This window comes from Paroedura picta, chromosome 1 (genome assembly GCF_049243985.1).
Source record: "Paroedura picta isolate Pp20150507F chromosome 1, Ppicta_v3.0, whole genome shotgun sequence".
NCBI classification, from domain to species: domain Eukaryota; kingdom Metazoa; phylum Chordata; class Lepidosauria; order Squamata; family Gekkonidae; genus Paroedura; species Paroedura picta.
The window spans coordinates 89897262-90009942 of record NC_135369.1 but is presented as its reverse complement, the minus strand read 5'-3'; the positions used below and the strand labels follow the sequence as shown (position 1 = coordinate 90009942).

General features: G+C 43.8%; 3 protein-coding genes across 9 annotated transcripts; 1 reads left to right on the top strand and 2 right to left on the bottom strand.

Moving 5' to 3' along the window:
* The first annotated feature begins 4119 nt into the window (after positions 1-4119).
* On the top strand, positions 4120-46254 carry LOC143842436 (uncharacterized). Of its 4 annotated transcripts, none has more exons than XM_077347627.1 (20): positions 4120-4263; positions 5635-5761; positions 6385-6941; positions 8508-8604; positions 9400-9645; positions 11351-11462; positions 12235-12334; positions 13773-15156; positions 20462-20588; positions 20786-20933; positions 22616-22831; positions 28822-28962; positions 30750-30855; positions 31054-31151; positions 31542-31697; positions 32107-32208; positions 37855-37995; positions 38869-38953; positions 40820-40940; positions 42037-46254. In XM_077347627.1, the coding sequence occupies exons 3-20, from the start codon at positions 6510-6512 to the stop codon at positions 42176-42178; spliced, it is 3954 nt and encodes a 1317-aa protein (XP_077203742.1). In that variant the 5' UTR covers positions 4120-4263; positions 5635-5761; positions 6385-6509; the 3' UTR covers positions 42179-46254. The 4 variants fall into 4 exon arrangements, with proteins under 4 accessions (XP_077203742.1, XP_077203751.1, XP_077203732.1 ...); XM_077347636.1 differs by lacking the exon at positions 4120-4263 and adding an exon at positions 4436-4566; XM_077347617.1 differs by lacking the exons at positions 4120-4263; positions 5635-5761 and having other exon boundaries at positions 6208-6941; positions 9445-9645.
* Positions 46255-48414: 2160 nt separating this feature from the next.
* Positions 48415-59315, bottom strand: TTLL2 (tubulin tyrosine ligase like 2). Of its 3 annotated transcripts, none has more exons than XM_077347590.1 (5): positions 59077-59315; positions 58246-58408; positions 53499-53622; positions 51276-51313; positions 48415-50067 (listed from the first exon to the last, which is right to left on the bottom strand). In XM_077347590.1, exons 3-5 carry the CDS (start codon positions 53567-53569, stop codon positions 48419-48421), a joined length of 1758 nt encoding a protein of 585 aa, XP_077203705.1. In that variant the 5' UTR covers positions 53570-53622; positions 58246-58408; positions 59077-59315; the 3' UTR covers positions 48415-48418. The 3 variants fall into 3 exon arrangements, with proteins under 3 accessions (XP_077203705.1, XP_077203713.1, XP_077203695.1); XM_077347598.1 differs by having other exon boundaries at positions 58246-58405; XM_077347580.1 differs by lacking the exon at positions 58246-58408.
* Positions 59316-60150: 835 nt separating this feature from the next.
* UNC93A (unc-93 homolog A) lies at positions 60151-83835 on the bottom strand. 2 transcript variants are annotated; one of them, XM_077347564.1, is made up of 9 exons: positions 83701-83835; positions 83242-83443; positions 82426-82607; positions 79688-79917; positions 77649-77783; positions 72208-72419; positions 69134-69269; positions 66889-67020; positions 60151-62625 (listed from the first exon to the last, which is right to left on the bottom strand). In XM_077347564.1, the coding sequence occupies exons 2-9, from the start codon at positions 83344-83346 to the stop codon at positions 62366-62368; spliced, it is 1392 nt and encodes a 463-aa protein (XP_077203679.1). In that variant the 5' UTR covers positions 83347-83443; positions 83701-83835; the 3' UTR covers positions 60151-62365. The 2 variants fall into 2 exon arrangements, with proteins under 2 accessions (XP_077203679.1, XP_077203689.1); XM_077347574.1 differs by having other exon boundaries at positions 83543-83715.
* Positions 83836-112681: the final 28846 nt, after the last annotated feature.

Below are 112681 nucleotides of genomic sequence, written 5' to 3'. Positions count from 1 at the left end.
ATCAACAAAAAGGGAGACTCCACCCGATAAAACAGAAAGAGATTGAAACTGGGGAGTGCAGCTATGATGATCTTACCCTCTTTCCGCTCATTCATGCAGAGATTTTTAAAACTGATACTGGCCCACAAACTAGGGATCACTCTTCTGATTGCTATTTCCTTTAACTTGACAGGAATAACTTGTCTTGACTAGAACTTATTTGCTTTTTTTGGCTTGAATGAGAATCCTCCTTGATCCACTCATTCTCTTAATCTCATTCCCAGTCCACAGTCAGCGCTTAACTGTCTCTTCTTCAACTGTTAGGGCCATTCCGCACCGGGATCCATGTAGCAAATTGTTTGCTGAATGAAAAATCGCCATTTTAAATAGTGGAATTCGTCGTTATGCATACCTGCCTTTGTAGTGGAATCCAGTTGTGTTTCTATCGTTTCCCACAGGGTTCCGGTCTCGGCAAAAATCGCTAGAAAGGAAGCGCTATTGCTGAGCTGTGTCCCGCCCCTGGCCGTCAAGCAGCCAATGGGCGGCTGTTATCATGCTCCCAAACAGCCCCTTTCCCTTTAAGGAAGGTTTTTAAAAAAACACACACACACACACGTTGCAACGAATATGCATTGATTCATTGCAACGGAGAGACCCATCCAGCTAGCAGGTGATGTTTGAGCTGCCGTTTCATCGTTGCCACGCTCCCCCCCCCCGAGTGAAAAAAAAATCCCCCCCCCTCACGGGTGCGATTTTCGGCCGAAAACAGTGTGAAAAATAAAGTGAAAATAAACCAGCAAACGGGCCTCTGCGATGCTTGTGCTTGATGACTTTAAACAGAGGGACTGCAGCCGGGGAAGCCTCACTGGGTAAACGAAGGCTTGCCGGTGCGTTGATCTCCGCTTGCTTGGAGAAAAGAAAATGACGATCGCTTCGCCGGAAGATCAGAGGAGAGAGCCAGGGGGAGGGACTTTGCAGAAACCGCAACAATGGTAATGCACAGAACTTTCCCGCTAGTGTTGCAGATTGGTTACAGGAGTGTAGCGCTTTCCGGAGGGTGAATCCACTTTTTGGGATTTCCCTGAAAGCGCTACAACGAAGCGCTTTTTGCAGATCGGTTTCAGGAGTGTTGCAGATTGTCAACGACATTGTGCATAACGGCAAAACTGTAGCGATTTCAATTAGTAACCATTGTGCTATTTTGGACGAATGCGGAACGGCTCTTAGTTTCCAACTGTCATTCCTTAACCGACTCAACAGAATTCTGTTTGAACAGCCTGTCACTCAAAGGCATTAACCTGATTCTGTTAGGCAGTCTGTCACAGCCACCATGAAGGAGCTAGAAAAAATTGTAAGGCTGTGTCACTATTGACCAAGATCAAGATAATCATGCCACAGTATTCCCTATTACTATATATGGATGTGAGAACTGGACAATGTATTTTATTTATATTTCCACTTGTTACCCTCCACTCTCAGCCAAGGCCAGTTCGCAACGGCTTACAATTTTACAGAAGAATACATAAATATAATATTATGAATACTAAAGCCAATTAAAAACAATCATAAAGGTAAAGGTAAAGGTATCCCCTGTGCAAGCACCGAGTCATGTCTGACCCTTGGGGTGACGCCCTCTAGTGTTTTCATGGCAGACTCAATACAGGGTGGTTTGCCAGTGCCTTCCCCAGTCATTACCGTTTACCCCCCCAGCAAGCTGGGTACTCATTTTACCGACCTCGGAAGGATGGAAGGCTGAGTCAACCTTGAGCCGGCTGCTGGGATTGAACTCCCAGCCTTATGGGCAAAACTTTCAGACGGCTGCCTTACCACTCTGCGCCACAAGAGGCTCTAAAAACAATCATACAGTACAATAAAACGTCAGAGAAATTCACTCCTTGACCCTTTCCTTCCTTGGCAACAGGCTCCAGTTTGGCAGAACCTCCTCATTGTCAGACCCCGTGTATCAAGTGGGTAGAGAAGATGTAAAATGTCTAGGATGTTAGATATCAAATATCTTGTCCAATATCTTCCAGCTCTAAAAGGTAAAGGTATCCCCTGTGCAAGCACTGAGTCATGTCTGACCCTTGGGGTGACGCCCTCTAGCATTTTCTTGGCAGACACAATACAGGGTGGTTTGCCATTCCCTTCCCCAGTCATTACCATTTTACCCCCAGCAAGCAAGCTGGGTACTCATTTTACCAACCTTGGAAGGATGGAAAGCTGAGTCAACCTTGACCCGGCTGCTGGGATAGAACTCCCAGCCTCATGGTCAGAGCTTCAGACAGCATGTCGGCTACTTTACCACCCTGTGCCACAAGAGGCTCATATCTTCCAGCTCTAGCCTCAACCAAATGCCTGGTGGAAGAGCTCCATCTTGCAGGCCCTGTGGAACTGTGATAGCTCTGACTAGGCCTTCAGCTTGTCTGGGAGCTCTTTCCACCAGGTGGGGACAGGACCTTGGTGGAGGCCAGGCGTACTTCACATGGGGCAGGAATCACCAGTTCATTAGTTCTTGCAGAGTGAAGAGCTCTGGGGGGGGGGGACAGAGAAATAAGCAGTCCCTCAGTTATGAAGGGCTTTAAATGAAGGAAGCTGAAGAAGAAAACAGACATTTGAATGTAGTATTGGTAGATAGTTTTACAGATTGTGGATCACCAAAATGACAAGTGGATTCTAGATCAAATCAAGCCTGGACACTCCCCAGAAGTTAAAATAACAAAACTGAAGCTATCATTTGGTAACATTATGAAAAGACAAGAGTCACCAGAAAAGTCAATAATACTAGGGAAGGTTGAAAGCAGCAGGAAAAGAGGAAGACCCAACATGAAATAGATTGATTCAGTCAAGGAATTCATGATCCTCAGTTCGCAAGACTTGAGCACAGGTGTTAATAGGACATTTTGAGGTCATTCACTCATAAGGTCCCCATTAAGTGGAGGTTACATGATGGCACTTAAGACATACCAAGGTTCAAACTAGTAAGGAGTGATAAATTATAGCCCCTTGGTTTTATAATCACTACATTATTAAGTAACTCAGTTATTTACCTTGCTGAAAATAGCAGATATGCCATCCTTGAGGAAGGAGGGATCCAGAGAAAGGCTGTGCTTGATAATGGAGGGATATTTTATTACAGTTCAGTCTTATGAGTTGTACTTGGCACTTGACATTGAATTCAGTTGCAACTATAACGTTTGGGAATCACACATTTCTGAAATAGGACATAAGTTTGAACAAGATGTCCCCTAGGCATCTTCCAGTGATGAAAAATTGAGTACGGCCAGTATGGTAGTGCGTGGCTATTTTTTTATTATGTTCGCTGTCACTAGATATGGAGTGCCAAAAATCCTCTCTATCAGGAAGCCCAGTTCACCTTGTCATTTTAAAAACCTGAGTAGGACTCTTTAATATTGGAATTAAAGCTTGTTGTATTAGCATACTACTAGTTATTTCCATTGATTTCAATAAACATTTCCTAAAGCATTTTCATCGTAGGTTAATAGAAGCTTGGAGATGCAGTTCAACAAGGAGAAGGCATGTAAAGCTAGAAAGATTTATATTCTCTGCCTCCCCTCCCTGCATGTTTGACATTTTGTTTGAAGAGAGCCAGTTTGGAGAGAGTGAGTTTGGTGTAGTGGTTAGGAGTCTGGCATGCCGGGTTTGATTCTGCACTCCCCCACATGCAGCCAGCTGGCTGACCTTGGGCTCGCCACGGCACTGATAATGCTGTTCTGATTGAGCAGTGATATCAGGGCTCTCTCAGCCTCTCCCACCTCACAGGGTGTCTGTTGTAGGGAGAGGAAAGGGAAGGCGACTGTAAGCCGCTTTGAGTCTCCTTCGGGTAGGGAAAAGCCGCATATAAGAACCAACTCTTCTAGTCACCAAGGCTAACAACCATTGAGGGACCTATTGTCCATGAATCTTCTGTTTTAACAGCGTTTATAGTCAACTAAGCTCATGGCACACTCTTACTCTGCCACAACCTGCGGGTGAGAAATGGTCTGTCTTTCCAATAGTCGCCTGGAGTCGCTAGTGCCCGCAAAGCAAGTTTCATTCTCGGGGCAGCGTCGCCCGGGTGAGGCCGGAGCCTCGTGCGAGCCGAGAGCGCTGCCCGGGCGGCAACAGCCTGTAGCTTGGCAGCGAGCCTCGGGCGGGGAGCCTCCCAGCAGCTACCAAGTCTCGCACCTGTACTCCGGCCCCACCGCGGCTGGAGGGGCCAGAGCACCTTCTCCTCTAGGCCCTTCTCCCCAAACCGAGGAGCTCTCTCGTTTTTCAGAGGATGAGGTCAGTGGGGTCCCTCGGCCGCCTCCCCTCCCCCCCCCTCCCTCCCTCCCCTCCCCCCGGCGGAACCCGAGGCGTCCGCCGGCACTGTTTACAGTTGCTACGGGAGGAGCTCAGCGTCTAGGCTGCTAGAAGGAAGGCTCTCGCCTTTTCCTTCAGCCCAAGGCAGGTGTAGCCGCCCTCCCGAGTCAAGCCAGTACATTTGGAAAGCGCGTAAACGGGGATCTCTCCTGTGCTTCCGAGCCCGCGTCGCGACTGCTTCTCAATCGAGCGCTCGCACGTTGCAGTTGGGCGCGAAGGCTATCGGTATGCTTCGACCCCTGGGCTGCCAAGCGTGCTTGTCGGTGAATGGCAGCCTTTTACGAACGGATGAGCCCCCCGATATCTAGCGACTCCCAGCCTCAGCCGGGAGTTGGGGCGGGGAGGGGGGAAGGGAAGAGGGAATTCCCAAGACTCGTCGCTGGGGACGGAGAGGTGTCTCCCCATATCCACGGAATTCAATGGCTGGCGGTCAGCAACACTGCTGGGGGTGGGGAAGGTACCTGCCTCCCAGAGACACGCCCACACCGCCTGGATCCCACCTTGCTCCTTGCCGGAGAGGCCTCTGGATGTGCCCACGTTTCCCTCTCCTCTGCTGCCAGAGCCAAGGCAGCCCGATGGGCAATTGGGATGGAAGAATCTTCTTTCCAAGACACGTTCTTCCCATTTGGCTTCAAGGTGGCAAGCACCAGAGCCTCTCAAGTTTGTTTCCTTCTAGTTGTGGCATTATGGTGGTACGGAAATACCTGCACACCTCTTGGATGAGTGCCACCTGGTTTCAAGGCCCCAGAACTTTATATGGAAAGGGTATGTGCATTGCAAATCTGTGTTTGTAATTGCCTGGTGCTTTCTGTAGAGCTTATTGACTTGCTCCCTGTTTTTACCAGGGGCATTGTAAAGAGGGTGACACAAAATCCCCAGCTCTAAGCTCTCCAGATCCACAATGGCTGCATGGCCCTTAAATCAAGGTTGTCAAACTTGGGACATTGCTTCCTTGATCCATGTGGACAGTGATTGAGGGTGGGGGAAAGGAGGCGGGAAGTGGTGCCAACATATTTTGGCCAGCAAAATGCCTTGAGCAAGACTTGGATATTAGCAACCCTTGCAGAAGAACAGACTTATCTGAAGAAGCGTGCTTGCACAGGAAAGCTTATATCTCAAATAAAACTTTGTTGGTCTTAAAGGTGTCACTAGTATAGGATCTTGTTTTTTAACAAGGTATAAAAATATACCTAACTTTCATGCCAGAATTTCAGCTGAATTCAATGTAATTAAAACATTGGCTATATTTCTCTTTTAAAATAGTTAAATAATAATTGTTGATTCTATCCACAGTAGATGTAAGAATAAAATCTCTTCAGATATATATTAAAATGTAAGAAAAATGAATAATAATTCAGCAATGGAATAAACTGCTCAAAGCAATGGTGAAATCTTCTTTCTTGGAAACTTCCATCAAAAGGTAAGATCAAGACTTTCCCAAGGCCTGCTCCGGATGGAGGATATTCTGAAATTGAGTAGAGTTATAGTTATGGTGTAGTAGCTTCTTTCCTGATTAAAATTCTGTCAGCAGCAGCCAGCATTGTACTATGAGCTACAATTTCTGATCTCTATTAATGTTACGTCCAAAGAGAGGAAGAGTCTGTGAATTGCCTGTTGGAGAATGGAAGGCCCAGCCTATGTCATGCAAGTGCAGAATTGTATTAGTAAGGGCTGAGGGTAATGTTCGGCTTCTTGTGGGTTTCCTCCTCCCTCCCTTGCCATCTTCTAGTACTTTACACAGAAAGACCAGATAAACTCAGATCTTCCACATGGGATGTGCCCTCTAGCCACTGCTCTGCAATGATTGGAAATACAGGGTGGCTTTTACTTCCTCTTGTTAGCACATGTATTTATTCTCTTGTTGACAGTTGTCTCACAGCTCAGTTTTCTATCTGTGAAGACAGGAAATTTCTCAGAGCTGTTGTGAGGATGATAAAGATTTTAAAACACTCAAGACAACAAAAATCATGTGTGTGTATGTGTGTGGATTATATAACATCTGCTGCTTTCTGACTTATAATATTTTTCTGATTCTTTTGACAGACAGAACCTTGCTTTTTGCCATAACAAAAGCTTGTTCCATTAACTCCAAATGGGTGCCTTTAAGATCACAGAGTTCCTTCCTCGTAGCACTGTATAGCCTTAATAAGGATTTTGAGAGGGAAGAAATGGAAGCAGAGAATTTAAAAAATAAAGACAGTAGGTCTCAGTGGGTTGCTGAGACTCCACCAGGACGGGCCTTGTCCTATGCTAGCAAAACTGGCAACAAAGTAGACTCTTCATTAGGTCTTGACTGGGAAAACAGCACAAATGAATCCTTCTGTGAACATTCTACATCCTTGCACACCTCTACAAACAACAATATGCCGGGAGGAGACACTGTTTTACCAGGAAACATGTTTCACACACAAGCCTTTCAGGAAAGAAAGCCACTCAATTACTTGGCTACCTCTAGTCTTCTTCCTCATGTATTGCCACCAAATCACACTGGAGTATTTCCTGCCTCTCCAAATAATGATACTTTGGGAATTCCATGTCCTTCCACTGCTACTTCTCCTTTGGTATCTCAGGAAGTCATATTCAGTCAAAACAGGGGATGGGTGAGTTTGTACTCGTCTTTAGATAAGTTATTATGATTTAGCACTTTTAATGAGTGTGACATTGAGCACTGTTACAGTTGACAAGATACCATCTGTGTATAACAGAGTAAATACTACAGGGCAAAATATAATTCCTTTCTGTTTGATACTGGAGCAGTGCCCAATGTATCAGCTTTGTCTAATATAGCCATGCCTTGAAAAGTACAATCTGGCTGTGGTGATCCATGGTCTGATCATGTCCATGTGACTGATGTCATGAAAACCTATCTGGAAACTTCAGCTGGTCCAAAGAGCAGTAGCCAGATTACTGTCAACCGTGAAGAAGGAGCTAGGTGGTGGATAGTGAACGGTCATGATATTTGATCATTTATAGTGGTTTATTACTGTTTATAGTGGCTAGTATTACTGCAGGTACAAGGAAGGGGGGGCAGTTTGCTTAGTTTCTATAATAGCCCAAAATATTTCCAGAAATGTTGCTGGGGGGGGGGAGGGGAGGAAAGTCCTTTGGAAGTATATGGGGGAAATGTGTAGCTGATCGATTAGAGCTTAATTTTTCCAGCTTTAGTTAGAAAGGGATTATTCAGTCTATCTGTGCCAGTTTCCTTACAGCTCCTGGCTAGCGGCATGCTTTTATGGCAGGTAGACTGAATGCCCTGCAATTGTAGAGCTCCAGGGTGGCTTCCTTAAAACTTCATGTTCTGACTGCTGCTGTGCACCTGAGTTACTGATTTGTATTTTATTGTGTGCCCATATTGATTTTTCTCAAGATCTTAGCTTACAGGAGCATAATAATAATAAAGGAAAGAGAAATGCTGTTTCTGAGAGAATGGATATCTCCAGGAATAGCTTGAGGGAGAATCAGAAATCTTCTATTGGAGGGGAAAATCCTACTCTAACATTAATTTTTCTGGTGTAGGATATGCAAACAAGCAACAATGTCACATTTTTTATTGCAAATATCCATCATATCTATGTTCATCACAATCTAGCTACAATTGGATTGGATTAGCTCACATCATTAGAGCAGTGGCCTCTAATCTGGAGAACCGTGTTTGATTCCCCACTCTTCCTCCACATTCAGCAAATTGGATGACCTTAGGCCAATCACAGTTCTAGCCTCAGAGGTTTCTTAGCCTCACCTACCTCACAGGGAGGGGAGGAAGAGTAGATGATTGCAAGCCACTTTGAGACTCCTTCATAAAGAAAGGAACAAAAAAAGCTCTTTTTTTGATCAATGCGATCTGCATTTCATTGGTCCTGGATTTATTAATTTATACCCTAGCTTTCTCCCCAGTGGGAACCCAAAGCAGCTTACATAATTCTCTTTTCCTCCATTTTATCCTCCCAGCAACATTTTGAGTTTAGTTGGGCTGTGTGTGTGTCTGTGTCAATGTCCGCCTCTGTGTGTGATTAGGCCAAGGTTATCCAGCATGACATAGTGGAGATTTGTCCTTTGCTTCTAAGACACTAATTACTACACTACACTGGTCCCTATGAATTTCAGCAGGAATTAGTCTTTGTTTTGCTGTTTGAGACATATTAATATTTGTTTGTTTCTGTTTTCAGCATCCGGTGCAGCAGGAACAGCTAATGATACGCCAGATGGAGCACCTGCAGAGGATGGTAACTGAGCAGCAGAAAATAATTTCATTCTATAACCCAGGTACTATGGGAATTTCCTCTGTACAAGTGAATGCATATATTTGTGCCAACTATTTGCACTGCTTCAGTTACATTTGTCAGAGATTGCTCTGAAAGCTATAAAATGTCACAGGTGTTTAGACCATCTTGACTTAGAGTGACAAATTCTGAAAGTAACAGAAAGTACCATGAACATGCCACAACCAAGGACTCATTTCATGAGACAAAGAGTGGTTAGATGGGTGTTTTTTCTAATAGCATTTGATTTTCCATAAGCAGCAAGTGTCATGAGCAAAACAGCATTACAATAGCATTTAGGGCAGAAATGGACAACTGGTTCAGTACTGAAAGCTCAAAGGAAATTATTCCTGGTGATCAGGTAATTCCCAATTCTAGCTGTTTCTAAATTTAAAAGGTAATTTGAACATTTTGTAGGGCTGCTATGAAGTGAAAACATCATAGAAATATTTAGGTGTAAGGTTGACTCAGCCTTCCATCCTTCCGAGATCGGTAAAATGAGTACCCAGCTTGCTGGGGGGTAAACGGTAATGACTGGGGAAGGCACTGGCAAACCACCCTGTATTGAGTCTGCCATGAAAACACTAGAGTGCGTCACCCCAAGGGTCAGACATGACTCGGTGCTTGCACAGGGGATACCTTTACCTTTACCTTTACATGTGATTGCTGCTCTGGATTGCAGCCACCATGGGTGAGAGTACTTGTGTTTAGTTCACTATGCGTATATTAGCTATTTTTGGGCTGTGTGGAATTTCGGCACATTGCCACACTCACGTTACTGGTTTGATTATTCTTGCAGGCTTTTCAGTATCCCCTGCTATTTCTCCCCATCTACTTGCTACAGTGCCACCTCTTCCAAGAATCCCTACCGTCTTATTTCCTGCCCAGCTCCCTTTGGAGAATTCTGTACCAGTTCAGAATGATGGGTGCTCATTACTCACCCCCTTAGCCATGAAACATACTTCACAGCAGTGTGCCAGAGGAACCTCAGGGAATGGCAGCAATTCAAAAGCATCAAGGCCACATCCTGAATCTCAGGCAAAAGGTAAGAACCTTGGTATTGGTCACTTTGTAAAGTGGCCATAGTACATCTGATGATGACTATAATATTTGTTTCAATCTTTTCAAAGTTTTAAACAAGGTACTTTGCTTTACTGTTTGAGGCTATGGCATTCCCTGTTTTGACTGATGTTATAGCAGAAGAAGAAGAGTTGGTTCTTATATGCTGTTTTTCTCTGCCCAAAGGAGTCTCAAAGCAGCTTACAATTGCCTTCCCTTTCCTCTCCCCACAACAGGCACCCTGTGAGGTAGGTGAGGCTGAGAGAGCCCTGATGTTACTGCTCGGTCAGAACAGCTTTATCAGTGCTGTGGTGAGCCCAAGGTCACCCAGCTGGCTGGTTGCATGTGGGGGAGCGTAGAATCAAACCCGGCTCGCCAGATTAGACGTCCTCCTAACCACTACACGAGGCTGGCTCAGAAAAGGCTGGGGCACAGTGTGAAACAGGAAGTACAAGTGTATTGAACCACTTTCCCCCTTGCTTCTTTATATCATCTTTGATAGTTTGTTCACATGGAATAAAAAGAAAATCTGAATAGTCATTTTGCAAACAAACACTGACATGGGTGGGAGAAGAAAACATGTCTGGCTTGAAAATGCAATGCAAACGTGAGGTCTTAAGCACACTTAGTTGGTGGCAAAGGTCCACATAAAAAAAGAAACAGGGCTTATGGTGCTTGAGTAGTGTCTGTAATGATGAACCTATGGTGTGGGAAGGTGGAACTAGATTTTAGGAGAAATGGAACTGTCACTATTCTGTGTTTTCTTCTAGCATCTCCTATGAATCAAGTAGTATATTTATTTATTGTATCAATATATATTTTCTTTCCCCACTGTGTTTTGTTTTCTTCTAGATTCCAAAGAGTGTTGTAAATGAATGCCAGTGGTTATTTACAACATAGAAATTCATTTGCTGGTTCAGCAGATGGAGCCTCCATAATATGAAACTGAATTTAACTGGCCAAAACACATTTGAGATACAATCATAAATTTGGTGTTGCAGTTAAGAGCAATGGGCTCTAATCTGAAGAACTGGGTTTGATTCCTCCATTCCTCCACATGCAGCCAGCCGGGTGACTCTGGGCCAGTCCCAGTTCTCTCAGAGCTCTCCCAGTTCCACCCACCTCACAGGGTGTCTGTTGTGGGGAGAAGAAGTGTAGGTGATAGTAATACACTTTGAGATTCCTTAGGGTAATAAAAAGCAGGGTACCAAAATCAATCTCTTCTTTATTTGGGGGTGTGGTAGTGTTTAAAAATAACTCCCTGAAACCTGTCATAATGCAAAGTGGAACAAACATAGCACTATTATCTCAAAGTCTTGAGTCCTTCCACAAAAAAATCAAAGCAGACAAGAAACTTGGGAAGAAAAAATTGCTGCAAGGAAAAGAAATGAGGTGCTTCATTCTGGGGAGTGTTTCTGTTGCTATTAAATGGTCATGTTTTTAAATCCAGGAAAGGAAGATGAAGTTGTATGGAAAAGAGATGGTATTTTTAAAAACATTAACAGGATTGTTTACAGAAACATTTGTGTGGATCTTTTTTAATACATGGAAATGTTCCCTGGGATTGTATTATTGTCTCCCCACTCCAGCAGCTAAGGTTGAAAACTAATTTGTTGCTTGCTTCTCTGTTGATGTTTAGAAACTTCTGCATGTTTATTGCTACAGTTATTGATTTTATGCATCCCCTTAAGAGTCTTGCCACAGAAACTTGCTGGCTATTAAAGAAGAACAGGAACAACAACACGCATCCATTTCTCCCTTTGGAATAACAATAAACACAAGGACTGGGAATGTGGATGGCAGGTGAGAGAGGAAAATAAACCCTGAGGTTTCTTGACAGCCTTGGAAGGGTTTCCTGAATGAATGGGAGTTAATTTCTAATAGATTTTAAAAATAAATCACATATTTATCATGATATGACCATGTATGGTCATGTCAACCTGCCTCCCCCAATGGCCAATGATAAGCCTGGAGGGGTGGGAAGGGGATGGGCCCCAGGTGAGCATATACACAGCTTCTCAACCATGATTGCAACACTTCTGGGTTTTCTCCAGGCTTTGGCCTGGATAATGTTTCAGGGGTTTCTCAACAGTCAAAAAGTTGAGAAATGCTGCCTTAAGCTGAGCTCAGTAACAGATGGGCAACCAATCGATGGAAAATGTGGTGGGACATTTGTATGCCGAAAAAAGCATATGATACATGTATCTCTGTTTTTGTATTTCTGTTTATCATCCTTCCCAGATGAAGGCCAAAGCAAACCTAAAAGTGTTCTATTTCATACTCATTAACTGGTAGATTTTGCTAACGGTCACCTCAGTAAGTGCTTTTAAAGCACTTACTAACAACTATTGTATGTAAAAGCCCATGTACGTATCATAAGGCAGAAGAGCAAATTAGATATGGGAAAGTGAGGAAAGCAGGACTAGTTGATAAAAGAGATGTAAAATGTTCATTATCAATATATTACCAATCTCTTCCTAAAACTTGATGGTAACTTCACAAGATTTAACTGTAATGAACTGTAAAAGTAAATGATCATCACATATTTTATTCAAAGCAGTCTTCTTTTGCTTAGAGATATCAGTCCTGAAATAGGTGTGAGACAGCAAATGTCTGATGAGTTTGTTGAGGAACGGCTTAAAGTAGATTCTCAAAGAACAGAGAAGAAACAGAAGGTACCATATTGTATGCTGTGCTAATAAAACAATCCACTCTGTTGTTTGAGGGGATTGAATATAAGATTTTAGATATACACAAATCACTATTCTGTGCAAAAGTGAATGATTTTGCTTGATTTATACTGTTAATATGTGTTGGTGTCCACCCGTATCTTTGGAACCAGTAGTAATTTCTCTGCTCCTTTTCTTTCAGTGCTAAAATGCTCTGTTCCTAACAAATTTTGTTCTATGCAAAAATGCTCTGATCCTAGCAAATTTTGTTCATGTATTTCCCTTCAAATGGGAATGAGGTAATGGTTATCTCCAAATATTTGGTTTGGAAGACACAAAGGTAAAGATAAATTGCCTATTTGTCTTCTGTGGTTGTCTCCATTCATAGAATCATAGAATCATAGAATCATAGAATCATAGAATCATAGAATCATAGAATCATAGAATCATAGAATCATAGAGTTGGAAGGGCCCATACAGGCCATCCAGTCCAACCCCCTGCTCAACGCAGGATCAGCCCTAAGCATCCTAAAGCATCCAAGAAAAGTGTGCATCCAATCTTTGTTTGAAGACTGCCAGTGAGGGGGAGCTCACCACCTCCTTAGGCAGCCTATTCCATTGCAAGGTGAGTTAGAGTTAAAGTACGTATTTTAATTGCCCAGCATTAACTTACCTTCTAGGGGATTCTAACTGGGAAGAAGATACTAAATCAATAGCAGTAGTTCAAGTGGGAATTGCACTGTATATATGTGTTAAAGTGACAGCATAGTCTCTCCCCCCAAATGACATTATTTTATTTTCATGAGTTAATATTATCACTTTCAATCAACAAACAAAGGGGGAAAAATGAAAACTCTGTAGATATTTTTGTCTGACACAGCCATTTGCTCCCCATCTAAAATTATTTCCCCCCCCCCCCCAGCTTTAATAGTTTGTGAATAATACAGACTTGCCATGATTTCGTTAAAAGTTGCCATCCTGGGGATGAGGTCAGAGACCTCCCAGAATTACAACTGATCCATAGATAAGATTGCATCCCCTGAAGAAAATGGGTGGAGTCTATAGCATTATCTGCTCCTGAGGTCCCTCCCATCCTCAAACCCGATGTTTCCTAGACTCCAACCCCAAATCTCCAGGAATTTCCCAACCCAGAGTTACATTACAGTCCATGACTGGATACAGGGGTCTCTTTTATTAGAGGAGAAATGCTTGATGTATGCAATGAGGAATTCCTAGGCAGATGTGAGGTATTTTCTTTTATCAAAAAGAATGGCAAGCTACTTGGCACATTAGGCTTTGCATTATATTCTGAATGTAGAAGTGATACTTAAATGGTTTAGGGGAAAATGCAAGTTAAAGTCAAAGGCAGTTTGGAGTCAGAATTCCTCTCTTTAGAAGGTTCTGGAATTCCCACCTTACTTATGTATCATTTCATTACTTTTAGGACTCCTGTGAGACTAAAGTGGATGCTCAGAAGTTATTCCTGAAACATAAGGGAGGTACAGATAGGTTTGAAAAAAATAAGGAGAATACTGGCAAACAGCAGAACAACCTTTCCAGAAGAGTCAGCTTTGATTGCCAGAATCACTTTGCATGGCCTGCCCACTTTGACAATGAAAAACTGAGAAAACACCCACAACTAAAAAGGCAGGTCAGTAGTCCTACAGCATTATTCACGGATGACAAAAATATAAATTGCAACACTTCCAAAGATACAAAATGTCAATTTAATGAGCTGGAGCAAAGACAAGAAGAAAGAGAAGGAAAGAGTAACATTTTTGGTCATGGAGATGAAGAAATGGTAAACAAAAAAGAGCCAGATGGACGATCTCAGATGAACTGCACCGAATGGCCCCAGGAATGTCAGGAACAAATAAATGAAATCCAGGCAAAAGAGAATGATAAAACTGGTATGTTAAGTCCTGGTACCCAATGCTGTTTAGATGAGAAGAACGGTAGATCCATAGACAATAAAGTTACAGCGTGGCATAAGGAGTACTTGAAGGACAGTGAATCTCAGGAAACAGGATGGCCTATAGAAGCTTCACTCAATACCTCTGAGGCTCAGACCCTGGAAGAAAATCAAACTAATCTACTTGATCAGAACTCAACTTTGCTCCAAGTTGCTCAAGCTGTGAATGACAGAAGTTTGGAGACCAAAATAAAAAGTGGTCCTGGGTTTAAGAAACTCAATGACCAAATAGTGAAAGTTACATCGAAGCCAAATAGAAAACAGGCAGCCACAACGATTAATTCCCAGAGGACACAACATCACAGTGCAGGTGCTGCTGACAGATGGAGAAGAAATCCCCCTTCCAGTGATTCAGTCTTCACATCTATGGATAGTGACGATGAACCCAAGCCTCATTGCTCTCAGTACCCTGTAAGGCCCAGCACCCACAGAGCAACCAACACAGATGAAAACTTGGATCTTTCTGATGGTGACTATGCTACTGATGCACCCAGTGAACCTGAAAACAGAAAATACCCTGCCAAGAATTTGGAAGTTCAGGAGCTAGCTGGTCAGGTGAAAGTCTCCCTCATCACAAGTAGCAGCAGTGAGTCTGGTACTGGAGTTGACAGCCTGAAAGGTAGAAAGACTCGCTATCCTCTAAGGAAGTATCCCTTCCATCCCTCAAAAGCTGCAAAGGATGGAAGAGAACCTGAGACATGGAGGAAAGATAGTGCCAGCCACAGTACAGAATGCAGTTTGCAGCCCCTTTCTTTGACAAGGGATCTTGTGGCCAGCCTCTTCCCTGCTTTCAGGACTAAAGCAAGTGTAGAAGATGAGAAAGCTGCACTAGATGAAACCTTTTACAGCATTAATGGTGAATTTTTCATTATATATTTATACATTCCAGAAGAAGTAATTAATGTTCTTGTCACAGTCTGATCATCAAACTTTGATGTGTGAAGGAGGAATGGATCCCTCAGACCATCATTCCATCTCACACTGACCTCCATTAGAAGCTAATCCCTTGTCCATCTACCTCTTGATATTTCTAATTATTATTCCTAATCTTCCTTATTCAGTCCGTTCCAGATATCTGCTATTTTGATTTTGTTCGTAGCTTAACTGTATTCCGATTTGCAGACATATCCCAAACAATGCAAACTACATTTTTAATCCTTGGGACTATATGCTTCCTCCCTCTGAGAGCCAGTATGGTGTGGTGGTTAAGAGTGGCAGCCTCTAATCTGGAGAACTGGGTTTGATTCCCCACTCCTCCTCCACATGTAGTCACCTGGGTGACCTTGGGCCAGTCATAGTTCTCTCACTCATTTTCACCCACCTTATAGGGTGTGTTATGGAGAAAGGGTGATTGTAAGCTACTTTTGGTAGTAAAAAGCAGGGTACTACTTCATAGCGTAAGCTAGCAAGAAATGCTAAAAACAAGAAAGGGTTCTTTAGTTATATTCAAAGCAAGAAAAAGAATAGGAACATGGTAGGATCATTGTGGGGGCCAGAAAGTGATATTGTAACAGGTGATGAAGAGAGGGCTGAATTGCTCAATTCCTACTTCCCCTCAGTCTTCTCTTGTGAGGGGTATCATGCTCAATATGGCAAAATCATTTCATGGGATGAGGGATGAGAGTTGTGGCCTAGGATCACTGTAGGGTTAATCCATAAATACCTACTAGTTTCTTTAAATGACACCAAATCGTCTGGGCCAGATTAATTGAATGCAAAGGTACTAAAAGAACTTGCAGATGTAATTTCTGAACCTCTGTTCATTATTTTTGACAATTCTTGGAGAACAGGTGATGTGCCAGAAGATTGGGGGTGGGTAAATGTTGTTCCCATCTTCAAGAAGGGGAAAAAGAGGATCCGGATAACTACAGACCTGTCAGATTGACATCTATAGCTGGCAAAATTTTAGAACAAATCATCAAATAGTTGGTCCTTGAGCAGCTAGAGCGGATGGCTGTAATTACTAAGATTCAGCATGGCTTTCTCAAGAACAAGTCATGTCAGACTAACCTTATCTCTTTTTTTGAGAAAGTTACTAGCTACATCAGCGGAATGCTGTGGACATTATTTACCTGGATTTCAGTAAGGCTTTTGATAAGGTTCCACATGATATTCTTATTGGCAAGTTGGTAAAATGCAATATGGATCCTATTACTGTTAGGTGGATTGAGAGCTGTTGACAGATTGCACCCCAAGGGTGTTTGTAAATGGTTCATCATCTTCTTGGAGAGGAGTGACAAGTGGAGTGCCTCAGAAATCTGTCCTGCGCCCTGTATTGTTCAACATATTCATAAGTGATTTGGATAAAGGAATAGAGTGGGTACTTATTACAATATTTGCTGGCGTATAAGACTATTTTTTCCCACTGAAAAACATGCCTCCAAGTGGGGGGGGTCGTCCAATACGCCGGGTGCACTTCAGTTGGGATAGACATAGCTGCCCATAGTACAGTATTGTAATATAACAAACTCTATATTTTGAGTGGAAATGTTGGGGGGTCGTCTTATACGCCCAGTCGTCTTATACGCCAGCAAATACGGTAAATCTGCAGATGATAGTAAAATGGAAGGGGTAGCAAACACACCAGAAGACAGAATCAGGGTACAGGATGATCTTGATAGGCTGGAGAACTGGGCTAAAATGAATAAAATGAATTTTCATAGTGAAAAATGTTAAGTTCTGCATTTAGGTAGGAAGAATCAAATGCATCACTATAGGATCGGTGAGACTTGTCCTGTCAGTAGTAGTATGTGTGAAAAGGATCTGGGGGTCTTAGTGGACCATACACTGAACATGAGTCAGCAGTGTGACTCGGCAAATGGGATTTTGGGCTCTATTAAAAGAAGTATAGTGTCCAGATCACACGAGGTGATGTTACTACTACTCCATTCTGGTTAGATCTCACTTCTCCAACTGTTTTCATTTTTGGGCACCACAAATGAAGAAAGATGTAGAGAAACTAGAGTGTGTCCTGAGGAGGGTTATGAAGATGGTGAGGGATTTGTAGACCAAGTCGTATGAGGAATGGTTGAGGGAGCTTGTTCTGTTTAGCCTGGAGAGAAGGCAACTAAGAGGCAATATGATAACCATCTTCAAATCCTTGAGGGCTGTCACATAGAAGATGGAGCAGAGTTGTTTACTGTTGCCCTAGAGCAGGGGTAGTCAAACTGCAGCCCTCCTGATGTCCATGGACTACAATTCCCAGGAGCCCCTGCCAGCGAATGCAGGCAGGGGCTTCTGGGAATTGTAGTCCATGGACATCAGGAGGGCTGCAGTTTGACTACCCCTGCCCTAGAGGATCAGACCAGAAACAGTAGGTTGAAATTAATTCAAAAGAATTTTCAGCTAAACATCTGGAAGAAGTTCCTGACTGTTAAAGTGATTCCTCAGTGAAACAGGCTTCTTCGGGAAATGGTGAGTTGTCCTTTTTTGGAAGTTTTTAAGCAGAGGCTAGATAGTCATATGACAGAAATGCTGATTTTATGAACATAGGCAGATTGTGAGTGGGTGGGCAGGAAGGAATGTGCCAGTGTTTGTCTCTTGTGGCCCTTCCTTGCCTACCCAGGGACCCATTATGCACGGGCCGGAACGCCCGCGTTGGTGGTGGGAGGGTTTCGGGGAAAATCCCCGATAATGCACGCCACCAGTGCCAGCGCAGGCATATCCCAGCCAAGGCCTTCGGAAGACCCACGTTAATGAAATGTGGGTTCTTCTGGAGTCCCAGGACTCCTGAGGGCACAGGCAAGGGGCAAGCTGCCTGAGCCCCGTGCATAATTGGAGGAGCCAGGCTTTTGGCCCAGCTCCTCCCCCGACCTACAGCATCCCTGCAGGGATGACTCTTGCCTCTGCCGGAACCGCGGCACCATGGAGCCGACAGGGGTGACCCCCCACCCTTGCCATGGTGGGAGAGCAGCATGCTGCTCCCCACCATCCTGCAGTGGGGTCCCCAGCCCCCAATTCTCCCCCAGCCGCTGTTGCTGCTTATCTACGCTTCCGGCCCCGCGTTGCCTGCGCGGGGCTGTTGCGCCGGGACAGCTGGCGGAGCTCCACCCCTGTGCATACATGGGGGACAGCAGGGCTTCTGCCCCACCACAACGGCATAGCAGCAGCACAGAGTAACTGCCGCCATGCATAATGTGTCAGGGAATTGCTAATTGCCACTATGGGATGGTAGGTGAATTTCCTCCAGGACAGGCTGGATTCTGTAGTTTTTTGGTGGGAGGGATCACTTGCACATGAAATTGGGGTCACCATGGGTAGGCTGGTAGTTGTGAATTCCTGCATTGTTCAGAGGGTTGTATTACATGACCCTGGAGATCCCTTCCAACTCTATAATTCTATGATTCTTCTCTGATTGGATTTCCAGAATAGAGTTCAAGATTTCTCTGATTTAGAAAGCCTTTGATTTTAGGTAGGTAGTTGTGAGTTCCTGCATTGTTCAGGGGGTTGTACTACATGACTCTGGGGATACCTACCCACTCTATGATTCTTCTCTGATTGGATCTCCAGAATAGAGGTTCAATATTTCTCTGATTTAGAAAGCCTTTGATTTTAATACAGTTTGTTGTGATGGTCCAATTCAGTAATGTACAATACGAGTCGGAGTCTAAACTTTGATTTAGTTATGGGGCTTTATTGCAAGCTCAAGCACTAATCCTGCTGCAATTTGTTAATGTTAAAAACAAAGTCTCTTCAGCTGTCACATAGGACTTGATGTATATTGCATTCATTTAATATGCTGGTACAAAACACAGTCCTCAAAATGTTATGTATAAACAGCTGCAGCAAACAGCAAACAGCAAACAGCTGTACCTATACTCTGCCTCTTAGGGTACTTACCAATGTGGTTTACTTTATAGATTACATGCATTGAGGGACGCAAGAAGAAGAAGTTGGTTCTTATATGCCGCTTTTCTCTACCCGAAGGAGGCTCAAAGCAGCTTACAGTCGCCTTCCCTTTCCTCTCCCCATGTGAGGTGGGTGAGGCTGAGAGAGCCCTGATATCACTGATCGGTCAGAACAGCTTTATCAGCACTGTGGTGAACCAAGTTTACCCAGCTGGCTGCATGTGGGGGAGTGCAGAATTGGATCCAGCTCACCAGATTAGAAGTCTGCACTCCTAACCACTGCACAGGGATGACTCCTCTGCTTCGCCAGCCTGATAAACTGTCAAACAACGTCCCCCCCCCACCCGCCATGGTTACTGATCAAAGTTAGACTGCCACTACACATAATTACTTGTGAACTACAGTTCTACAGAGAAGTCCCAGGGAAGGCTGTAGCAGGAAATGCCAGAAGTAATCCTCATTTACATGGCAATACGTTGGCTTGGTTGCCAGGGTGACCCAGATCCAAATTTCATGATCACTGACACTGAGGAGGCAGAGAATCAACAGCAGGTGCCTTGAGTTCCCATTGGTCAATGAGGAACTGTGAGCAGAAAAGGGGGTGTCACGGGCTCAGGGATGGAGACCAAAAACATGCTAACATTTATGCATGAAAAAGGGCTGTTCTCAGCACTGTTATAAAAGAAAAGTTGTTGATAGCTAGTTTTAGATACGGTGCTGAAAAAACACAGTTAATGCTATGAGGGGGTGGTGCTATGCAGAATGAAAAGATACTATGGTGAATTGTGCACAGTGAAAACCCTGCCATGTGCAGAAATAAAAATGTATTTTTGGGCAAACTTTTTGCAAGGTTTCCTGACATGCATAATGCACCTTGGTGTATGTTGAGGTGGGGTTTACATGAGATGTTTCCTGTAGTTTTTATTCTGAGCTATATCCCTTAAACGAGAGCTTGGGCTGTGGCCTGCAATTATGCCATTGTGCTCGGTAGGATGGATTGCCATTAATGCTACTTTTACAAAGAAAACAATATTATGGAACCACAACAAATTTATTGTGAAATTTTTTTGAGTAAGAGGAGAACACACAAGGGGTCCCTTAATATTTTTCTTACTCTGTTGCTCTACTTCCGACCTCTTTGTAATCACGTGTACAATTAGTACTGTACATTTGCACACTTAGTACTCTACAGTTGTGGTTTGTGCTAATTTCTAGTCTAGCCATAGATATTATTGTGAGTGGTTTTACCACCAATATTTCATACAGTGGCTGCAAAAGACTCATCACAAGGTATTAACATGAACATATTTTTAGAGCAAGTTAAAGAAAGGCCTACTGACAAATTGGAGGAATGGCAAAGTGATGTTCACGTACAGTGCCAAGAAACCTCTCTCCTAGCTCAGATGAAAGAGGAACAAGCAAAAGCAATGTCTTTTCTCAGGTAAAGAGATTCTCTACATTTATGAGATAAGTAACATTAATGTATTAAAGTCTTGTAAAAGTGTTGCTATTGATATTACTATACATACCATGTGAGTCTGGTTGTCACATATTTCCCAGCTTCTCCAAACACCTGATTGCCTTTGTATGTTGTGCTCTCACTCTTTAATCACTACTTATTTTCTGTTCCAACAAAAGGCAAATAAACCAGTTTGAGGTCATTCAGCCCCAAATGTTGCATCAACTGGAAGAAGGCAAGAATGAGGGAGTAGTGGAACCACAAAAAGAAATGGAAAGGTTTAAGAAACACCTTGTTAAAGAGGAGAAAGAATCAGCAGAAATAAAAGTAAGTTGTATTCTGTGCAATGACACTTTCAAAGGGCTTGAGCCAGTTTGCTGGATAGGATGGTATATAAATAAATATTTCAAATGAGTGTGGAGCTGGCAGCCAAATAAAAAATGATTATTTTTTACTGTTCCTGTATCCTTGAAAGTGTGCTGTTCAAACCAGTAATACTTAATATCAGGAATTTGGGATTGGGGTGTAGAACACAATTGGTGGATGAAGAGAGACTCATAGAATTGGAAGGGCCATTTAGGTCAACCCTCTGCTCAGTGCAGAGTCAGTCTAAATAGATACATGGAACTGTCCTATATGGAGTCAGACCATTAGTCTACCAAAGTCAGTAATATCCAATTTGACTGACAGTGACTCTTGAAGGTATCAGTCAAAGGTATTTCACACAACCCCATCCTTGTTGTGAATGTCTATACAGATTGTTTCATTATATTACCCATTTTGTTGTGGCACCTCAGTGCACATATTTATACCTGTAGTGGTAAGGGGAAGTGACCATTACGAGCAAAATGCAATTATGAGAAAAGTGTCGTTTAACTCTGGGAAGAGAGAGGTAGTTCTAGGGCGATCTGTGCTATATTTCAGGAGGCATAAGGAGGGTGGCTGATGATTAGTCCAGAAGCACAAGCTTCTCCTTCTCTCTTTCCATCCTTGTCACAGTCCTCTTCGCTTCTGCCAGCGATAGAGAGGCAGGAGTCCATCAACACCCTTTAGCGCCCAGCCTTGTCCGTTCCTATACCCAGTTATCTTCTACTTGTGCCTTGATCTTGATTCTTTCAAGAATTTCCAAAATCAAAATGCTCCTCATAGCCCAGGGAGTGCTTGGCACCGGTATTTATTAACACTGTTAGTTAAAGGTTGATACATATTTGCAGTTTTTGAGAGTTATGTTAGCCATAACCAGCATTCCTTGGATGTGTGTATTTAAAATAAGCATAGCCCAATTCTTATCACCAGACAGGATCCTGGAATGCCTTATAATCAACATGTCTTGCCACTAACACATGTTTTTTTTTAAAATGTAATTTGACTAACAATAGCTTTATTTTTGTAGCCTGCTTTTCAAGGATAGCTCAGGGCAGGTAACAACATTGTTTAAACAATTCAGTCACATAGTAAAAAATCACAATGAGAAAGAATGTCTTGGAGGTTCAAGTTATCAACCTAGATATTTTGAATTATTGGTCTTGTTTTATTGGTGCAAGGTTTTTAACTTAGAAATATCAAAATGTATCAGGCTATATGAATTCAGGACTTTTTAGTTCAAATATTCACTACTTCTGGGGCAGATGGTGCCAATGTTTTTAGAGTATAGTTTTGGTTTAATTTGTTTCTCAAAACTTTTCTTTCTTTCACCCAGCCTTTAGGGACCCACCCCCTTTGCCATTCTTTCAACTATTGTGTTCCTTTCTTCCAAGCAGGCGCACTTCTCTTATCTTGGAAATGCCTTCTTGAGCCAAGTCCTTGCCACATTTCTTCTAAGGCTCAGCATTGGCTGATGGCTCATAGAAGTGCAGTTGGATATAGATTAGATAGATATAGACTAGGGAGTTTCTGATAGGGAATTTACAGGGGGCTAACTGGGGAAAAGGGGAGGGTATTGTGATTTAACTCTGGTCCTTTGCAAAATTCTTGTGTTTTTTCTTGCACACCTGTCTTTTTAATAACAGATGCTAAGCCAGCAAATATCAGGGCTACAGGAGGTAATTAGGAGAAATGAGTCTCACTGGCATGCTGCCCATGGTGAGCTGAGAAGTCAGATGGAAGTTCTGACCAAGCAGAACCTGCAACTTCAAGATGAGCTCAGAGTTTCCAAGCAGCAAAAGACGGAGGCCAAAGGACGGCATGGACTGGAGGATTGTATTGAAAGAGGAGCGGAAGTGCTGGTACTTTAACCTGACCTATTGCTTGTTTTGGTTTTCCTCTGTGCCCCTCCTTCCCAATTTCAGGTGGACTGTAGCTCACCTTTGATACAGCCAGTCAAAAGATCTGCTGATCAGAAGGATTACTGTTCCAAACTGTTGCTTCCTAGGACAGGGACTGGGTTTTGCTGTGGTAGAAGAATGGAGGGTAGCTTCAGCCATTTGTGAAGAAGTGCTGAAATCACCTGTTAGCAGATCCACTTGCAAGGTGTCACTGAAACCTGCTTCGAGGAAAAACAAGTTGGATCCCTTCTTCATTTATGGTGTGCTAACCTTTATTTGATCTTCTCACAAAGGCTCACCCATCCTTTTCCCAGCAAGAATCTGGCTGGTGCAAATGTACTCTTAATTTAACTTGTTTGCCAGTTCTGTTGCATGTGAAACATTTTCTGGTAGTTTGTATGTACTCCACAAGTGAAAATTCATGTTAATGATATTGAGGAGATCTCCTATTTAAAATACTTAGGGGTCTGGTTTGACCAAAGATTAACTTGGTCAGTGCAAGCTGCTCATATTAAAAGATTAGCTACAGTGGCATCAAATATTATCTGATGTTATTCATCGGGGACTCAGTACATCCCACCACTGCGGGAGGTAGAATCATAGAATCATAGAATCATAGAGTTGGAAGGGGCCATACAGGCCATCTAGTCCAACCCCCTGCTCAACGCAGGATTAGCCCTAAGCATCCTAAAGCATCCAAGAAAAGTGTGTATCCAACCTTTGCTTGAAGACTGCCAGTGAGGGGGAGCTCACCACCTCCTTAGGCAGCCTATTCCACTGCTGAACTACTCTGACTGTGAAAAACTTTTTCCTGATATCTAGCCTATATCGTTGTACTTGAAGTTTAAACCCATTACTGCGTGTCCTCTCCTCTGCAGCCAACAGAAACAGCATCCTGCCCTCCTCCAAGTGACAACCTTTCAAATACTTAAAGAGGGCTATCATGTCCCCTCTGAACCTCCTTTTCTCCAGGCTTAACATTCCCAACAGTCCCTCAACCTATCTTCATAGGGCTTGGTCCCTTGGCCCCAGATCATCTTCGTCGCTCTCCTCTGTACCCTTTCAATTTTATCTACGTCCTTCTTGAAGTGAGGCCTCCAGAACTGCACACAGTACTCTAAGTGTGGTCTGACCAGTGCCGTATACAATGGGACTATGACATCTTGTGATTTTGATGTGATGCCTCTGTTGATACAGCCCAAAATGGCATTTGCCTTTTTTACCGCTGCATCACACTGCCTGCTCATGTTTAGTTTACAATCCACAAGTACCCCAAGGTCTCGTTCACACACAGTGTTACCTAGAAGCATATCCCCCATCCAGTAGGCATGCTTTTCATTTTTCTGACCCAGATGCAGAACTTTACACTTATCTTTATTAAATTGCATCTTGTTCTCATTTGCCCATTTTTCCATTGTGTCCAGATCTCGCTGAACTCTGTCTCTATCTTCCGGAGTATTTGCCAGTCCTCCCAATTTGGTGTCATCTGCAAACTTGATGAATAGTCCCTCCACCCCCTCATCTAGATCATTAATAAATATGTTAAAAAGTACTGGGCCAAGCACCGAGCCCTGAGGTACCCCGCTACTCACCTCTCTCCAGTCTGATGAAACACCATTGACAACAACTCTTTGAGTGCGGTTCTCTAACCAATTCCCTATCTACCTAACTATCTGAAAATCCAGATTGCAGTCCTTCAACTTATCCATCAGAACATCATGGGGAACCTTGTCAAAAGCTTTACTAAAATCCAAGTAAATGACATCAACCGAATTTCCCCGATCCAGCAAACCTGTTACTTGGTCAAAAAAGGAAACCAGGTTGGTCTGGCAGGACCTGTTGGAGACAAATCCATGCTGACTTCCTTGGATCACCAAATTGTCCTCCAGATGTTTGCAGATCGCTCCCTTTAATATCTGCTCCATTATCTTCCCACAACAGAGGTCAGACTCACTGGTCTGTAGTTTCCCGGGTCATCCTTCCTCCCTTTTTTGAAGATCGGAATAACATTTGCTCTCTTCCAGTCCTCCGGGACATCTCCAGTCCTTAAAGAGGTTCTGAAGATGATGGACAAGGGCTGTGCAAGTTCTCTGGAAAGTTCTTTGAGTACTCTCGGGTGCATTTCATCCGGACCAGGGGATTTGAACTCATCCAGTGCAGCTAAATGCCTCTCGACAACCTCTCTATCCATGTTAACCTGCCACCCAGACACTGTCCTTTGGCTATGGCCATCTCTAGATGTGCCTAAACACTTTGACCTGTGGGAAAAAACAGATGTAAAATAGGCACTAAGCCTTTCTGCTTTCTCTGCATCTTCCGTTAGAGTTTGTCCATCTGCACCCAACAGTGGGCCTATTGCCTCCTTTACTTTACGTTTGCTCCTCACATAACTGAAAAATCTTTTCTTGTTACAATGGGCTTCCCTGGCCAATCTTAGCTCACTCTCAGCTTTGGCCTTTCTGATGATTGATCTACAGTGCCTAGTAACCTGTAGGTACTCTTCTTTAGAGCTCTGTCCTTCCCTCCATTTCCTGAACATTTTCCTTTTCTTTCTTAGTTCCTCTTGAAGTTCTCTGTTCATCCAAATAGGCTTCTTAGAGGTCCTGCAGTGTTTTCGTCTTTCTGGGATAGTCATTGATTGAGCATGCAATAGCTCCTGTTTGAGTAGCGCCCACCCTTCACATGCTCCCTTCCCTTCGAGCATTCTCGTCCATGGTATGACACTCATCATGTCTCTGAGTTTATTAAAGTTTGCCCTACGAAAATCCAACATCCGTGTCTGGCTACAAGCTTCCTTGGCTCCCCATCTCAAAAGGAATTCTATGAGGACATGGTCACTTCCCCCTAGGGTCCCCACCTCCTTCACCTCATCCACCAACTCTTGCCTGTTGGTCAGTATTAAGTCCAGTATGGCTGAACCTCTTGTGGGTTCATCTACCATTTGATAAATGAAATTGTCAGCCAGGCAGGTCAGAAAGTTGCATGACTGAGGACGCTTCACAGAGTTTGTTTCCCAGCACACATCTGGGAAATTGAAGTCACCCATGATGACAAGGTCCTGCCGCTTGGATATTTTCTCAGGTATAGGGTGACAGATGGTCCCTCAGATATGTGAGTCCCAGACTGCGAAGGGCCTTGAAGGTCAAAACCAAAACCTTGAACCAGATCCCTGTGAGGACCCTAGTAGCTGTGTTTTGCACCAGCTGCAATTCCTGGATCAAGGACGAGGGCAGGCCCGCGTAGAGTAAGGTGACCAGGTTTTAACATTGGTAAAGCGGGACACCATTGACTGGGGGGGTTCTTGATTAAAAATTTGGTCTATATGGAGCAACAAAAAATTGCATAGAACGCATAGAACACAAAAATAGTATTGTAATAGATATATTTTAAATTTCAACGTAAGTACAATTTGCCAGGTACCCCCAGATGTCCCTTCAAAAGTGGGACAATCTGGTCACCTTAGCGTAGAGCGAATTACAGGTGTTCAGAGGACAGGTAGGCCTGGCTAAGGTGGAAAAATGCCTGGCTGGCTACCCTCTTGACCTGTGCTTCCATGGTTAGTGAGGCATCCATGGTCACTCACAGATTCCTGGCTTGGGTGCGGTTGTAAGTTGGTCCTGGCCAGGGTGGGTAAATGTGCTTCCTGTCCAGCCCTCCTATTTCCCAGCCATAGGACCTTGATCTTGGAGCGGTTGAGTTTCAGAAGTCTCTGTTCAAGCCATTCAAATTTCCCCCTTAAAGTTAAAATTATACACCCAACATTCAGGAGGGCTACTTCAGCTTCATCAGAGAGGACTCTTATGTTTCCCCTTGGTATAAACTTGTCGTGTAATGACTAAATTTCCTCAGTCTTTCTTTGGACTTCCTTAACTCAGGTCCTTGAAAGACCATAAGAATGATTAAGAAATGCCTATTTAAGTATGATAATAGTACAATCTGTAGTAAATGATATATATCTTGTACTCAGTTTGTTGGTATTCTTCCAACACTTGGAGAGCTCCTCAATTACTGTACATATTTGTTCCTCACTATAGGCATGCATTTATTTTGGTGCACATTAATCCCTTCCATCTAGAGTTTTGCAAGGGAAGTATTTTAACATACCATATTCTGATACAGCCAGCTTGGTATAGTGGTTAGGAGTGGTGGCCTGTGATCTGGAGAGCCAGGATTGATTCCCTGCTCTTGCAGCCAGCTGGGTGACTTTGGACTAGTCACAGTCCTGTTAGAGTTGTTCTCGGAGAGCAGTTTTTCTCAGAGCTCTCTCAGACCCACCTACCTCACACGGAGTCTGTTATAGGGAGATGAAGGGAATCATAAGCTGCTTTGAGACTCCTTTGGGTAATGAAAAGTGGGATATAAAAACCAACTCTTCTAGAAACATAGAATCATAGAGTTGGAAGGGGCCATACAGGCCATCTAGTCCAACCCCCTGCTCAACGCAGGTTCAGCCCAAAGCATCCTAAAGCATCCAAGAAAAGTGTGTATCCAACCTTTGCTTGAAGACTGCCAGTGAGGGGGAGCTCACCACCTCCTTAGGCAGCCTATTCCACTGCTGAACTACTCTGTGAAATTTTTTCTCCTGATATCTAGCCTATATCATTGTACTTGTAGTTTAAACCCATTATTGCACGTCCTTTCCTCTGCAGCCAATGGAAACAGCATCCTGCCCTCCTCCAAGTGACAAAATTTCAAATACTTAAAGAGGGCTATCATGTCCCCTCTCAACCTCCTTTCCTCCAGGTTGAACATTCCCAAGTCCCTCAACCTATCTTCATATGGCTTGGTCCCTATATCAGTGGTCCCCAACCTTTTATCATCGGGGACCGGTCAATGCTTGACAATTTTACTGAGGCCCAGGGGGGGTGTAGTCCTTTGCCGAGGGACGTTGCTGCCGTCTGAGCCCCTGTTCCACTTGCTTTCCCACCGGCACCATTGACTTCCCGCCGCCCACTGGGGGGTGCTGCCAGCAGCAGCTGCGCAATGCCATGCCGAGGGGGAGCCCAAGCCATGGTGGCTGCCGGAGAGCACCAAAGGTGAGTCAGCAGCAGAGTGGCAGGGCAGCCCCTGAGGCAGCAGCCAGGGAGGAGGACGAGGAGGAGCCGTGGCCCGGTACCGACTGATCTACAGACCGGTACCGGTCTCCGGACTGGGAATTGGGGACCACTGTTCTATATGACTGTGGTGCAGGAAGCGTAGACACCCTATATGACATGATCTTTGAATACAGTAATTTTTCTGAGCCTAAAAACCTTTGAATTCTTCCTTTGCTCCAAAATATAGAACATATGGTTGCATTACCTCTTTAATCAGAAGATAATAGAAGACATCACTCTTTAGTTGTGGAATTTTATGCATCTGTGATAGCTGTTACAATGGAGTCTTCCCCCCTATATTTCTGTAACTTGCTTAAAACTAACAAGTTAAGAAAGGACACCCTAGAGAAGAGCCTAATGCTGGGAGCGATCAAGGGCAAAAGAAGAAGGGGACGACAGAGAATGAGGTGGCTGGATGGAGTCACTGAAGCAGTAGGTGCAAACTTAAATGGACTCCGGGGAATGGTAGAGGACAGGAAGGCCTGGAGGATCATTGTCCATGGGGTCACGATGGATCAGAAATGACTTCGCACCTAACAATAACAACAACATGAGATAGAGAAAAAATTGCAATTTTCTCATCAGGTTTAGGAAGGGACATCGCCCCACAATTTGCTGGAAGAGAGACTATCATGAGGTAACCATAGGAGTTGGATCAATATGCACATAGGTAGGAAAGTACCACTGGATTAAGTGGTCCCTAAGAATGAGAATATTCAAGCATGATGACCTAAGAATGCTTCTGGTGTTGGACAAGGGAGACCTAGGTTCAAATCTAAAATATGGAAATACAATAATATTTTATTTTCTGGTTGTAATATCCCAATGACAGCATAATATTTCATTGTTTTCTAGGCAAGAAGACGTTTACTGCAAAAGCCTGAGTCATTGAAATCTATATCAGGAGCACACAGAGAGAAGAGCCCACCTAAAACTCTTCATAACCGAACTGTGACACCTACAGGCCAGAGGATACTTCATCAGCCACCCTTCGAAGTAATGCAGTCTCTGAATAGTCTTGCTTTTTAATGTTTATTAATCTTCCCAAGGTACCCATGCCATTTGTGTCTTGCAGCATGGATTCTAGAAATTTATGGGATAGGAAGGTTAAAAAGGAAGAGGTCTGCTAGCACACCAGAACAACACTCATGGAGTGTCTGAGAGCTGACTAAGATATTAAAACAAGAGCTAACAAAGCCCAAGTAATTATTTTTTTACACTTTCATGCCTAAAGAGCTAAATATATTATATATTGTTCCTGAATCTTTCCTTGGGCCATTTAAAATACACATCTGATTGGAGTTCCTAGTTGAAATTTAGATTTTCTGACACAAGGGGGCAGACTAGGATTATGTCTGCAGTGCACTGGAAGAAGACACTAAACCTTTGCCACTGTTTGCCCTGTTAGGGGAATCTTGCATGTAGTCATCAGTATGTGCAAATTTTCCCCGTGTGGCCTGTTTTTATTAGCTGAGTGAGTGAGTCTTTTGTTCATGAAGATTCATGCACTGAGGTATAGCCAGTTAAAGAAACATACTATTTATTTTAGGGATGCTACTTTATTAGAAAGAGAGTTAAGCATTCTAGCTAAATGGTTGTCAGGAAATAAACCTGAGAGTTGCATTCTGGGGACAAACACCATTTAGTAGATTAAAGTGGCTCTTAAGTCCTTAATTGCTTTCCCATTTGTTGTTCCCTTCAGATGATTCTTGTATATATTTGTCATTGCATATTTCAACAATTTCACACCAGGAAAGTGGTATGGTCATAGTCCTGATCTGAATATACCACTATGTGTCTGAGAATACATTTCATCTGAGAACTCCCAGGGCACATATGCTTGTGAACTTAGAACCTTAAGAGGATGTTCGCCTTGGGGATTCGTTTAAGAAGTACGCAGAGCTTACGTATCTTCCCCACATAAGTTGTTCTGTAGATGTATAAGTACACACATACACACAAGAGTGAGAGTTCTGAATCAGGACTGATTAATGTGTTACAAAGTCCACCCCTTTCTCTTCATCATAGATTAGTGGAGATTGGATAGCTGGTAGTATATGTTGATAAACACCTGTCATCTGGACCTTCATTCCTTTGTCAATTATTTTGTGCCTTAAATTCGGCATGAACTTTTTGAGAGTTTAGGCAATCTTAGTGAGGCTGCCAAGCATCTTAGAACTTTTGAGGTAGAGGTCTGGCTTTTATTTTCTAAACCATTCATGCTGTCTTTACATTGGAACCCACTTGAGACAGGGTAATCAAGAGCAATATATTTATTTGTGTGAAGGATATAAATCTGTCTCTTTAGTCCAGGGATTCCCAACCGGGGGGGGGGGGTCTGCGGGAGCTCTAGAGGTGGTCTGTGGCCTTATCTTCCTACCTTGAGGGACTTGGTCACAACCTAGGGAACTGTCCACTTCCATTGCTCCCTCTCCCCCCCTCCCAAGTGTGAGTTCTCTTATGATTTTTCAGCCTGGGAGGGGGCAGAGTCTGCATGCCTACTCTTGCCTTAAGCCACTTCCTGTGTCTCCCCCCTCCCAGTCCACCTCAATTGTGTCTGTTAACATGGTGGTGATGTCACTTCCAGTGACATGTCACTTCTGTGGGGTGTGACAGGGAGGTGTGACCAGCTGACATCACTTCCGGAGCTCCTTGAAGCCTGAAATATTATTTTAGGGGCTCCTCCATGGTCAAAAAGTTGAAAAAGTCTGGTTTAGACAAACTCTTCAAGTGATGAAGTAAGAGAACTGCATCTTCTTTTAAATATTTTTCCTTTGTTGTAGGTAATACCTCATGCTCAAAGTCAGCAAAAGAATTATGGAAGAAAATCAATAACTGACTCTTCCCAGAGTGTGATTAAAGACATTAGTTCATCTTTATTTATACAAGGTAAAATATGTGGGGATAGAAGTATCTGCTAACAGAAATTTCATCTTTTCTTGTTGTTCGAGCACATCATTTTGCCTGACCAGTGACAGAAACAATACGTTGGATGTAAAAAAAAAACCTGACATTGAATTATCTGTGCTATAGTCTTCAGTGTTGCAGACACTAATTGTTTATAATGTATATGTTAACTCTCCATAGGCACTTACTCTTCAGGTAGTTCAGAAGAAACAGCTATTTTAAATAGCCAGAATGATGACTTTTTAAGCTCTGCATCGTGGAGTACTGAAGAAATACAGGTATGTTTATGCATAAATCTGAAGCAGAAATTAAAATGCAGGAAAAATGCATGGTAGAAAGCTGAGTTCAAAAATTGCCTCCTGGACAACAAGGGGAAACATGATTTAATTTATTTAAACTTCCCAATAAATACAGTAGTATGATGGTTTTAGAGATAGTTGATTCTTCTGTTTGTTTTGTTGGTATAGTTAAAATTTTTGTATCCTGCTTCCCCCCACCCTCAAAATTTTAGAGTGGCTTGTAAAAGTGATAAATAAACGTGAACTAAATATACTGGTAACATTAACAATACCACCTAACTCACTCTAAAATAACCCATACTATATTACACTCTTTTAAAAAAGCATATGGCTTAAGAAATTTCACATTGCAATCTAATATTTTCACAGGTGAAAGAGAATGTTAACCTTAACAAAGCTCCTAGGTCTATGAAGTCAGCTGAGCAAGTGATCTCTGCAGTGAACTCTGGGAGAAATAGCACAACCCCCAGTGGTAGGAAAACACCCGCAGAAAGTCTTCCTATGTTTGGGAATGATAAAGCAAAGGTTTGGTTTCCTAATGTTCTGCCTATCCTTCCACCTCTGTGTCTCGATAGTGTTTTCAGTCATTCAACCATGTGCTGGAATAATTTGCATTTCTATTAGTTGGCAATATTCTTACCCCTAGATCTGCCACCGAGACAGGAAAGGGGTGAGGTGGGGTTAGCCCTTCCTGCTCATGCCGTTTTCCAGACAGATACCATTTTCAATTATTTTGTATCTTTCATTTGTTATGGCAAAACAATTGGAAAGACAGTACAGGCATTTTTAAAGATGTGAAAGGAATAACAGATACACTATACGTTGTAAACCTTTTCATTCTTTGTCTCTCATTTAGGTTTTGTAAGAGATGCCACTTATTACCAGAAAGTATATGCAAATAAATTAACCATTGGTATATGTAATATGTTTGTAGAATTTGTCTCCAAAATCAATATTGTCTAGAAGAGTACCTCTATACTTGGAAAGTGAGAAGGACGAGGATGTGAAAGAAATAATAGAATATCCAGATGGAAAGGTAAAATAATTTTAGATAAATATAAAAATGGAAAAACAGCAATACATTGTGTAACATTGTGTAACACGTGTTACATGTAGACATAAATAACATAGTGCACTAATCAGAGTCTGACTCCTTTGTCATGTTAATGCAACAGGGGTGGAGTGGATGTAGTTGTACTTATTTAGCCCTTTCCCCCATAACTTTCTCCTAATCTTAACCCTTTTTAAGTTTTTGCCACAAACTAGCTAGTTTTCTTGCTGTTATCACACAGACTGGATAATTGTTTTAAAATGCTAAAAGTTGAGCTTCAGAATACCAAATTCTGTGTGTGTTGTTACACAATTACATAATTAAACAGCAGCAGAACATCTGCAGTGACATAAGATTCAGCAGGCCTTTTGGCGTTAGAAATAGAAGTATATATTATTCTGTGAGTCACAAATATGTTTTCATGAAAAGGCTTTAAGTTTAAATTTTAAATGGATTCATATCAGTGGGTTTATATCATTTAGAAACAATGGGGCTTTTCTGCGTTTTTATCCCCATTCATTCTTGCTCCACGCTAAAATGATTTATCCCCTGATTTCTGCATGTACATTTGTGCATTCTGTTTTCACTTCCTGTTTTTGTCTCTCTTCCCCCTCCCCCCTGATTCTTTTAAGAGCTCTTTCGTCCTGGAAGTTGATTTAGAGTTGCCTTTTCCCTCCTGTGTAATGTTTCTGCCTGTTTCCTTTGTTCTGTCTGCTTCCTCCCACCTCTAGCCCATTTTATGATGATCAGACTGTCATAATTGCCAAATCACTCTGCCTCCTCCCCGCAAAGACAAATGGTTTTGTTTTTTGTTTTTTTTAGGAAAGGCAATAAAATATATCCACCATAACTGACTTCTTAGCATTCTTTTTTTTTAAATGTGCATCTCTGCTTGAAGAGCTACCTTTTTACTTATATCTTTGCAAGGGTAGGAACTAGAGAGTTCATTCTTTTTAAAAATGACAACTGGGAATTCAAAGAACCTCCTTACCCTATTATTATTACAACTAGATTTCAAGCCCATTTTAAATTGAAATAAAATGGGCGCTAGATGGGCTGGGGGGGGAGAGCCCGTCCCCGGCAGAAGCTGGAGGGAAAAGGGGGGTGGGGTAAGGAGGCTTCTGTCGGGGCGGAGATCTCCCTCGCAGGTGCGAGGGAGAGCTCAGCCCCGGCAGAAGCCGGAGGGAAAAGGGGGGCTGGGAAAGGAGGCTTCTGTCGGGGCGGAGATCTCCCTCGCGGGTGCGAGGGAGAGCTCAGCCCCGGCAGAAGCCGGAGGGAAAAGGGGGGCTGGGAAAGGAGGCTTCTGTCGGGGCGGAGATCTCCCTCGCGGGTGCGAGGGAGAGCTCAGCCCAGGCAGAAGCTGGAGGGAAAAGGGGGGCTGGGAAAGGAGGCTTCTGTCGGGGCGGAGATCTCCCTCGCGGGTGCGAGGGAGAGCTCAGCCCAGGCAGAAGCCGGAGGGAAAAGAGGGGCTGGGAAAGGAGGCTTCTGTCGGGGCGGAGATCTCCCTCGCGGGTGCGAGGGAGAGCTCAGCCCAGGCAGAAGCCGGAGGGAAAAGAGGGGCTGGGAAAGGAGGCTTCTGTCGGGGCGGAGATCTCCCTCGCGGGTGCGAGGGAGAGCTCAGCCCAGGCAGAAGCCGGAGGGAAAAGAGGGGCTGGGAAAGGAGGCTTCTGTCGGGGCGGAGATCTCCCTCGCGGGTGCGAGGGAGACCTCAGCCCAGGCAGAAGCCGGAGGGAAAAGAGGGGCTGGGAAAGGAGGCTTCTGTCGGGGCGGAGATCTCCCTCGCGGGTGCGAGGGAGAGCTCAGCCCAGGCAGAAGCCGGAGGGAAAAGAGGGGCTGGGAAAGGAGGCTTCTGTCAAGGCGGAGATCTCCCTCGCGGGTGCGAGGGAGAGCTCAGCCCCGGCAGAAGCCGGAGGGAAAAGGGGGGCTGGGAAAGGAGGCTTCTGTCGGGGCGGAGATCTCCCTCGCGGGTGCGAGGGAGAGCTCAGCCCCGGCAGAAGCCGGAGGGAAAAGGGGGGCTGGGAAAGGAGGATCCCGCCCCCCCACCCTTCCCAAAGGCTCCCACGGCGTCCTGTCGGCCCCGGGAGCGGGCTCGCCGGGCGAGGCCGCTGCCGGGGCCGACAGAAGGCTGGCTCCCACCACCCCGACCCTCCCCCAGCGGCGAACGGCGTTCCCTCGGCCTCCGGAGCGCCCTCGCTACTGCGAGGGCGCTCCGGAGGCCGAGCGAAGGCCGGCTCCCACCACCCCCACCCTCCCCCAGCGGCGAACGGCGTTCCCTCGGCCTCCGGAGCGCCCTCGCTACCGCGAGGGCGCTCCGGAGGCCGAGCGAAGGCCGGCTCCCACCACCCCCACCCTCCCCCAGCGGCGAACGGCGTTCCCTCGGCCTCCGGAGCGCCCTCGCTACCGCGAGGGCGCTCCGGAGGCCGAACGAAGGCCGGCTCCCACCACCCCCACCCTCCCCCAGCGGCGAACGGCCCCCGAAGCGCTCACCTGTCGCTGTGCGTGTGAAGCAGGGAATGGGGAGCCGCGCTTCGCGCGGCTCCCCATTGCCTGCTTCGGGCGGGATGGGCACTTGGAGGGGCCAATCAGGAGCCGCTTCGCGGCTCCTGATTGGCCCCTCCGAGTTTTTATCCCGGACCGGTCCCGCCCTAACTCCTCCCCACTACCCCTTACTCCTTTATACAGTCCGTGGCGCCCGTGGCGCCACGGGCTGTGTACAGATGATTTATTGATATTTTAGTGCTTTAAAAATGTAGTCATAATAGCAATATAAACATATGCAAATAGGTAAGAGTGTGTGTGACAGCACCCCCCCCCCCCTTGAAAATACTGGTTATTGAAGGCACATGTGGAAGAAAATAAATTGACTCACAACTGTGAAAATGTGAAGGAAGAGCAGACATGCAGAAGAATCCTGCCCTAACTGATTACAATGCTTGGGGATTGACTCCCAAGAAAATTAGGATTAAGTAGATTGTGTTAAAAAACTCACAAACTAGCCAGCCAATATTGACAGTACTTATTTTCATGGCAGCTCTTCATGGGTTTTCACATAAATGGTTGTACTGTTGTGATGACTCAAGCTTTGATTACTCAACTAAAGGAGACCGTCTGTGACATCAGAGCAACTAATCCAGTGGTAGTTAGAAAGATTATGATGCCTCTGTTTTCCAAAAACCATTCTAATATGACAAAATATCTGGCTGATCAGTCAGTTGCATCAGGAATGGCAGAATTTGCTGAGGCTTAGTTTTCAGACTTCAGAAGTATGGGAGTCAATAGATGCTAGTTATATGGAAGAAACAACATCTGGACTGGCAGCTGGTTCCACCCATGATCACTTTCAGGACCAAAGCACACATTATGTAGGAGATCCAGCTATGGATGTTCCTTTTTTAAAAAGTATTGGCACTCTTTGATATGGATAACTCTGGGGTAATTCTAATTCAGCATGCCTGATAATTGCAAGCCAAACAGGAGAGCTACTATTTGGGCACTATCTTAAGTAGATACTATTCTGGAGTGCTAGGCAGCTGGTTTCATGTAACACACTCATCAGCTGCAGAAAATGTTTACCCGGATGTGTTCTCCATCTGCTCATTGAGAGGTGTTGGATGATTTCCCAGGAGCTCTCTGTGTGAAGTGAAGCTAACTCCTTTTTGGAGCTGGCATGCATGCAATGGGGTCACATTATGTGAAAATAAAACTGCTGCAAACATATGTCCCTGCCGTATGGTAATTCATCAAAGTGCAATTTGGAGTCTTCCACAGAGAATTGGAGGCCTCCAGGGGAGGTAAAGATTATGCTGACTTGTGGGCTAGAATTTTTAATGTAATTTGTGCCAGTCACAGATCTTAAATCAGCATAAATGAGTGGCAGCAGGATGTCCCTTGGCTTAGAAGCTTTTAAAATACATCACACAGCTGCTTTTTGCACATCATTTGAAAAGTAGTGATTCCCCACCCCCTTAGGGCACTGACTCCCCCTTTCTTGCCTATTGATCTTTGTCCTGAAAAATATGTGTAGAAATGAACCATGTATAAATTGTACACAAACATAATGACTGTAGTTTTGAACAGTGGGCTTGGCTTACACAGATAATAGAATTCCATTCCTCCTTGAAGGGTCTGGAGTGCGTATCCTGCAAGCGAGTCTGCTTGCAAGTTGGCATTCCTTAAAATGGCAGTCTGGGGCACCTAGTTGCAATTAAATTCAGTGGTCCTGCATTGCAGATGTACAAAGAGCAGCACAAGAGTACACCATATATTTTAAAATACCTTAAAAATGAGAGCTAGCATGGTGTAGTGGTTAAGAAGAAAAAGAAGAAGAGTTGGTTCTTATCTGGAGAACCAGGTTTGATTCCCCACTCCTCCACATATAGCTAGCTGGGTGATGTTGGACCAGTCTTTGGGCTGTTCTTGCAAAGCAGTTCTGTTAGAGCTCTCTCAGCCCTACCTACCTCACAGGATGTCTCTTGTGGGAGGAGAAAAGAAAAGGTGTTAGTAAGCTGTTTTGGGACTCCTTCAGGTAGTGAAAAGTGGGGTATAAAAATCCAAGTCTTCTAAAAGTAGTAAATTTTGGAAATAAGAGATCTAAGTCATATTTACACTATTGTGGGCTTTCCCAGCCGTAGCAGAGACTCAAAAGGCAAATCCTTTGGCTTTTATACTTTAGGAGCCCTAAGTCCCCAGGATTACCCTCGGGGTCTACCTCATCACCGGTCTCTGGAACAAGTCCCAGTGTAAGGAGGAGTCTTCCACCCATCTCTGCCTATTGCTTCATCCAGGGTTTGGAGTTCTATCCAGTGTTCCCTGATATCAGAATCTGGGCAGTGCACCCAACTCTTGTAACAACTGCCTTTTGTAAGGGACTGGCGATTGCTTAGTTCAAGGCCCCCAAAAGCTGTACTAGGAAGCTGCAGTAGAAACTGTCCTCTCATTAGGGCCTGACTACCCTCCTCAGGCTCTGCCCACTCCCAAGCACTATTTATATGTGCTGTAACTGCACCAGTATCACTTCTGATCTTGGCAGCCTGCTGGGTGCTACTTCCGATTTGTCAGAAGGTGCTGTTTACTGTCCCCCATGGCTATTGGCCACCAGTCCCTGTAATGTTCCATCACAACAAACCTGCATTTTGTTTTATATCAACTGTTTAACTGTCACGGTCATATAATTGTCCTCAAAAGAATTCTGGGAATTAGGATTTGATGAGGGTGCTGAAAATTCTTTTTAGAGATCCATAGTTCTTCTCACACAACAATTGTTTCCAGTCTTTTGTGTTTAAATGAAGTGCAGACAGGCTCTTCTAGGGCTAACCTAAAACTGGTATATTTGGATTTAAGCTGATTTAAAGTTCAGTCTTAAAACTTTTGTGGTATTTACACCTGCTTTTGGGACCTGTGTAAGAAATAGTTTCCATGGGACATGATGCGCTGTGGTAATGCATCAATGCCATTCCTTGTATCCTGAGCGTTTAGGTACGATATTCATTAGTTATCTTAGAAGGTATGGAATTAGAATCTATTTTAATACCATCATTCCCGTTTAATGGGTTGGTAATTGCAAGCTGTATGTGTGAGTGAGGGACAGAGAAGGTGTAATCTCAGATACACATTTTGTCATTGTCTTAAAAGGTAGAACAGCTGTTCTCTGATGGACGCAGAATTATGATTTTCCGCAATGGCTCAAAAAAGGAGATCAGTGCTGATAAAAGGACCACTGTTCTTACTTTTTTCAATGGAGACATTAAGAAGATCCTGCCAGATCAGAGAGTGGTATGTCCATTTCTGCTTCATTTTTGCTTTATAACAGACTTCAAACAGCTTTGGACCTGGAAACAACTGTCATTTGTGTAGTGGAGACAAAGAGAAAATTGGGCTCATTCTACAGAGAAAAACACTGTACCAGCTCCAGTTTTGAGGCAGATGTATACATGCTTTGATTTTATGAGAAGTGGCTTTTTAACTCATTAATGTCATCCACTAATTTCCCTTGATTCTCATCTCCTTCCTTTATATTGGGTATAGAATTCATTGTCTTTGCTAAAAACATTATCTTTGGAGCAAAAAGTGAAATCCTTAGGGGAGAATGCATGAGTCAGTGGGCAAGGAGGAAAATAAGCAGGATGATGCAGCTTCACTGGGTAGCAGTTGGGTGCCTGCAAAGTACAGGCTTGGTAGGTGATGCCAACTTCTGACACTAGCCCTGCTTAAACATTTCCCTGTTTTCACTTTAGTGGTCCAAACACTGGAATTTTCACACATGGCACCAAAAATATGCATTTGAGCCACAATTACATTATTTGTGCCATGAATTAATGTTAAGCTGGAATAGAAAAAAATAGAGAAAAGAAGTATGAACTTCTTAAAGGCAGGGCTTGGGGATGAAAATGATATGGTACCTGAGAAATTAAGTTATGCTGTTGCCACTGAGTGAGTGAGAAGACAGCAGCATGAAACAGTGCTAGGTAACTGTATTCTCTGTGTTCAGTATTTTGATCCTGTAAGGATATTGCAGAGGTTCCTATTTCCATGTGGCAAACAACTGTGTCACAAACGTCACTGAAAAGACACCCTGCTATGACTCTTAAAATTTTATATCCAGTGTGCCTTTAAAAACTCAAGAAATCTTCATATTCTTCTTTGCAGATTTACTATTATGCAGATGCCCAGACAACTCACATCACTTATCCAAATGGCATGGAGGTGCTACAGTTTCCTAATCACCAGATAGGTATGTGATGATTAAAATAAACCAAAAACTTACAATTGACTTTAAAAAACTTTCAAATATATATCATAGCCTAACAGATGTTGCATCTTACAAACTGCTCTCCCCTGAAAACCATTATATTTTTATCAGAATAAAAACAACAAATAAAGGAATTGGCACACCCCTTTCCCTGTTTAGGGAAGGCAGTATCATATAGTCCAATCTTGTCAGATCTTGGAAGCTCATCGGAGTCTGTACTTGGGGTTACCTCCAAGGAAGACTCTACAGAGGAAGGCAACCAATTCTTCAACTCATTTGCTCTGAAAGCCCCTTGGCCATAAGTCAGCTGAGACTTGAAGACACTTTAAGATGTTTCATACACTGCATTACTGATACAGCATCATATTGTGGATAAATTGGGCCCTTTCTCAGATTCTTTACTTCTAAGTTGATTTTCTTTATACAATTTAAACAAATGTTTAGGTCTTCAACAACATTGCATTTAGGAGAGCTTGTAACCAGAACATCAGATCTAAATTAAGGCGGTTATGTCTTGGGGCTATTTCAGACATCTCAACATTCCATCATGGGAGGCACTTGCAGGTTAGAAATAGTTTGTAATCTGAGTGTAGATTGTTAGAGTCTCATGAGATGGCAGTAGAGAGTTAGTACAGGGGTAAATAGGGGGTGTTTCCGCACAAGGACCAATGTTGCCAATTGGTCCCACAAAGTGGAAACGCTATTTTTAAAAGTGCAATCTTGGCGTTACGCATACTTGCTTTTTTAGTGGAATTCAGTAGGGTTTCATTCATTTCCCACAGGTTTCCAGTCTTGCAAAAATCGCTAGACAGGAAGTGATTCTTCCTGTGCTTTGTCCCGCCCCTGGCCATCAGTCAAATGAACAGCCAATGGACGGTTGTTATAATGCTCCGGGAAAGCCCCTTTCCCTTTGAGAAAAGTTTTTAAAAAAACACGTTGCAACAAATATGTGCTAATTCGTTGCAACGGAGAGACCCATCTAGCTGGCTGCTGGCGTGTGAGCTGGTGATTCAGCATTGCCACGCTCCCCCGAGTGAAAAGAAAAATCTCCCCCCGCACGGGCGCGATTTTCAGCCGAAAATAAAGGGAACTTGCAAACGGGGCTGTGTTTTGCTTGGGGACTTAGGGGAGCTTTAAAGCACTTCTGTGGAGGGACTGTAGCCGGAGAAGCCTTGCTGGGTGAATTAAGGCTCGCTGGTTCATTGCTTTCTGCTCGCTCCAAGAAAAAAAAATGACGATCGCTTTGCCGGAAGTTCGGAGGAGAGAGCCAGGGGGAGGGACTTTGCTGGAACCGCAACAATGGGGATGCACAGATCTTTTTAGCTAGTGTTGCAGATTGTTTGCAAGAGTGTAGCGCTTTTCGGAGGGTGAATCCACTTTTCCCGATTTCCCTTTAAGCGCTACAACAAATTGCTTTTTGCGGGACTGTTTCAGGAGTGTGGCAGATTGTGTGCGACGTCTTGCGAAACTGCAAATTAGTAGCGTTTACAATTTGCAAACCTTCTGCTACATTGAAGTCGTGCGGAATGGACCAGGATGCTCCCTGACGTTTCCTTTGTCCACTCCTCTTGCTGTCCCTTTGTTATGCAAAATGCTGCTTTCAGGGGTTCCTGCCTTCCAGTCACTTCTCTCCTCAGTCTTTCTTCCACTGTGAGGGCTAGACATGCTTTCTACAATCTCTATCCATCAGAAGCCTTTGCGCTTCCTTTCTGGTCTCGTATGGAGTGTTCTGAGTAACAAGCCTAAGTATGAACTTATTCCCCAAGCAATCAAATATAGAATTCTGCTGTGTATAGACAGGAGAGGCATGGCCACCCATACTTCTAAGGAGGGTTTTCTTTTTCTCAGAAAAACACCATCCAAATGGCACCAAGGAAATTGTGTTTCCTGACCAGACTATTAAACGACTGTATGATGGAGGTCTTGAAGAAACCATTTTCCCTGATGGGACAGTTGTCAAAGTAGAAAAGTAAGTAATGAAAAGAATATTAATCTTGCATCAGGTCAAGAGAACTATTTGACAGAAGGGTTGGTTTTTAATATACTGAGCCAGTCACAGACCCTGACCTGGATGGCCTTAGGCCCTTCAGATTTTGGAAGCTAAGCATGGTTAGTGCATGGATGGGAGAACACCAGGATAAATCCAGGGATGCTACACAGAGGTAGGCAATGACGCATGACCACTGTTCATCCCTTGCCTTGAAAACCCTACATGGGTTGCCATAAGTCAGCTGCAATTTGACAGCATGGCTAGTTCCACACTAGCTGCCTAATCTGGAAATGCCACAATTCACCAGCCTTTTAATGAACAGTCTGTTGTGGTCAATCCACTCTGTTCCACTGTTTTATGTGCTCCTTCCCCCTGTTTTTCAGACTTCGTTTGACTCTTTTTAAAACTGAAAATGGCCATATTTATGCAATGCATGTCCTACATGACACTGACTGGGTGAAGTAACATGCTGCTTTCTTCTGTTTCCTATCATTGCAATACAGGAGCTTGTGTGTTATGTTTATTGTTGGTGCATTGCTGGATAATGAATGTTAAACAGTCAGTGTATATCCTAACTCAGCATTTGTGGTCACAGATGTTAGTCTGTCTGTAGCAGAAGCAAAGAGCAAATAAAAAGCAGTAGAAAAGATCAAGAGTCCAGTAGCACCTTAAACGGTATGAGCTTTCATGAGTCACTGCTCACTTCTTCAGACTCGTGAAAGCTCATACCTTGCCACAAATGTTGTCAGTCTTCAAAGTGCTACAGACTCTTGCCCTTTTTTTCTTTGTAGTTTGCTATAATAGAGAAAAGCCAGGCAATAGTCTGTATGTTTGCCCTTTCCTCGACAACATTTGCAAACACCTGCTGCAGATTATAGATTGCTCTTGACCTTATAGTCTCAAAGGGCCTTTTTCAAGCATTCACATCTAGGCAGTGCCAAAACTAGGACAATATGCTGTCTTAATGCCATGGATAATGTGTAAAGTACTTGCTGCTGGGAATGTTGTCAGCATGAATGAAGATTCTGTGGGCTTCACTACTTTGAGGCTTCATGGTTTATTTATTACTCTACAGGAATGGAACTAAAACTATCTTGTTCAGTAATGGACAAAAGGAGATTCAAACTTCACAGTTCAAGAGAAGGCAGTACCCTGATGGCACTGTAAAAATTGTGTATGCTAATGGTCAGCAGGCAATGAAGAATTCTTCTGGATGAGTTCGAATCAAAGATGAGAAGGGGAGCCTCATCCTTGATCAAAAGTGACCCATAACTTCTTTGTTCTCTGTGTGTGTTATTTACATAATTCAAAGGTGTTCCTGTCTGAGTTGTGCTATTGTCATTACACTGTGTTTTAAATGCATAGCCCGCCCCCCCCCCCCGGTTTTCTATTTCTCTACAACAAAATGAAGAATCAAGAATTAGATGTTTGGCAATGAAAAGATGTATTGGGAGATAAATAGACTGTCCTCTGTTTTACTGAGTGGAAGAGAAATAGGCTAAACAGGTTGATATACAAAGTCAAGGAGGCTCAATTTCCCAATTTCGGCTCTTATTGTATATTCACTGGGTTCTAATTCTTGTTTGCATAGTCCACTGTCTTGGTGTCTCTTCTTCCCAACCAACGCCCCAACTGACCATATTTCTATCACTTCCAGAATTCTCCTATCTTTGTAGTGACCAGAGCCTCACAGCAGTTCATATTATCTTCCTTTGGCCACTATTTCTTTAAAATTTGCCACGTCTTATTTTTAGTTCTGTTTCTTGAGCTAAAGCTTGTTCTAAACCTGCTATTAAGTCTGCCATTGACTGACATAAAATCTCTGCCACTTTGATAAGAGTTGAGTATAATCCCCTGATGGCAAGATTTCTTATAACTTTGTTGCTGTTGTTAGGTGCGGAGTCGTGTCCGACCCATCGCGACCCCATGGACAATAATCCTCCAGGCCTTCCTGTCCTCTACCATTCCCCGGAGTCCATTTAAGTTTGCACCTACTGCTTCAGTGACTCCATCTAGCCACCTCATTCTCTGTCGTCCCCTTCTTCTTTTGCCCTCGATCGCTCCCAGCATTAGGCTCTTCTCCAGGGAGTCCTTCCTTCTCATGAGGTGGCCAAAGTATTTGAGTTTCATCTTCAGGATCTGGCCTTCTAAGGAGCAGTCAGGACTGATCTCCTCTAGGATTGACCGGTTTGTTCGCCTTGCAGTCCAAGGGACTCGCAAGAGTTTTCTCCAGCACCAGAGTTCAAAAGCCTCAATTCTTTGATGCTCGGCCTTCCTTATGGTCCAACTTTCGCAGCCATACATTGCAACTGGGAATACCATAGCCTTGACTAAACGCACTTTTGTTGGCAGGGTGATGTCTCTGCTTTTTAGGATGCTGTCTAGATTTGCCATAGCTTTCCTCCCCAGGAGCACAAGTCTTTTAATTTTTTTGCTGCAGTCGCCATCTGCAGTGATCTTGGAGCCCAGGAAAATAAAATCTGTCACTATCTCCATTTCTTCCCCATCTATTTGCCAGGAATTGAGAAGGCCGGATTCCATAATCTTTGTTTTCTTGATGTTGAGTTTCAAGCCAACTTTTGCACTCTCCTCCTTCATCCGCATCAACAGGCTCTTTAGTTCCTCTTCACTTTCTGCCATTAGAGTGGTATCATCTGCATATATGAGGTTGTTGATATTTCTCCCTGCAATCTTGGTCCCAATTTGTGACTCCTCTAATCCTGCCTTTCTCATGATATGCTCCACATACAAGTTAAATAGGCAAGGCGACAGTTTCTCAAAAGACAAATAAGATGCTCTGGTATTCCCATCTCTTCAAGAACTTGCCACAATTTGTTGTGCTCCACACAATCAAAGGCTTTAGCATTGTCAATGAAGCAGAAGTAGATGTTCTTCTGGAACTCCCTAGCTTTCTCCATGATCCAGCGTATGTTGGCAATTTGATCTCTAGTTCCTCTGCCTCTTCGAAACCTGCCTGTACTTCTGGAGGTTCTCGGTCCACATATTGCTGGAGCCTAGCTTGTAGGATTTTGAGCATAACTTTGCTAGCATGAGAAATGAGTGTAATGGTGCGGTAGTTTGAACATTCTTTGGCATTGCCCTTCTTTGGGATTGGAATGTAAACTGACCTTTTCCAATCCTGTGGCCACTGTTGAGTTTTCCAAATTTACTGGCATATTGAGTGTAGCACTTTTACTGCATCGTCTTTTAAGATTTTGAATAGTTCAATTGGAATGCTGTCACCACCACTAGCTTTATTGTTGCTCAGACTTCCTAAGGCCCATTTGACTTCACATTCCAGGATGTCTGGCTCCAGGTCAGTAACTACCCCATTGTGGTCATCAGGGATGTTAAGCTCGCTCTTGTATAGTTCTTCTGTATAATTTTGCCACCTTTTTAAAATCTCTTCTGCTTCTGTGAGGTCCTTATCATTTTGGCCCCTTATCATACCCATCTTTGCATGAAACATTCTCTTCATATCTCCAATTTTCTTGAAATGATCTCTGGTCCTCCCCATTCTATTATTTTCTTCTATTTGTTTGCACTGTGAGAAGGCATTCTTATCTCTTCTAGCTTTTCTCTGGAATTCTGCATTCAATTGGGTGTATCTTTCTCTTTCTCCCTTGCCTTTCACTTCCCTTTTCTCCTTAGCTATTTGTAAAGCTTCCTCAGACAGCCATTTTGATTTCTTGCATTTCTTTTTCTTTGGGATGGTTTTAGTTGCTACCTCTTGTACAATGTTGTGAAACTCCGTCCATAGTTCTTCAGGCACTCTGTCTATCAGATCTAATTCCTTAAATCTATTTGTCACTTCTACTGTATATTCATCGGGGATATGATTTAGTTCATACCTGAGGAGCCCAGTGCTTTTCCCTATTTTCTTCAATTTAAGCTTAAATGTTGCAACAAGAAGCTGATGATCTGAACCACCATTGGCTCCTGGTCTTGTTTTTATTGACTGTATAGAACATCTCCATCTTTGGCTGAAGAGCACATACTCAATCTGATTTCTGTGTTGACTGTCTGGTGATGTCCATGTGTAGAGTCGTCTCTTGGGTTTTTGGAAAGGAGTGTTTGCTATGACCATTGTATTCTCTTGACAAAATTCTACCAGCCTGTGCCCTGCTTCATTTTGTACTCCAAGGCCGAACGTGCCTGTTATCCCGGTTTCTTATAACTAGACTTTTTAAATTTCTTTATCACTTGAGGAAGATAATCTATACTTTTGGTTAGATGGTCTCATAACAAGGAATTTTTTCCTAATGTTGAAACCATCTTCATGTGTTACCATTTGAACCAATGGCTTTTTCTCTCAGGGCCTAATTATCTATTTAATGGAAATGTGTACAAGAGATTCCCAACAGAGCTTTTTTTTCCAAAAAGAAAGGCAAGGCGAGAGAATTTGAAGTGTAGAGGCAGTGTATATGTATTGTTTTTCTGCCTGCTGTTTCTCCACTTTCTAAATCACCCCCATGTGATTTTTCTCCCTGCAGGGTTCCAGTGCATATTTATGACCCCAAGCATTCATATACATCCTTGTGAGGTCCCTACTGGGTTGCTGGATTAGATGGACCTGTGCTCTGATCCAGCAGGGCTGTTTTTTATATTTAGATTCTAATTTTAGTTGTACAGGCAGTGGCATGCCTAACAAGCTTAAAAACAGTGCTTGGCAGCTGGAAGCAAGGGGAAAATGTACCCCAAAAACCCAACCCACTGGGTGTGCTCAAGTCTTTGGGCATATCTATAGCAACTCTTTGGCTCCTGGCTAATACAAATGTCCCAGGAAAAAAACCCAAATTTGTTGGTCTTTCCAGATGCTAAGAAATCTGATGGTAGTGCATAAGAAACTGAAACCCTTGCAGGGTTGCTTGCTTAATGATACCTAAAATCTTTGAGTGACTTTAAAAAAAAAGTATTGTGTCTAAGTATTTGAAATATTTTTCTTTGACCAAGGAATGTTATACAATCAAAATTATTAAGTTGGTGGGGTGGGGGGAGATAATTGTTCTCAATTCAGCAAACTTCTCCTAGAAGTCCAAGTGCCTTCTCCCCTTGTGTCATGATGTTAAAAAGTGTGAGACATTCAGACCCATGCAGAAGCTGTGCTACAATCCTGGGCAGATCTGATCATCCTTGGTCTTTACTAGCACAAAGTGGGGGAGGGGAGATGCAGCAAGCCAATATTCCCCTTTGTGATTTGTTCCTGATCAGACTATTCAGTCTTCTGGTTTTCATTGTTGTAATTTAGACTCTAAAATGGAATACATAGCTTGTAAATGAAAAATAAACATATAAAACCATTTTGTCTGTTTAGTATTGGTAAAAGTCTAGATTTTGTATTCAAACTTGTATGTACGTTCACTAGGTTTAAGGTAAATAGACTGATTTATGTCTTCTGGTTTTCCCATAGACAGTCTTTTTTGGATGACGTGGTTTGAAATTGTGGCAATGTTTCCAACTTTTCTATACTATGAACATTTGATGCCCCCAAAACACTCAGTCTCAGACGACCCCCATTCTGGAATGAGTTGTGCCCCCATTTTGTACATGTGTATTCCTCATGGTGGGCCTAGGATGTATAGAAGGAACCTGAATTCAATTATATCAAATGGCAGTAAGTCAGGCCATGAATGGAATGCAGGGCAGCTCCACTATCAGTCATGCAAATACTCACCATAAGAGGGATTCAATCAAGGGCTATTTCCCCATGTACCTCTTCCTGGATAATTTGATCTTAACTTTAACAACCCTGATCTTCAAAACAATAAGCAGCAGGATGATTCCATCAATTTTCATCAAAACCAGCTGTTTCAATGGCTGGACAGGAAGATTCTTCTCGAATCATGGTATGTACCCAGCCATAGATACTTACCTATCTAACTTTTAAATAAAGGAACATTTTTTATAGTCCCAAGGCAAAAAATGAATAATTCCTGTTGCAATGTAGGCAAAGGATTTATTTTTAGGATGGCTCATCTTCATAACATTTAATTTTCATTACTCATGATACCAATACCAACACCCCTTCCCTTCCTCAGCCCCACTCTGTGGCCAGTTTAGAACACATGTTATTATCCCAGCTCCTTGGCCTCTCTCCTTTCTGCTTTGTGGACATTTTGCTGTATCTCCTTGCCCACCTGGACAGCTTCATCCCTTCCTTCCCCACCTGGACAACTTCATTACTGCTGAGAACTCCCCCCCCTCCAGGAGGAGGAAATTGTATGTTCCCACCTCCTTTTAACTTTTATTCCTGAAGAAGGCAGGCAGTTTTTCAAGGAAAAGGTTTGTATTGCATTTATCACTGTATTTTTTTCTTTCTGTTAATTCAATTTGATTACTTAATTTAATTTGATTTCTTTCCTGTTTATTAAATAACATTTGTATTTGGGATGGTTATTCCCCCATTCTTCTGAGTGTTGGTCTGAATTTGGATCTTCATATACACAGACTAGATCAAAATTACTGAAATACCTAAAACACATGTGTGTGCTACATCCTAACAAAGATGCCTTTGCCCAGTATGGCTCTGACATGTGTAGACCAATTTGAGTAACAAATGTTCATCCCATCAATATATATTTGAAAAATGAGGTAGGGTTCTTAATATTCTAAATGCTCAGCATTAGTGCCCAGCAGAACCCAGTGCCATTGTGGCAATGCTGCAACAGGACTGATGCCAAGCACAGAATCCTAATCCAAGCAAGGGGGGAAATGTTTGCAAGCCCAATAGAACCAGTACAATGACGAGCACCCAGCTGAACCAGTGCACTCACTAAGTGTTCAGCAGAACCCAGTGCCACTGGTATTGCAAGCTTAAAAAGATTGATATCAAATACAGAGTCACGAATCCAAGCAAGATTGGTGGGATTTTGCAAGCTCTGTCAATAAAATGGAAAGTGGGTACAAAGGAAAGCTAGCAAAGCAGCAGTGGAAAACCCCTTGAAATTGACATGGCTACCTTTAAAATGACATTAGTGTTTCCAAGATTGGAGAATGTTCCCCCTCACATTGCTTTGAGGTTTGGTAAACATTCTTGTTTGAATAGAGACCTTCTGGAAATGTATCCATCCACCAAACTACAGGAACTGCTTGAAAGTCTGACGAAAGTGTGTGCTGGTTGACCTGAGAAAACTTTGCTTCACAGACCATAAACTGGAAAAAATTCATCACAAACTTTAATTTTGATGAGCTGGATTGCCACTTGAAGGCTTGGGGTTTTAAAATATCCAGGTTTCTAGAGACTCCTTGTATGAGACATTTAAATAAATACCTGGCTAGTGCTTTACACTGTGCCCATGTTCAGATTTCTATTTAGTCAAGAAACTTACTGGATAACCTTGAGTCTGTGCCTCTCTCCTCTCTTGGAGGAGTGTATTCAAGGAAACCTGAAATGGCTATGTCATGGTGTGACATGATTAAGAGGCTCTTTCAAAAAACATTTAATACGCAAAGCTTATCTACAGAATCAACAATCTTTTATTTAATTTCTGGTACTCTGGTTGCAATTCTTTGTTCATTAGTTTATGTATTTCTTGAATTATGCTTTTGACATTTGTTCCATTCTTAGATGCTTCAAGTGCTGCCTCATTGAAAGGAAATATAAGGACAAAGTCTCCCACTCGAGGGAATGGTTTCCGATCTTTATCTGAGAGAAAATATGGAGGAACAGATGTCTTAGGGCTATGGAGCTCAGGTGAACTGAACCAATGAGCAGATTGAACAGGTTCACAAAGTGAATGACTAGTTCTTAATGTTTGTTTGCTTTTGTATTGTGGCTTTGATTGCAGTAGTGTTTTTGGCGTGTTCATCCTTTCACGCAACTGAGAAGTTAGAGTTTTCTTAGGATAAGCACTGCCCGTTCTATCAAATGCTGGGGCTCGTTTATTAATCTGCAAGAGAGATGAGCATGGGGATGTAGCTGCAGACTTGCTTCCTTTCCCACAAGTCAGGAAATCCAAGGAGTCATCTGCCCGAGTAGTCAACAAAGACTGGGATCGACTAAAACATGAAACTCTCCTAGCAACTCCTTTGTGTTTTCTCAAATGATCATTCTGCTTGTAGTTCAGCAAGTCAATAATGTCATGGACCAAACTCCTCTTCACAGTTGCATCAGTGGCACAGTCCAAACGTAAGCCAGGGCTGTGATTGACTTCCAGAAGCCAGGGTTTCATTTTGTCATCAACCAGGATGTCAAACCCAAAGAGCTCAAAGCAGTTACATGTAAGTGGTACTGATGGAGTGATGGCAAGAAGGGTCAGTATGATGATGTGGTTGATCCTCTGCCACAGTTGGACGTCATCCACATTGCGGCTACGTAGGTAGGCTCGGAACCGCCTGAAAGTCCATTTGCATCCAGATCCAATTACATCTTTATCCTTTCTGTATGAAGGCCCAAATTTATTAATGCTAGTGTTGGTCAAGTGGGCAAAAACGTTGTCCAGGGAACTGAGGTCAAATTTCTCTGTTGCAAACCTCACCAGTCCTTCTTCATAAGAATAAATAGTGAGGGGACAAAAACTTGTGACACACACATAGAGGCGGAGATCCCATTTATATCCAGAAATAAGCAAAGGATTACTCACATACTTCTGTACAATGACCATGCAATCATAGATGAAGTCTTTAATGTCCTGAAAAATGAGTATTCCCCTTCCACGAGATCTATCAACGGGTTTGCAGATCCAGTAGCTCAGCTTTTTGCCTGGTACCTGCCTCTCCTTGGTGTATTCTGTTATAAATTTAATGTAGTCATTTGGCATGATGAACACAGCTGGACTGAACTCATAGAGATTTGTTCCATAAATTCCCTTCATGCGCTTCAGATGCCTTGCAAGATAATCCTTCCTGGTGATCCTTATAGTTTCTGGGTGGTGATTGAGTCGCTGCCATGGCTTAATACTCCTGTGGTCTGTCATTCGGAAAGGGTAATTTTGCCAATACAGATTCCAGTCTTCATGATCTTGCTCATGCTCATCATACTCAGTCCAGCCACGTTCAAGTAGAACTTCACGTACTACTGTGGGAGCACCATTTTGGAGCCGGAATACTAGTGGGCTAGCAGTCCCTGCTGCCTTGACATGTTTTGCTGCTGTAGAACTTTTGCTTCCTGTAAAATCAGAAAAGGTAGAAATGGTAGAGCTGAAGCACTGGGTCCCAGTAAGAGTTGAGCTGAGGCTCTTGCAATTTCTATTTTCTATTTTCTAATGTTATTACTGTTATCACTTGTTACCATATGTTATCTGTATCTTTTCCTGTTTCCTGTAAACCGCCCTGAGTCCTCGGGGAGGGTGGTATATAAATATAATAAATAAATAAATAAGTTGATTAAATGCATTGAATAACTGATTTCAACTTTTAAACCACTTGTAGCAGAAGAGTTGTTTTATTTACTCGGATTTTCATTACCCAAAGGAGCCTTAAAGCAGCTTACAATCACCTTCCCTTCCCTTCCTCTCCCCACAACAGGCACCCTGTGAGGCAGCTGAAGCTGGGAGCGCTCTGATATGAACAGCTCTAACAGGTCTGTGACTAGCCCAAGGTCACCCAGCTGGCTGCACGTGGAGGAATGGAGGAATCAGATCCAGCTCTCCAGATTAGAAGATGCCGCTGTTAACCACTACATCAAGCTGGTGTAACCTGTGCATATGACCACATTCCTTGATTCAGGGCAATGAAATTAAAAAGAATTTTTACCAATAGATGGAAATTGAGGCCAGAATTTGACTGAAGTTAAATGATTTCTATTGCTGTTAATGGATCTAGATTGTACCTTGTCAGGGTATTGCCATGCATTGCACACTGAGATCCTTTTGATGAGTAGCCAGAACTGGAGCTGGGCCAGACTGCAATGCAGGGGTTTGTTGCCTAGCCAAAGATTCCTAATTGTATCTACACACAAATATATGTGTTTGATAGTGACTCTAGGATTTCATTGTGCATCGTAGGGGATAATCCTGATAGAGATACCAGCCTCCAAGTGGGACCTGTGTTTTTTTCTGGAATTAAAGCTGATTTCCAGACTACAGAGATTGGTTCCTCTAGAAAAAAAATGGATGCTGGTAGCCTGTATGGTATTGTGCTCCACTGAAGTCCCTGTCTTCTCCAGGCTCAATCCCCAAATCTCCAGGAGTTTCCCAATCAGATTTGACAACCCTAACCCCTACATCCACATCCGGTGGCCAAAGATAAATTCAATTGTTTTGAAGAGTTTGCAGCAGGATACCAAGCTAGGCTGATGTTAATGTACTTGTCCACCAGCTCATGAAAAAACAAGCCACTGAGTTTGTGGAAGACTAAATTAAAAATAACAAATACCTTTCTTTGGGCTCCTTGGACCTGCCGTATCCGCAGTACTGTAAATACAAAGAAATTAACAAAAATGTGTCAAACATTACTGTAATATACAGCAACTTTTAAAATATGCAACATGTCACAAAAGTTTCATTTGTTATTATAGTGGCCAAGTGATTATCAATAGGGAAAACAGTTAAGAGCTTATATGCCCTATAGCCACAACTCACTTGGAAATTCACCCTATAGTATTTTATGTACCACTCAAGGTGTACAAACTAGCAAAAGTTAGCTGCAGTTAAGTTTTGCTGGAATCAAGGAGGCAGGAGAGAAATTGGGAAAGTTCCTACTAGTTAGAAGCAACTGAAAAGAAGAAGAAGAAGAAGAAGAAGAAGAAGAAGAAGAAGAAGAGTTGGTTCTTATATGCCGCTTTTCCCTACCCGAAGGAGGCTCAAAGCGGCTTACAGTCGCCTTCCCATTCCTCTCCCCACAACAGACACCCTGTGGGGTGAGTGAGGCTGAGAGAGCCCTGATATCACTGCTCGGTCAGAACAGTTTTATCAGTGCCGTGGCGAGCCCAAGGTCACCCAGATGGTTGCATGTGGGGGAGCGCAGAATCGAACCTGGCATGCCAGATTAGAAGTCCGCACTCCTAACCACTACACCAAACTGGCTCTCATTGTGTTTGCTTTCCTCTCTGTGTGCATGTATTTAAGGCTTTGGCATGTTCTTGTCCCTTGTTTCTTAGCCTTATCATTGTTAGAGGTGGTGTCATGACCCCCCTGATTCATGCCATCCTGTTCCCGAATACTCTTGCATATTTTACTTTCTCAGGCCTCTTCTCACCCAAGGCCATAAAGCAATAAACCTGTCCTCTGAGATGTTCCCTCCCTTCCTGTTCCCAGCGGGCGAGGAGGCCCAACAACTGTATCAATCTCACTGTAAGTGTCCTTGCGGAGACAGCCAAATCTCAACAATGTGCCATCTCCCCGATAAGGCACCTGGCCATCTGGTAGCCTGAGAACAGGACCCCTTTTTGTCTCTCTACCCACTCTCCCGCCGAATCTCCTGAGCACCCCTCCCTTATTTGGCGTACCCTATATCTACCCCACCCGTTTCGCTTGTACTTTGTTATTATCAAGATCTTTGCTTAGGAAGATCTTGGCCTGCTTTAGCTTTCTGTGGACTTTGCCTAATAAAGCTCTGCTTTGGAATTTGCAACCGACTGTTGGATTCTTGATGCGCTTTCATTTGGGACTCCACAGGCTGGGCTCAGCCTAATTCCTGACAGGTGGGTAGAAGCTCATATGGAGAAGCCAGAAGACCCACTTAATAATCTCAAACTTCTCCTCCCTTTCTTGTTTGTTGCTTTCCCCTCTGTCAGTAATGTTAGCCATTTCATGTTCCCACAGGACAGGAAAAGGGAGTACAAGTATAGCAAATACATGCTTTCAATGTAACCTAAAGTCAAATACGACAAGGCCATGGGAGATCCATAATAAAATCTCCCCAGCATGTTTAAAGGTCAATAAGAGTATGAGTATGTGTGTCTGTCATTTTTGATTGATGAATCAGCACAAGTGAAGAATTAAGACACACACACACTTGTGTGGCCCTGATTTGAACTGAGTCCCTTGTACAGTTTCTATTAGCATTTTAAAAACATTGGAAGGGTCTGATTGCAGATCTCCCAGTGTCATGTCTGTGAGGACACTTGTGTTTTATTTTTGCTGTACTCTTTGAGCTAAGATGGATGACTGGATTTAGGAAATCTCAAGAATCTAGTCAGTATTAGATTTTGAATTTGAGTTTAATATTTGGAATCTGAATGTTGTCATGGGGAATGAGGAATCCAGAAAGGAAACCAATGAGGGGCTGTGCTTCAGGTAATGAGCTGAAATCCTTTCATGACAAGAATAACCCTCAGTGTTGAGGGCATTTTGACTGCAGGGTGACCAGCCTATCTGCTACAAAGGGTGGTGATGACATACCTGTCTAAACAGACCAGCAGACAGAACAAGGGAAGAGATAGTTGTTGCGATTCCTATAGGAACCAGCAACAAATGTAGTAGTAAATGGAGTTGGGTGGTCTTACTACTTGGAAGTTTTAAATGGTGGATGTTTTAATGATATCTAAATGGATCAATTTTACTACTGCAATCCCCCTTCCTGATATTGAATTCTTAAACGCCATAGTTTATAATACAATTGGAGATGAAGGTAAACAATTAAATCAAAATTGCAAACCTTATTTCGTCCGTAGCTGTGCAGAACAGGTCATTTTGAGGCTTGTGATCAACGTTTTGCCAGAGTGACATCTTCAGAGTCTTGTGTTAGTTTGGCAAAACCTTTGTCCTTCCATTCTGAACTTCTGCCACAGGAAACAAAACAAAGAATGTGTATTTCACAAGTTCTGTATCTCCATAGGAACCTTTGACATGCTGCATGTCACACATGCCAACATTCCGTTCCCTACTCTCTTCCTTCTTGTTCAATGGTCCTACTGGGTTAATTAAGATTTTTGAGATTGCAAAGACATATTGTAAAAATCAATACTGAAAGCCTAAAAAAGATTCCCAACTCAACAGGGTGCTACCCCAAGTGGCTCACCCAACCTAGAGGAGCAAAGACGCACCAATACAGAATGCCATTCTTGCTCATTTTACATGGGCAGCTATGTTCCCACGGGACAGGAAAAGGGAGTACAAGTATAGCAAATACATGCTTTCAATGTAACCTAAAGTCAAATACGACAAGGCCATGGGAGATCCATAATAAAATCTCCCCAGCATGTTTAAAGGTCAATAAGAGTATGTGGGCAACTAAATGGGCAACTAAGCAGCTTAGTTTTAGTGCACCAGAGGTCTGTAGTCCAGGCAGGTGCTGCATTAGCATACAAATTACTTGCTTTGCATGTGTAACAGCTAAATAAACTGTTAAATAAGAGGTTGTGCTAATGCAGGATCACATGGAGAAGATCTTTTGCCTACTTAGCAGTTTAAATAATAATAATAAGAGTTGGTTCTTATATGCCGCTTTTCCCTACCCAAAGGAGGCTCAAAGCGGCTTACAGTCACCTTCCCTTTCCTCTACTCACAAGAGACACCCTGTCAGGTAGGGGAGGCTGAGAGAGCGCTGATATCACTGCTCAGTCAGAACAGTTTTATCAGTGCCGTGGCGAGCCCAAGGTCACCCAGCTGGTTGCATGTGGGGGAGCGCAGAATCAAACCTGGCATGCCAGATTAGAGGTCCGCACTCCTAACCATTACACCAAACTGGCTCTCAAATAAGGCTTTTGGAGATGGAGAATAGAGTGAAGCAAGATCTTATTTTGCTCTGCTTCTCACTTCCTTCCTTTTTTGGGTTGCCAATACCAGTTTGGGAGTTTCCTAGAGATTTGGGAGTGGTGCCTGGGAAAGGGGCCGGGGGAGCTCAGTGGGACAGAGTCCTTCTCCAAAGCTTGAGGAGCCTTTTCTGACTAGATGCTGTGGAGACAGAAGTTCTAGGCTGAATCTGCATGTAGCTTTTATTGAAATCCCAGGTCGATTTAATTCCTTCCGTCTACACAGAATGCGATTTCCATTTGGATTTTAGGCAATTTAAATTTTCCCTCTGCAACAAGCATGATTGATCTGGAGTGACCCTACCATCTGCCCGAAGTGGATATAACCTGAAGTGGATATATCCTGAAGTGGATATAACCCTCAATATTCGAAAAATCGGCATGAGAAAGCGTGCAGTTCTCAGCTTTTCCCCAAACTAATTTGATGCTGAGCCTCCAATGCCCTGATTGGCCACTTCAAAGGCTTCCTGGTTGCAAAACTTTCCTCCCAAGATTTATTTTTTCTCTTCATGATTGTGCTCCAGAATCAGCTTTAACTCATTCTCTGAGAGGCTGCTGCTGGCTGGCTGGCTGCTTGGCTTCCCCCCCCCCCCCGCTCATTAGAGAAAGAGCCTCGTGCTGCAGTCAAAAGAGGAAAAATAAATCATGCCAGCTGGACTTCTTCTGCCCTCACCCCTCTCAGCTCCCCAAATCAAGTGCAGAACACTTTCTGTTTCAAGTGGGGGGAAAGTAATGACCATCTGGGTTCAAATCGATCTGAATTTGACAGGATTGACAATGGAATAAACAAAGTAAGTGCAGATTCAGCCCTGGATATATTGTAAAAATATAGATTCGCATATATTTGTATTAATGAGGATGATGACCATATATTCCCTGAAGAAGACTGCTTGAAACAGCTGTAAACCTGCTGCCTGTTGGGAAATAACATCCTATTGTATGGAATAATTGAACATACCTCAAGGACTTTTAGTTTTTGATGGAGAATAACATCCTATTGCATGGAATGACTGGAAGTTTCTTAAGGACTTTTGCTTTTTGTTATACTGAGGAATATCTTATGCCTCATCGTCAAGACATAATATTGTATCTGATATATAAAGACATCTCTAAATGTACCATAAATAATTGTGAGAAAATATTCATTGTGTGGCCTTGTTACACTTTGTTTTTCAGTTTGTTACAGCCTCCAAAACTGCCACTACCTTCAGGGGAATTGATCTCTGTGGGTCATTCCACACCAGGATCTATGTAGCAATTTGGTTGCGGAACGAAAAAACTCCATTTTAAATAGTGTAATTCATTGTTATGCATACCTGCCTTTGTAGTGGAATCCAGTTGCGTTTCTATCCTTTCCCACAGGTTTCCGGTCTCGGCAAAAATCGCTAGCCAGGAAGCGATATTGCCGAGCTTTGTCCTGCCCCTGGCCGTCAATCAAACGAGCAGCCAATGGCCGGCTGTTATCATGCTCCCAAAAAGCCTTTTTCCCTTTAAGGAAGGTTTAAAAAAAACACACACATGTTGCAACGAATCTGCGTTGATTCGTTGCAATGGAGAGACCCATCTAGCTAGCAGGTGGTGTATGAGCTGCCGTTTCATCATTGCCACGCTCCCACCAAGTGAAAAAAAAATACCCCCCCCCCCCTCGCATGGGCATGATTTTCGGCCGAAAAAAGAGTGAAAAATAAAGGGAAAATAAACCAGCAAACGGGGCTGTGTGTTGCTTGGTCCTTGGTGACTTTAAACAGCTCTGGGGAGGGACTGCAGCCGGGGAAGCCTCGCTGGGTAAACGAAGGCTCGCCGTTGCATTGATCTCCGCTCACTCCGAGAAAAAAAAATGGCGATCGCTTTGCCGGAAGATCAGAGGAGAGAGCCGGGGGGAGGGACTTTGCAGAAACCGCAACAATGGTAACGCACAGAACTTTCCTGCTAGTGTTACAGATTGGTTGCAAGAGTGTAGCGCTTTCCGGAGGGTGAATCCACTTTTTGGGATTTCCCTGAAAGCGCTACAATGAAGGATCAGTTTCAGGGGTGTTGCAGATTGTCAATGACGTTGAGCATAATAGCAAATCAGTAGTGATTTCAATTTGCAACCATTGTACAATTTTGAACGAGTGCGGAATGGCCCTCTATTTTAGAGATGAGCTGTAATACTGGAAGAACTAGCCAGCTTGAGATGAGGCAGGGAAGACATAGCCTGGCTTGCTAGATTCCTGCAAGAGAGGTAAAATGGGGAAAATGCCAGTGCCTCACTCAGCCTGTTTGAAGTGAGGCAGAAACCTGGCACCCAGCCCAGACAACCACTGTGCAAGGCAAAGCAGAGACTGGCACCTAGCCAGTACAAGGCCTGTGCAAGATGAAGCAGATGGAGGCACCTGGGCTAAGCCCAGCTGAGTCCTGCACTAGGCGAGGCAAGACAGATGGTAGCACCAGGCCCTGCTGAGTCCTGCATGAGGCAAGGTGAGGCAGATGCTATGCCCAGCCTGGCTGAACCCTATGCAAGGTGAGGGAGGTGGCGACTCCTGACCCAGTCATGTCCTGTGCAAGGCAAGGCAAGATAAAGCAATGTGAGGTAAGGCAGAGTGTAGTGCTTGGCCCCACATAAGACAAGACAGAGGGTGGTACCTGGCCCGCAAGCTCCGTGCAAGGTAGAGGCCAGTGCCCAGCCCAACCAAACCCTGCAGAAGATGAGGCCAGACAAGACCTTGGGCCTGGCTGAGCCCTTCATGAAGAGAGACAAGGCAGAGAGCAACACCCAGCTGGCCAAGTGTCACACAAGACAAAGCAACACAAGGCAGAGGGAGGTACCTGGCAACTACATGAGGCAAGGCAGAAGGCAGTGTTGGCTTGGCCTTGTCAAGCCCTGTGTGAAGTGAGGGAGGTGCTCAGCCAAGATGAGGGAGCCAGTGCCTGGTTCCAGAGAGAAGAGTGAAGCCACACCCAACCCGTTGGTTAGGCAGGCTGGCACTTTCTCCTGCCTTCCGCCCCCATTTTGGGAGGGAGCGGCAATGTCAAACAGACTACTACTTCCTTTCTTGCCCCATCCTTTGGGGATGGGGCCAAGATGTTAGATTTTTTTGTCTTTTAGCAAGAGTCAGCCATTGACGGTCAGAGAAAGGGTTGACTATTTGTTGACACTTGTTGCTAGCAGAGACAGGCAGAGTAGGTCATGCAATTTTGTTTATTGGTATGTCAATGTTGCTTCTCCATTGAGGGCATGTCTGTTTACAGGCAAGCAACAGTGACCGGAAGAGAAGGTTTGTCCTTCCTCCCTTTGTTTCAGAAGAGGTATGCTTTAGGCAGAGGGAGATCCATTTTGAACTTTCACCATGTAACAGCTTAGGTGCAGAGCTCCTGATTGTGCTCATAGGAAGCTGTGTATTTTTTTTGTTGTTTTACCTTCCAGTATTCCCTACCCTGATAGTTCTAGTAAAATAGCCTTTTAAAATACTTTTACACTGCTTTGTTTGGTCTTATCACTTGTGTATTAATTCTGCTACTTTTACACAAAATATACCCAACACAAGACAGGCAGGAGCAGAAACCCTGAGGGAAGGAAGGGCTATTCCTAGGGTTGTCATCCTCCAGATGGGGTTAAAGGGAGGGTCAGCATTGAGGAATGCAAATGAGAGGAAAATACTGAGCTCTTACCTACACCAAATGTTCTTACACAGTTCCTTTAATAAATCCTTTCCTTTTTCAGCTGTAGAAATCTCAGGAAAGACTTGCCAAAATGTGTCAGAACAGGTATTTCCCATCCCAGAGTTGGCAACCTTAGCTGTTTCCTGGATTTTTCACTGCCAGTCTGCCACTGCTTGGTGGATAAAATGGAGATGAGGAGAATAAAGAAAGGTGCTTTGAGTCTCCATTGTAGAGAAAGGTGGGCTATAAAGTAAGAAAGTAAATAATAAATATAGCTGAAGACTGTGAGGCAGTTGAACATTAGGTTGCTGAGTGGCTAGGATGGAGAGAAGCAAGTAGAGAAGGTTAAGGATATGGGGGTTGCCAGGTGGAGGAGGAAAGGAAAGAGTGTGGGCAACTGGGTGCTTATCACAAGTCATTTGTGCAACTGGCCACAGTTATACTTTAACCCTGACCAATAATTACATTTATGAAAGTGCCATTTTGAAGAGTAAAGGGAGAGCTCTTGGCCACCTGAACCATTTACCACTCTTTTCTATAGGATCGGCCAGGTTTGACCTTGTGGCTTCCACATGATGATTCTTAGTTTTAAATGTCTGTGCTATTTTCCCACCTTATCTCAGCTCAAAGGGTATTCCAGTCTCCCTACATAGCTGGCACACAGGCTGGTGCTGGTGCTGAGACTGTGTCTTGCCTGTAGCCACCTAGTGAGAGAGCTGAATTTGACTCAAAGCCTTCACTGAAACCCCAAGCCTCTCTAGCCTGTTCAGTTTTTCAGGGCCCCCCTCTTCTTCAAGAAAACAAGGATCTTTAGTTGTCAATGCAAAAATATTCATATACCTTTCCCTCGGGAGCTTTTCAGCAGTGGTACAGCTGGTCTTTCAGCATAGCAATTACCCTCCTGTTCACCAAGGTGGTGCTTTCAGCAGCCCTGGGCCTCGGGGCGAAAGTATCCAGTTGTGTGTTTGCTTGTGCTGCCTTATGAAGGTTCCAGAAGCCACACTCAGCACCGTCCTCTTCTTCTTGCCTGAATGGTGCACAGAGCAAGCAGACCACAAGGGCCAAGGCAGGGTAGCCTAGCAATGCCAAACAGAATCTTGGGGGACAAAGGTTTGATTGTCTCAATTGTCACAAGAGATTTCAGAACTTCCTTGTTCTTTCCCCTCTTTCTCTGAGTCAGTGCTGGCAATGTTTTTTATTTCCTTCTCAGACTATCTAATGAGTTATGCAATCCCGTTTCCACAATACACATCTCAATCCTGTGGTCATGTTGTTGCTTGACCAGAGTAGCTCGCAGTGTGTGTGTGTGCGCTCGTGCACGTGTGCAAATGCTCTCATATCCTATATAGAAAACAATGGCAAGAAGCAACCCACCGTACCTGGAATAACACCATTGTAACTGTGTCGTGTGTTTGTGGCCTGGGGAGTCAAGTTTAAGCCTTTGCTCCTTGTTCACGGTCTCTTTTCATTCCAGCAATTCAAGCTGCATTCACACAATGAAGATTCTTCATTCTGCATCCATTGTCACTGTGAATACGTGGCAACAGAGTTGCCACATGGGAATTTTATGCATGCTTTTCTGTCAGCTGTCATTTTCCTGCCATGCTTGGTCAGAATAGCTTTGTCAGGGCTGTGGTGAGCCCAAGGTAACCCAGCTGGCTGCATGTGTTGAAGTGAGAAATCAATCCTGGCTCACCAGATTAGAAGCTGACACTCCTAACCACTGCACCAAACTTGGTCTCCCTCTTTGTTCGACAGTGACTAAATTCCTGGTGCTACATGGAATGTCACTCCAGTGCATCATTTGCACCTATGTCCTATTGCACAATTCCTTCATTTTTCCATATGTTTTTTTGGTGAACATACATTCCCCAAGTTTTGTTCCCTAGTATCTGCAGTGATATTGCAAAGATCTTGGGTATAGTAAAGAATCCTTTATTGGCAATTAAGAACAAAATATACAGAATAGACACAATGATTTAGTTATGGTACAACAGTGTTTCTCAGATTCATTAAGAACATAGAATTAATTCTAAAAACATTACCTAAAAATGCCACAATACAGGAAGTTCATGTAGAAACAGCTTTCAAACAGTCTATTAACAGTTGTTATTTCATTCAGTTTAAATTGGAAAGTGGATAATATATCATTAATCAGAAAGTGATAAGGGGAGAATTTGGGACAGACCAAAATAACTTGAGAAAGAAGATCTGTTACCTTGCAACCATAAAAATACAACTTTTCTGCTATAGTTAAACCTCCCTAAGAGAACATTAGAGGGGAATGAGTTTAGCTGAGCAAGCATAAATGCTTTCCTTTCTAGATAAGATTCTATGGTGACGAGATAAGCAGGGATAGTTTTAAATAGTGTGGTAATGTTCCACAGATGAGGAGAGCAAGATAAAGAAGAATGGGAAGATAGGGTTTGAAATTCAATATCCTCGAATCTCCTTACAATATATTTAGAGATATTTTTCTCCTCCAGGACCATCAAAGAATGAATATCTATGCCAACTGAGGAAAGTTTGTTAGACGGTTTGCACATCAAATTGAAGTTGTGTGGATCGTTGAATAGAGCAGCTAAAAGGTTATTAAACTTGAATCTTAAAGTAAAAGTAAAGCCAATATTTATAGGTTAGTACCCAGGCTCTCGTTTCAAGTCACTGTGGTTTTCTTTTGGGATATAGATCATGCCCCACCAAGTGCCCAACATGTTTTGGGTTGGCTCTGCAAGTAATGAGGGTATTTCTGCACATCAGTAAAAATACCGTTTTGTCAGCCGAATAGCTAAATGTTATCTCGCTTCCCGGCCATTCCTCACCTTTTCTGCTGTCTTGCCTTGTCTGCCACCATTTCATGCTTCTTACACTCCACATGTGATGCTCGAAATGGTGGAAAAGAGCAACGCGCCATATACGTGACTCTCTTCCGCCTGTCAATCAATCCAAACACCCAACCCCCTTCTTCCACATTCTATAATGGGGATTTTGGCATTCCCACATTTCCCAGGGCCTCGGGGGGTTGGTCCAAGGGGTTCATGTCTAGGGGCTCCCAAAGAGGGTGCCCTCATCCCTCCATTATATCCTATGGAACAGACTCTCCAACAAGGATTACTGTTGGGGTTGGTGCTTATTATATTTGTTCATGAATGATCAGGAATTGGTGCATGAGCAGTATAGTGGTCAAGTCTGCCAACTATACAGAATGATCCAGGATGGTTAAAACCAAGGCTGACTGCCAAGAGCCCCAGGATCAGGGAGAGTCCCCAAACACTAGAACTTGAGGGCACCCAGTGAAATTGATGGACAGCGGACAAAAGGAGGGATGATTTTTCTCAAAAACTGATTAGTATGTGGAATTCACTGCCAGAGGATACATTGATGGCTACAGGAGCAAATGACTTTAAAAGTCCATTAGTGCCAACTAGTCATATTAATGGAAGGGAATTTCCACATTCAAAGGCAGTAAACCTCTAAAACCAGGAATAGAATATAACATTGGGGAAAGTCCTGGGCCTCTATACTATGTTGTTGGTTCACCCGAATAACTGACTGGCCACAGCGTGAGACAGGATGGTGGACTGGATGGCCCACTGGTTTGTTCCAGCAGGAATTTTCTATAGTTGTTACATTCTGTTGTTCATAACTGAGTATTCACACTAAATATTACATCATATCACACAAGCCCATCTTCTGGAAAATATGGCATGCTACCCAGGAACCTTTTGTGGGGGAAAATAGTATTTGCTTCTAACATTTCTAATAAGAGAAGTGGTGTTTTTGCAAACTGTTTACTGCCTAGATATGTGCTAGTACAGAAAAAAGTTTATTGACTTTTTGCCACTAAAGATAAAACAAAAAAATATTCACATATTAATCACAATTTTGTCACAAGCAGCAAAAGGATTTTCTCTGCATGAGAGAAAGTATGTTTCAAAATCATACAGAAAGAGCAGCTTGTATTATTGCATCGGTTGTGAGATTGGCTCCTTTCTATTCTTCCTCATTACTGAGCCTTTAGAAAAGCTTTCCCTATAGTGCACGGCTCCTATTGACACCAATCCTATCACTGGTAGCCAAAGAAAATCCATGCACAAAATTGAGGTTAGTACAGGGACATCATTGAGCCTTACATCTTTGTTTCCTGAACATCTTGTGGGAATTTGATTGGCTCCTTATTGGGAGTGTTGGAAGTCTTGGATTCCAGGTGCTCAACTATTCCATATAAGACAATGGCCACCACCAGCACAGCCAAGATGATATACAGTTTGATGTAGACCTGTAAGAAAGTGCTGTAGCCAAAGGCGATGACAAATCCCAGTGATTCCCACAGGCGGTAATTAGCAAATGCTGCTTCCTTGTGCTTTTCAAATAAAACTCCATAAAGAGCTGCAAGAAAAGAAACACATGGCAAAGTATGATATTTGAGGCCCAAATCTTACACACTGATGCAATAAAATTCTTTCTTTGCAAGGTCATGCTGGCTAGTTGGTTTGGAAAATTGATGCTTAAATCTAATCTAATCCAATCTATCTACCTCTTCGAGTTTGGCTGCTTTGAGTCCTTGAATGGGCCTCTCACCAGGTAACTAGAAAGGACTTGGAACAGAATAATCTTGCTTGCTGGGTTTCTCTTTTAATTGTTTTCAGCTGGTGGGAGGGGTAGAAGAAACAGTATTAGATACCAGTAAAGGGCTGACTGTTTTGAGCCAAGAGTTTAGTAATTCTGGCAGCAATCTGGAGTTCCATGTTATTGTTTTGTGGTACTTCAAGGGGAATGAGTGGTTACATTCTCTACTATAGAAGTATGTTCGGTTTTGCTATGCTTGAATTGCATGTCTGTAAAAAAAATAGTGTTTCCATAGGTTTCAAGTGCTCTTGGCAGCATTGCCTATGGACTTCTGTTATCCCAGGTGACTGAGGAGCACCTAACAATAGGAACACATCCCGTCTTCCAGAGAAACACATAAGTAGTGGAGTCACTAGATCTCCATTTAAAAAAATATTAATGAATACATTAAGTGCTGCTTATTTCCATTTCAGGTTCAGGCTGCCTCATTCAAGCGTTTTGTGGAATAGCAAATTATGGAGAATTGAATCATGATTTTGTGCTGCTGCAGCCTAACTCTGTTCCCATTACTGGCAACTGGGGATGGTCTGTCTCTCGTTGACTGGAACCTCCCATTCCTTCAACACTCTAGGAGCCTGAATATCTTTGTGCTTCCCTTCCGAGCTTGTAGCAAGCCATGCAGGCAGCTGAATCACACAGCAAGGGGATGCCCCATGAAGGCAAGTCAAGTGGTCTTGATCCTCAGAGATTATTGTTATAGGCAAGTTTACCACTGGAGATATGCAGCACCATGTGGGCGATCTGTTTGTATGGATGGATTATCACAGACCAAATCATCACCTCAGATATTTCAACGAAATTTGTCCACATGTTCTGCTGCCATAAGTTCCACTTGTCAGTGCAAGCAGAATACTCAGGTATGGTGAAAAATGATTATATGCACCCATGAATCATATGTAGGTTGTTAGCCTGTGAAAACATAGGCTGTTGACATAAAGTATCCTTTGAGGTGCAATAGTTAATATAGATTCAAGTGCATAGTCATGTTGGTCTGAAGTAGCATAACAAAGTTTGAGTCCAATGGCACCTTTCAGACCAATTTATTCAAGGCGTAAGCATGCACATGAAAGCTGACACCTTGAATAAATCTTTGTTGGTATTAAAGCTGCCACTGGACACAAATTTAATAGTTTCTCTCTCTCTCTGTCTGTCTGTCTGTCTCTCTCTTTATTTCTCAGATGTATATGCTGCCCTTCCCTGAGGGCTCAAGTTGGCTCACAATATACAAAGGCTGGGTAGTTTCTCTAGATGATCTACGGCCCCCTACACCTTTTTTATTTAGTGCCATCAGTAATGTTAGTAATTAGAAATGGCACATGGCGGCTGAAAGGACATCTTGTCTAATTCGCAGATTGTTCAGGCTACATTAATATCTTCAAAGAGAAATGCTACATAATAGAATTGTTTTCTCACCTGATCAATTTGATTCCATGCTGCTAATTAATTCTAATTAATTAAATTTGTATGCCTCCGCATACAAATTTATATTTATACCACTAAGTTTGAGTCTAGTGGCACCTTTAAGACCACCAAAGTTTTATTTGGGTGTGAGCTTTCATGTGCAGGCACACTTCTTCAGACAATGAAATTAAATTACTAGACTACATATATAATGAGAGATTAATCAGAAGTAAATAAATAAATAGCATCATGAAAATATCCAGCAAATATGCAGTATATGAAGATGTTTAGTTGATTCAAGAACCTTGTTATTGTTATTGTTATTGTTATTGTTATTGTTGTTGTTGTTGTTGTTGTTGTTGTTGTTGTTGTTATTATACTTGGCACCCTCGAGACAGGCTTGTGGCAGGTTACAATTGTCCACAATTAAAAACCCTAATATAACCCCATAAAAAATAAAAATAACAATACATAGATCAAGAAACATGGCGGTAAAAATCCACTACACCCCACCCCCCATAAACATCATCCAATAGGGAAATGGTGAGAGGGGAGCCATAACCCCCACCGTAGGTAACCCTGGCATACCACTGCTTGGCACCAGGGGAGCCCAATCTGATCTTCTACTCAGACCTCAACCATAGACCTGGCGAAAGAGCTCTGTTTTGCAGGCCTTGTAGAAAGCTCCCGCAGGGCCCACAGCTCCTCCAGGAACTCATTCCACCAGGTAGGGGCCAGGACAAAAAAATGCCCCGACCCTAGATGAATAACAGCTAGAATAACAAACTGAGTTTATGAGATCACTTCATGAATAAAACTTTGTTGGTCTTAAAAGAGTCAAAACTTTGTTCCACTATTTCAGCTACCCAATCAGAATCTAATTATACAATTGTGAGGATTATAACACATCATTCCTATATGGTCTTCATAGGAGCAACATTTAGATAGAATCCAAAGGTATTAGACAGTTTTAATACAACATATTTTGGAATACCAACATCTGTATGCGCAAACACTAGAAATGAAAAAAAAATAGAAATCAGACTGATCAATGCATTCCGCCTTATATACTCTAGGAGGAGCTCTTGATCAATATTAGATTGTATTTCCCTAAAAGAATTATTCAACAGTGGTGCTTAATATTAAGTATCTCTTTAGAGTTTAATGGTACAAATTAAAGGCTGAGTAAGATTTTAGGAAGGAAAGTAGTTGTCTACCTGAACTGTTTACACAAATTGACTCAGTCCAGTTTCTCAAGCCTCACTGATTGCATAATCCAAAAGTAACTAGAAATTTACTCATCAAATAGAATACAATCATGACTGCTGGATATAATTTAATATTTCTTTAAAATCCCACAACATTTCTGTGCCAAGAAGAGTTTTATAAATAACAAATGATAACACTGAAGAGTCGATTTCTGCAGTTTATATGTATCAGACAATACAAATTGAGCACTTTTATATTTGCATGCATTTTTCTGTTTTATTGAACCTATTTTCGAATGCCAGTGCTGTTGAGACCACTATTTTCTTCCTCTCTTCCTCCACCAACTAAATTTTGGAACATTTTTTCCCTGATCTTTCTGGCTTCAGAATTGTTCATGCCCTTCTAAGATGGATGGAAACTGTAATTCTCAGACTGGTGGATTTTGAGTTCTGTATTTGCCTGCCACACAGCCCTAGCAGGTCAGAGTGCCAAAGGAATATTTCTTAGCATGCCATTGAATATGTAATACTTGGCTCAGTCCTGTTGTCATGAGAGACTTGGTGACTGTTACCACTATGTTCCAGGGAGTGAGAGAGAAAGTATGTAAGATGATCCTTATTAATGGGGCAACCTCTGTTGGCAACTATGGGCAAACTGTGATTTTTCACACACTACTAGACAGAGCAATGACATTTGTTCTGCAAATTAACTTAGCATTGTTCCATCTCAGAGAACGTATCCCTTAATACTGACTGGTAGTATTTAATTTTGTATTTGTGTATGTATCATCTAGATCTGAAGGAAAAACTCAAACCCAGATTGTGTTTTAAGAAATCAGAGGAAACATCTGATCATTAGGAACTATTTAAAATGTTTATTATCCAAGCTGTAGCAAAAGAAAATGAATAAACAAATAAGCACATGTTGATAATATTGCATGATAAAAATGTATAAGATTAAATTGTTCTAAAAGTTTTTCCTTCAGATCTAGATGATACATGCACAAATACAAAATTAAATACTACCAGTCAGTATTAAGGGAATAATGCTGGTAGTATTTTCCTTCATCAATCATGAAAACAAGTCTGTTAGAATACATCACGGAACTTACAAGATATCCAGACCTTGCTGATAAGCTCTTATTCGGTTCCGAACAGTTTGTTACTTGAAGACCACGATTGTAAGCTTCTCTCAGTATTATCAGCATGATCAATATTTTTATTTTATTGGCTATATTTGGCTGTGCTTTTAGAGCAATATTCTCTAATTTTGTTGGTTTTATCTACAAGGATTTTGTATCATACTATTTAAGGTTCAGACTTCCAAAATTGAGTGCCTGGTTATATTCTAAACAGACCTACATGACTGGGTTGTCCCCTCCCAGTGAGGATGAATCTCCTGATAAGGACTTACCATTGGTTTGTGTCTGCCAGACAGCATCAGAAATACCCCAAAGAGCAGGTATTATGAAGAATACAGCAGGATTTTCTAGGCGAGGTTTCCAGAGCAGTAGTGTTATTATACAGGCAAGATGGATAATTGCCGCTGTTGGAATAGGAAATATCAAGAGAATAAATGTCATTTATAAGGTGGCCATTTTATGGCAGAAGACTTGGATCACTGAATCAGACCAAGGACCATACAGGCTATTGCTCTGTTTTCAATAGAGGCCACTGGAAGCAGAAATCCTATCTTTATCCTGCCATTCCACTTCTTTCCAACCAAAGGAGCTTTCCTCCAACTTGAGGGGCTCTTAGATTGGAGGAAGGCTCCTTGGAGGATGGTTTGATCCATTCCAGGATAAGTCCAACTATGGGTTGCTTGGCCATGAAGAAGATCTCCATCTCCTGTTGCTTGTTCCCAGTACTAGGTATTGTGAAATAAAGCCTAAATTCATAGAAGGGCCATTAAGCTGTTATGGTTAATAGCCACTGATAGACTTCTCCTTCATGAATTTGCCCCATTGTATAGGAACTGTTTCATACAGACCAATCCTATCGTCGAGATGAATATTTTCTGCTGTGATGCATTTAAATTTAACAGCAGGCCAAGAGGCCCTCATTAACAAGCCCTCCACCACAACCCTTTGCCCAGGGCCCTCTCTCCTTACCTGCTGCTGGCTCCAGGCACTGGGATGCGTCTGAGAGTAAAGAGGCTAGAGTCCAGACATGGAGGGCAGGAGCTGCAGGGGCAGGGCTAATCAGAGTGCAGTCAACTTTGCTGGCTGCACCCTGAATGGCCCTATTCCAACTTGGACAGCCAGACATGTCCCACTCCCCAGGCTGTTTCACAAATATATAGGGGAACCATGGATAAGGATTAGATGCGAAGTGCAGGAGGTTCAAAGAGAAGGAAATCCAATAGAAAAATAGCTACAGACCCAATAGATATGATCTGACAAGTACTTCCCCAAAGGCTGCCCTCCTTGCCCACCTGCATGAAACAGCTTGGATCAGGAGCTTGGAACAGGCTTTCTCAACCAGGGTTTTGTGAAACCCTGGGGTTTCTTGACAGCCCTGGAAGGGTTTCTTGAATGGGTGGGAGTTAATTAATTTTAATATATATACACAGTCCTGTCAACTCACCCACCCCTCCGAAAATAGTCAGTGATGGGCCTGGAGGAGGTGGGGAGGGGCCCCATGTGGGCATGTACACAACTATGCTTCCCAACCATATTCTGCACCATCACAGCACTTCTGGGGGTTTCTTGAAGCCTGAAGAATGTTTCAGGGTTTTCTCAATGGCAAAGTTAAGAAAGGCTGGCTTAGCAAGTGCACAGAGACCTATTAGCAGCCATTGTTGAACATTCCACTATAAGGATCATGTAGCAAAAGGATTTGTGGCTGAATAAGAGAACTTCAGTACAGTGAGAAGACTCATCCAGGAATGAAAATCCAATAATTTATTTCAACCTCAGATAGGTTTGCAGTTGAGAATTTAATCAAAGGCACTAACAAGTTAAAAGTGAGAGGAATGCCTCTTCCCACAAAGGTACTCAGCATCTCTTTCGTGTTTATTGAGCTGCTGAGTATTAAGAGACAGCTGTTGAATTCTGAAGCTCCAGAGGCCTACTTATGAAGTGGTATAAGCCACGTTATGGAAGGCGTTTAAATCTTACTGAAGGGTATAGTAGTCTCACAAGAGATTTTTTCCCCTAGTTGGCCATATAAACTGCTCTACGGTCAGTTACCACCACCAAGGTGGGCAGGTAAGTATATGGCATAGTGCTTCCTAGCTTCAGAAGCACTTCAATTCCATGTCTCTGTGTGAGATGCCAATGGACAGATGGAGAGAAGGGGATACTCATTCTCTCCAAGGCAACTCCAGTAGGGCTTCTTGGGATGCAATGCCAGGATTCACGTGTTGTACAATTTCCCCAGGAACCTTATCTGCCTTCAGAAACACAGTTTGTTAATTAGTAATATTTCCAGTGGTTTCCATTATGTTTGGACTTCTGAGGCTCTGTTATAAATGAATATATCAATAGACCTATTCCGGTATTCCAGATAACCACAGCTGCTTCTTTTCTAGCTCCACAATAGCAAATGCTTTGTCTTTCAGCTGATCTTCTTTGTTAAAATAATGGCCCATGTTACCCCTAAGGATGAGCATGCCTAATTTGTAAGAGATGCTTCGTTCTCAGTTAGCTTTTACATACCCAGGGCAAATAGAGCTTTTCTGCCTGTGAACTGGGAAATCTTCCCGAAGAGCATGGAGAACAGTGAATTGGTAGCTGAGAAACAGATCATCACATAGCCAACAAATTTTATCCCAAGGACACAGGTCACATAGGACTAGAACGAAGAAAAAGAGACAGGCAAAGTATTATTATTCATGATGATGGCGACTTTGATTCTCTCCTTTGAGGCTAAAAATGTACTGAGGAGTGACTATTCAGATGAAGTAAATTGGGATCAATAAACCACAGTTCTGTATGTTGCCAGAGAGCCTGGATTTAATGTGTGTCTGCTGGGCTGCAGTGGATCTGAGGCAGGGGCCTGGATCTTTCCTGCACATGTTATCTAATGCAAAAGCTGCTGAAGACCTGGGGAAGCTTGCTATTGATCTGCTTCATTTGAGCAGTGACAAGAGTGTGGCTAAGTATCACGTGGTTCTTTTTCTGAGTTTTGAAATAATGTATTTCAAGTTTAGAGTGAGACTATTATTTATATATTAGATTTTTTTTTACCAGCCACTCCCAGCAAGCTAGAGACTGAAACATTAGTGCCAAACTGTTGCTGAGAAATGAACTGCACCACGATGACAGAAAAGCATGTTAGGTCTGTTTGCATGCTCAGTTATCCCAAACTAACTGCCCCTGAACATACATCAGGTCTCACTTTGTTGCCCGGGCTAGCCAATGCCACTCTTCCTTGGCGTGCTTCTTCAGGCATACAGAATGCCCTCCCCTTGCACTTGTACCTGATACCCCTTCATTGGATGTGCTCTGGTGCCAGGCTCCATTTTAGAAACAAACAAACAAACCTTCAGCTGGTTTATAATTGCTTGGTATATATATATTTATTTTTACCATTTGTTGTTTTTCTTTTGGCTGCATTATGATTTTAATTGGTTGCTGTTTATTTTTAGTAACTACTGTGCTGGTGCAACTCATGGTTTAAGTATACTTTTCATGTTTAGCTGCTTTGGGTGGTTTTTGTATTTGACAATTCCATTGCCTTAACTGGAATATATTGTTGGGAGCTACTCAAGACACCTCTGGTGATATGCAACGTAATTAAATAATGCACTTTAATTAGTTCTCTAAAAATTCAAAAGGGAGTCCAGAAATTACCATTCAGGATGTGCATCTCATGTGACTTTTAAAGCAATGATAGTCACTCAGAGGTTTGGGAGCCACTTGTGTCTTTTTGATGTGTCACCTGTGGTTCTTCTGGGCACCCTTCCCCATATTACAGTGGGCAAGGCCCCATAGGGCTTGTAGTGTACAAGTGGTTTTCACCTTGAAACAGCTGCTAGTGGTGGGACAGGAAGATGAGCCAGCATCTCTCCTCCCTGAGCTGGGGGCATTGTGCCAGAGGTGGAAATAAGTGCCCATCTTCTCCAACAGTCCCTTACCCTTCTCTGCAAACTCTGAAGTCTCAACCCTGCATGTGGGCAGATGCAGAAGGAGACCAAATATAACATGGCAGCCACCCTTGAAAAGAGGAAACTGGCCACAGTGGGTGGTGGTGGTGGTGATTGCGGTTTTACCCCCCTTTCTCTGAGAGCCAGCTTAGTGTAGTGGTTAGGAGCAGCAACTTCTAAACTGGAGAGGTGGGTTTGATTCCCTGCTCCTCTTCCATATGCAACCAGCTGGATGACATTGAGCTCTCCACAGCACTAATAAAGCTGTTCTGATTGAGCATCAATATCAGGGCTGTCTCAGCCTCACCCACCTCATAGGGTCTGTTGTGGGGAGAGGGAAAGAAATATGTGTGGAAGGTCAATAGCTCTAGTGTTTGTGGTTAGATAATGATGTCTGTGCAAGCAAAGATATTGTATCAGCAGTTAGGGAGTGAATGTCTTTCACTTCTTTATTTTCTGATTTTTCTATAAATGTGTGAGTTTCCCTCAGGTTATAAATGCCCCATCCAAATTGTTGGTTGTGTTACGCATGGCAGGATCCCTGCCTTATGCCTTGGCACACTGTACTCCTTAACCAATAGCGCAGCGCGACAGTCTAGACTTGGGAGCAAGCTAGACACAGGACAGACCAAGTCACTCTGGCAAGGCCATGTCAGAGTAGACTCCATCTTAAGAACCAGGACAAGCCCAGGCTTGTTCTCAGCTACAGGTTTGGAAATCCAGGTGCCTCCATGCCCTACTCTCGACCCCCCCCATTGTATTTCTAAGTGAGTGGACTGGCTTCCTCCTGTTTGCCTAAGGGCTCCTAGGAAAATCCTTTGTCTTGCAACATTTTTCACACTTGGCCCCTCTGCCAGGGGATATCTCCTCCCCACATCCTGCCAGCTAGACCTGATGGCTCTCTTCCTCAGAGCCATTAATACCTTTATCCAAATCCATTTACGGCCATCACCCTCACTTGGCCAGGCATTGTCCTAATCTCTGGGGACCCTGGAAACTTCCAGCACATGCTTACCTGAGCCTTGTCACGTAGCCCCCTTCCCAAAATCCTATAAAAACTGTGGCTTCACACAGACACTCTGAGTGTCTTTCAACCTGGGACCTCCAACGCTGGTTCGTGCTTCTTCCTCTGACCCACCACTCCTCGGACAGGTAACTATCAAGCCTTCCACTCTTCCTCCCCCTTCTCTATATGACTACTTGTATGTGTGTTAGCTATTTGTGTGTCCTTTTGTTATTTTCCTTTCAATAAAAGCTTATATTACTATTTTACCATTTAAATCTGTGTTTGCCTTGAGTTCCTATGGGTGTAATCAACCCTGGTATATATAGGCATTTCGATCCATAAACGCTAAGTTACCCCCCTCTCGCTGCATTTGGGCTAATCTTCCCCACAAGCTCAAAGATACGTGTTTTTAGGACACGTGTTCAGCAATTGGGGTAACAGTTGACCCCTGTTTGTGGATTCCCAGAATGTGGAAGAGGCGTACAGTCAATTCAAGAATTAAAAAGCAGTATCTCAGTTTAACAGAGAGTACCCTGAACCCCTAATGAGCATATATTGAATGTACTGGATAACTCGGGTTGTTGTGATAACAGTGAAAATGATGGAAAGAAAAACAGAAGTTTCACTAGGATTCCTACCTTGGTATAGTCACCAGCAAGGAATCCCTGTTCAAATCCACTGTACATGGTCAATGGAATCAAGAGACACTGGCGCACATCTTTAAGATGCCGGAGTGTTGCCAAGAATGTGGAACAGAACGATGGATTTTCCTCTTTTTTGTTCTCTTCTTCATTGGCTGAAATCTGATCCAGAAACACAATGACCAGGAACACAGATAATACGCCACTACCTGCAGAGTCAAAGGATAGTTGCAATAATAATATCAGAACTGGAATATAACAGAACAGTCATTTATTATAATCAAATTTCAGTGGTGGGTCAGATCATGTGATCAATATGTGTTCTTAAAAGAATCAAGACTGGGGGGAGGGGGAAGGATATAATATATATAATATAATCTCACATATAATCTCTGCCTTAAGCCTAAATCTTCAGGACACTTGCCACACACCATTCTCTTCAGATGTGGTCTTTGTATTATGACAGCTGGAAAAACCAGCTGTGTGCTTGCATAAGGAAAACTTCTTACCCTTTCGGGTCAGGGCAAGGTTGCACATATGCCATTATGAAAGCCCTACCTTTTAAACAACACAAAACTATGCATTTTGAGTCTCTGTCTTCAGATTTAGTGACAGTCTTCTACAAAATTTATGTGATGAAAATTACACTAGGCTTCATTACAATTGATATGTATTGTGGATATAAAAGGTAAAGGTAAAGGTATCTCCTGTGCAAGCACTGGGTCATGTCTGACCCTTGGGGTGATGCCCTATAGGTTAATTCAATAGAATTCATGTAGCTGAACTTGTGCTGGGACTTGGCTCCTTGGTCCTCAATTGCGATTCGCTAGAATATTTCAAGCAGCCAATAAGCAAAGGCTGTGTTAACAATTAATAGTGTGTCTAAGGGGGTGTGGCCTGAAGCAGTAGGATATGTATATGAAGTATATGTGTGTTTTCCCTGTTGCTGTTCAGTTCAATCTTCCTGATTGTTAATAAAAGATTCTCTTTGTGCCAGAGCTGAAGTGTCTGTGTCCTGACTGAACGCATAGATCTAATAACAATAAAGGAGAGCAGCTCCACAGGCCAACCCCCTCTGTATAATCTTTAGCAGATATTAACATTCACAAATATTCAATAGTTATTGAATTCCATTCTCAATTTTTCAGTGAGAAATTCTACATTCAAAATTTATTTTAACATTTTGCAAGCGATTATCACTACAAGATTTGACATCCAGAGGAGCTTCTACCTGGACTATCTCCCCAAACGAAGCTAGGAGCAAGGAAAAAGGGACCATGGGAGTTTGAGGGATGGGAATATATTGTAACTGAAATTTCTTCTTCTTTTCTGTATATCTTTATAAAAATAAAAATTCTTTTAAAAAAACCCCAAAGATTTGACATCTTGCCTTTAGCTCCACAATGCCATGAAAATTGCAAGGTGATCCAAGGACAGTGGTTCTCAACCTTCCTAATGCTGCGACCCTTTCTTCATGTGGTGACCCCAACCATTAAATTATGCAAGTGTTCTTTCACAGAAATTAAATTGAAACTGACCAATGGCGTGAAGATCCATTGTTCATGATTGTATATAAATTGTTTTTTTCTGGGGTTTCTCAGTTCTGCCTCTTGTCCCACCATGCTGATCTCGCTATTTTCTGCTGCTCCAGACAGATGAATGTGGCAGAGGAGGAGGTGCTTGAGTTGTGGCTGGCAGTGGCCGAGCTGAGCTGGGCCTGTGGGGAGGCGGCGCTGGAGCAGGATGTGTTGAACAATGAGCGGAAGCACCTGGAGAGCTTGACTGTGTTTCTACCTAGAGCCCAAGGCTGGCGAGCTGTGCCAGCACCTGGAGCACCTGGTGGGAGCCTGCACCATGCTGGAATGCGGGCACCTACAGGAGAAGCAGCAACAGTGGCAGTACCCCCCCCCCCACCAGCCAAGCTGCTCACCCTACTGCGACTCCTGTGAAAGGGGTCCTGACCCCCAGGTTGAGAACCACTGTCCTAGAACATCCCACATGCAGTCTAACCTAACTCACAGGATTGTTGTGAAGATAAATGGGTAGTGCCTCTAAGAGGCTATTCCAGTAAGCCTCAGAGCAAGCAGGAGGGGAGGAGGGACTCAATGCTTCTCTTCTCAGTCTCCTTGCTAGCAGCCTGCAGGAGCCCAGAGCTCTAGAAACAGTCACCTGCAATACAGCTACTGTTAATAAAGAGGCTTTCAGCCAAACGGAACTGTTTGTTCCACCACACAATATTACCTCGTGCTCCTTGGAGGGTAAGTGGAATCAAAAATGTACTGTGTAGGCAAAAAGCAGACAAGTTAGCATACTCAGATAGTTTTGATTCAAGAAATTTAATTTAATTATAACTGTATGATATTTTCCAAACACCGCAACATTACATGTCAAGTATCAAATATTGTGATAGAGGGTAGCCGTGTTGGTCCGCTGTGGAAGATTTGAGTCCCAGAGCACCTTAGAGACCAACAAGAATTTGGGGGTATGAGATTTCAAGAGTCAAAGCTCTCTGAAAAAGGGAGCTTTGAATTCTAAACAGCTCATATCTCCAAAATCTTGTAGGTGTCTGTACTACTGGATTTAAATCCAGCTGTTAAATATTAATAATATTATATGTCAGTGAACAAACCCTGGCAGATATGATATAGTTTTCAAACCAGCAGGGAATCCTGGAAGGTTTCTCAATAAGCTTCCACACTATATGATTTCCTTGTTACTTTACGTCCTCTACAGTGAGCAACCACTGGGAAATATGGGGCATCAACTATAGCAGAGGCCATAAGGGATGATTGTGAAGCCCAGAAGCAGGCTATATGCACTGAGTATGCACTTAAGCAACCTATGCTCTGTGAAAGACACACCAATAGGGGAAGTATCCCTTGAATGCTGCTCCAGTACTACGCATAGTGATTAGTACTGTCAAATGCAAAATATTATTGCACTAGTAAAAAAAGCCCATTTTATCCTTCAATAAAATGGGCGCTAGCGAGCGCTGGGCGGGGAAGCCTTTGGAGGGCGAAGGCTTACCGGGGCCGGACTCTGCGCAGGCAGGCGTTGCCGATGTTGTGGCCGATGTTGTGGGGCATTGTCGTGGCCTCTCTTGGGGGCTGGGAGAAGGCCGCAGGGCAGGCGGGCAGTCCTCCCGGGGCGTGGAAGAGGCTTGAGCGTCCTCCCGGGGCGTGAAGGGGCTCGGCGCTGCCGCGGCTCGGGAAGGCTGGTATGGGGGTGGGAGAAGGGCGGGCGGTCATCCGGGCAGCTTACCAGAGCTGCTGGCGAGGTGCCCCATGTTGGAGACGCCGCAGCGGGGACGCAGGCCGGCTGGGGCTGGTGGGCGAGGGTCGGGGTGATGGCGAGTGCCAGCAGGCATGCGCGGGAGTCCGCGCATGGGCATCTCAGTCCGGCGCCATGGTGGAGGTGGCGCAGGGCGTGCTGGGTAGGCGAGGCGCGGCCTACGCAAGGGGAGAAAAGGGGCAGGGAAGCGGAGGACGGCATCAATGTGAGTTGGGTCGCGGGCAAAGAAAGCGTGGATGCGAAACCCGGGGGGGCTGGGGAGGGGTCTCGGGGAAGGAGGGGGGCAGGAGTCGCAGAGGGGCCGCGCTACTCACCTGAAGGCGTGGTAGATGAACGGCCAGCCGCGCGGTCTCTCCAGCATGTTGTAAAAGCATTTCTTCAGGCGCCGGTAGCGCTTGTGCGACGGCGACCGGGCCCCGGAGCCCCCCGGCGGCACGGGCAGGGGCGTCCTGAGCAACAAACTGCAGCCCGGGCTGCGCCTCGAGGGAGAGAGGCGCGAGCGGTCCCCGCCGGGCGTCCCGGCCATGGCGGGGCAGAGTTGGCAGCTGGGCGAAGGCGCGCTCACGGCATGGAGCAGGGCCGGCGGCAGAGGCGCTCAGGCCGGCATGGGGGAGGCGCCACAGCTGTCGAGGCGGGCAGTCCGAGGAGCGAGCCTGGCCCTGCCGGAGCGGCTTCAGCCCATGCGGGCGGGCGGAGGGAGGGAGCCTCGCGCCTCTGGCGGAGTCAGGCTGCCAGGCAGGGAGCCCCCGGCAGCCGCGCTCCGCGCGACTGCCAGGGGTTCTCCCAGGCGGCGGCCTGACGCGGCGAGAGGCGCTTCGCGCCTCTCGCCACGCCAGGCCGCCGGGCAGGGAGCTCCCGGCAGCCGCGCTCCGCGCGACTGCCGGGAGCTCCCTCAGGCGGTGGCCTGACGCGGTGAGAGGCGCTTTGCGCCTCTCGCCGCGTCAGTCCGGGAGCAACTGCGAGCCGCGCTGTGCGCGGCTCACAGTTCCTGGGGCTGGGAATCGGAGGGACCAATCGGCAGGCGCTTTGCGCCTGCCGATTGGTCCCTCCGATTGTCTGTCATGAGGAAGGGTCCAATCTGGACCCTTCCTCATCCCGGACTCATCCCGCCCCAGGACCCCTTACTGTTTTATTTAGTCCGTGGCGCCCGCGGCGCCACGGGCGGTTTACAGATGTTACTGCTCAGATGCTATCAAAAGGAATTTTCAGATACCAAATACTGAAATCAAATGTCATTCAGTGTCAAACATAGCTGTCTGTCAGCATCATACTTCACAATGGAGAACTCTGATAAGGTTTTGTTTGGGGTGTGTGTGCAATTTTATCTCTATCTTCTTGAATGTTTCTGAGGTTATCATGTCAATAAATGTTCCTCAAATTCTTCTCCTGTGATTTGCATGCTGTAAATGATGAGGCAGGAGGAATGGCATTATATGGACTTCAATAATTTATAGTTTATGGTATTTTATTGATTTTCATGTATTTTAATTTAATTTTTATTATATCTTACAGGCCTTTTATTTTTATGGAGTCATAATTGCTTTGAGGGTTTTGACCTGAAGAGTCTATAAATAAACTAACTTAAATACTGAGAAAACTGTAAACGAAATTCTGTTCCAGGAAACTGGGTCCGATCTTGGAAAGGAGTAGAATGCAGCATAACTGGTCACACTACATAGCTAACCAACACAATATCATTCTGCGCACATTGGATGACACACTTTCAATGTGCTTTTGCAGCTGGATTTCCCTGCCTGCCTGAAACAAGAAGATCTGTTTCTTATGAGCACTAATATGCACAGAATGAGTTAGAGTAGTCAGAGGCAGACATTTCTTGTAATCTCTTTGGCAGATATTTTATCTATGCTTCTTTTTGATATCCTTTGTCAATACTCATACAATATGCCATGTTAAAAATGTTTTTAATTTGTAAAATGGGGAAAGTAGGTTAAGTAAATGAATCCTGTTATTTTAAGGACCATTAAAATACATTTACGCCTGCATTTTTCAGACTGTGAGAGTGTGGCTAAACCTGCTGTGTTTGTGAGAATAGAGTAGCATATCAAAGCTTATTCAGTGAAACAATTGTAAATTTCATTTCTATGCCCTGTCCCGTATATCACGTAAGAGAACCAGAGGCCATCTACCAGTATAAATTCCAAGCAGTGTGTAGATTAAGGTTTGACTTGTTCCATTCGAAGCTCCACTGTCATTCCCAACTGAATTTCCCATGCAGTCATATGCGCCACAGCATGCCAATTCTGCTTCTGAGGGGTTGGTATCTGCAAGTCCATTAACAAACCAAAGCAAAAAAAGAACTGCGGGTCAGAATGCAGGTCAAAACTGAGGCAGTAAGAGATAACCAGCTGATCAGGCTTTTCAAATGAATTCCTAATGATTCAGAGGGTCAATTCCTCCTAGATAGGTCAGAGAATAATGCTATCTGCCATGGTATGCATACTAGCATTGTGAGTTGCTACTGCATAAAAGAATACTAGCTGTTTCCCAAACCGTGCCCTTTTGCATTGTTTCCATCTCCCTTTGGAACTCAAACAAACATAATACTTGATGCTATCACTTTAGGATAGCTACGGGAGTTTTTGAAGCAGTTCCTAGAAGTAACCTTTAATCTGGTCAGTCTGTTGAATTTTATCCGTGACCAGCATGACACTGGCTCCTGCGGCATTTAATCCTAATCTGCCTCTGAGGAGAGACTACTTTTATTGTTACCTGTGGATTTACTTTTAAACAGCATACTCTTTCTGACCTGAGTTAATAATCCTGAACTGAATATGACACAACTATGAAAAAAAGTACAGAATTACATACATCTCTCTCTTTGGCATTGTTAGATGGCAGCTGATTAATGGAGATTCCATAGGGTTTTCTGGCAATGATCCTTTCAGAGGCGGTTTGCCACTACCTGATTTGGCATAATCACCCTGGACTTCTTTGGTGGTTCCCCCTCCTAATACTGGCCAGGGCCAATACTGCTTAGCTTCTGAGATCTAACAAGATTGGGGTAGCCAAGTAAGGGCAAAATATGGTGGTGATAGACAGTACTGCCAAGTCACAGCCAATTCATGGTGACCCCATAAGGTTTTCATGACAAGAGATGTTCAGAGGTGGTTTGCCACTGCTGGCCTGTTTGTAGCAATCTTGGATTTCTTCGGTAGTCTCCTGTCCAAATACTGACCAGAGCTGATTCTGCTTCATTTTCAAGATATGATAACATGGAGCTCGCTGACCTGCCCAAACCAGGGTATACATCTCTAGAGTAAATCATTTCAAAACTAATTTTTCTTAGAGCTGATCTATAATATTGTCACAATAACTCATACAATGGGAGGAACCCCCCCTTCCCCATTCACACCCCAGTGTTACTGTGAGTGCAGGGCCTTGGGTTGCAAAAGCACTAGGTCAAGGCTAATGAACAGCAATGACATTGATTGAGGTTGACTGGTTCCCTCAGCAAGGCACTTATAAAACCATTTTGCAGACTACTTATGTTTATACCCCATCTGTCTTTCATTATGGAGTGCACAAGGAAGCTTATGTAGGACTCCTAGAAGGCCTGTTGTTCAGGCACTGATCAGACCTGAGACTTTTACAAGGTTACTGCTGCAGGCATGTTCAGACTACACCTGGGATCACATTTAAGTACACATTGTGGCAACATGGTATTCTTATAGCTACTGCCATTTTTTAAAAAAAATAGCTATGATAGGGGAAAGGTGCCTGTCTGCAACTTATACTTATGCTTTCTTCCTCTTTCCAACTGTGGTTGTATTCAGCCAAGAAAACAGCTCCAATGTTCTCTTGTCATTAAAGGGAACAGAGCTTTCCCTTGCCTGATGGATTGGGAAAGGACCATGACATTTTAGCTTTTGTATCCATTACAACTTGCTGATAGGCTTTGTTCTTTAAGAAACTGTGATTTTCTTCTAAAATGAACTAAGGACTGAGCAAAAGATATAGTCATCACATCACATGATATGGCTGTATTAAAAAAACAGTGTTTCATTTTCTCTCTGCTTGTTATCCATGAAACTGATTCTGTAACATTCTCCTTGACACTATTTTCTGTTTTTTCAGGGTAATAATTGGGAGGCAGTGGGTGATTTGCTGTTGTTTGTAGCATACCCAAGACTTAAAGGAAAAAGACATGGAAGAAAGATATATTTACCTCTGTTAGAAGATTGGCTAAGCACTAAAGAAGATATAAGATTTCCCCAGACTCCAGAAGACTGGAATATCAGAAAGAAGATTCCAAAATACTGGTTGATAACATCTTTTCCTATTTTCCCTGCTTTCTGGGCATATGAGTTACCAGCAATGGTGAGATATGTGCATTTAGCAGACCAGAGAGGGGCTCCTCCCAGACCCAAGATCAGAGACGTTGGAATCAGTGTATACCTGCCAAAAACACATTATTTAGTTATTGCTTTTAAGCACTAACTCACAGTGTAAAACCAGCCAAAGACAGTTAATTATAATACTACATTGTAAATACTGAGTCATACAAATAATGTGAAAGTCAACTTAGTAATAGTCTAGGACAGGGGTAGTTAACTTGCGGTCCTCCAGATGTCCATGGCCTACAATTCCCATGAGCCCCTGCCAGCATTTGCTGGCAGGGGCTCATGGGAATTGTGGGCCATGGACATCTGGAGGACCACAAGTTGACTACCTGGTCTAGTCTGTCATGGAAGTTCACAGAGTGAACATGTGCCAGAGTCTCTCTCTCTCTCCCTCTCTCATTCTCAATCTAACCTACCTGCTGTTGTGATGATAAAATGGGGGATGGGAGAACAATGTTTGGTCCCTTCTGAGGTAAAAAGCAAGGTAAAAAATAAAGACCTAAAATAATGGCGAGAGCAGAGGGAGACCCAGGTTCAGATTCCTGCTTGGTCAAGAAACTTACAAGGTGGCTTACTGTGGGTCAGTTCTTCTTAGCCTTAACACACTTCATACAGTTGCTGTGAGAATGAAATGCAAAATGGAAGGACTACATCTGGATTACGAGTGGGATAAATATGTGATAAATGAATAATCAATGGATTATCTATCATTCTGCATCCCTGTGATAATGTGTTTTCATTACAGAGACCCAACTCATCTTTTTGTGTGTGTGTCTTTAGTGCACTTGGATAGAAACAAAAGTTCTGGGATAACAGAACCTTCCCCCCCATACCTCACTCTTTCAGGTATAAATATACTTAAGCATCAGGCTGCATTTACTGGCTTCCACATAGCTTAACAGGGCTCAGGGCTTTGTTCACTAAAGGAAGAGAACCTTCTGATCACCAAGACTACAAAACCGGGGGCTGTACATGAGCCTAACTTAAATAAAATTCTCGGCAGTATCTGTTTATTTGGCTTCACATTCTTGGCCAGATGCTTATCAAAAACTCTGGATGTGCTTAGCTGTTGTGTTCCAGTGAGAGCTCATAGAATAGAAATGTAGAGGAGAGACAGAAGTACAGAAAAGAGCACAGGTCAGAGAAGTTGGGGTTGATGCTGACCTCTGTTACATGTCTTAATCTAAGAGAGTAGATTGAAAACTGAGATCTGAAGACCTTTCAATTATGAGGACAGCTATGAGCTAAAGCAAATCTTTTATTTCTCATCACTTGTCACAGGCAAACTTAGAAGGATGTTCTTTATTCCTTACAACATCTTAATTCTTTGTTGTCAGGTAGAAGATTATCAGTCTTGAATCTCTAGAAAGAAGGTTGGAAGCCAAGAAATTAGGAAAGAAACACATAGAGTAGTTCAGGATGCTTCCACTCCCCTCTTACTTCATTTCAGAGGACAGAGGCTCCTGAACCAGGAGGCAACATGAAGCATTCATGTATCTTCCCTTCATAGAGGTTGCTGGACTGGAGGTGTCATACAAATGAATTCTCTCCAGGTTGTCGATGGCAAGAGTGGAGTCTGTCTTTTTTTGTGGGCTGATGTTCTGGAGGACCGCTAGCAGCTCAGGGTCAGCTGAGCTCAAGAATCACTGGCAGTGCTCCAGGGGCCACATGGCTCAGACCTGAGCAACAGCAGGGACGGCTGTAGGTTTATGCGATGTCTAGTCCCCCAACACTTTCCCCAGGATCCTTCCCCAACATTGCAACTGTCCAGGTTCTAGCCGAACAATGCTTGCAGCACTGCTAGCATCATAGGGGAACTTGGCTCTGCTTTCTCCCAGGAGATTTTAATATCCCAGTCTGCTCCAGAACAAAAGCATTCACTTAAGCTCCAACCATAAAAATAAGACATTAAGATATTCTAGACTCGCAAAATCATCAAAAAGTTGCATGAGCATTTAACCGAGCCGTCTTGTCCTTTTAGTATGAGTTTGACCAGTTTGATCTGCAGCTCATACCACAGCCAGTTCTGCAGTTGCTGGATAATGCACTTTCAATGAACTTTTGCAGTTGGGTTTTCCTTTGTGGAACAGGTTAATCTTCCAAAGTGCATGGAAAGTTTGTTATCCAAAGTGTGCCTAATGGGCCTAGGTGATGATCTGCAGCAAATACCAGCCCCATGCCATGAAAAACTTAAACAGTTCCTTTTGCCAAGGGAGATAAAGGGAGAAGAATTTCCTCCCCAGGTTAGCTGGCAACCCTAATGAGCACCCATGAAGCTGATTATACTGAATCAGACCACTGGTCCATCAGTTTCAGTATACTGGTAGTAGATATCCAGGGTGTCAGGGGTCCTTCACATCACGTGTTGACTGATGTTTTTAAGTGGTGGTGCTGAGAGTTGAATCTGAGACATTTGGTGTACAAAGCAGATGCTCTAGCACTGCGTCACAGCCCCTCAGATGGTAGTAGCCATATGTATGTTGATTAAGTTAACCATATTTTTCAACCACCCTCCTCCCCTCAAAGTCTACAGATTTCATAGGAAGCAGGCTATTGGTAATACCAGCTGGCTTTGAAGTTGCCCAAGGAGAATGTAATATAGCAGCACATGGAGCCGACAATGGTCCACTTGCATCCAAATTTCTTAATGAGGATTGGTGGGAGAAACATGGAGGACAGAATAAGACCTCCATAGACAACACTTAGAGAGGCAACACCCAGGCCTTGTTCAGAGTGAAGACTGCTCTGTAGAGACAAAAAATGCCACAGATGCAAACAACAAATGGTTAGAGGTTTTGACAAGGTGTTGGAGTGAAGGACAAGAAAGCATCTTCACTTATGCCCCTGCTTTCTGCCTTCATTTAGTACAGATCCTACTGCAAGAACCCAATCTTAGTTAAAACAGGAATTAAGCAGAGCCAGTCTGTTCACAGGAACATCTAGAAGCAATGGGGATGCACTCCTCCTGCATTTGTAAGGAGAGGTGTGTCCAATTCTGGGAGTCAAGCATCTAGGACAATGCAAGTGGAGGCATGTCATTTAGTGCCTTAGGGGTCTCTTTGTTATGAGAAAGGTGTTTTCTACGACAAAGACTTAAGCATTCTTTATGGAAAACAAGGAGCCCATGATCTTCCTTAACAGGCACTAAATATGAATTGGCTGGTCTTCCAAATTTCGCTAATAACGTGACATTTCTGCTTTCTACCTGGTGTTATCAGGAGTTTCTTGGGATATATTTCATTCATTTTCAGTTTTTCATCTTTTAATTTATACTGGAACTCCACATGCCTACTTCAGTGCTCTCATTCATTCAATATATCTTTCCTGAATGGACTCCTATCACCCTAGGGGAAGACGTACCATAATTAAGTCTTCTCACCTGTAAACTCTGGAGCCCTCCGTAAGCAGTAAACAGCAACAAGAATCCAAATGAGATAGCAAGGATATTCTTCAGATTCTTTTCCATTTTGGGATGAGACAACATTAAAGTCTAGCAGTTCAAGGTCTTCAGGGGATCATTCCATTGAAGAGCGTTCAAGGGAGTAGGTAAAAATAGCAGCCAGGCTCTAGTTTCACTTCGTCTGTAAAAGAAAAAGGTTGCATTAACTGTTCAGGTAACTGTCAATGAACTTTAGCTTTGGCAATGCTGAAAAATCCATAGATTCCTGTTACTGATTCACCTGTTAAGAAGCACTGGCAGGACTCCAGAGACAATATTTTTTGCATTAATATGTGCCCTCACACTCAGCTACGGATAGATTCAGGTGGGTAGCCATGTTGGTCTGAAACAGCATTTCATTGTATCGGAAGAAATGTGCCTGCACACAAAAGCTTATACCTTGAACAAAACTGTGTTGGTCTTGAAGGTGCCACTGGGTTCCAACTTTGTTTCACTCAGCTAGAGTCACTTGCGATGATGAAGCAAATTTTCCACATTGCCCTTATATAGCAGAACATGTTGCTCACATGGTAAAAGGCATGAAAGGAAGAATGCAACTCCAAGGAATGGATGGGATATAGTTACAGATAAGATTTAAAGGGTAAAGATCAAAAGGTCGCTCTGAAGGCTATGTGCCAGGGTTATTAACCAAGACTGCATAGTACTTTAATCATCTAGGATGTTTATGCGACAGGATAATAACAGGCTGCAACCACAGCAAATATGCTTCATGCAAAAGTAAGGCTAGTTCATGTAATCTTGCCCCTCAGTTAATTCTAGTTTTTAATCATAGAGTAGGAAGGGGCCATAAAGGCTATTTAGCCCCTGCTTAGTGGAGGATCTGTCTAACCACTGCCTAAAGACTGCCAGTGAGGGGAGCTCAGCACGTCCTTAGGCAGCCCATTCCACTGCTGAACTACTCTGAATGTGATTCCCCCCCCCCCCCCCCAATATCTAGCCGGTACCATTCTACACATAGTTTAAACCTATTACTGTGGGTCATACTCTCTGCTGCCAGCAGGGACTGCTTTCTGCCCTCCTGCAAGTGACAACCTTTCAGATACTTAAAGAGAGCAATCATATCCCGTCTCAGCCTCCTCTTCTCCAAGCTGAACATTCCTAAATCCCTCAGCCTTTCGTCAAAGGCCCCAGACCATCCTTGTTGCTCTCCTCTGCAGCGCCTCAATTTTGTCCATGTTCTCTTTGAAGTGAGGTCTTCAGAACTGTGCACAGTATTCCAGGTGCCAACGTGGCATACAATGTGACTATGACCTCTTGCAATGTTGATGTGATTCCTTTGTTGATACAGCCCAAGACTGCATTTGCCTTTTTACCACTACATCACACTGTCTGCTCATATTTAATTTACAGTCCACAAGTACTCCAAGATCCCATTTGCACACACTGCTACCCAGAAGTATATCTCTCATCCAGTATGCATGTTCCTCATTTCTGTGACCGAGATGTAGAATTCTGCACTTCTCCTTATTGAATTGCATCTTGTTTTCACTTGTACACTTTTCCAGGAAGTTCAGATCTCATTGAATTCTATCCCTATCTTCTGGGGTGTTCGCTACTTCTCCCAATTTGATGTCAACTGCAAACTTAATGAGGAGTCCCTCTGCACCCTTATCCAGATCATTGATAAGAATGCTGAAAGATACCGGATCCAGTACTGAGCCCATTGCTCACCTCCCTCCAATTTGGTGACAATTTATCAGTGCTGTGGTGAGCCCAAGGTCACCCTGCTGGCTGCATGTGGGGGAGTGCGGAATCAAACCCAGCTCGTCAGATTAGAAGTCTGCACTCCTAACCACTACACCAAACTGGCTCTAATCAATTCATATCCACCTAACCGTGCAAATATTCAGTCTGCAGACTTCCAGTTTACCCATCAGGACATCATAGGGAATCATGTCAAAGCCTTACTGAAATCCAAGTAAACAACATCCACTGAGTTTCCATGATATGGTCAAAGAGGGAAACCAGGTTGATCTGGCAGGACAATCTGTGCTTTTCTGGATCAATGAATTGTCCTCCAGATGTTTGCAGAATGCTCCCTTTAAAATCTGCTCCATTATCTTCCCCGTGACTGAGGTCAGACTTGCTGGCCCGTAGTTTCCTGGTCATCTCTCCTCCATTTTTGGAAGACTGGGATAACATTTGCTCTCTTCCAGTCTTCTTGCACCTCTCTAGTCCTCCAAGTGGTCCTAAAGATGATGGGAAAAGATTCTGCCGTCTCTCCAAGCCTGGCAGAGTTAAAGCTTAAAGAGCTTAAAGCTTGCCAATTGAAATCAAAAGGATTTTAAAGTCCTTAATTTTGACTGGACCATGGTCTAATATAATTCCTCTTTCTTTTGTTTACCATAAAGCCTATTTGTTCAAATGTTTATGGATATCTGAGTACTGAAATAAGAGGTATTTTCAATTTGAAGGGTTCCAATCTTGAAATATGTTTGCATTCATATACTTGTATTCCTCTGCATCTATTGATCTCAGGAAGAATACAAAGAAGAGGAAAAGGTTTGTAAAGAGTTGAGGGCCTATGGGAAAAAACAACAGGCGGTAGTACTTTCATCTACATTTCATAATTTTTGACCACAGTTTTTTGCAGACTCTTTCCCCCTCTGTAAATATGCACCTGCTAATTTACTACACCACTCCCATGCATCTTATAAAGGGCTTTTAGACAATTCTTGAAGCTGTACTGGATAGCCCAGCAAGCCGAATTTCATCAGAGTTTGGAAGCTAAGCAGGGGTGACCCTGGCTAGTATTGGGATGAGAAACCTCTACACAACTAGGGTCACATCATGGAAGCAGCCAGTGGCAAACCACCTCTGAACATCTTTTGCCTGGTTATCAGGCAATCCTAGGATCTCCTGGCTAAACTACACACATGTAGCAACTAACACCAAATGAATCCATGCAGGTTCAATAAACCGTTTAATGAGGGAATCTCCTAACAGGAGTGTGCCAGTTTTCAACAGAATAACAAACAAGTCCCAGTGAATTACCCATGTTTTGGTAAACATTGTCAGTGTATCATGAAACTCCTGCAAAATGAATATTTTTCATAAACAAACTGAAGATATTATCGCTATTCAGCCTGGGATCTTGGATATTTCCTATAAATGCCTATCTTGTACTGGATTGTTTATCTTTTTATAAATTTTGTTAAGTAATTGACCATATGTATGTGATTCTGTCCCTTTATGAATGTACTGTATGTAATTGACTGTCCCTTTACAAAATCTGTACAAGCATTTTGCTTTAAGAAACTGAGATATTCCTGCACTGTATGGACACGACTGCCTGTTTGCTTTGCATTTAAACTTTAAATAGTGATTGTAGTTTGAATGGCATGAGCAATTGCCACTGCACATTCCTGTAGATGGAAAGAACACACAGTGTTTGCTATTGTATCTCCTTTCATCCATTGGTAAGGATTGTAACTTCTTTTAGGGAGGAATTTAGTGTCATTTGTGATAGTTGCATATACATTATTAGGATAATTGAATCATAGAGTAGGTAGGAGCTTCCAGGGTCATTTAGACCAACCCCTGCAACTACCTGCCCTGATGATGCCCCCCCCACCCCCCCCCAAAAAGCAGAATCCCTGGCCAGTATAGCCTGGAAGAAATTAATCTCCTGATCCCAAAGTGACAATTGGATTTTCTCTGGGCATGCAAGAAAGGGCCACACAATCCCTTCCGCCCACCCACTCACAATCTGCCTAGTTCACAGAATCAGCATTTCTGTTAGATGGCTATCTAGCCTCTGCTTAAAAATGTCCAAAAAAGTAGAACCCACCACCTCATGAGAAAGCCTGTTCCACTGAAGAACCACTCTGTCAGGAACTTCTTTTTGGATGTGTAGCCGGAAATTCTTTAGAATTAATTTCATCGTATTGGTTCTGGTCTGATACAATGGGGCAACAGAAAACAACTCTGCTCCATCCGAGCCTTCAAGTAATTGAAAATGGCTTTCATATCTATCTTCTCTACAAGCTAAACAGACCAAGTTCCCTCAACCTTTCATCATATGTCTTTTCAAACCCCTCACCATTTTTGTTGTCCTCCCCTGGAAACATTCCAGGTTGTTTCAATCCTTATTTAATTGTGGTGCCCAAAACTGAACATAATACTCCAAGTGAGGTCTAACCAGAGCAGAGAAAAGTAGTGCCATCACCTTGCACGATTGGGACACTATACTTCTTTTGATACAGCCTAAAAATATCATTTGCCTTTTTAGCCACAGAGTCACACTGCTGACTCATGTTCAGTGTATGATCTACTAAGACCCCTAGATCCTTTTCGCACATACTATTGTCAAGAGTAGTCTCACCCATCCTATAGTGAAGCATATGATTTTTCCTACCAAAATGCAGAAATTTTGAAATTAATTTCATTCATTTTAACCCAGTTTTCCAGCCTGTCAAGATTATCCTGTATCATGATTCTGTTGTCTGCTGTATTTGCTACCTCTCCTAGTTTAGTACCATCAGCAAATTTAATTAGCACTCATTCTATTCCTTCAGCCAAATCATTTATAAACATGTTGAACAACACAGGGTCCAGGACAGATCCTTGAGGCACTTAACTTGCCACTCCTCTCCATGAGGATGCTGAATGATTAACAAGCACCCTTTGGGGCTGTTTCCCCATGGGGCACTCACCCAGCCATTATGCCGCACTGATCCCTGTTTTTTTGCCTCAGGATAGCTCTCCCAATCTTTTCCAACATACACATTGGGGAGCCTTTGGCCTGCCTCCCCCAGTCTGTCACAGGGTTTTTTTCCGCATGAGGTAGATGAGATACAGGAAGTGAAAACTATCCCACTCCCCAAGTCTGATATTTTTTTAAATAAAAAAGACCATGATTATTGCATTATGATAAATAGAGGTTTTAACAAGCAAGGGTTTTTGTTTTGTTTTTTGATCCTTGGAGGATTGAAAACAAGATAAGCAAAGCCATTGTGTATAAACCCCCCCCCCCCAAAAAAAAAACAACACAGAGTCCTCAGTGCTGTTCCAGAAGCTGTAAGTGAGGTCTTGCAAACTAAATAGGGAACACAAGCAACAAGTGGGCAAAACTGTAGACAACTTTGCTGGCTTGCTCCTTGTGTTCTCTGTTTAGCTTGCAGGACCTCACTCACAGCTTCTGGAATGGCACTCTGGCATGCCTGTTGCTTTTAATGTATGATGTATAATGTACCAAAAAAGAAAGGACCTTGCTCATTAAAATGCCACAGCGTCACAGTGCAATAACCCTGTTTAAATAAAATAAATAAAATAATAATAATAAAAACATGGGGGAAGGGAGAGACTTGCCTCCCCAGTGGGCTGCCCTTCCCAGGCTCCACTATTCAAAAAAAAAAAAAAGGTTGCCAGGGTAGATGGTGAAAGTGACACTTGGGGGTGGGGGGATGGGAGCAAATGTGGGGAAAGCACAACAGGGAAGAGCCCAACATTTCCCACTTCCACATGGCCCAGTTCTGGCACACACCCCATTGGATCCCATGGCAAAAGATGGAACTCTTGATGAGGGCAACTGAAGGGGCAAGCTGGGACAGCCCTGGGATCCTGTTGTAAGGAGCTCCATTCCACTCAAGAATTTAAAGGAACTAGGTGTTTATGGACTACCCCTACAGTAATCCTAGGCTGCAACTCTCATCTCTCAGCACATGATAGGATTTTGCCATGTTGAGCAAGATTTCCCTTGCAAGAGAAGACTGAAGAGAAGTAAGGGCCATTCTGCACATCGAAAAAAATAGCGTTATGCCAGTGCAATGGCATAACACTATTAAAAAAACCTGGTTCTCCATAGTAGAATTCACTGTTCTTAACTGTTACATCACCCTGGCCAAAATTTGAGCCTTACCTCCTTATCTTCATTGAGTCTGAATAGTTATATATTTTATTAGGGGGAAGAATATCTTATCTAGGTAAGCTGCTATTTGGAGCAATGTAAAGGGGAAAATAATTACAATGGGAAAATCCTCACAGTTAAAGGTTATCATTTTAGTTTCTATACTCCAGGTAATGAGCCTCTTGTGGTGCAGAGTGGTAAGGCAGCTGTCTGAAAGCTTTGCCCATGAGGTTGGGAGTTCGATCCCAGCAGCCGGCTCAAGGTTGACTCAGCCTTCCATCCTTCCGAGGTCGGTAAAATGAGTACCCAGCTTGCTGGGGGGTAAACGATAATGACTGGGGAAGGCACTGGCAAACCACCCCGTATTGAGTCTGCCATGAAAACGCTAGAGGGCGTCACCCCAAGGGTCAGACATGACTCGGTGCTTGCACAGGGGATACCTTTTTACTCCAGGTAAAATTTGATAGGGGTAAATCCTAAAGCAACTTTTTTCTCCATTGTGCATTGTTTGAGGAAAAGTGCTTGCACTCGAAATCTCATGCTCTGAATAAATCTTTGTTGGTCTTAAAGGTGTTATTGGACTCATATTTTGTTGTCCTGCTTCAGGCCAACATGACTACCCTCTTGAATATTTTTTCTGCTTTGTAACTCTATCTAGTATATTTTTTCTTCCCTGGTGTATATTTCTTCCCTGACAAATACTTATACAATAAAAACATAAATACTTTATCCTTTCTGCTCTTCCATCAGTGGTGCTTTCCTTTCTGTCAGTGGGGCTCTGCTGATGGAAAGGACAGTCTCCTCTTGCTCCAGCCCAGCAACCTAAACAGTGATTACACCTCCTGTAGTCCTGGGGATCAATTTCCTATGGCTGGAAGGCACTGCTGAGTGACTGGAAAATGTGGAAAACTCACAGTCTGCATATGAGCAGATTACTGGATCCAGCTGTTTATCTGTAGTGCTTATGGTAATAGTTTGAATTTGACATAGTTTAATGAAGAACTGAAGGATCTATATAGTGGATCAGTGTCATACATTACCTATATGATTTGTGCAGAAACGAGGTAGGTTCTCACCATGAAATAAAATGGAGTTCAAAATAGGACAAAGCTCAAATCAGAAAGCAATACAAAGATGGCAAACTTGAAACAAAGAGAACTTTAGTGTTTTGCAATGGATCTCTCCATTACCAAATTTGCTTGGAAATAGTTCTTCAAATTGACAGAAATTGTCTGGAGCCTTCTGCTGGAAAGTTGTAATGTGATAATATTTGATGCAGGACAGGCTATTCAGTACTTGCTATTACTTGCTATTCAGTGAGGAATACTTGCTATTCAGTGAGGAATAGACTGTGAAGAACAATTTCCAGAACAGAAACCTGTAGCGGATATATCTCAATCCATTTGGGCTGATATCCATGGAGTGAATAATTTCATTCTCTGGCAAGTCTCATGAAACATGTCAATAAAATTCCTCAGTGTAACTTTCATTAGAACTTCATGCTCTGCAGCATATGAAAATTCTGCCCACTCATTATAAATAAATAAATGGAGGCTAAAAAAAACCTGCTTTTGAAATCAGCCTGGCCTGTTCCTTATCCCTGTCCTGGGATTGGATTTTCCACTCTAGTGATTCCCTTCTAAGGAATTCACAGAAACTTAACCACAGAAATCTGATAAGGCTGAGGTTGTTTTTTAAAAATTTTGTACCAAGCTGTGAATGTTTCCCAAAGGCCTGCTATGTATCAGTCTTCAAATTCTTTCATTCTTTTGGTCAGGACATCTAAGATAAAGTTATCTCCAAAGAACCAAAAAGCCCTTGTGCTTCATTCTCAGGTCTCAAATATACAGGGAATTCCAAACACTTCCAGTTAAAAGCTCCCATGCAATATCACAGCAGTGAACAAAAGATTAATGACCCCCATCCCTCAGACCGAACATTCACCTTTACTTGCATTTTGCCTTCATTAGTATAGTTAAGCACTAATTCACAAGAACATCCAGCTTCCTGTTTTCTGCTTCTTCTATTGTCCTTTTTTGAGGTGGGGATGGGTGGGTGGGGGTCGTGGTTTAAATATGATTTTGGAATTTACAATCCCGAGGAAGAGAAAAAACTGTACATAATCAGACATAGGCTGAACTTAAGGAAAGCAATTTTTAACAAACTCAAAGTTATGCTGTGTAGAAATCAGTGGTCAGAAAAAACTTAAGGAGATGGGAATTCCAGAGGGATGCGAGTTTCTTAGAAGTGAAATACCGAAGGCACAATCACAAACAATTCCCTTGAGAAGTAAAAATAGGAGGAACCTAATGAAGCCTGGGTAGCTCCATAAACAATTTTCAAAAGATTTGAGCAATAAAAGAGACTAATTTAGGAAATGGAAGGAGGGTCTTATAACCAAGGATGAGTATAAACAGATAACTAATGCTTGTAGGGAGACTATCAGAAAAGCTAAAGCTCAGTCAAGCTAAATACTTTAGCTTGAATACTAAGCTAAAGCTTAGTCTGTCGAAGAATGCTTGCACTTGAAAGCTCACACCTTGAATACATCTTAAAGGTGCTACTGGACTCTGATTTTATTGTGCTAAAGCTCATTATGAGCTTAGACTAGCGAGAAATGTTAAACACAACAAAAATGGGTTCTTTAGTTATGTTCAGGGGAATGCTGTGGATATAGTTTATCACAATTTCAGTAAAGCTGTTGATAAGGTTCCACATTATATTCTTGTTGACAAATGGGTAAAATGCAGCATGGATCCTATTACTATGGTCTGAGAGACCATACTTGCAATACTGCGTACAATTCTGATCACTGCACTGAAAGAGGAGATTGTAGAAGAAGAAGAAGGGTTGGTTGTTATATGCCGCTTTTCTCTACCTGAATGAGGCTCAAAGCGGCTTAAGGTCACCTTCCCTTTCCTCTTCCCACCACAGACACTCTGGGGCTTTCCGCACCGGGATCCTTGTAGCAAATTGTTTGCTGAACGAAAAATCGCCATTTAAAATAGTGGAATTCGTTATGCATACCTGCCTTTTTAGTGGAATCCAGTTGCATTTATATTGTTTCCCACAGGCTTCCGGTCTCGGCAAAAATCGCTAGAAAGGAAGCGCTATTGCTGAGCTGTGTCCCGCCCCTGGCCGTCAATCAGCCAATGGGCGGCCGTTAGCATGCTCCCAAACAGCCCCTTTCCCTTTAAGAAAGTTAAAAAAAAAAACACCCGTTGCAACGAATATGCGTTGCTTCGTTGCAACGGAGAGACCCATCCAGCTGGCAGGTGTGTTTGAGCTGCTGTTTCATCATTGCCACGCTCCCCCCGAGTGAAAAAAAAAATACTCCCCTCACGGGCGCGATTTTCGGCCGAAAACAGTGTGAAAAATAAAGGGAAAATAAATCAGCAAACGGGCTTCTTTGTTGTTTGTGCTTAGTGACTGTAAACAGCTCTGGGGAGGGACTGCAGCCGGGGTAGCCTCACTGGCTAAACGGAGGCTCGCCGGTGCGTTGATCTCCGCTCGCTCGGAGAAAAAAAAATGGCAATCGCTTCGCCAGAAGATCAGAGGAGAGAGCCAGGGGGAGGGACTTTGTAGAAACCACAACAATGGTAATGCACAGAACTTTCCCGCTAGTGTTGCAGATTGGTTGCAGGAGTGTAGCGCTTTCCGGAGGGTGAATCCATTTTTGGGGATTTCCCTGAAAGCGCTACAAGGAAGCGCTTTTTGCGGATTGGTTTCAGGTGTGTGGCAGATTGTCAACGACGTTGTGCATAACGGCAAATCAGTAGCGTTTTCATATTTATCTGTTAGATCTCAGGGCAGTTAATACTAGGATGTGGGATCATCCACTGAAGCTGAAGGGTAGGAGACTCAGAACTGACAAAAGGAAGTACTCTGACACAGAGAATACAGTTAAATTATGGAACTGACTGCCACAGGATGTGGTGATGACTACCAATTTAGAACACTTTAAAAAGGGAGTGGACAAATTCATGGAGGATGAGACTATCAATGACTTCTAGATACAATGGTTACTTCATTTACATCATTGAAAACCAGAGATAGTATGCCTCTTGATGTCAATTGCTGGAGACCATGGGAAGGAAGATGCTGCTGCAGTCTTCCTGTTTGTGCGCTTCCTAGGGGCAGCTGATTGGACACTGTGTGATCAAAATGCTGGACTAGATGGGCCTGTGGACTGATCTGGCACAGCTCTTCATATGCTCTTAGGTTTTCATGATTCATGCTTTCTGTGCTGGGGTGGAACTTTTAAATTGTAGATTTTCATTAATATCTTTAATTTTTTTCCCATTATTTTTATATTGTAAGCCATCATGGGCAGGTTCCTGGAGAGGCAGTATAAAATGTTTATAATCAACTAAGCATGCAAATAACACCCAATTCAAAAGCTGAATTTAAATTGAAATATATTTTGTCAGTATAGTTTATTATGAATGTATTATGTTTATGTTGTATACTTCATATATTTAGATTTTTTTTTAAAGGACTGGTGTGTGGATGAATGATAAAGTAGTGTTGATAAAACTTTCCAAGAAGTTGTACAGAAATATTTAACAATGAGATTGTTCTTGATTACTGGATGGTATCAGTTTGAATAATGCAAACTCATTCTCTAAGTAAAATCTTGCTCAAGAATTACAATCAGGGCTGCAAACTTGGGGAAGACAAAATTTTGAGGGAGGGGACTCAGCTGTGGCCCCTGAAGCCAGCCTCAGGCTACATACAGTCCAGTACCTTTCCAACTGTTTCCCTTTTAATGCAGTTCTAGATGTAGCCACTAGGGGTGCAAGGAAGTCTGCACAATGGCCCATTATGCACGGAGTGGAAGGTCCACATTCATGGTGGAATGGCGGTGGCTAAAATCACCAATTATGCACGCTGCAGGCAGCAACCGGGCGCAGAGTCAACGTATGCCACCGAAAAAGCCGTGTTAGCGAGATGCAGAAGAAAGTGTTGCTTCCCGGGAGCAGGGTGCAACCAAAAGCAGCTCCAGAGTAGCCACGTGCATAATAGGATACTCTGGGTTTTGCCACCGTTGCGTTCCATCCCATGCATAAGCGGTTTGCTTCGCGTCTTCCTCCTCCGCCTTCTCCATGCCGCCATTTCAGCGGCCGTGCATAATAGGCCAATGAAAGGAACTCTACTATCGGCTAGACTTGCCTTTCTTCAAAAGTGAAGCAAACTTGCTTAACAAATCATGCACAGTCCATTAACCAAGCCACTACTTGTGCAGGACAAGACAACTGATCTCAGCTACAGTAATTGTCGGGCTGCAGCTTGCTAACAGCCTAGCACTTTCTCTCTTCCTTTCCTTACACCCTGCTCAGCCACATTTTGTAAAGCAGTGGTTAGTGCACTGCAGCAAGATAAAACCACCTTTCTCTGTTGGTCTAGGTGGGGCAGTAGCACTAGGCAGCCAGGAATACTAGCAATATGATCCTTAGGGGAGGGGTTTGCTCCCCAGTTCCCAGTTTTGGCCCCGCTTGCAGATTAGTTAATTTCTTTTTTTCACTTTGGCAATTCTTCTAGTTATCATTTTGTTTGTTTCCTTTCTTTTTCTTTCTGAGTTCTCTCCCTTCCCCCCCCCCACCTTCTGGAGCGGTAGTGCCGGAGATTAGAGGGAGAGAGCTATCACATGGCATGGGACCAGATGTGAGGGCTTTCTTGCCTCTACAAGCCCCCACTCCTTGGGGAGGGAAAAACACACTGCAGCCTTGGGGCTCCTACACAGAAGTAGAGGCTGGTTCATAGAAGGCCCAACAGCCTGTCAGAGCTCCTGACAGGGGTAGATCACCCAGGTGCAAACTAGATAGTTCATTCTACACTGTTCCCATGGCTCTGGTGCCAGGGGAGATGAACAGGCTGGCGGATGATTCTTTGTTGCCAATTCAGGACTGAAGGGCCATTGCACTGGTACCTGGCTATGGATCCATGTCTGACTCTTCAGAGATTCCGTCTGTCAGTGTGTCTGATACTGACTGCCTCTTCCTCAGAGGAGTCCTCTGCATCACTGGGCTCTGCAGGAGCTGGATAGGCCATGACACTGGGAGGTCTTGAGCTAGTTACACGCTCCCAACCTGACCTGCCTCATAGGAGAATGATGTAAGTTGCTTGGGTTTCCCATGGGAAAGAAGAGTAGGTTATAAGTAAAATAAAATGAATAATTTACAAAAAACAAACAAGCCACAGATGGACAGAGAGGCTGATTATCTAATTACATGGCAAGCCAAGTGATTTATTTTGATATTTGCACAAAGCCTGGCTACTAGCACCCTACTTGTCCCCAGAACACTTGGCCACTGTGATCCATGCAACCGTCACTTTGAGGTTGGATTTCGGTAACTCGCTCTACACGGGACTACCCTTGTCTATGGCCCGGAAATTGCAATTGGTACAGAATGCAGCGGCATGGGTCCTTACCAGATCTTCCTGGAGGACCCATGTTCAAACACTACTTAAACAACTTCATTGGTTACCAATTTGCTTCTGGATCAGGTTCAAGGTATTGGTTTTGACCTTTCAGGTGGCTTGGGCCCTAGTTACCTTCAGGACCACCTGCCTCCTTATGCCTCCTGCAGAGCTCTTCAGGTATGAATTTGCTGAAGGTGCTGGGGCCTCAGGAAGTGTGCCTGGCATCGGCCAGGGCCAGGGTCAGGGCCAGGAACTTTTTGGTCCTGGCCCCTACCTGAGCTCTCAGATGAGCTGTGGGCCCTGTCGGGACTCTTTGAGTTCTGCAGGGCCTGCAAAACTGAGCTCTTCCACCAGGTGTTTGGGTGAGGCTGGGTAAGCCCCCCCCTGGGATATGTGACCGGGTCTCCCCCTCCCTCCTAGCCCCCTCTTCTTCTTGCACGTATTAGACGGTACTAGGGGCTTATACCATACTATTCTGACTACCAGCCATTTTTAACCAACCAAATCAGTGCTCCGAGGTGCAGGATGGAATATACTTTTAGTCAGCTGGATACTGCCATGTTTTTGTGAGTGTGATCTGTTTTTAAGGGTTTTTAACCATATGTTTTATTGGTTATTATGTGACTCTTCTTTTTTTGTAAACTGCCGCGAGTCAGTTCTCTGAAGTTTAAACATAAATAAATATTTGGTTTGGATCAGGATCATATGGAGGTCTCAAGTGGAATCTGGGGCCCCATGTAATCTTGACAGTCTTGATTACAAGCAGTAATTATCTAGAATCATAGAATCATAGAATCATAGAATCATAGAGTTGGAAGGGGCCACACAGGCCATCTAGTCCAACCCCCTGCTCAATCTATTTCTATCCAAATCAGGAACAGCTCTCAGGCAAACATGCCACACCTTATGACCATCTTGAATTTCCTAATTGTTCACAGTAAGAAGGTAAAGGAGAACTGGTTGACCAGAGCCGTTTCAGCAAAGAGAAGAACAACTTGTACTGTTCTCAGTACCTATTTTCATTATGATTTTTTAGAGAAGAGCAGCAGAATGAGGCCAGGTAAGAGGACCTTCTATTCACTGCTTCTCCATGCCAGGGAAAGCACCCTAAAACTATCACCTGAAATCACTCCACTATCCAATAATTAGGACAAACGAACTCACATTCTAGCTGTATCTGAAGAAATGAACAGTGACTCATGAAAACTCATACCCTGCCATAAATATTGTTACTTTTAAGGTGCAACTGGACTTTTGCTCTTTACTGCTATCACCAACTGTTTTGGCAGCAAATCCTTTGTGGAACAGATGGCATTTGCTGCCAAAAGTTGAGACAATAAAGTTGCTGGCTTTGAAAGGGGACTGAGCAGACACCTGGAGGAAAAGTCTACTGACAACTAAATTCATTGGATAAATAGAACCTGAATGTTCAGAGGCAGTCTACTCATGAATTCCCATTGGCAGGGGCAAGTGGTGAGGGAAGAAAACCATTGTCTGGAAGACTGAGGGCTTTTTGGATGCCATAAATTTAGCATCATACTCACCCCCCACAGATGCTATATTATAGGCGCTCTGCATAACATCGCCAACCTCCTGTGTCTGGCCAGCAAATGACTTGTGATATCTGTCATTTTAAAGTGCAAGTTGGTGAATTTTATGTCATTTTAAAGCGCAAGTGGATTCACCAACTTAAAAAGTGCTTCTCCCCAGCAGACAACCAGCAGACTACACGCAAAATAAATATATGGAGGTGAAGAAGCCCTATCTCCACCTCCAATGTCCCACCTTCGCACCTGCCTCCCTCTCCCTTCTTCTGGCGATGGGATTTGTTTTTTTTAAGGCGAACTGCCTGGAGCAATGAATAGGCATACAACCGTGCAGGCAAAGCCGAAAATATTTTTTCCCCAAAAGTTAAAACACAAAGCATGCCTCTCTAAAGCCCCCCCCCCACAAATCAGGAATGAGATTAATTTTTAAAAGACTCAAGACTCATGATATAAGGAGTGGCGTTCAAAAAGCACTATGTATCTATCATTAGATGCATAGACGTTTAAATGGAGAACTATTAATTTAAAAAATTGCTGGGCATGCGGGACCTTTAAAAAAGGAGATAAAGGGGATTGGCTGCCTGGCTTGATTAACAGGCGGAAGAGTGCTCCCTGTAGCTCTGCCATACTACAGAGCAGCAGGAAGCATTTCTTTCATTTTCTTAGAAGGAGTATTTCTAAGAAAATGGAAAAAATGCTTCCTGGAGTTTTGCAGCGCAGCAGGGTCAGGAGAAGCGTGGGAGCTTTTGCGCTATTACACAATAACTCCTTAAAACATTTTAAAAAAAACATTTTCTAGCACTCTGCCACACTGCAGAGCGCCAGGAAGTATTTATTTCATTTTCTTAGAAAGACTCCTAAGAAAATGAAAGTAATGCTTCCTGCCACTCTGCAGTGGGACTATGGGAAGCATTTCAAATATTTTTTTTGCTCCTCTAAAAAAATGTTAAGAGCCTCTTGTGGCGCAGAGTGGTAAGGCAGCTGCCTGAAAGCTTTGCCCATGAGGCTGGGAGTTCAATCCCAGCAGCCGGCTCAAGGTTGACTCAGCCTTCCATCCTTCCGAGGTCGGTAAAATGAGTACCCAGCTTGCTTGCTGGGGGGTAAACGGTAATGACTGGGGAAGGCACTGGCAAACCACCCCATATTGAGTCTGCCATGAAAACGCTAGAGGGCGTCACCCCAAGGGTCAGACATGACTCGGTGCTTGCACAGGGGATACCTTTACCTTTACCTTTACTAAAAAAATGTTTCCTGCTGCTCTGCTGTGCTGTGGAGCAGTGGGGAGAATTTCTTCCATCTTCTTAGGTGTCTTTCTAAGAAAATGAAATAAATCCTTCTCACTGCTCCACAGTGTGGCAGAGCCGCGGGAAATATTTTCTTCACTGTTTTTTAGAAAGCCTAATAAGAAAAACAAAAACAAAATGTTTCCTGAAGCTCCGCTTCTCCGACCCAGAGCCATGGCTCCACATCATGGATGTGTTTTTATTATTTAAAAAATAAATGACATTGTGGGGGAGGTTATTTAAAAAAATGATTTTGGACTTGAAGTGGGGGGTGCTCAAATGTGACAAAGTGGTGCTGGGAGAGTTTTTGCCATGTGACAATGATTGAAGCATAAATTAAACAGCAGGAAGTTTTGTCTTTCTTTCCCCTGGGTATCCCATGGGAACACAACTCCTGGGGGTTAACAGTGCAGAGAGCTGGACAATAGCTCCCCATGTGGTTTAGGGAAGAATCGGTCCAACTATCCCTAAACCAAAAGCCAGGGAGTTGCGTGGCATAATGCCTCCTGTCCAGGAGATGTCTCACAAAGCTAACTAAAAACTGCACACTTTCAAAATGCTCTCATACTCTGCAGCTCTCATTTTCTGGGGGATCTAGGACCCAGCCTAGTCCAAAAGCCCCAACAACTACTCTATAGACTACTGATGTCATGAAGTCACTGATGATTTGTTAAGTCTAAGGGAAGTAAGAAGTGCCTTGTCCACAGGCAATTCCTAAGGGGAAAAATAGCCTTTGGAGTCCCCCCCAAAGAAGTCTACCTCCTTCCCCTAACTTCAGATTCTAAATGGAATCTTCCCTGCCCATATTGGCAGAGCAATAGATGAAGGCAGAGAGGTTGTGATGAACCTTGTTTTAAAAGAGGTCAGAAGTATGAATAGGACTGAAGGAATTTGTTCTGCCTGTTTTGTGGTAATTCTATTTAGATTTTATTATGCAATCCAACTGCTGCTGTTTTTCTCAGTATTCTAAAAAATCCTGTTATCTCTGATCCTACCTGGTGTTAAGAACTAATCCAAAAGACCAGGATGCATATAGCTCCTGAACTATTGTAATATCTTTTTAAAAAATCACATTCTTACCTTTCTATGGTAGTTTCCCCTTCTCAAAGTAGACTGGCTCTGCTGTTTTGTTTTGTTTTGTTTTTGCAACAATTGTCTCCCCTATTGTCATTTTAAATGGAATGTCTAAGAAAAAAACAATTATGAGGAAGGAATACACTCCAGTTGAACATGAACCACTGAGAATGCAAAAGGGCGTGGCCTCTGAGTTGATGTTAAGGCCATCATGATAGCAGGTGAGACAAAAGGGACTACATATCTGCCTGCAGAGATAACATTACTAGTAAAAAAGCTGAGATGACTCTTAAAGATCATCCCTCAATTTATCTACTACTTATTTATTTATTTATTCATTTATATACCACCCTGTCCGGAGGCTCAGGGTAGTTCACATGGAATATAGGAACAGGAACAATCCGGAGAAATCATTAATCATGAAACAATGGAACAATAAATAGAAAACAGTAAGAACAATAAATTCGTAACTGGAACATGAATGGTTGGTACAGGCATTAGTTTCATGGGAGGGAGGTCAGGGTTCCAGTGGAAGATGTTGGAACAAGTGGACCTCAACTGAATACCTGGTGGAAGAGTTCCCTTCTGCAGGCCCTGTGGAACTGTTCTAGGTCAGTCAGGGCCCTGATCGCCTCTGGAGCTCATTCCACAAGGTGGGGGCCAGGACAGAGAAAGCACTGGTCCTGGTTAAGGTCACACACAGACTTGTTCTCTAGACCCTTTCTATTCCTTCTGAATATTTTTTGCTCCAATTCAGCAGCAGTTTAACAAAGGAGATTTAGTCCAGAAATGTCTACCCTGACTGACAACCCTTCTCCATGGTCTTAGGCAAGGTTGTTCCCCGCCCTGCTACCTAAGATTCTTATGAACTGGAAATGCCAGAGACTGAAACGGCAACATTCTTCATGCAAAATATGAGCCATTGAGCCATAGGCCTCTGTCATAGAGGGGAGGTCAAATGCACAAGGAGCTTGGTTTCCACACGGTTCACAGGGTTTAAGATTTGCAGTTCCCTGTAAATGCATAACTGCAGGAAGAACACATTTGTTTTTCCTGCCTCTCAATCGTACTGTACACAGATCTCAGCCCACTCCAGCTTATTCAATGAGTTACCTTTGGAAAAGTCTCTTGATCATACCAATTGGAGCAGTGATGGCAGTGTTGCTGAGAACAGGGCAGCCTTTGTCATTCTGAGATTCAGCAGTCCCTCCTTATGCCATTTGGAGACAAAAGGCACTCCTCTTCTGCCACTCATGTCAAGAGACAAGAAAATTTTGCAACACACTGAATCACAGAACACTGCTTTGTGCCTTCCCTTACCTAGCTACTCCCTGTTCTGGTAAACACCTTAAAGTAGTTTCACAAGATTATATCAGTTCACTTGAAAAGCTACCTCCTTCTTTCTGCATATATATCATAGAATGGTCTTTCATACCTTGATATCATAAAATAGTCTTTGACATCTTGGAAGATAAATGAATGACCAATGATTGATTTGAGGAGGAAAAAGTCAATGCATATGAGACCCATTGGTTGGGTCCTACCACTCTGGTCAGGATCCTTCCTCCAGTATTTTCTCCTAAGGAAGAGCCTCCTCCATCCAAAGGTGGGTCCTCACGCTGGCCCTGTACTCATTTCACTCTGATGACCCAGCCCATTGCTTCTCCTCACCTTACTCTTAAATGGTTTGGAGAGTTTCACCAACTCAGGAATGAGAATGTGATAATGGAGCCTTGTGCAAACTTAAAGACTGATAGATTGCATAACCTTTCCTGAGTTAAAGTCCACTTTATGCTTCAGTGAATCTGTTAGACTTTAATGTGCCACAGGACTCTTTCCCCCTCCCCATGACTGTCACGATTACCCAGCTAATCTCTGTTAGAAGAAAGCATTATGGGGCTTTCAACTATATGTTAACAGAACACAAAAGCACTAGCCTCCCCTGGAAACCATGGTGACCACACTTCCCAATTTGGTGACATTTCTGGAGATGTTGCATGCATTCATGTATTCTATTTCATTAGAATAAAGCTATTTATGTTTATTCCAGACAGTATTAAAGCCAGAACAAAGTTTAAATGATGTGCCAACTTTAAAGAGGTGACTTCAAGATACTAAAGTTTTCTGAAGTATTAAAATACTAATTATAAAAGAAGATTTCTCCCAATCAACAGCACCTTGGAAGAATGCTATTTCAATAAATGCATATTAAAGACTGAATTAGTTCCACTGCATCTTCAAATAGTGTTTTTTCAATTAATCAGTACTTTTCAAATCAGAGCAAGGTAGAACAAAAATTAATGAATACAAAAGCAATTCTCTCAGAGTCTATACAGCTCTGTTATTTTTAGCTTGAACTGAAGGGTGTGGTGAGAAGAACAACTAAATACAAACCAGAAAGTTTCTTTGTTTTGATTATATATAGAAAAAACTCCAGGAATTGCAAGTCAGCTAAAGGCCTTAGAACCTAATTACCAATATCTAACAAAGTTTCAGTTCAATATCTGAGTACAGAATGGTGCTGGCCTTACCATGTATAATGGGATGCCAGACAAACCTGGTTTCCTTCTTTGACAGAGTGACGGGCTTACTAGATTGTGGAAGCTCAGTTGATGTTGTTTACCTGGATTTCAGGAAGGCTTTTGACAAGGTTCTCTGTGATGTTCTGATGGGTAAACTGGAGGATCATAAAATCATAAAATTGGAAGGTAACTGATGTCATCTAGTCCAACCTCCTCCAGAATGCAGGAAATGGACACAAGAGCCAAATATCTACACAATCCCTTCTTTCCACCCACTTACAATCTGCCTAACTTCACAGAATTAGCATTTCTGTCAGAAGGCTATCTAGCCTTTGCTTAAAAACTTCCAAATAAGGAGAACTACCACCTCCTAAAGAAGCCTGTTCCACTGAGGAACCACTCTAACTGTCAGGAACTTCTTCTAGAAATTTAGCCAAAAATTCTTTTGAATTAATTTTGTATCAGTGGTTCTGGTCTGACCCTCTGGGGCAACAGAAAACAACTCTGCTCCATCTTCTATATGACAGCCCTTCAACTACTTAAAGATGTCTATCATATCACCTCTTAGTCATCTTCTCTTCAGGCTAAACAGAGCAAACTCCCTCAGCCTTTTTGCATTCCTTGGTCTCCAAACCCCTCACCATTTTCAATGCCCTCCTCTAGACAAAACAGAACACAGTATTCTAGGTGTGGTCTAATCAGAGCAGAGTAAAGTGGTACCATCACCTCATGTGATCTGGACACTATACTTCTTTTGATACAGCCCAAAATCCCATTTCAGATACATGTACTTCCTCACAAGTATGCACATTCTTAACATATACTGCTACTTCTCCCCCTTCTCTATTTGTCTCTTCCTTTTTAAATAAATTGTACTCCTTAATCCTAATATTCCACTTGTGAGTGTTATCTCACCAAGTTTCTGTAATGCTTATTAGGTCATAATTCTCTTCCTCTATTAGGACTTCTATTTCTTCCTGCTTGTTTCCCATACTTTGTGCATTTGTCCAGAGGCATCATAATCCTTCATTGTGTGTCCCAGGGTTTTAGTTTTTGAATTTACCTGTAAGTTAATGGTTCTCTGAATATGTGTCATTCTCTGTAAATCTGCAGGGTTCCCACCTACAGTTATGTCGCTAAACTAGGGGCCATTTTGCACGGCTTCAAAGTAGCAGAATGGTTGCTAATTGGAAACGCTACTAATTTGCCATAACCCATGACGTCGTAGACAATCTGCAACAGTCCTGCAACCGACCCGCAAAAAGCGCTTCGTTGTAGCGCTTTCAGGGGAATCCAGAAAAGTGGATTCACCCTCCGGATAGCAATACACTCCTGCAACCAATCTGCGACAATAGCGCCAAAGACTTGTGCGTTACCATTGTTGCGGGTTCTTCAAAGTCCCTCCTCCCGAGCCTTTCCTCCAAACTTCCGGCGAACTGTCCGCCATTTTTTTTCTCCGAGCGAGCGGGGATCTACGAGGCAACGAGACAGCGACTGGCTTTCAAGCACGATCACTTTCGGAAATTCTGCCCGGACACCACAAGAGTATTTCAAAAGCACAGTGGCACACACCGTCACGTTCCAAACATTTGCCCAAAGCTTAAAACCCCGTCTACCTTCGGCCAGTACTAGCGGAGTCAACGTACAGGGAGCATTTTAAAAAACTTTCCTCTGAGCGTGCCAACGAACGTTCGCCGCTCGTGGTCTCCTGTTTAGATTAGTGGGGTTCAATAGATATGATTCGAGGTGATACCATGAGGGGCGGTTTATGTGTAGTGGGTCTTTGTGTGGTTCCGGGTACGTGGTTGTGCTTGGGTGCGGACAACCCCTTCCATCGGCGGCTAGACCTCCGGCAAGCGGAGTCGCCGTCCGCCGTTCATTTTAAAAAACTTTCCGCTGAGCGTGCCAACGAACGTTCGCCGCTCGCAGTCTCCTGTTTAGCTTAGAGGGGTTCAATAGAAATGATTCGAGGTGATATCATGAGGGGCGGTTTATGTGTAGTGGGTCTTTGTGTAGTTCCGGGTGCGTGGTTGTGCTTGGGTGCGGACAACCCCTTCCATCGGCGGCTAGACCTCCGGCAAGCGGAGTCGCCGTCCACCGTTCATTTTAAAAAACTTTCCGCTGAGCGTGCCAACGAACGTTCGCCAGTAACATGTCATTGATTTATGCTTTGGTTGGTGAATATTATTGGGGAACTGTCGCGTACCGCTGCACTTGCTCTCGGTTTTACACCGGCATGCGTTTTTGTAATGGCGGACATTTCAGTAAAATGGCTCCCGCTGCATGTTCAAACTGCTCTTCTCGCGTGTGGACGAATCAGCGCATGCGAGAAGTCAAACAACAAGGGCGCTAATCTGGCCATTAGGAGCAGATCCTGTTCCCGCGCGAGGAGTTTTGAACGTGACATGTGACCTCATGTGGCCAATGTGCGTGTCCCCTACTGCCCTCCACCAATCAGGAGCCGGCTAGTCCCTTTGTCTTTGTGTGCGGGAAGGTATATGATCCGTTGCACCCTGCACCTCGCACCACCTCCATTTTGCTCAGCTACTCGCGAAGGCACCATGGAATCTTCTTCGCAAGCGTCGTCCGTCCCGGCAACCGGCCGTGGGCCAACATGGAGGGACGCGGAGATCAGGGACCTGATCGCGATTTTCTCGGAAGAGAAAATCCAGGACGCCTTCCAGTCCTCGCACAGGAATCGGGAGGTCTTTGAACAAGTGGCCATCAAGATGCGTGCCCTGGGCCACAACAGGACCGGCCTTGAATGCCGGTCAAAAACTAAAACAATGCGGGCGGAGTACATGCGTGCCGTGAACCACAATAAGGGTTCCGGCAACGAGAAGGTGACCTGCCCGTACTTTGAGGAGCAGCGCCTGCTGTACGGCAACGGGGAAGGAGCCGGCAGGCCGAAGCGCGTCGGGAGGAGCCTGAAGGTGGTTCGGAAGCCGGCTGCCCCGGTCGAGGAACCACCCGCTGAGGAGGATCCCGGCGAGGGCACCTCGTCCACCGTCCGGCCTCCACCCCCCGTCCAGCAACGAGGCGCGGACATGGTCACGCTGGACCTACTGGCCATCGCTCCTGGGGAGCCAGAGGAGATTCCTCAGCAAACGCCCCTTGCCTCCGGTAAGCACTTTTATTTTAATTTTATATTTCATTTTGAGCAAATGTGTGTTCTGACGTTTGGGAATCGTTTTCTCGTGTGTTTGTTGCAACGCATAATATGCTAGGATGTTTGTGGATTGCTTTTGGTGGCTTTTTAAAACGGTTGTGTTTAACCAACAACCCAAACAGTTTTGCAGCATGCCTCAGCCATAGGCCTTCTGCAGTGCTTTAGCCACTACTTTGGGAGCTTGCTGTGTGGTTCAGGTTGTATGTTTGCTCCTTTTTCACTATTGTATGCCTTGTGTTCGTTGCAACGCATAATATGCCAGCCTGTTTGTGGATTGCTAGCTATGGTTGCTTTTTAAAACGGTTATGTTTAACCAACAACAGTTTTGCAGCATGCCTCAGCCATAGGCCTTCTGCAGTGCTTTAGCCACTAGTTTGGGAGCATGCTGTGTGGTTCAGGTTGTATGCTTGCTCCTTTGTCACTACTGTATGCCTTGTGTTCGTTGCAAAGCATAATATGCCAGCCTGTTTGTGGATTGCTTGCTATGGTGGCTTTTTAAAACGGTACTGTTTAACCAACAACCCAAAAAGTTTTGCAGCATGCCTCAGCCATAGGCCTTCTGCAGTGCTTTAGCCACTACTTTGGGAGCTGCTGTGTGGTTCAGGTTGTATGCTTGCTCCTTTTTCACTATTTTCTGCTCTTGTCCACAGAGACACAGATGCCTGGGACGGTGGTCCTCGAGTCCCCAGCAGCGGTGGCCGAGGACAGTGATTCCGGGGCGTCAACAAATGTTGGTAAGTATCAGTTGCAATAAGGGGGGGGGGGTTTAACTGCTTTGTGCTTTTCTGTTTGTGCAGGGCAGCAGCACTGCTAAGAGACAGAAGAGAGTCCCTCTACGTTGCTGCTTTAGGGTTTGAAGCTTGCTTTGCCACACTTTGGTCCTAAATCATGTTTTTTTTTCCTTTTTGCAGATTTCATACCCGGGACGCAGGAGGAGGAGGAGCGTGGGGTGGCTGGACCTCCTGCCCAGCGCAGGCGGATACAGATCCAAGATGGTGAGCGTGCATGAACTGTTCCTTTCGAGCCATGGCTGCAGGACAATGTCGCAAGCCACTAACCGTGTGCTTCCTTTTCATTTTTGTGAGTCTTGCTGTGAAAGTAGGCAAAGGAAAAAGGCCACCATGGGCAAACAAACAGTAACTATGTGCTCCCCTGGCATTGTTTTGAGGCTTGGTTTAACAATATGTAACCAAGAAAGGCCACCATGGGCAAACAAACAATAACTATGTGCTCCCCTGGCATTGTTTTGAGTCTTGGTTTAACAATATGTAACCAAAAAAGGCCACCATGTGCACCAGGGTGGGTTTTGACTGTCTCGATGGTACTAACAGTTCTGTTTCTCATTTTTTGCCAACAGAGGTCCTTTCAGAAGACGATGAGCCAGCCGGCTCACCACCTAGAGGTGCTCTCCAAGCAGAGGAGAGGCTGGCGAGGGAACGCGGCAGGCTGCGGCGCATCTCCGTCTTAACAAGTGTTGGAGAAAGGATCCTCGAGCACTGCCAGGAGGAGTCCAGGCGTGCCGCTGCAGCAGACCAGGCGATGCTCTCCCTCGTGGCCCAGGAGGGAAAAAAATTGCGGGCAATCCTTAGGGAGTCGAACCAATCCCTACGCGAAAGCGTGGAGGAGGTGAGACTGATAAGGAGGCTGATGGAGAGGGCGGTCGCGGTTATGGAGACGGCCAACCCTCCTCAGATTACCGTGCACGTCTCCCCCCCCCACCCACACCTACACCACCACCTCCAGCACCCACCCCACCGACCCCGTCTCAGAATGCCTCGACCCAAACGAGAAGGAGGACTGTTCTCGGGAAGAGAATAATTAAACCCGCGGACAAGTTCTCCCCCTCCTAGTTTGGGCCACTTTGTCTATTTAACGTTATCTGTGTTTGCTGTTGTTTGTTAAATAAAGTTTATATTTTTGACTCTGTCTCTGTGTACCCTCTCTAGTGATTGTGTCTATTCTGGTAACGTTGTGTGGGTTGGAGGTTGGAGGGTGTTTTAAAGGTTAAAGGTGTTTTAGGAGTTTGGGGTGAAAGGTGTGCGAGTGTAAGGAGTCACACTGGAGTCTTTTTCAGAAAATTTGCAACAACATTTTATTTTAATAAACAGTTAAACAGGGATAGAAAAATGGGCAATGTAACTAGGAACCCCCCCAACACCCCCCACCCCAAAACACAAATAGAAAACAAAACTCAGGTCCCACTGCTCCCCTCCCCAGCCCCTTCCATCTCCCTCACTCTCCTGCACAACCGTCCCATGGTCCCCCTGACTTTGCGGCGGAAGAGGTCTTCGTCCTCCTTCTTCTTAACTGTGTGGGGAGGGAGAAAAAGTACACATTAGTGCCAAACATATTTTCCAACCTGGAGTTTACATGGATACACTTTTTAGTGGCCTTAGCCACAGTGTGAGAAGAGTTGGGCAGTGGGGAACATAACCTACGTTCTTCCGCCTCCCTCTGCTGCCTTTGCCGCTCCATCTCCCCTTTTAGGTCTGCCACTTCAGCCTCTAAGGAAGTCACCCTGGCCTCCATGGCACGCAGCCTTGCCTCCATAGTTTCTGCTATAGAAATCAAATAAAGAATTCAATCACACTTCAAATGGAAGCATCACAGCAGGCTCCCATATGGCTCCATGGGGGTACACACACATGGGTCTCCCTCAAAGACATAAAACTCTCACCTGCAGCGTGTCCTGAGGTGGAAGGTCCCTCTTCCTCCCCTTCCTCACGCTCAGGTGCTTTTGCTAGCTTGGATGGTGATTGTGTAGCTGGGCAAAGAAAAAGAGAAATCATAAGTAAAAGCAAACAAACCAGAGATGAAACACAGCTGATGGCCACACCACAATCAGAGTCAAAGCGCATAACCAAAGTGGTTCTACAGTACTGGCGGGCTAAGTCAGAGGGGGTTGACAGCATCTTAATACTTTCTCGGATTTCATTGGGGACAGTAGGGGAAAGAGGCAGCTAGTCATTCCATGCATGTTTAAGGGTAAAACACAACGAGGGCAGCACTCACCCATATGCCTCCTCATTTCCAGGGGGGGCTTCCCAGCCTTCTCCCATATCTTGACCATCTGGTCGTGGAAGACCGTTCTCCCACTTGGCTGCGGGACCCCCCCCCACTGTTCTAGACTGTTCAGGAAGTCCAGCTTCACCCTCTTAAATTTTGTCCGGACCTGCTCCCAGGTCCGGACGTAGCCCCTCTCCCTCAGCTTTGATGCCAACACCAGGTAAGCACCCTTGGTGTGGCAGTGGGTGCTGGCCATAAGGCGGCCAACACTTTTTGATTGGAGAACAAGCTCCGGAAGTGCCTCAGCCTCGGCGCGCTGCCAGAAGGAGCCCTTCCGTGGCTTCGGCATCTTCGGAATGACGGTTAGGGAACGAACATGCGTTGCTCCGATCGACCACCCCTATTTTAAATGTATCAAAGCTGCCCACCAATGAAATTATTCCTTGGAACATAAGTGGATTGATCCTCCAGTTTGACAGGGGTCGCCAATACTTCCTGGCTACCCGCCTCCCCAAACTTTCCCCGTTCAGCGCTTCCGTATTGTGTTTGTCAATTTCAGCGGGGAGTTAGCATTTAGGGCTGTCAAAGTGCTTTTGGACCAGAGAATCCCCGTTTTTTTGCTGGCTAAGTAGACAAACCGCACAAGACAAGGTTAAACAAAGAACATAAAACTTTATTCAACACCAGAGTAGGAAAAACAATCAAACACGCCTCCTGTTTCTGTAGATGTGGGTGGCTATAGCGTCCCGAACCTTGCACCCCTCCGCATAGATACTTTTTTTCCTTGCTTCAGGGATGTCTTGTGTGTCCTCAAGGACTACAGGATCAGGTTCATCCACAGGGAAGGGGATGTTATGTCCCTTGTCCTCGCAGATGTTGTGCAAAATGACACACACGATGATCAGCGGAGTCACATTGTCTATATGCACATGGAGTCGTGACATCAAGCAACGGAACCGGGACTTCAAACGTCCAAAGGCACGCTCCACTACATTCCTTGCCTGGGAGTGACTGAGGTTGTAGTGGCTCTGCACGTCTGTCCTTGGCCGCTTATAGGGAGTCATGAGCCAGTGGCGTAATGGGTAGGCTCCGTCCCCGAGCACCAACGCCGGCACACGCACGCCCTCAATGGTGGCGGTGGGGTTTCCTGGAACAAAGACCCCTTCGTCCATGGCTTTCCTGAGGTTCGATTCCCTGAAAACAAGGGCATCATGCCTCCTGCCACTCCACCCCACCTCGGCATCGATAAACCGTCCGGAGAAGTCCACAGTTCCTTGCAGGAGAACAATACAAAAGTCCTTCCTGTTCCCGTACTCCTTTATGCTTCCCCCGGGTGCACGGATAGGGATGTGGCTTCCATCGACGGCCGCAAAACAATGCGGGAATCCAAGCCTGGCAAACCCGTCCATACTCTGGAATAAGGGAAAGAAAAGAATATAAGCCATGGCATGTCAGCGTGGGGTGCATCGCGTCTTCGTTGCTGACCTGTCAAACAAGAAAAAAAATTTAAAGGGCAAAGGGGATAGAATGACACTCACCGCTCCAAGCCGGTCTCCGAGGCACACGACTTTGCTGAACAATTCCGCCTCCATGGCGAGGCAGAACTCCTTAAGGATATCGCCAACCGTTGTGACTCCGAGTCCGAATTGCTGGGCTACTGTCCGGAAGTACTGAGGGGTGGCCAAGTACCACAATGCGGCTGCCACCCTTTTTTCCACTGGCACGGGGCGCCGCATGCCAGTGACTTGCCTCTCCATGCGTCCACGTAGAGCCTCCACGAGTTCAAAAAATGTTCCCCTAGACATTCTAAAGTTGGCAATCCAGTGGTCATCATCCCAGCGAGCCCACACTAAATTTTCCCACCAGTCAGAGGATCTTTCGTCCACCCAGAACCGGGTGGGGAACCGGACCTCTGCCAGAGCTTGCCAGTGCTTCTTTGCCGCCATGGTTGCCCGTAGAGAACGTCTTGTACTGGTGGTCATCGCTCTGGCAATACGTTCTCGGTAGTCCTCGATAGCAGCCCTCCTATGCCGCACGGTGGTATGGATACGCTGGACCACCGCAAGCATCTGAGACAACAATTGAAAAATAATCCTCTCCATTGCAACGTTAACCTGTGCTGCGGGCAGTAGGCTACGCAAACAAAGAGTGAGGCCGACCGCGTGTCTGCCCAGGTGCATATAAGCAGGTAACCTGTGGGCGTGTACTGTGGGCGGGGATTAACCAATCAAACATATCAATGCATCAACCTCTGGTTCATAGAAAACAATAGAAAACACGTTCCAAGGGCACCAATGATTGGACGATAACGCGTTGCTACGGGGTTTCCTGGGGTTTTTTTAAAAAAAGGGAACCCCGACAAGTCCGGCTTTAGGGTCGAGGTCAAAGGTGTGCCTGCAGTTTGATTGACGGGCACGGGAGGCCAGAAGCGCTAAAAAGGGACCTCCTTTGTAGCGAAACGACGGAGAACCGGAAGCCTGTGGGTTACGAAAGTGACGAGAAGTGAAAGTGCTACATTCCGCAAAAACCACAGCTGTGCGTTACGGGCACAGCTAGTTACATTTCGCTAGTTGAAGTAGCGATTTCGCTTACAGCAACCAAATAGCAACTTTGAGCTCTGTGCGAAATGGCCCTAGGTTTTGAATTTGTGTCTCACTCCCCCATTGGATCCCCTCCACTCCAGGACTGCTAGACTCTTTGCAAGCACATTCCCTTGGGAGGTGCAAATCATCTCCTGTGAGAAGAGCCTTATCACAATTGTGTAAGCCATGGTCTAAAAATCCAAACCTTTCACAATTACACCAATGATGTAGCCAGTGTTGGCGTTGCTGTGAAGCGGAAGCCGTTGTAGTGGTTTGTCACTTCGATGTGACAGATGAACACAAGCAACACAGGTTTGTAGGTTTCTTAACCTTTTATGTACAGAATATTTACATGTTATCCAGCAGAGTGCTGCGCGCACAATGGCATTTCAGAGAGAGACAGAGACAGCTTCCCCATCACTCCTTATATACACAACCTATGTACATGCAACCTTCTCTAGTATTGCATCAGCTTTCTATCCAGCCAATAGAAGCATTTGTGCTGTGTCATTCCTGTCCACCTGACACTTCTCACATGATCAGTACCTGTCAGTTAGATCAGTTTGATCAACTTCACGCTGTTAGCTGTCACTTGGTACATTATACCAACACCCCTCCTCAGATAACAGAGTGAAGTCCTAACATGTTACTAAACAGTTCATGTTTGTTTATACATACAGGCTTTGTGAATACATCAGATACATTCTCATCAGTTCTGCAATTTTTGTGTAAAACCTCTCGCCACAAGCCTAGCTTTTGCCTGTGAAGAACCGTCGGCCTTTTGCTTCAGACGATAAACCCATTTACAAGATATAGGCTTTTTTTCTTCAGGTAACTCTACCTCTGTGAATACTTCGTTGTTTACCAGTGAGTCAAATTCCGCCTGCATGGCTCCTAGCCAGGCGCCCCTTTCTGGTTCTGCAAAACTCAGAATTTCCTTGAAACTCTCTGGCTCCTGTGTGCCAACAAAGTTTATCACTGGAGTTCCCAGAGTCTCATACTGCAAGCGGTTTGGTGGAACCCCTGCAGTCTTTCTAAGAGTTGCTCTGACACTTGGCTTAGTTTCTGAGCTTGCCTGCATCTGCTGAGATGGAACAGGCATTTGACCTCCCTGGTCATTGTGATTTGTTTCACCAGCATCTGGAGTAACTGGCAGCATAGCCATTTCAGGACTCTGTATGTGAGACCAGTTATTCTGCTCATTGAATGAAGCAGAACGGCTGAACCTCACTCCAGTTTGTCCCTCTTGAAAACGATATGCCTTCATTCCAGACTGATAGCCAATGAATTTCAGAAACTTTGACCGTGGCCCTGCCTTAGTTCTCTTTGCTTTGGGAATGGACACCCAAGCCCCAGACCCAAACACTCGCAAGTAGTTCAACTTAGGCAGTTTTCCATACAATAGGAAGTATGGAATGTGATTAACAGAACTCGACCACACACGGTTACATACATAACAGGCCGCACTGACAGCCTCTGCCCACAGACACGTAGACGACCTTGTGTCTTTTAACATACACCACATGACTGTCTGTAGTCTGCCTATATGTCTTTCAGCCACTCCATTTTCACTGGGACACCCAGGATTTGCTATCCTATGGCTGATGCCATTTTTCTCCAGCCACTGCTCAAAATCATGAGAAATAAACTCACCCCCAAAATCTGTTTGTATGGAGGACAGTTGACACCCCAACTGCTTTTGTGTTTTAAGACACCAGGTTTTAAATAGCTTGAATGTGTCTGACTTGTGCCTCATAGTTAGTGTCCAGCAGAACCTGCTATAATCGTCCACTATACAAAGCATGTACTGCCGTCCTGAGACACTAGATGGCATCTTTCCCATAAGATCCATGTGTATTAGCTCAAGAGGTCTATGTGTTACTCTTGTGCTTCTTTTAGCCACTG

What these genes read in the sequence shown, in the direction of transcription:
- LOC143842436 (XM_077347606.1), top strand. Translation starts at nt 6,309, where the DNA reads ATGTGTGTGTATGTGTGTGGATTATATAACATCTGCTGCTTTCTGACT. An exon ending in AAAGCAATGTCTTTTCTCAG is followed by an intron (nt 20,589 to 20,785) that starts GTAAAGAGATTC and finishes TTCCAACAAAAG; the next exon opens with GCAAATAAACCAGTTTGAGG. An exon ending in GTTTCCTAATCACCAGATAG is followed by an intron (nt 38,954 to 40,819) that starts GTATGTGATGAT and finishes TCTTTTTCTCAG; the next exon opens with AAAAACACCATCCAAATGGC.
- UNC93A (XM_077347564.1), bottom strand. Translation starts at nt 83,346, where the DNA reads ATGTTGTCTCATCCCAAAATGGAAAAGAATCTGAAGAATATCCTTGCT. An exon ending in ACTGCTTGGAATTTATACTG is followed by an intron (nt 72,420 to 77,648) that starts GTAGATGGCCTC and finishes TTGACTCTGCAG; the next exon opens with GTAGTGGCGTATTATCTGTG. An exon ending in CTGGCAGACACAAACCAATG is followed by an intron (nt 62,626 to 66,888) that starts GTAAGTCCTTAT and finishes CTTTTCTTGCAG; the next exon opens with CTCTTTATGGAGTTTTATTT.
- TTLL2 (XM_077347590.1), bottom strand. Translation starts at nt 53,569, where the DNA reads ATGTCACTCTGGCAAAACGTTGATCACAAGCCTCAAAATGACCTGTTC. An exon ending in ACAGCTACGGACGAAATAAG is followed by an intron (nt 51,314 to 53,498) that starts GTTTGCAATTTT and finishes TTGTATTTACAG; the next exon opens with TACTGCGGATACGGCAGGTC. An exon ending in TCCAAGGAGCCCAAAGAAAG is followed by an intron (nt 50,068 to 51,275) that starts GTATTTGTTATT and finishes CTGATTTTACAG; the next exon opens with GAAGCAAAAGTTCTACAGCA.